The 144,179-nt window shown below is 44.4% G+C and overlaps 1 protein-coding gene across 1 annotated transcript; it reads right to left on the bottom strand.

Moving 5' to 3' along the window:
• Window positions 1–44,915: 44,915 nt before the first annotated feature.
• HS3ST6 (heparan sulfate-glucosamine 3-sulfotransferase 6) lies at window positions 44,916–118,704 on the bottom strand. The gene is made up of 2 exons (XM_033962798.1): window positions 117,560–118,704; window positions 44,916–45,857 (listed from the first exon to the last, which is right to left on the bottom strand). Exons 1-2 carry the CDS (start codon window positions 117,904–117,906, stop codon window positions 45,239–45,241), a joined length of 966 nt encoding a protein of 321 aa, XP_033818689.1. The 5' UTR covers window positions 117,907–118,704; the 3' UTR covers window positions 44,916–45,238.
• Between the last annotated feature and the right edge of the window lie 25,475 nt (window positions 118,705–144,179).

Raw genomic sequence — 144,179 nt, 5'->3', positions numbered from 1 at the left:
AGCTTTAGGTTTCATGCTAAAAAGCTACCCTTTTTTCTGACTAAACAGTGCTCCAATCAGCTCATTCTTGAAAGCAAAGAAAGCACATGAAAAAAATATAGATTGCATACATAATTTCATTTGCAAAAGTTTAAAAATAGAAAAAACAGATACAGACCTTAGCATGGCTTCTACTTCATTGCAAATGGAGGTGTGCAGCTGCCCAATGCTGATCTCATTGTGAGATCATCAAGGTGCACCTGCAAGGTAGAATGCCACAATTAAAATATGTGCTGGGATTTGAACCTATGACCTCTGGAAGATGAGAACAGGGCTTTTAGCCATTGAGCCACAGCAGCTTCCATTAATGGCTTTCTTCCTCACCTCTGATATGATAGCTTAGGGATCTGCTAAGCTATGATCTTCTCAGGTATTTTCACCTTCACATGGATAGGATCACTAAGATAAAAGTCCTGTGCTCATCTGAGCATGATTCTACAAAGGATGCCTATCTTGGACACCCAAACTGCCTAACTTTAGACACGCTTTGCAGAATCAGGGCCTTTGTGTTTTACTTTTGCATCACTGCTAAATCTTTTGCCGCCGACTTGAAACCGTGTTTTGAACAAACTCTGCATCAGGAATCCAACAGCTGTGCATGGTCATTGGTTTTCTGAAAGTCGATTTGGACTTTTATCATTTTCCCATTATAACATCTGTGCACTTTCATAAGATAGGCTCTTGCAAATTTTCATGCTAAGATGAAATTTGCCAGTGCACATTTATAGTATGTGTGTAACCCACGCTCAGGTTTACAAGAGCTGACTTTCATGTGTGAAATGCTTTATAAATTTACCCCAGAAAGGATAAAACAGGTTCATATTCTATAAGTTAGGTAGTGGTAGGTGCCTTACCACTGCCTAGCTTAATTGTTTTAATTGGCTTTAATTGGCAGAGTAATTGATTACGTCATTTAAAACTGATTGAAAATGTGCTAAAAAAATAGGCACTGGGAGGTCTCTACAGTGTAGGTGCTGAAATCACTTCCAATGGCGCCTTACGCCTAAGTGGGCGTGGTTGGGGAATAGACTTAGTAGATAAGGACAGGTTGTTCACCCTCTCCAAGATAGGGACAACAAGAGGGCACTCTTTAAAGTTGAAAGGGGATAGATTCCGTATGAATGTAAGGAAGTTCTTCTTCACCCAGAGAGTGGTCGAAAACTGGAACGCTCTTCCGGAGGCTGTTATAGGGGAAAACGCCCTCCAGGGATTCAAGATGAAGTTAGACAAGTTCCTGCTAAACCGGAACGTACGCAGGTAAGGCTGGACTCAGAGCACTGGTCTTTGACCTGGGGACCACCGCGTGAGCGGACTGCTGGGCACGATGGACCACGGGTCTGACCCAACAGCGGCAAGTCTTATGTTCTTATGAGTGAGACTTAGGCGCCATTTGCTGCGATTCACCAGTAAAACCCTGACCTGCATTGCGGAGGCCTAAATTTTCTAGTAGCCATTAGCCGGGATTCGAATGACAGCCGTTTTTGTAGGTGGCTGCTGATTTAAGTACCATTTATAGAATCTGGCCTTCAGTGTTCAGGAAATGGTGCAGGCTGTGCTATCGTAACAGAGCATTGATACAGATACACACCTGCTGCTCCTCTATAAAACATAGGGTTACCAGACGTCCGGATTCCGGGAAAATCCGGACCCATGAAAGAGATTTGACTCATGCGCATTTATATTGCATAGGTATTTAAACGTCTCTATCATATCTCCCTTCTCCCGCCTTTCCTCCAGATTGAGATCTTTAAGTCTTTTTCGAAGACCACACACCATTTTAGTAGCCTTCCTCTGGACCGACTCCATCCTTTCTATATCTTTTTGAAGGTGGGGCCTCCAGAATTGTCCACAATATTCTAAATGAGGTCTCACCCGAGTGTTAGACAGGGGCATCAATACCTCCTTTTTCCTACTGGCCATACCTCTCCCAACGCACCCTAGCATCCTTCTAGCTTAATAGTACAGAATGCGGCAAGCCAATCGTATGCTAATTTTATTACAGCAAAAATGTGTGTGTGTGTGGGGGAGTATGTTGGACACATGTGCACAAGGTTTTACGGTAAGCGCAGCTTCTTGTATGCATGTCCGAACAAAACTGAAAGTGTCTCAACACACACCAGGGCCTGTAGTTCAGGACCTTGATTCGAGCCTTTGAAAATTGTTTGCCCTTGAAATTATTGAGAAGCTCAAATTTAGCTGCAGAAGAACAGACACTAATGTATGTTTTCACTTTCAGTTTGGTTCGTACACACGCACACCTTTGACACTCTCTGTCTGCCTTTAAAACTTCCATAAGAAGACAAAACCAGCACTTAAATGTTACAAAATTGATAAGAAATCTTCTCTGCCACTGGGTGGGCCTGAGGCCAAAGTGAGTGGACCTGGGTCACCACCAGGGCCCACCTATGGCTACACCACCGCCTCCTGGACTTTTGTGCACATATAGGGAAAATCCGGACCCGTGGCCACGCCCCCAGGACCGCCCTGTTCTGCCTCTTTCCCGTCCTGTTCCGCCCCTCGGCCCTGCCCCCAGCCTGCATCACCGTGTTGTGTCTGCGCATGTGCGGATGCCCGTTCTCAACGTGATTATGTCAGGAAGCTTTTCAAACCCCGGACAAAGTGCTAGGTTTTGAAAAGCAGTCCAGACCCCCAGACATGTCCTCAAAAGGAGGACATGAGCAGGGAATTCCGGATGCACACACCAAAACGGTGTGCGTTCTTTCTGCATAGCACAGAGTCCCTAAAGTAGCTCATCAGCATACATTTTCATAGACTTGCAACGGTGCTTTCCATGTGTTAACCCCTCTCTATATTGCTGGTCACGTAGAGCCTGTGTTCAACCATCGGTAACCCTGCAGCTAAGCCTGTGGTTGCTTTTCACATCCCTCCCCCCAGTGCATTAAAATGGTTACACTTAGACCTTGACGTTTAAGCGTATAATCTGTACTGCCTGTGTCTTCTGTTCGGAGAGTAATATTTGCAAGATGAGCTGCAGTTATCCACTTTTCCAGGACTAGGCCTGTTGTTTTATTTATGAGGCCTCCCTGCAGCTTCAAACACTGAGCGTGAACACTTTCTTTCTTTTCCTATTGTTCATAAATCTCGCTGGGAAGGAGCGCCCGTATATCACGGGGGCTTTCATTTTCTCGCAGGAGCCTGGCCCTGGATCCTACGCTCCACTTCGCCTGCTAACGTGTTCAATAAGGAAAGCAGTGTCTGCAGACCGACACCACACAGAGCTCTAGAAAGAAGGAATTAGGTCTTTAATCTCAGCATTGCTCCAGCGTCAGGATGGGATCAACAATTTTTTTGTATTAACTACAAGAGACGCCTGTAAAGCAGCCCTGGCTCTCCCTCTCATCCTCCACCCCAGTGGCGTTGTAAGGGGAGGTCCGCCCTGGGTGCCATGTTGGGGGGGTTGGCACTCCTCCTCCTCCCCTCGCCAGGCGTGCGCGCCCCCCCCCTTTCCCTTCCCCTTACCTAGGGTTGTTCACCTCCGTCGGCAACCACTTTAACGTGTTCCTCAGAACCGCTATTGTCACTTCTCCCGCTATTGTCACTTCTGGTTTCCACGCTTAGGAAGTGACGTCAGTGGGAGAGACGACGGGGTCGCGAGGAACACGTTGACGTTCTTGTTGAACTAGAGGTATGGGGGAAGGGAAGGGGGCAGTGGAAGTGGGGAAGAAGCGGGTTGGTTGATATGCAAATGGAGGTTATTTAAATAAGGGCGGGGGAGGGGCACCTGTCACCCTCGCTACGCCACTGCCCCTCCCCTCGTGCTCAGTGGTACTGTGGCTATTAATCGAATTTAATCGAATCTTAGATTTTATATACCGATTCATCCCCACAAGAGGGCTCGACTCGGTTAACAAAATAGTAATGAAATATACAAGAGATTAGAGCAGAAACTGTAACTTTTCTGCCCAAAATTTTTTATTTTTTATGGTTGATTATTTGGGGAAGAAGAGTCATGAGTAAATTTCTGAAATAAGTCTGTCTTCAATGCTTTACAGAAAATGGGTAAATGAGAGCAAACTCTAACTATAGAAGGAAGGTCAACCCAAATTTTTACGAATAAAAATAAAAATGCTTCTTCTAGTCCAGGGGTGTCCAATGTCGGTCCTCGAGGGCCGCAATCCAGTCGGGTTTTCAGGATTTCCCCAATGAATATGTATGAGATCTATTAGCATACAATGAAAGCAGTGCATGCAAATAGATCTCATGCATATTCATTGGGGAAATCCTGAAAACCCGACTGGATTGCGGCCCTCGAGGACCGACATTGGACACCCCTGTTCTAGTCCAATGTTTCTCAACTCGGTCCTGGAGTCCCCTCCCTTGCCAGTCAGGGTTTCAAGTTCCCCACAATGAATATGCATACACTTGATTTGCATACACTGCCTCCATTATACGCAAATTTCTTTCATGCATATTCATTGTGGAGATCCTGAAAATTTGACTGCAAGGGGGGGGACTGGTCCATGTAGAGGGCTCTGCTGGCTTCTGGATCTGCATAACCTCCACAAGAGCAGCAGGAAGGGGACAGTATAGTGATCTCACTGCCATCAGGTGGGTGGCAACTGCTGGGGCCACTTCAGTGCTCTTAAAATGCTCACAATTGCCTCCCTATTTCAGTTTGGGCTAGGTGAATGCCAACAGAGAGACACCACTTCCTGGTAAAGAAAACACGATCCTGAAATGTTAGACGCAAGTCGGGCTGTCAACAACTTAGTAGACATACCTAGAAACAAAGAATTACACCAGTCAAGGGGATGGATCGTGATAGGCCACTTTTTCTGCGCGGTTTACACGAGGCAATGAAGGAATTGAACTCACAACATCAGGATGCGGAGGCACCTGCTCTTGCCTTATACAATTGTCTTCAGATTTAAAAAAAATATCTTTTAACCTTCTAATCTACACACATCCAACAAATTGCTAAGGCCTGTCGCTTCTTTCTCTACAACGTCACCAAAATTCGCCTCATCCTCTCTGAGGACCCTTGTCCACACTCATAACCTCATGTTTAGATGATTGCAATCTACTCCTAACTGGTATCCATCAGTGTCGCCTCTCCCCCACTTGCAATCTGTGCAAAACTCTACTGCACGACTCATCTTCTACCAACCTCACTCCACTCATGTCACCCCTGTCCTTAAATCACTTCACTGGCTCCCTATCCGCCTTCACATACAGTTCAAGCTCCTATTGCTGCCCCTCAATCTCTCTCCTCTCCCCTTATACACCTCCCAGAGAACTCTGTTCCTCAGATCAGCCGCTCTTAGCCATACCCTTCTCCTCCACTGCCAATTTCCAGACTTCGTTCCTTTCATCTAGCTGCCCCTTATGCCTGGAATAAATTACCCAAGTTTGTCCGCCAAGCCCCTTCCCTTGACTGAAAACCCACCTCTCTGATATAGCCTTCAATCCATAGCCCTTCTCCCCACTTCTCACCAACCCAGCCAGCTGATTAACCTGTCCCCTTAACTGTAGCCATGACATCCTGTTTGTCTGTTTAGATTGTAAGCTCTTTGGAGCAGGGACTGACTGTACAGCGCTGCATGCATCTGATAGCGCTATAGAAATAATTCATAGTAGTAGGGTGAAGAGTTTCAGTCTTTGGGAAGCAGAGCTGAGACTGTGATGTCATAATGCCTCATTCCACCAATCAGAGCCAACCTCATCAGTGATGTCACAATGGCTTGATTGTCCTGTACTCCCCTCTGTCCTCCAACCCAGCCAGCTGATTAACCGTTCCCTTTAACTGTAGCCATGACATCCTGTTTGTCTGTTTAGATTGTAAGCTCTTTCGAGCAGGGACTGTCTTCTTTGTGAGTCTATCTATCCAGCTCTGCATACATCTGGAAGTGCTACAGAAATAATGAATAGTAGTAGTAGAAGATCTAATCACTTTTAATTTGAAAACTATCTTTTCCACCAAGGATCTTAAAAGTGGTTTAACTGAGAGCGCTAAATCTAAAATCAAGCCTGCACAACTGGAACGGCTAAATCTCCCATTTTAAGTTCCAAAGGAAATTTCACGTCTGATTGGCCTAACAAAAATAGCATTTGCATTTTTGGCATGTTCGCTATCAGCCTATTGGCTGCCATCCAGCCGCTAATCGAAGAAAGACATCCTTTTAAAAACATCTAGAGAATCTGCCCGTTTTGTACACAGTAAGGGCTCAAGGGTAACCTGTCCTGTAGCTGAGCGGAGTGGCACTCTCCCTGCCCCCAACACACAGCAGGCACTGATTGGGCAGTTATGTCAGGACGCCATTAGGCTGGTGTTATTGCCTATTTCAGCGTAGCACAAGGGCGTTGTAAGAAATGGAGCCCTAGGCATTTTTTTTCCCATGGACGCAGCACAGAGAATACCCTGAGGGGCTGATTCTGCAAATGTCGCCGGCCATATGGCCGTCACCCTTAGGCGCTGTTTACAGAATCACGGCTAGCGGTGCCTATGTAAAAACGTAGGTGCCTGAAATGTAGGACAGGGTTTTAAAGGGCTAACTTCCGGTGCCTAAGTTTGGGGAGAATCGTGCTTCGCAGCGCCTAACTCAAGTTTATTAAGATTTGATATCTACGCAATATCATATATTTTTAATGCGTATAACAATTTTTAAAAAAATAAAACTAAAAAAGGGGGAAGACAAAACAAGACATTGTATACAAATTATATACGTTCACAAACTGGTACAAAAGGCAAAGGGGGATGAACTACAATCTTTAAGGAAAGAAAAAGAAACATTTAGGGAAGAGCACATAAGAAGAAAATAAAGAATCATTTGGTGACCTACTCATAAGATTTAGTACTTGGTAAGTTATGCTGTCTATGTTTTGAATGCGTCCTTGTACAGAAAGCTTTTTAAGGAGCGCTTGAATTTTTGGTAAATTGTTCCAAAGCTGGGGTGCTATGACCGAGAAAATAGTAGATCTCCTGGTCCCTATTATTTTTAGAGAATTAGGCATTAGGGCTCCGCTAAGCGCCATGCGATAAGTGCCTATCTTTTACAGAATTGGATAGGCGCCATTGAGGTTATTAAGGGGATTTTGGCAATTAAGTTAGGCCCTTGAGTAAATTGCGCCTGGAGGTTGCTGACAGCTCTAGGAATACGATCCAGGACTAATCAGAACATCTCGGGGCACAGAACTGGAAACTGATGGAACGAGGCCTAGGGTGGCTCCCCTTTGGAATGCAGGCATCGGGCAAGAGCTATGCGCCAATGCCCATGAAAAGAATGCAAGGCTAGAGATGCTCAATATTGGATTCCTTCTTCCTATGCTTTGCTATTGATCTCGCTCACTTCTCCGTTCAAAAAGACACCGAATCAATCGGCATCAATTCATCCATTTCCCACGTGCATTCCCAACCCCCCCTAAATGAATAGACAACGCAGAATGCTTTCTCAGATTGCGCTTTAGTCTAGATCTGAGCCAAATTGGTGCTCTTTCAGTAATTGATTAATTGGCTTAATCAGCACCTGTTTAGTTGGTGTTAATTAGAAGTTGAGAGCACAACTTGGTAGGCACGTTGCACAAAGGGCTAGATTCACTAACCTTCCGATCCGTGTCTGATCCGTGTGCGACTGGAGGCAGGTCGACCAATTCACCAACCATCTTCATGCAAATGGAGGTGATCAGAGGCACGCCCCCAACAGACTGCACAGATCGGATTGAGCCCTGACAGTAGTAACAGGAGAAGCAAGCCTCCTGTCATTGCTGTCATGGCTTAGCCCTATGATTGGCTCAGGCGCCTCAGGCCCCTCCCAAGGGGGGAGGAACCCGAGGTGCCTGAGCCAATCAGGGCCTTAGGCTCCTCCCTGTGCATCACATGATGCACTGGGGCGGGGATCTAAGGCCCAGCAGATGCGTCGCTGGATCCGGAGGAGCAGGAGGGTTTGACCACCCTTCCTGCTCCCAACATAGAGGTACTGGGGGGCCTGGCCGAGCAGTGGGTTGGCCTACGGAGCAGGAGGGACTGACCACCTCTCCTGCTCCCAACTTTTTTGGGTCGTGCCGGTCAGGGGTGGAGGGGGGGGTAGCAGGAGGGAGAGTTTGCATCCCTCCTGCCATATTTGCGTGGGTGGGGGCAGCATCGAGAATGTTTTATTTTTTTAAATTGCCGATGGCAGGAGGGAGTCGGCGTCCCTCCTGCTTTTTTCTTCCGGGGGGTGCGTTTGAGTTGGGGGGCACATTTTTTTTGACAGGCCTGCCTGTCTTTTATTAATTTTTTTTCTAAGGGGCAGATATTTTGCGGGTGTAACAAATACAAAATATCTGTGCCATGGAAAAAAATGAATAAAAAAGAGGCAGGCCTGTCAAAATACCTGCAGACCTGACGGTAACTCAGTTCCCGACGGGTCTGCAGCAGTCGGGGTTGCCAATAGTAAAACCCGATTCGAAATAGCCAAGCAATTGTTCGTGAATCAATCGCTTGGCTATTTTGCATGGGAGGGGCGGGATCGGATCGCTACTGCCTTTAGTGAATGGGGGTTGGAGGGAAATTTGGTCGCAAAGGGCTCGCAAACCGATCGGTACACGATCGGTTTGCTTAGTGAATCTAGCTCAAAGTGTGTGGATCTAGAAAGGGGGCGGGGCGAATCGTGGACGTTCCTAAAAGTTGCTGCTGACCAAGAGGTCGACGCGTAACTTAGGCGCATGCATTTAGGCCTGGTTTTAGCAGGCTTAAACGGGTGTACCTAAAAGTTATTACACACACAGGCACTATGCATGATTCCATAGTGGAGTGCTGATTTTTATGGTGCCATGTATAAAATCAGTCCCTATAAGCATAAAAATACAGGATAAACATAAGAAGCGCCATCTCGGGAACAGACCCAAGGTCCATCAAGTCCGGCGATCCGCACAAGCGGAGGCCCCGCCAGGTGTACCCTGGCATAGTTTTATCGCTCTAAGCTTCTCGTAAAGAGAAATGCATCTAGCTTACCCTTACCCATGTCACTTCATGCCACTCATAAGGAGATGTACATCTAACTTACCCTTAAATCCTAGAACGGTGGATTCCGCAATTACCTCTTCTGGGAGAGCATTCCAGGTGTCCACCACTCGTTGTGTGAAGCAGTATCCAGGTTTTCCATACCTTTCATGAGCTTTGTTGCTCGTCTCTGCACCCTCTCCAGCAGTTTTATGTCCTTCTTTAGGTATGGAGACCAATGCTGGACACGGTATTCCAAGTGTAGTCTGACCATCGCTCTATAAAGCGGAATTATTACTTTCTCCGATCTACTCGTGATTCCTTCTTTATCATGTCTAACATTCTATTTGCTTTCTTCATCGCCGCCATGCATTGCGCCAATGGTTTCAGGGTCCTATCAATTAGTACACCCAGGTCCTTTTCCTGCTCGGTTTTTCCCAGAGTTGTACCTGACATACTATACTTGTGTTCCTTATTCTTTCTGCCTAAGTGCATCACTTTGCATTTTTCCACATTAAACTTCATCTGCCATTTATCTGCCCAATTCTCCAATCGGCTCAAGTCGCTCTGGAGTTCCTCACTGTCCTTCTGCGATTTGGTGGCCCGGCATAGCTTTGTGTCATCTGCAAACTTGATGATCTCACTGGATGTTCCATCCTCTCTAGGTCATTGATGAAAATATTAAATAAGATGGGCACACACATTTTGGGATTGCACACATATGGGTGCCTTTTATGCAACTATCTAGTTCCCAAACAGAAAGAGCATCTTTCTGTTTGCAGAGCTCAGGCGGAGAATTCAGATTTCAGGAGCTTATGTTCCCCACCCCCCTGGTCCATCTCTTTGTCTCTTCCCCAGCGCATCTCTCTCAAGTTGACAAGGGAAGGGACCCTTCCATCTGCCAGCTAGCAGTAAACAGTACTCACCTGATACGATCCCATGGGATCGTTCCGGGGCAGGATTTTATAGGGCATATGCTGGATCTGATATACTGCCTCGCACTGCAGTAGGAATGGCTGGTTCTCTCTCTAAAAGACAAAGAAAGGAACACTTTCTAACTTAAGAGCACTAATTACCCTGGAGAAATGGAGGCCACAGACTAGAGCAGTGGTTCTACATCTGGGAGAGGTTTCTGGCCTTATAAATCACCTGCCTGGGACTAACAAGGCATTTTCAGTGGCACGCAACCAGATAGTGATACTGAAAATGCCTTTAGCACTTAAGCCGAAACCAGCTATTATGGGGGCGTTCCAAGGCAGAGTCAGCACTTAACGGGTTAAGATAACCACATAAATAAGACAACATAATACTCAGTCCTATCTTTACATGTTCTTCATAGCTAATTAATGCAAATATCACACCTAACCAGCTATGTTTTCAGCAGCTCTGTATACCCAGACGTGGGCATTGAATTTCTGGGTAGAGCTCTGGCAGCAGTAATCACTGCCAGCTGAATATTGGACCCCCAGTAAATAATTCACATAGGTATCAAACTTAGCAAGGCTGATTTCCAAAACATCCTAGCAAGTGGTGTAGCCAGACAGTCAAATGTGGGTGAGCCTGAGCCCAAAGTGGTTAGACATCTCTCTCTCTCTTTCCCTCCCTTCTCACCCTCCAAGCCTCTGCAACAGCCTCTTTCCCTCCCTTCCTGCCCCCAGCCTGTGCAGCAGCCTCTCTTTCCCTTCCCACCCACCTGCAGCCTCTGTAACAGCCTCTCTTTCCCTCCCTTCCCACCCTCCAGCCTGTGCAGCAGCCTCTCTTTTTCCCTCCCTTCCCACCCCCCAGCCTCTCTTTCCCTATCTCCCAACCCCCCAGCCTCAGCAGCAGCCTCTCTTTTTTCCTCCCTTCCCACTCCCCCAGCCCATGCAGCAGATTCTCTCTCTCTCCATTCCCACTCCCCCGTCCATGGCTACGTCCCTGATCCTAGCAGCCCTGCTCATGTGTTTATTTATTTATTTATTGGGATTTATTAACCACCTTTATGAAAAGATTCACCCAAGGCGGTGTACAGCAGCTGTTTGCTATTTTAAATAGTCGTTTGGTTGAATTTGCAGCTTGCTTAATGTTTCCAGAGAAATATTGTATGTTTGGCTGTTGTTAAGGCCTGATGGTTTATTGCCATGTGTTTCTTACCGCTGAGCCTATCTTCATCTAGGTGAGATTTTTGCCATTTTCTTTCCAGCTGATGTCCTTCATATTTGAGGACCTGTAGCTCAAAGAAGAACCATGGGCAGCGATTGTTTATAGACTTATAACCCTGGGAACTCAATGCAGTTCATTCCAGCTACCTTGGATGTCCAATGCTCCTGTACAGCTGCTATAAGGGATATCCCAGGAGCTGCTGAAAAATTCTCAGCTCTGCCAAGAAGAGAATGACCTGGATATGGTTCAATCAATGATCTGAAACAATGTCAAAACATAGAATGTCATTTCTGCAAATTGGCATTAAGATAACATTCTTTTCAGCTACTCAGAATTGTGGAGGTTGGTTGGTTGGGCTCGTTAAGGCAGATTTAAAAATATCCAAATGGTCACACATAACTGGAAGAGCCATGACAGGCTCAATTACGCAGAATATGAGAGAATGAATGCGGAATGTTTGGGTTTTAGTAATTCATTTAATAAAGTGTGCATTTGTTACCTCACAGTAATGGTCAGGTATTTCTCTTTTCTTAGATTTCCTTACACATCCAGGGTGGGTGGGTGGGTGGGGGAGGGAAGTGTATTTTGAGTATTAAAATGACTTAATTATAATATTGTAGTCACATAATATGTTTTATGTATTACTTGTGTAATTAATAGTGCGTTTTTATACAGTATTTTATGTTCAATTGATTGTATTGCACTGTCAAAGTTTGAAAAATCAATAAAGATTTTTTTAAAAATGAAATGCTTTCTGGTGTAGCGACCATATTATTCTCTGTATCATTCCAATTCTAGTATTTGTCCTGTCAAAGTTACAAGTCACCCATTCCCACGGGCTTTAGGACACCTCCCTCAGCCTCCTCTTCTCACACATGTCCCAGATTTGTAACCCTTCAATATATTGTACAGACCATCAATAGTTTAACAGGGGCGGGAGCTAAGGAGAGTTTAGAGACCCCATTTCTAGTAATGAAGCTGTAATAAAGGTTTACAACCAGAGTAACACAGCCCCAAGAGACCCTCACAAGCAGCTGACATGATTTAGCTGTAATTGCATTAACAAGCAGAGATGTCTTGAAAGCGTACTCCATTAATGCATGCTTAGCCGCCCTTTAGAAATATGTTCTTAACGATATATAAATCATATGATGTCTCATCAGCTGATGGCAGACTGTCACTACCAACCTTACAAGAAAAAAAGTCTTTACAAGGGGGTGCTGAAAAGTTCTCAGCCCAACCAAGAAGATGTGGATATGGTTCAATCAATGATCTGAAACAAGGTCAAAACAGAGAATTTCGTTTCTGCAAATTGGCAGCTCCAGTGGCAAAATAACGCTCAGAATTTACGAAGTGGGTTGGTTGGGCTGAGAACTTTTCAGCATCCCCTTGTAGGTGGAGGAAGTTATCAATATGGACTGGTCAATATGGTTAGCATTAAGATTGGTCATTTTACCATTAAATGTGCTATTTTAGCTCAGGTCCCAAATTACCCAATAAGACCTAATTACTAATAACTAGTGTTAACAGTTTAGTAACATGTCTTAAGAGTTGCTCATGTTAATAACTTTCCTCCTTTAATTAAAGAAAAAACAAATCACTGCTCTATGTAATAAAAGTGAGCCACGACATTGTGACATCACTGATGAGGTTGGCTCTTATTGGTGGAATGAGGCATTATGACATCACAATCTCAGCTCTGGTTGCCAGAGCCTGAAACTATTTACACTACAAGGGGTGCTGAAAAGTTCTCAGCCCAACCATCCAACTTCCTAAATTCTGAGTGTTATTTTGCCACTGGAGCTGAAACCACGTCATTCTCTTAGTTGGGCTGAGAACTTTTCAGCACCCCCTGATAGTGTGAAGAGTTTCAGTCTCTGGTAACCAGAGCTGAGATTGTGATGTCATAATGCCTCATTCTACCAATAAGAGCCAACCTCAGCAGTGATGTCACAGTGGCTCGATTGTCCTGTACTTGGCTCACTTTTATTTCATATGAGGTGGTGCTGAAAAGTTCTCAGCCCAACCAACCAACTCCTAAATTCTGCGCATTATTTTGCCACTGTAGCTGAAACGAGAGTTATCTTATTTTGTTAAGTGACAATTTGCAGAAATGAAATTCTATGCTTTGACATCGTTAGAGATCACTGATTGAACCATATCCAGGTCATTCTCTTCTTGGCTGGGCTGAGAATTTTCAGCACCCCTTTGTACCATGAAGTGTCTAAGAATGCTGTGGTTTCTCATGTGAAGACTCAGATCCCCAAATGGAAACTGTTTTCCTAATGAAGATAATATACACCAGAGCAAAATAATAATATTTTTAATTTTTATGGAACAGTTGTGGTTTTCCCCAGGTCTACCTTAATAAGGGTTTAGGAACTTTTCCTCAGGGAATCTGTCGAAACCTTTTTTGAAACCAGCTGTGCTAACTGCTTTTACCACATCATCTAGCAAAGACTTCCAGAACTTAATTATGTATTGAATGAAAACGTATTTTTCTTCTAGTGATGGGTGTCCTAGACTTAGTAGAAATGATTCACATTTATCCATTCCACTCCATTCAGGATTTTATAGACTTCTGTAGGGATAAACAGACCGATAATTTTCATTTTGTATCATTTCCTGTGTCATTTAAAGGAATATTTGTGTATTGTATGCCCCCTCCCCCCCCATCTTTATGGGAGATGACATGAAATGAAATTTTTCAGGCTTCTCCACCTCCCACTGCCTAATCCAAAGCAGCCAAACTTCCCATCCTCCATAGACACCTGAATCCTATTTTAATATCCCTGGTGGTTAGGTGGGGTTCTGGGACAGGAGTGACTTGATTGAATACCCCTGATGCTGTCCTAGATCCTGGTATTCCTTTCTGGTTTCCCTTTCAGGGTATTTATGAGGGGTCAAGCCATAATCTCTCCAGCATTCAGCTGTTCAATCCAAGCGCTTTTTGTACCCTGGGAGTGACGAAATAGGTTTAAATAAAAACATCCTTCTTTATAATAATAATAATAAAGTTTTCAAGTTTTATTAGGATTTTATATACCGCTTATCAAGGTTATCGAAGTGGTTTTAAAGTCAGTACCGCAGTACCGTGAAGTTCTATGCGGTTTACAATGATTAGAAAGATGCTACAAATTGAGTGGACCTTACATAGTTGGAGATTAGTGGCTAACAGTTTAAGAGATCAGTTGTTATGGGAGAGATTGAGATGGGAGATTGTGATGGGAGAGATTGTGCAGGTACTTCAGGAACAGGTATGTTTTTAGGTGTTTCCTAAATTCATCATAGTTATTTGCGTGCATGATTAGTTTTTCCAGGTCTTTGCCCCATAATGCTGCTTGATAAGAGAGGAGATGTTGATGGTGTTTTTAAAATTTACATCCTCTAACCGGGGAGACGAACTTCAGGTGTGCGCTTCTTTTATGTCTATTGGCTGAGAAGGAGAAGAGGTCAGTTATATATTTAGGGGCTAAACCGTATAGTACCTTAAAGCTTGAACGTTTCTTCCCATTCGATCACTGCTGTTCTACATTCTAATTTTGGGCTCTCCCATCCAAAACATGTCCCCTTGCTATCTGGATGACATCCAAATTCAGCCATTCCAAAACTGCAATTTGGAAGTTTTTGGCAGATGGGATTTTTTTTTTTTTAACTATTTTGCAATGTCCATGTGCTTTGAAAATGAACCCCTTTGACTTCTGTACTACCTACAAAGCACTGTTAACACGAAGAAGAAATTTCTCTGCCCTGAATAATTTTCTCAAGCTATGCAGGATCCAAAAATGTATACGAGGGGCCGCTGAAAACTTCTCAGCTCAACCACGAAAAGAATAATGTGGAGTCATGAAACTTACAAGTTATTCCATGCTTTTCTTGACTCTTTCCCTTTCAAAGAGGCAAATGCATCTAGTAAATGGGCACAAGTATAGGGAAACTGAGCCCTAGTGACATCACCGAAGAGGTTGACTTAGGCATTAGAGGAATGAGGCATTATGACATCACAATCTCAACTCTGGAATGTTGCTACTCTTTGGTACTTGGGACCTGGGTTGGCCACTGTTGGAAACAGGAAACATGGCTTGATGGACCTTTGGTCTCTCCCAGTATGGCAACTCTCATGTTCTTATATGAGTCAAGTATAGGACAATCGAGCCATTGTGACATCACCGATGAGGTTGGCTCTTAGGCATTAGAGGATTGAGGCATTATGACATCACAATCTCAACTCTGGAATGTTGCTACTCTTTGGTACTTGGGACCTGGGTTGGCTACTGTTGGAAACAGGAAACATGGCTTGATGGACCTTTGGTCTCTCCCAGTATGGCAACTCTTATGTTCTTATGTGAGTCAAGTATAGGACAATCGAGCCATTGTGACATCACCGATGAGGTTGGCTCTTAGGCATTGATGGAATGAGACATTATGACATCACAATACGAAGGGCCGCTGAAACGTTCTCAGCCCAACCAAGAAGAGAAGGAAGTAAAGCCACGAAACTTCTTGACACTTTTCATTTCATTTCAGCGGCCCTTGTAATTATCATCTCTATAAGAACATAAGCAATGCCTCTGCTGGGTCAGACCTGAGGTCCATCGTGCCCAGCAGTCCGCTTACGCGGCGGCCCAACAGGTCCAGGACCTGTGCAGTAATCCTCTATCTATACCCCTCTATCCCCTTTTCCAGCAGGAAATTGTCCAATCCTTTCTTGAACCCCAGTACCGTACTCTGCCCTATTACACCCTCTGGAAGCGCATTCCAGGTGTCCACCACACGTTGGATAAAGAAGAACTTCCTAGCATTCGTTTTGAATCTGTCCCCTTTCAACTTTTCTGAATGCCCTCTTGTTCTTTTATTATTCGAAAGTTTGAAGAATCTGTTCCTCTCTACTCTCTCTATGCCCTTCATGATCTTGTAAGTCTCCTCTTCTCCAGGGAAAAGAGACCCAGTTTCGCCAATCTCTCAGCGTATGAAAGGTTTTCCATCCCCTTATCAGACACGTCGCTCTCCTTTGAATCCTCTCGAGTAACGCCATGCACTTCTTAAGGTACGGCGACCAATATTGGACGCAGTACTCCATATGCGGATGCACCATCACCCAATACAATGGCAGGATAACTTCTTTCGTTCTGGTTGTAATACCCTTCTTGATTATGCCTAGCATTCTGTTTTCCTTCTTAGCGGCCGCTGCGCACTGCGCCGTCGGCTTCATTCTCATGTCCACCATTACCCCCAAGTCCCTTTCTTGGGCACTCTCATTTAATAACATCCCTCCCATCGTATAGTTGTACCTCGGGTTTCTGCTTCCCACATGTAATACTTTACATTTCTCAATGTTGAACTTTATCTGCCATCTCGTCGCCCATTCCCCTAGGAAATTAAACATTTGCATAGGAGACAAAAAAGTGTTCTGCCCCTAAAACTAACACTAGGTTAGCTGATAGAAAATGTTTTTAACGCATCTGAATCCTCCGTGAGATATCTGCGAAAATGTGAAGTTTTTGCCCACAAAAAAAGAAAGTGTTTTCTTAAAATAAAGCTTCATAATAAATATTTTACCATCCTCAGAAAAAAAAACCTGACCAAAATGGTGCCTTTGGAAGAAAGTATATCAGAAGAATCCTCCAACCTGGAGATTCGGTAGCTTTTTCTCCATTGGCATCCGTTATTATTGCTAAAATTAAACTTCAACAAAATGTTGTGGTAAAGAACAAAGAACAGACAGAGGCAAAAAAAAGAAGGGAAAGTATTTTCTTTGGAATCATCAGTGGTTTCTGTTCAAGACACCTGCTCTGAGTTAATTTAGTCAGAAACGATTACTTTATGTAAGATGGAAAATATGGAGGACTTCTTGGAGAGAAGAAAGAAATGATTGCCAGCCTTCCCTAGAGTTGCTGCTGCTTCTCCAAAGGTTCTGCAAGGAGGATTGGAAATTTGACCTTTAGTGACCATTATTTTCCATTAATGTTGTATTCTCTGTTAATTTCTCAAATCAAGATTACCACTGCTTGCCCTGGATTGGTAGCATGGAATGTTGCTACTTTGGGGGGGGGGAGGTTTCCACTGTGAATATGGACTACTGGTTGGACCCAGTAAGGCTATTCTTCTGTTCTTAAGTTCATAGAGAGTAAGTCCCTCCTATCTGTGCCCTTCTCTTCAACTGCCAACTCCAGACTCCATCCCTTCTGCCTTGCTGCACCGTATGTTTGGAACAAGCTGCCCGAATCCCTATAGTGGGCTCCGTTTCAGGCAGTGTTCAAAGCCCAGTTAGAAGCTCACCTCTTTGAGAGTGCTTTTGACTCCTAACTCCTCTGACCTTGGGTTCTGCATCCCCAGCCCTATATGTTATATCTGTCTATCCAAGTTAGATTGTAAGCTCTTCTGAGCAGGGACTGTCAACAAATGTCAAAATGTACAAAATGTAGCATTTCAGTGCTAAGTGATAAGAAGTAGTAATAGTAGAGACTCTGGAAGGAAATGGTAGTGTATATATATTGGACATGTCTTCAAGTTGATTGCTGGAGAATATGGATTCTGCAATATTGGTCGTTACTTTTCCTTTCGATTGGATATTAGGTTCTTTTTCCCTAGACAGGATATGAAATGCCTGGGCTGTTCCAGTAAACTTATCCAGATGCAGAGACTCAAATTCAAAGGCAAAAGTTGTTGGTATTGAAACCAAGGATCCTTCTACTAAAGTGTGTTACGTTATTGCACTTTTGCACATTGAGGAAAAACCTAATGTGCGATAAGTGTAAATGCAGCGGGGTGTGCCCAGAAACTACTCTGCAATAACTTCACAAGGCAGAACTGCGTCAAGGCCCAGATTCTAGAAAAGCCTAAAGCTAGATGCCTAGATTGGTGTGCGCCTAGCTGATACAGGTGCCTAATTGAATTATTTAAAAAGCTGCTGCACTCACCTCCAAAATCACCCCAAAATTGTCATCCCTTCAAACTTTTTAAGGTTTTGAAACAGAACATAGTCAGACGGAGCAAGATCTGGAGAGTAGGGTGCATGGTCTATGCACTGAAACCCCAAATGTGTCAAAACATCTATCATTTTGCCAGCCTTGTGAGCAAAAGAATTGCCTTATGGGGACAAACCGAAGGTCCATCAAGACCAGTACCCTGTTTCCAACAGTGGCCAACCCAGGTCCCAAGTATCTAGCTAGATCCCAGATTTTATGCTACTTATCCTAAGAGTAAGCAGTGGATTTCCCAAAGTCCATCTTAATAATGGCTTTTGGACATTTTTTTTAGGAAATCATTCAAACCTTTTAAAAACCCTGCTAAGCTAACTGATTTTACCACATTCTCCGGCAACGAATTCCAGAGTTTAATTACACGTTGAGTGAAGAAATATTTTCTCTGGTTTGTTTTAAATCTACTACTTAGTAGCTTCATCGCATGACCCCTAGTCCTAGTATTTTTGGAAAGAGAGAACAAGCAATTCACATCTATCCTTTCCACTCCACTCAGTATTTTATAGACCTCTAACATATCACCCCTGATATCCATTGTGTAGGAGAAGAAAGGCAGTGGGATCTAGGGTCAGAAATTCAAAACACCCTAAATCTGCTTACAATACCAAACAAGTTTTCTTGAATGGCATCTAGGCCAATCCAAACATCCCATGAGCAGGTGCATTGTCTCGTAAAAAGAGAACTCCTTTCCACAGCTCCCCTCTCCTTCTTTCTTTCAATGCCTCCTTTAATTAGCACAAGTTACAGTAGTATTCTGCATTAACTGTTTGGCCCCTTGGAAGATAATCAGTCCTTACATCTTCCTCATCCCAAAACACTGTGCACATGACCTTTCCTGCTGACTTTTGGGTCTTGAAATTCTTTGGTCTTGGAGAACCTGAGTGCCACCACTGCGTGGACAATAACCATAGAGCGTACAAGATACAGATAAGGAAAGAACACAAATAAATCTAGAGATCGTCACATCTGGTAAATCATTTTGAATTTCAACCTCTTTGTGTTTCAGATGTTGGGAGTCTACAGTAAGGGGGCGCTGTCTTGCTCAGTGAGGTACACCATTGGGTACATCTTGTGTTCTAGGATGGCGGGACTTTTTGGGAAGCTCAGGAGTCATCAGACAATCTACACTGCTAGATGCTTTCAAGGCCTCTCAGCTTGGGGGGCTTCTCTGACACACACCTGATATCCTCAACCAAATCACAGTGCCAGGTGGGTGATTCCAGCCAACACAGAGTTAAACTGAAGGAACCTGGAACTCTCTTATATCAGAGAGTACCTTATAAAGAATATACCGTATGAACAACTTGACAGAAAACAAACAAAGAAAAATGACTTCTAAAGCATTCCAGTTTAGCAAAGCAGTGGTAACCATCTGGGCCCTGACTTTAAAGTTTCATAATTAAAGGCTGATGATTTGTAAAACCTTTTCCTGACATCCTAACCATATCCTCCTGCTGCATTTTCTGGGTTCAGTTCACAGCATTTTCTCTTGAGGGAGACCCAGGCCCATCTGTCTGCAGCCTGTTCTGAAGCGCTGAGCTTGCAGAATTCATCACCAATCAGCATATGTGGGTCGACTTAAGTTTGCATGTCGAAGAGGAAGGAGGTACCGAAATTGATCCTCACCTTCGTTGACTTCTGGAGCTCAGCAGCTGGCATCCAGCACAACAACCACATAAAGGGAAATGATCATGAGGGATTGTGTCATTGATCCCACGTGCCGCTATATAATATCCATTCTGTAGGAGAAGAAAGTCAGTGGGATCTAGGGTCAGGAATTCAAAACACCCGACGTCTGCTTTCTTGAATGGCATCCAAACATCCCATGATCCTGTTTGTAAAATTAGCCAAAAAACAGATTTTGAAATACATTTTTTGTGGAAAGCTTTCTTAGATTTCCTTTGGAAATGACCATTTGGAAAGCTGTTTCTGCAGGTAAGATGATTTTCAGGGGTAGTGAACCAGCTGAGGCCCAGCACACTGTCTGTGTTGCCGTAGCAGAGAACTAGTAGAGTTCCAAGTGCGAATCCATCCACATGGCCAATACCTGCACTTTCTTTCCTTCCCTTCCCCACAGAGACTCTATCAAAATTCTTGACTCAAAATTTACACTCAAATCAGAGATTGATGTTGTTCTTTATTCTTCACCGAATCCATGCTATCCGCCACTTCTTCGACCTATAATAGCTCTTCTCATATTCCACAGAATACCAAGACTGGTTCTACTTGGATCAAAATGAGGAAACTAGCCATTTCTAGGAAGTATAATTAAAACCATTACAATAAAACACCTACATTATCTATCTTTATGTGGTTCTTCAAATATCACTTATGGTTTTGCTGATTCTCTATAAGTGCATCCAATTAATCCAATCCACTGCCATAGAGTTACTTCACAACACACATCATTTGATCACATCATCCTGCTGTTGAACATAACATGAGCATTGACTCCCTGTCTCTGCATCAATTAAATCTGATTCTGCTACTGGTTTTCCATCTGTACCTACCTAAGGATATAAAAAAAGCCGCTGCTGGGCCAGTAGTCTGCTCACGCGGTGGCCCCCAGGTCAAAGACCAGTGCCCTAACTGAGACCAGCCCTACTTGCGTTCGTTCTGGTTCAACAGGAACCCGTCCAACTTTGTCTTAAATCCCTGGAGGGTGTTTTCCCGTACAACAGCCTCCGGAAGAGCGTTCCAGTTTTCCACCACTCTCTGGGTGAAGAAGAACTTCTTTACGTTTGTACGGAATCTATCCCTTTTTAACTTTAGAGAGTGCCTCTCGTTCTCTCCACCTTGGAGTGGGTGAACAACCTGTCTCTATCTACTAAGTCTATATCAACAATCTTCTTAGCCCTTCTGTTCCCAACTGCCCTCTCCACTCCTCTCAAAATTATCTTCTCCACCTCCCCTCACCCTTGTCCTTGTGCCTACATATAAGAATACCCTTACTGGGTCAGACCAATGGTCCCTCTAGCCCAGTATCCCATCTTCACAGTGACCAATCCAGGTCCTGGCAGAAGCCCAAGTAGTATCAACATTCCAGAATCTCAAAGATTAAGCAAGATTTCAGAACCCCAAATAATAGCAACATTCCAGAATCTCAAAGAGTAAGCAAGATTCTGGAACCCCAAATACTGTAATAACAATACTCCATGCTACCGAGCCAGGGCAAGCAATGGCTTCCCCCATATGTGTCTCAAAAGCAGACTATGGACTTTTCCTCCAGGAACCTGTCCAAACCTTTTTTAAGCCCAGCTACATTAACCACTCATCAGATAAGAACATAAGCAGTGCCTCCACCGGGTCAGACCATAGGTCCATCCCGCGGCGGCCCGAACAGGTCACGGCCTGTCTGAGTCACCAGAAGGAGCCCCCTTGCCACCTTGGTTTCCCATTGAGTCCTATCTTCCCATCGAAGTCCTAACCCTCCGGTCTTGCACATGCACGACCTGGTTGGATTTCTATACTTATTACCTGGTTAGCTTTCTATACCTGTGTTACATCCCAGCACCTCTCTCAGTATCCCACGATCCCCCTATCCCTCAGGAATCCGTCCAATCCCTGTTTGAATCCTTGTACCGTACTCTGCCTGATCACTTCCTCCGGTAGCGCATTCCAAGTGTCCACGACCCTTTGTGTGAAAAAAAACTTCTTTGCATTTGTTCTAAACCTATCTCCCTTCAGTTTCTCCGAATGCCCCCTCGTGCCTGTTGACCCCTTCAGCCTGAAGAATCTGTCCCTATCCACCTTCTCTATGCCCCTCATGATCTTGAAGGTCTCTATCATATCTCCCCTGAGCCTCCTTTTTTCCAGAGAGAAGAGCCCCAGCCTATCCAACCTCTCGGCGTATGGGCAGTGTTCCAGCCCTCTTACCAGTTTCGTTGCTCTCCTTTGGACTCTCTCAAGTACCCGCCATGTCCTTCTTGAGGTACGGCGACCAATATTGAACACAGTATTCCAGATGTGGACGCACCATCGCTCGATACAATGGCATGATGACTTCCCGCGTCCTGGTTGTTATGCCCCTCTTTATGATGCCCAGCATCCTGTTGGCTTTTTTCGAGGCTGCTGCGCACTGTGCAGATGGCTTCAGTGATGCATCCACCAGCACACCCAAGTTTCTCTCAAGACTGCTGTCTCCCAACAATGCCCCCCCCCCCAATTTGTAGTTGAACAACGGGTTCTTTTTCCCTATATGCATGACCTTGCATTTTTCCACGTTAAAGCGCATTTGCCATTTGTTTGCCCAGTCTTCCAGCTTGTCCAGGTCCCTTTGCAGGTCCTCACACTCCTCCCTGGACCTAACTCTGCCGCACAGTTTGGTATCGTCTGCAAATTTTATAACCTCGCACTTTGCCTCCTTTTCCAGGTCATTGATAAATATGTTGAAAAGTAACGGCCCCAGCACCGATCCCTGTGGCACACCGCTCGTGACTCCCCGCCAGTCAGAGTATTGTCCCTTTACTCCGACCCTCTGCAGTCTACCCGACAACCAGTGCTCGATCCATCTGTGCACATCCCCTCCCACCCCGTGGTTCCACAGCCAGATCCTCTGGCATTTCCCGTGAAACTGCCTTCAGCTATTATGGTCCTAAATTATGAAACTCGCTTCTTCACATCAGACATGAAACCTCATATGGCAAGTTCAAGCTAGTTCTCAAGACTCATCTTTACCAAGAGATCTTTACCATCACTCTCTCTCTCTTGCTCCTTGCTCTCACCTCTTCTTTTTTTCTCTTAATACAACTCTTTCAGTCTTCCTCCCTCTTTGCCAAGCCATTAACTCATTTTCCTTGTTGTTTTCTTTTCTTTCCTCTCTTTTATCATTTGTAAACTGTGTTGGAAGCCATTCGTCGGCCTACAGCAGTATGTCATGGAAATGGAAATATCAATAAATAAATAGTATGACATTCGGTATGGATCAAAGTGAAGCCTCTGATGAAGGCTAATAAAAAAAACCAGCAGGGCTCCACTGGGACAGAATGAGCTTGAAAATGATTCTTGCTGGTAGAAATAAGTTTTGTGGAAATGCTGCATCATATTTGGATGAGATTAAAAAAAAAAGAGAACTAATCTCTGCAGATGGGCTAGGCGAAGAGAATGACATTGGACAGGGATGGGGACAGGAACAAACTTTGTCCCTCTTCATTCTCTTAAAACTTTAGACTAGTATCAGTATGTGAAAACTTAACACATCTTAGACAATTGGCAAATTAATTCAATGATTTTAAAACTGCAGAAGCTGCTGTTGGATTTCAATGAACTCCTGTTAAATGACATCATTTGTGTCTTGTTTGCCATCTGCAACGTCCTTCCATTAAGTGCCCAGCTGCTCAAGCATCTCACTGTTACTGCGACAGATTCATCCACAGTTGCTGGCATCGAGGAGCATTTCCAACATTTAATAGACACTTATTTTCTTGTTCATCCACTACACAGTTTCGGTTCTCTCCTACCATGTCTGAAAGACAATCCAATCACCTTTGGAGATGATGTAAATGCATAGGCAATTGAATCTTTGGGAAGGTTGTACCAAAACCAGATAGAAATGGAAGGCTCGATTTGTGATTTGTAAAACAGTTGTCCCTTTTTATACTTTAATAAAAAGATTTCAATATAAAATCAGAAGTGTTTAAGGCTTGTAGAAATGAGGACAGAATCCATGGGTACAGGGCAGGGATGGGGACAGAGCTCACGGGGACAGGACAGGGACAGAGCTGGAGCCTGCAGAGATAGGGTGGGGACAGGGACAGAGCTTATAGAGCAGGGATAAGGCCAAACTTTGTCCCTGTGTCATTCTCTATCCAGGAGAAAGAGAAAAAAATAAAACAAGAGTTCACCACACTTGTGAAGATTACTCTAGTATCCAAAGTATCAGGACATCCAAGTGAATCAACACATCACTGCTGCTCCTTCAGTGGTCAAGCTACTGAAGGAGAGACTATAGGATTTGGAACCCTGATGCAAGCAGAAATTACCATATGTTGAAACACTATCGTGTTATGTCACCATGATTTGCTATGACACTTTGGATACTTCACAACTGTAGTGAACTCAGATTTTTTCTAACATAGTAGATGACAGCAGATAAAGACCCGAATGGTCCATCCAGTCTTCCCAACCTGATTCAATTTTAATTTTTTTTTCTTAGCTATTTCTGGGCAAGAATCCGAAGCTCTACCCAGATTGGGTTCCAACTGCCGAAATCTCTGTTAAAACCTACTCCAGCCCCTCTCAGCCATTGAAGCCCTCTCCAGCCCATCCCCCACCAAACGGTCATACACAGACACAGACCGTGCAAGTCTGCCCAGTACTGGCCTTAGTTCAATATTTAATATTATTTTCCGATTCTAAATCCTCTGTGTTCATCCCACGCTTCTTTGAACTCAATCACAGTTTTACTCTCCACCACCTCTCTCGGGAGCGCATTCCAGGCATCCACCATCCTCTCCGTAAAGTAGAATTTCCTAACATTGCCTTTGAATCTACCACCCCTCAACCTCAAATTATGTCCTCTGGTTTTACCATTTTCCTTTCTCTGGAAAAGATTTTGTTCTACGTTAATACCCTTCAAGTATTCAAGTATTTGAACATCTGAATCATATCTCCCCTGTCTCTCCTTTCCTCTAGGGTATACATATTCAGGGCTTCCAGTCTCTCCTCATACGTCTTCTGGCGCAAGCCTCCTATCATTTTCATCGCCCTCCTCTGGACCGCTTCAAGTCTTCTTATGTCCTTCGCCAGATACGGTCTCCAAAACTGAACACAATACTACAAGTGGGGCCTTACCAATGACCTGTACAGGGGCATCAACACCTTCTTCCTTCTACTGGCTATGCCTCTCTTTATACAGCCCAGCATCCTTCTGGCAGCAGCCACTGCCTTGTCACACTGTTTTTTCGCCTTTAGATCTTCGGACACTATCACCCCAAGGTCCCTATCCCCGTCCGTGCATATCAGCTTCTCTCCTCCCAGCATATACGGTTCTTCCGATTATTAATCCCCAAATGCATTACTCTGCATTTCTTTGCATTGAATTTTAGTTGCCAGGCATTAGACCATTCCTCTAACTTTTGCAGATCCTTTTTCATATTTTCCACTCCCACTTTGGGTCCTAACTTCAGCCCTTCAAGTTTGTTCAACAGTCTCCTATGAGGAACTGTATCAAAAGCTTTGCTGAAATCTAAGTAAATTACATCTAGCATATGTCCTCGATCCAGCTCTCTGGTCACCCAATCAAAAAATTCAATCAGGTTCGTTTGGCACGATTTACCTTTTGTAAAGCCATGTTGCCTCGGATCCTGTAACCCATTAGATTCAAGGAAATACACTATCCTTTCTTTCAGCAACACTTCCATTATTTTTCCAACAACTGAAGTGAGGCTCACCGGCCTGTAGTTTCCTGCTTCATCCCTGTGACCACTTTTATGAATAGGGACCACATCCGCTCTCCTCCAATCCCCAGGAATCACTCCCGTCTCCAGAGATTTGTTGAACAAGTCTTTAATAGGACTCGCCAGAACCTCTCTGAGCTCCCATAGTATCCTGGGATGGATCCCGTCTGGTCCCATCGCTTTGTCCAGTTTTTCAAGTTGCTCATAAACACTCTCCTCCGTGAACGGCGCAGAATCTACTCCATTTTCTCATGTAACTTTGCCAGACAATCTCAGTCCTTCTCCAGGATTTTCTTCTGTGAACACAGAACAGAAGTATTTGTTTAGCACATTTGCTTTTTCCTCATCACTCTCCACATATCGGTTCCCAGCATCTTTTAGTTTAGCAATTACATTTTTCTTCTTCCTCCTTTCACTAATATATCTGAAAAAAATTTTGTCTCCTTTTTTTACATTTTTAGCCATTTGTTCTTCCGCCTGTGCTTTCGCCAGACGTATTTCTCTCTTGGCTTCTTTCAGTTTCACCCTGTAGTCCTTTTTGCACTCCTCTTCTTGAGTTTTTTTATATTTCATGAACGCCAACTCTTTCGCCTTTATTTTCTCTGCCACTAGTTTGGAGAACCATATTGGCTTCCTTTTTCTCTTGATTTTCTTCACATAAAGGTCCGTAGCCATTTTTATCGCTCCTTTCAGCTCAAGCCACTGTCTTTCCACTTCTCTTATGTCCTCCCATCCTAACAGCTCTTTCTTCAGGTACTCTCCCATTGCTCTTCAGGTACTCTTCCTCTTCTGGGACATCACTGCTCTTCTGTGCTTACAACATACAGTATTTGGGAACATTATGGACCAAATTCAGTAAGACACCTTTTATCAAGCTGCGTTAGGGTTTTTTTTTTCGCCAGCTGCTGTGGTAAAAACTCCATCGCTCATAGAATTCCTACGAGCATCGGAGCTTTTACCTCAGTGGTCTGAGATTTTAAAAAACCCTTATGCAGCTTGATAAAAAAGGGGCCTAAATGCCACTCAGATTTGGGTGCTGAGAAAAATCGGTGCTCAGCATTATTCTATAAAGGGTTAAAAAAAAAAAACTACTAAGGACTTTTTATTTGCTTTATTTTGCATCTCAGAGGTACTTTTCCAGCACATTTTCTTATCTGCTCTGCTGAGATGTCTGTGTGGCCAGGCTATTAAAAATGCTGGCCCCTCCTACGTGAGTGTTTGGTTTTTTTTTCCAAAAATGATTCAATAGGACAAGCACATCTAAGAAACGGCCATTTTTGAAACAAAAAGATGTTTTTCTGTTTTGAAAATGGTCATGTTTGCTGTTGGATTTTTGTGCATGTTCTGCAGAACATCCAAACTCGTATTTGGATGTCACATTTTCTCAATCGTGGGACCCACAACCAACATGGGCCATGTTTTGCCGAGGGCTGCCTCAAGGCATGATCCTCTGTAACCAAAGCAGATCAATAAGTATCAGTGTAGTCACTCCCATAAGGAATTAGAATTGGTATCTGGGAAGTCACCAAAAGACCACTACTTAACAATCATGCTCATTTCTTGATTGCTCAAAATGGCAGTTGCATGGGAGTGGCTGGAGGTATCTGACCAATCGGAGTCTTAGGCCACTCCCAGTGCATCCTAGGATGTCTAAAGCCCCTCCCTAATGCATCCCAGGTGGACCTACTGGCATCCCTCCAGCTGGCTTTGCAGATAAAGGTCCAGGTGGGTTTTGGAGGGGGGTGTTCAGGAGGTCATGTGCTTGGGGGCGGGGGTGCTGGCAGGAGGCAGGAGGGAGTGGGCATCTTTCCTGCCAGTAATGTTAGAGGGGGGTGCCAGCAGGAGGGATTGGGCATTCCTACTGCCGAGGATGTTGCGAGGGTGTGCGGGCAGGAGGAAATGGACATCTTTCCTCCTGGGGGTTGTTTTGGGGATTCTGTCAGAAGGGAGTGGGCATCCCTTCTGCCTTGGATAGTGTATGTGGGGTTCGGGAGTGGTGGCAGGAGGGAGTAGGCAACCCTGCTGCCCGCTGACATAATTAATGGGGAATTACTTTGCTTGTCTTTGTGATGTTTGAGTTTTGATCCTCACAAGTCAAAGACCTGCCTTTGCACCAATCATATGGAAAGGAAAAGATGACTTACAGCCAAGCTTCTGGAAGGATCCATATACAGTATCTACATTTCCTCAGCATGAAAGTGAGCTTCAACACTGCATCTCCTCATCAAGGATCCGCCCAATACCCAGGTGTTACTGTACTCCAAAAGAAAATACAGGCGTAAAGAGAGGGCCAGGGCTAGTGGATGATCCCGTGAGAGGAAACGGGAGAGGAGAGAGGAAAAAGCAAACCCACTGTTATTCACCTGGGCAGCCACCCAGTGATGTCCAGGAACCCAAGAAGGAGTTTGTACATAGGGCTGAATTCAATAAATGGTCTTCATACTTTGGTTCCAGAAAAAAACCCAGTGCTGAGTTCACTTCTATAAAGGGCACTTGTCCTTTTGCTCCTCATGCCATTGAGCTTAATGCCGATTCCCACCCCTAACTTCAGGCACCAGACTTGAGCCTGCTGAAACCCGGTGCACTGAGGCCATATTCTTTAACTCCATATACATCTTTTTGGAATGCCCACAGCCACATCCCCTTTGGAGATATGCGCTAACAGAGTTACGACTGTCTTATTGTGGTCACACTGTCAGAAGAGAGAGATCACTGAAGATCGAAGGAACCAGGCGAAGATGCCTGGACATGTTGAAAACAAGCGAGGGCCTCACTGGATTAGCAGAAAACCGATTTCTTTTTACATCTGTAATTCATCAAGTCGCTAGGACTCAAACGCAGGTCAACGGCACCCAAAGAAGAAGTGTGTTATCTGCCACAAGACCCATTTTATTCCCAGTCCAGTCTTACCTTCAGACTTCTAAAGGGAGAGATGCCGGACTGGCCCCCTTTGTCATCAGTGCCCTGAGCCACTGCCTCACTTGGCGCAGCAGGAGAGAGAGATACCAGATTGGGGGGAGAGGGCACCAGTGCAAAAGTCTCTTGACTGTTAGTAGTAGTAGAAACATGAACATCCTGACCTGAATGTCCCTTTTCCCTTGTACAGTCCCTATGCAAAGTGGAGTTTTGATATACAAGGGTTCTTCTAAAAGTTTCCACACGCTCATATTTTTGCGGGAAATGATTGGGGCGGGAGAAGTGGTAAGAGGGCGTGTCGCAAAATGCCATGTGACTAGTCGGTTGGGCAAGCCGGCTCACCTTGCAGGTAGTGATGCAATTTGCTTTTGAGATATTTAATAAATAGTGTTTAAAAACAATAAGAGTGGCAACTTTGTGAAGATCCCTCAAATATTACGGTGTGATAAACTCGCATCTGTCTGGCTATATCATAGCCATATATTCTTTACCTATGGCCACAGACTAGGCAAACGTCCTCCTTGAATAATGCCGAAGTCCCTTTAACTGGCCACCAATATGTTGCTTTCCTGGCAGAATGCTTAATGTGAGCAAAAGCATCCGTCTCTGTTATCTTTCCATTCTCCACCTCAATGTAGATGCAATAAGCTTCACAAGAGAGCAGGTGAGTACCTTGAGCTTTCCATGGAGTAGCCCCTTGGGGGTGGGGGGCTCATTCTTTGTCTGGCTCTCAGGAAGTGCCAGCGTGGACTGGCTAAAGCCACAAGTGGCTTCACGAGTGCAATGAATACCGATCTCTGACCTCCATAAGCTAGGACAGCGTTTACTTAGAGCCGGGCTTTATGTAACCCTTCAAAAAGTCTTAATCCAAGCGTTGAGCCCCGGCACTCATTCAGGGCCCACAATGAGAGTCCAAAGACAGCTTTGCAAAGCTTCAGCTGCTTTAAATGGCAGAGTCTATATGGCATTGTTGGGCTTTCGAAAGGCCGGCTCCTATTCACGAGGCAGACACAGACCGTCTTTAGACTGGGCTCATACGCTTTGCATATCAATCTGACGGGGGCTGAATGCAACTAGTCATCTGAGAAAGGAGCTCTCTAACAGGCCTTGCATGGGCACTTGGGAACCTTTTTGCATACCCAAGCATTACTGGCTGTAAATAGAAATCCTTTCTGGATAGGACTCTCATGTATCAAGCAAGTAAACAGCAGTCTTGGAGCTAGGCTGACTTACGGCGCCTTTAGGAAAGAAATTAAAACTGCATTTGTTTGATAGATTTATCTCCTAAACAGAAGTTACACTAAATCTAATCATTTTATTCTGTCTATTCTTGAGTAATATGTTGTACTTTTATAATCTGTATATTGTAATTCGCTGATTGTCCAGCTCTCTTCGGTGTGAACCGCCTAGAAGTCGTCCGATTATGGCGGTATAGAAGAATAAAGTTATGTTCTATGTTATTTTATGTTTGCAGAGGAGAATTTGCTCGCAAGGGAGTTGCATGCATGCAGCAGCAGCAGCGGTATACAGGGCTAAGGGCTCATCCTTACAGCTGCAAAGCAAATCCCGAGCAAGAGGGGTGGAGAAGTGAAATTGCACAGGAGGGCATTTGTAAATACCTTAAACTTTGAAATGCTTGGCTAAAAAGACATCTGATGGGTTGTTTCTGCTCTTGCCATTGATTTCGTGTCACTGCGCCCTTTGTTATGCCGTAAACAGATCAGTCTCCTGTCTGAAGGAGCAATCACCCTGCAGGAACCATCAGACGGAGGGAAGAATAGTTCACTGGGAAAAAAGAACTGTAATTTCATCAGGGGAAAAAGAAATGAGAGCTGGGAGATGGACAAAGTGAAGTGGCAGCCCAGGGGGGTGAAGAGCACAGTTGGTTTGCAGAATGGATGGCGTGTCAGGTGAGGTCACACAGGGGGTGTAACTCTACAACTGGGAGCCTCCATTTACAGGGGCCCTGAAAAGTTCTCAGCCCAGGAAACTTACAAGTCATTTTGCTCTTTTCTTGACACTTTTCATTTCAGTGAGGCAAATGCATCTAGTAAATGGGCACAAGTTTAGGGAAACCGAGCCATTGTGACATCACCGATGAGGTTGGCTCTTAGGGATTATGACATCACAATACAAGGGGCTGCTGAAACGTGTCAAGAAAAGTGTGGAGCAACTTGTAAGTTTCATAGCTCCACATCATTCTGAGAACTTTTCAGCAGCCTCCACTCCCTTAGGCTCCCCAAGGATGCATGATAGAAGCCAATTGTAAAACAGCACCTGGATGCTGAATATTGGCATCACCCACTATTGGTGGCCTAATACCTGCATGTCCACAATGGTTGGAATTTTAATGCTGAAGGGATGAGGCACAGGCAGAGCAGGATTAAGGAATAGGCAAACTAGGCATGTGCCTAAGGCCCAAATGTTTAGGTGGGTTCTTTTGAGTTACGCTAATTCAATGGGTCCTAAGGGCTATTTCATCCTAGTAAGTCAGATGCTGCCAGGAGAGTGGAGGCAGGTCAGGGCAATAACCATTGCCCATAGAAATCTGTCCATTTCCCCCACATCCTGCGCATTGTCTCAGCAGGAGGAGCTGGCAAGCATCTTCTGCTAGAGAATGACACGGTGACAAAATTCATCACCGTTCCCGTCCCCGTGGATAACTGCGGGAAACCATCTTCATGTCATTCTTTAAGGAGAGAGGGAAGAATCAGAGTATGAATGGCCACAACCACTGACCCACAAGCTTTGCTTTGAAGAATGCTGGTGTAGAAGGACTGAGGTTGAAACAGACACTACAGAATGACAGTCTCTGGTATCCAGAGCAGATATTGTGATGTCATAATGCCTCATTCCACCAGTGCCTAAGAGCCAATCACATCAGTGATGTCACAATGGCTTCATTATCCTTGGCTCCCATAAGAATCAGAGTATGAATGGCCACAACCACTGACCCTCAAGCTTTGCTATGAAGAATGCTGGTGTAGAAGGACTGAGGTTGAAATAGACACTAGAAAATGACATGGGATTATTTCCCGCAGTTATCCGCGGGGACGGGAACGGTGATGAATTTTGTCACCGTGTCATTCTCTAGAGAACCGTGCAATTTGTAGTCATTTTTAAAATATTCTGTGTTTCAATGGGGGACCCAGCGTACTTGTTTGCCTAGAGCTCAGCAAAGAGTTAATCCTCCCTGAGTATAAGTTCAGTCATGTGTGTAACGAGGAGCCTCACACCCATGTGCCACCCCCTCCCATACACGCTGTGGATGTTACACAAGTATTTGCAGGATACACTTACGCATCGTGCTGGCATTTTCATGTGTCAAAAAGGAGCACAAAAAAGCAGGTTTCTAGGTTATAGAATTGTCCCTTTTGTCTTTGCTTGGGCCTTTGATGGTGGATAATCTATCTCTATGAGACTCATTCTTCCTTCATCCTTAGGAAGGTACAGTCACAGCATACATCGATTCTTATAAATGGCCTCGTGGGCATGGAGAAGTTTTCTTAACATAATACATGATGGCAGATAAATACCTGCACAGTGTGCCCAAAAGTCACATTAATTAACCAACAGTATTATTAACAAGCAGCATTTTATTTACTAAAGTCAACTTGAAGATGTCCTACCTTCCCCCACTGAGATACACAGCATCTCCACTAACAGCATAGCATATGACTGTGGTACAAAATATGCATACTGGACCCTGTGCATCCTATTTTGTTTCTCTTGCGTAGGTGGGACACAAACTGTAGAATTCTCCCTGGCACTGGTGTCACTTCCCAGCTACTGGAATTACCATCGGAGCACCACTCCTGCCCTCAGAACGTGTCAAAGTTTTCTTTTCATACTATCCTCTGTGGCTATCCCATACGTTGTTGAATGCCATTACTGTTTTGTCTCTGCCTCCTCCACCGGGAAGGTGTCCAAATTCTACCACTCTCTTTGTGAGAAAGTAATACGTATATCCTGATATTACGCCTAAGTCTACCATCCTGCAACCTGATGGTCTTAGAGTGGCTCAGGAAGAGGATTTGGGAGGTAACTGTGATTTTCCGTATGCAATTGGATTTGTCTCACATCTCTTTCAGTTGCATTCAGGTACACTAGATATTTCCTGTCCCTCACTAAGGGAACAATTATATAGCTTGGAGCCTCCTGCTGGGCGTGCCAAAGCCACACGCTAAGAATCAATTCTTTATTGACATCTGTGTGCCAAGATGGCATTGTAGACCATTGGTTCTTCAAACTGTCCTGGGGGACCCCCAGCCAGTTGGGTTTTCAAGATATCCCTAATGAACATGCCTGAGGCAGATTTGCATATTATAGAGGAGCCAACCTCATCAGTGATGTCACAATGACTTGATTGTCCTAGACTTGGTTCACATAAGAACATAAGAGTTGCCATACTGGGATAGAAAGGTCCATCAAGTCCAGTATCCTGTTTCCAACAGTGGCCAAACCCAGGACTTTATTCTGGCTCTGGAATATGTTTATTATTTCCCTAGAACCCAAATGCATAATTGACAATATGGGCTGTAGGCTGAAACTGTGTCAAAACACCTCATTTCATCTTCTTTAGTACCATAATGTAAGAAAAAGAATGAGAAAATTGAGGTGTTTTTCATTATAAATACCACAGAATGGCCTGGGAGAATTCCACAGTTTCTACATCTGTTGCTGGATACTTTGATCTTCCAATAAGACATAGAAGATAATTTTATAACATATCCCACTCTGCTAAACCACCCTATTCTGTCCTTCCCCTCAAACTCACAGCTAGCTGTCCTCTTCAGAGCTCTTGCTCTTATAAACCCCGTACTAATGTCCGTACTCATGCCCGTCTGCCAAATCAGCTCTCTGAAAGCAGCCAGTGATCTCTACTGGTGACTGATAGAACCACATGGGAGAGAAGCCCTAGTGCCAGGGGAATTAGGGATAAAATATTGGGTTGCAAGCTCCACTTTCTTGTTAGTTGAGGTTGGGCTGCAGAGGAGGGAGGGAGGAAGGCAGAGATGTTTGGGCAAGATAGATCCAGTGGATTTCTATTTGTACTGAAGGTAAAGGAGGACATACCCCACCACAGGCATAGGCACAGGGCCACAGGCACAGGGCCCCAGTCCAGCTGCGTTAGGTGCCTTCCCTTGTACCTCTGCCATCACTAGTGCAACCAGTGTGAATGCTCAGCTGATGCAGACACCTTGTGGCTTTTGCTGGTGCTGTTGTCTCTGGCCTTTACAAGATTCAAGAATATGTTGATAGACACAATGAGTCGGAAGACAATATCTTCTGTCTCGTGGGACCCTCGACCACCAGAGGGCATCCACTGAAAATCAGGGAGGGAAGTTTCATAGCGACTCCAGAAAGTACTTCTTCACCGAAAGAGTGGTGGATCAGTGGAACAGACTCCCACTGCAGGTAATTGAGGCCAGCGACGTGATGGATTTTAAGAGAAAATGGGATGCTCACGTGGGATCTTTAAGGGAGTAAATTCAGGGGGGGGGGGGCGGATAATTGGCAGGGGCAGACTCGATGGGCTATGACCCTTTTCTGCCACCATTTTCTATGTTTCTAATGAGGTCATTCAACACTCAAAAGTGATTTAACCAGTCAAAAACAGATCCTGGCTGGTTAAGGGGCTCATTGTCAAAAAAATTGAAAACCATCCAAAATGTGGCATAAAGAGGCAGATGGATGTTTTTCTCACCAAACCCTTCCAATCCGCTATTTTTGAAACCCATGTTCCATTCAGATTTCTATGGTGGTTGTCTAATTCTGAAGGAGGCGTGTTGGAAGCATGGTGCATGGTTTGGGTGGGCTTACGATTCGTACGTTTTTCCGCAACATCCAGGGCACAATTTGGACATTTGGGGCTTAGACCTGTTTTAACAACAAATAAGTAGCAGGTGACCAGTGGAGGGATGTAAGCATGGTGGTGTCTTACCCCCTCCCACCCCCCAAAGATGTGAATGAAACAGTACATACCTGCCTGTATGAGAGCTTCAGATGTTATGGCCAGTCCTAGCAGAGCAGCAAGCAGAAGTAGCCCAGTGGGTGGTATAGTGAACCAAAGAGATGGGAGGCTCAGGCCCATCCCCCACTCTAACGACGTACTACACTTATGGTGGGCTATTGGTGTGGTATACAGTTGGGTCCAGTGGGTTTTGAAGGGCTCACCATACGATATAGGGCTCTATGGTGAGATGTGTACCTGGACCTTTTGTGTGGGACAGCGGCAGCAAAAGAGTCTGTGGAGAGTGATGCTTCGGATGTAGACTTTATTAAAAGTTCAATGTCATAATCCACATAAAAACATCTAGGACTCAATCCACTGTGATCTTGGACCCAACACAGTTCGTGTTTCGACAGTATTGTCTTCCTCAGGGGTCCCTGTGGTCCTAAATAGAGGCTTGTGGATTATGGACTCCAGTCCACATGAGTCACTGCAGGATTTGTTCACCTTTTATGTGGGGTTCACTGCAGCATACCCTAGGACAGGGGTAGGCAATTCCAGTCCTAGAAAGCCGAAGCCAGGTCATGTTTTCAGGATATCCACAATAAATGTGCATGAGATAGATTTGTATCTCAAGGAGGCAGTGCATGCAAATCCATCTCATACATATTCATGGTGGAGATCCTAAAAACTTGACCTGGCTCCGGTTTTTGAGGACCAGAATTGCCTATCCCTTGCCCTAGGGTGCCCTGCTGCTCTGCTGGGACGTCTGTGTGGCCAGTCTGCTAAGAATGCTGGCCCCTCCTACATCCCAATGGCTTCTTTGGGGCATTTTTCTCTTGGACATAATTTTTTGAAAATGGTTCAAAGAGATAGACACACTGGGGATGAGCACATCTCAGAAATGGCCATTTTCGAAATGAAAAGAGAGGCGTTTTCTGTTTTGAAAATGGCCATGTTCGCTACTGGATTTTTATGCATGTTCCGCAAAATGTCCAAACTCAGATTTGGACTGCATCTTGAAAATGACCTCAACACCCCCACCCAAATTGGAGCTAATGATTAATTTTCAGTGGCACTTAATCAACTCGTGTCGCTGAAAATGTCTGGTTAGCACCAAACTCAAAACCGGCTATTTTGGGGCATCCTGGAGATGGGGTTAAGTGCTGATATTAAGCTGGCTACAACATACTGATAAAGTGCAATATTCGGCACATGATGACCACATAAAGGGAACTGCATAAAAGTACTTCATAACTGGTTATGTGCTGGATATTGCATTTAACCGGTATGTTTTAGCCAGCTCCATAAACCCAAAAATGGAGTGCTAGAACCCGGACTTATCAGCATTGAATATAGAAACATAGACACATGATGGCAGATAAAGGCCAAATGGCCCATCCGCAGCGTCCAACAGCTCCTCCTCTCCCTATTGGCTAAGGCTCTTAACATTTGCATCTCCTCTTCCTATAGGCTAAGGCTCTTTACACCTGCATTGTGATGTCATAGACACATGATAGCAGATAAAGGCCAAATGGCCCATCCAGTCTGCCCATCCGCAGTAACCATTCTCTCTTTCCCTCTCTGAGAGATCCCAAGTGCCTATCCCAGGCCCTTTTGAATTCAGACAGTCTCTGTCCCCACCACCTCTTCTGGGAAACTGTTCCATGCATCTACCACCCTTTCTGAAAAAAAGTATTTCCTTAGATTACTCCGGAGGTCAGTGGAGATCAGCAAATTGCTGATAACCAATGGCTGAATATCGACCCCAGTATACATCTAGGTAAAATCTATGTTGTACTTAAAGTAGAATATAAATATGATTTGAAATTAAATTAATGCAGATACAACCTTTTCAGACTGATGTGTTAAGTACCTGTTACCTTTCACATTTCAGCTTGTATAATGAGGACTTTATTAGAGATTAAAACTCGTTTCTCCTCAAATCCTACGAAATGCAGAGTCTGGTAATCTAGCAGGAGGTGGATATGGCTGATTCTGATATAATTCGGGGCTAATGAAGAGTTTGTTTAACTAGATAAAGCAGGTCAGCGAGGACGGAGCTGCTTTCTCGGTGCCGTTCGTGATGCGCTGCATTAAAGTTGTCCACTTTTGGCTTTCTCATATCGTAGTTCAGTCCAAAGATTTCAGATGAGAGGTGATTTATCGCCCACTCTTTTGGTCTCATGTTCAGCTTCAAGAGAGCAGAGAAGAGCTTTTGAGGTATATTCAAGAATGGCTTCTGCTTGCTACGAAAGTTCAATAATGAATGCAACCCATTCACTTCTGTTCCACTTTACAGCAGATCTTTCAATTCAGAGATATCTTTTCAACCTTGCAATAAAGGGCAAACACACAGCATGACTCAGCAAACATTATGGCCATCCCAGATATATGTGACTCAGCATTCAATATACAGTGTGCCGAGTCACAGGTGCTGATAATCAAAATGGGTTTTAGAAGTATCTAGAGGTAGCTTAGGCCCTTTTACTGCCGCTGTACGTCCAAAGCTGAAAGGGGCGTTTTAGGAGGAATGGTGAGGGCAGGATTTGGGTGGGACATGGGCTGACTTAGACTTAGTCCTACTGCAAATATAGCCGAAAGTTTTACAAGGCTGCATGGACGGAACTTATGTTCTTCTAGAAAGACATGGGGGTAGCCACTGCTTGCCCTGGAATATTGCTACTCCTTGGGTTTTGGCCAGGTAGTAGTGATCTGGATTGGCCACCGTGAGAACGGGCTACTGAGCTTGATGGACCATTGGTCTGACCCAGTAAGACTATTCTTATGTTCTTATGAAGTTTCAAGTTTTTATTAGGATTTTATATACCGCCTATCAAGGTTATCTAAGCGGTTTTACAATCAGGTACTCAAGCATTTCCCTATCTGTTCCGGTGGGCTCACAATCTATCTAACGTACCTGGGGCAATGGGGGGATTAAGTGACTTGCCCAGGGTCACAAGGAGCAGCGCGGGGTTTGAACCCACAACCCCAGGGTGCTGAGGCTGTAGCTTCAACCACTATGCCACACACTCCTAAAAACAGGTCTACATGCCCAGAAGGTATCCAAATTGACCAGATAAACACTGCAGACACAAGTATAGACCCCCACACACTCCCCCAATGATCACTGACCCCCCCCCCTCCCGGCCATAAAACATACATACCTGCCTCCAGAACATCAGCACCTGGCAGAGGAAAGCCAAGTAGAGATGCACAGAGGTGGCTTAAGTAGTCTGGGGTGGGCTAGTGAACCATGGAGAGGAGGACCCAGGCCCATAAGCCACTCTAACCACTGTATTCATGATGGAAAATGTGAGTCCACCAACCCCCCAACCCCCAATCCTACTGTATTGCCATATAGGTGGCACTTGCAGCCATAAGGGCTATTGGGGTTGTATACAGATGGGTACAGTATGTTACAAAGGTGTTTTGGGGGGCTCACCATGACCTGCAAGGAAGGTGTGGTGAGATGTTTATGTGTCACCTTTTTTGTGAAGTTCACAGCAATGCCCTGTAAGGTGCCCGACTACTCTGTTGCCATGTCTGGGTGGCCACTCCAACACTTTGCTGACCCCTCCCACATCCAAAAGGTCTTGTTATAGGCGTTTGGGACTCAGATGATTTTTTTGGATAAGAATGAGGTATAAAGATAGATGACTTGGCGGTCTGGACCATCAAACAGTTAGACGTAGAAGTAGACAATTTTGAAAAAATATATTTTGGATGTATTTTACGAGAATGGGCTTTAGATGCTGCTGACTTTAGGGACTAATGCTCTAGGCCCAAAATGGACTTAGACGTATTTTTTAATTATGCCCTTCAGACTGTATCAAAAGGCCATTTATTCCAATCCAAAAGTGAAAGATCTGGGAGTAATACAGGATTTGACCCTTGAATGCAGGCGAATTCAGTAACATATAATGCATTTGTAAAGTTGGTGTGCCAATTTTGACCTCTTTTACATTGTGATGTCTTGTCTTCTAACTCACCAAATTCTTGCAGAGCAAAGTTGTAAGTGGGTGACAATTAGCATAAAGTGTTACAAGAAGGAAACTCTGGAATGAGAGGGCATTGGATGAAGTTAAGAGGTGACGGGCTCTGGAATAATCTAAGGAAATACTTTTTTACAGAACGATTGGTAGATGCATGGAATAATCTCCCAGTATGAGTGGTGGGGACAGACTGTGTCTGCCTGAATTCAAGAAAGTATGGGACAGATATATGGGATCTCTTAGGGAGAGGAGATAGTGGATGCTGGGGATGGGCAGACTGGATGGGCCATTTGACCTTTATCTGTGGTCATGTTTCTATAACCATAAAGCTCTATGACCTCACAATTCAAATGTGTTAAGAGCCTTAACTTATAATCATAAAGCTCTATGACCTCACAATGCAGGTGTAAAGAGCCTTAGCCAATAGGAAGAGGAGATGCAAATGTTAAGAGCCTTAGCCAATAGGGAGAGGAGGAGAGAGTGGATGCTGTGGATGGGCCATTTGGCCTTTATCTGCCATCATGTGTTTATGACCTCACAATGCAGGTGTAAAGAGCCTTAGCCTATAGGAAGAGGAGATTCAAATGTTAAGAGCCTTAGCCAATAGGGAGAGGAGGAGAGAGTGGATGCTGCGGATGGGCTATTTGGCCTTTATCTGCCATCATGTGTTTATGACCTCACAATGCAGGTGTAAAGAGCCTTAGCCTATAGGAAGAGGAGATGCAAATGTTAAGAGCCTTAGCCAATAGGGAGAGGAAGAGATAGTGGATGTAGTATTTCAGTTAGTTTATCACAATCAATTAACTCCATGAATTTAAATTTCGAAACCCATACACGTGATTTTGTGAAAAGTGTTCAGTGTCCTTGTCTCCTGCAACAGAGCCGCTTAGAGATCAAATTCGGGACCATCATGTCACTTTTCTGTCCCTAATAGAGCTTATTTCCATAATTGATACAAAATGCACAAACCAATACAACAATGTAACCCTCGTTATTAGCGACTCAGCAGGATAGCAGATAACTCGAGTGCTTCAAAGTGCTCCAATGCGGTAACTCCCCAACTCAGACCCAAGTTTCACCAATAAAGGCTTCCTCAGGAGGAGTTTTTTCTATTTAGAGAAGCAACATCTCCCGCATCTATATTCTCCGTAACGTCTGAAGAAATGTGGATTCAACGCCACGTTGCCGGTTGAATCCCCAACCCATCCTGCACCCCCTTTTAGGAACCATGCATAAAATTGACATGTGCAAGTACATTTTAATTAATGCAATTAGTGCCAATAATTATTAGCACCCAATTACCAGCACTAATTGGCTTGTTATTCAGTTTAATTGTGTGCATACCCAAATTTGCATATGCAATTTTTTGCACCATTTATAGAATTTGGTGGATGATAAGCCCAGAAATGAGGTTTATAAAACAATAAATGAAACATTTTTGATGACCTCAGTGATGCGCAGTGACTCCATGTGGAAGGGCGCATCATTAACCATGTAGGAAGCACATTAGGAAAGCGATAAAAACATTACCTGTCCACCCATCTCCCACGACCGATAGAGTCCAAAGAAATGTCTATTGATACAAGATCCTCGGTATGTGGCGCGTTAGGATAAAAACTTGTATTGTAACTGTGATAAATTTAACCTGTAAGCTGTATATTACGGATATGGGTATTAGATACCTAATATTTGTCAAGATAGGATATAAGTGGTAAATAAAGAAATAAACAGGTTACAACATGCCTTAGATACAGTACAAGTGGTTGGTTTTTTTCTGGTACATGTTTTTATCCTAAGTGGTTTTACATTCAGTGGGCTCAAACTCTTATCTAGTGTACTTGGGACAATGGGGGGGGGGGATTAAGTGACTTGCCCAGGGTCACAAGGAGCAGCGAGGGATTTGAACCCACAACCTCAGGGTGTGAAGGCTGTAACTCTAACAACTGCACCACACACTCCCTATTAGGGATATTGGTATTAGATCCCTAGCATGTGTCGAGTTAGGATAAAACATGTACCAGAAAAAACCAACCACTTGTACTGTATCTATAGCATGTTGTAACCTGTTAACTGTATATTATGTGTGTTAACCTGTAACCCATCCTGAGCTCTGTGGGGAAGACAGGACGGAAAATGAATTAAATAAATAAGCAGAAGTGACAGAAGAGTCATTTAATTCCCAGGCTTTCCTCGTCCTGATTAACAATGGCTTGTCCTCGAGCAGGAAATCCATCAAGTCCTCTCCTGGTGCACCAGGCTGAAGATCCTGCAAAAGAAACTGATTACAGTCTCTAAATTATCAGCTCTTCTCTTCCAAAAGTCACATCCACCGCTTGTGACAGTAAATTGCTCAAACGCTTGTCAGTTCTGACCCAGGCTATCAATTAGACATTTGTGCTTATGCATAAGACTTTGACATCAGTGTCAATCACTGGCACAATGGAAATGCGGGAAGCTTTGCACTGAGCTCTGCTTAAGTCCCCTCTGAAGCACAGAACTGGTCTAAAGCTACTTTGCCTCAAAGGGGTCATTTCACTTCCTATTGCTCAGCTGGTGAAAAAAACAGCTGACTCGGCTGAGCACTGAGGTCCGGTTAAGTGCCAATCCCTTTCCTGATGTGTGGAAATTCAGGTTTTTAAAAACCTGTAAAATATCGTGGACACTGTTTCTGCATAGTTTCCTTTTGGGTTTTTCCATCCTGTGGATAATCTCAAACACTGATAGGCTGATGCTGAGAACTCCAGCGCCGCAGAGAACAGGGCCGGAAAACCTCTCAGGAACATCGCAGAAAAATAACTTCCTAATGCTCACCACTAACAGCATGGAAATTATATGTTCATGTTGAGCATTAGGAAGTTATTTTTCTGCCCGTGCATCTGCTTTTTTTTCTGCGCGGCTCTGCACGAATGCCTGGAAGGGAGGTGGGGCTGGTCTCCTGCTGGAAGGTGCGCGTTTCAGCCAAATAAACTTCTACCGTCAGAAAATAACTGAGGATGAAAGAGCTGAGAGTAACTGCTAAACATAGTAACATAATAATATAGTAGATGATGGCAGATAAAGACCCGAATGGTCCATCTAGTCTTCCCAACCTGATTCAATCTAAAAATTTGTTGGGTTTTGGGTTTTTTTCTTCTTCTTCTCCTTAACTATTTCTGGGCAAGAATCCAAAGCTCTGCCCAGTACTGTTCTTAGGTTCCAACTACTGAAGTCTCCGTCAAAGCTCACTCCAGTCCATCTACACCCTCCCAGCCATTGAAGCCCTCCCCAGCCCATTCTCCCCCAAATGGCCCAGTACTGGCCTTAGTTATTCAATATTTACTATTCTTTTCTGATTTCTAGATCCTCTCTGTTCATCCCACGCTTCTTTGAACTCCGTCAATGTTTTCCTCTCCACCACCTCTCTCAGGAGCGCATTCCAGGCATCCACCATCCTTTCCGTAAAGAAGAATTACCTTACATTGCTCTTGAGTCTACCACCCCTCAACCTCAAATTATGTCCTCTGGTTTTTACCATTTTCCTTTCTCTGGAAAATATTTTGTTCTACGTTAATACCTTTCAAGTATTTGAACATCTGAATCATATCTCCCCTGTCTCTCCTTTCCTCTGTGGCAGGGGTGTCAAAGTCCCTCCTCAAGGGCTGCAATCCAGTCAGATTTTCAGGATTTCCCCAATGAATATGCATGAGATCTATTAGCATACAATGAAAGCAGTGCATGCAAATAGATCTCATACATACTCATTGGGGAAATCCTGAAAACCTGGCTGGATTGCAGCTCTTGAGGAGGGACTTTGACACCCCTGCTCTAAGGTATACCTATTTAGGGCTTCCAATCTCTCCTCATATGTCTTTTGGTGCAAATCTCCTATCATTTTTGTTACCCTCCTCTGGACCGCTTCAAGCCTTTTTGTGTCCTTCGCCAGATACGGTCTCCAAAACTAAACACAATATTCCAAGTGGGGTCTCACCAATGACCTGTACAAGGGCATCAACACCTTCGTTCTTCTATTGATTACACCTCTCTTTATATATGTGTGTGTGTGAGTGGAAAGGGGATTTGCCATCCCTCTGCTGGTGGCCTCCCTTGTGCTAACAGCAGCGGCAGGGAGCAGGCAGAAGATATGACCCAAGCCACTAGAGAAACCCAAGTCAAGCCATCTATTGAGAGACATAAGTTCAGATACCCTAATGCCAGCTCTGAGGCTTTCAGCGGTAGAGGCAAGGTCTGGGTTGGGTGCTATTTCTGAGCATTAGGAAGGAATATCTAAGGCCTCGTTTGCATAGCCTTTGCATGCTATTTGCAATGGTCTCACATTGTTCCCTGCACCTGTGCCCTCTGAACATCCTGAGCACACTAACGATGGCAGTAGTCCAGCACTAATCACCTCTAGTGCCAGTGTTAGGTTCTGAGCATCAGCCTGTCAATCATGAACAATAAAAGTAAAGTGAAGTTCCTTCTGCAAAAACTAGCTTGGTAAGTTGGAGATGGGAGGCAGAGCTCAGATAACTTTTCCCTGAAGCGGACATGCTGGCTCCAGCACCATTGGGCTCTGCTCTATTGGTGGAAGAAACTGCCAGTCACTGATTTTGGGTCGCCCACTTCCTTTGCCCATTCTTTCATTGTTTGTTCTGTTTGTTGTTTTGTTTCTGTTCCATTAAAAAAAAACTGGGTTTTTCAGGCCCTTAGCGTGATCAGATATTATATGGATTATTAGAGACAAATGTCATCTCCATCACTGAGCTGGTATTATCTCACAGCCGCAGCCCTTCTGGGTGTAGAAGTTAAAGCAGCAGTTTAAAAAAGATTTAAAAACTCGTGTTCTGAAAGTAAAGGTCCTCCTTGATAGCAGAGCAGGATTAACCCTTTGTTGTGTCCCAGGCAAACCAACGCATTGTGCTTTCTAATGTACTATAATATGGGGAATATTGGCCAGGGCCATGTATCTTCCAGGTCAGTGGACGTTGCCAGATATTCAGTAGCTGGAGCCATGAATGCCCTGACTTTGAATATCCAAGGTCAGGTCAGCCCATGACCGGAAGCGGCTTGGCCACTTACGGCTGTAGAATAAATATCAGCTCCTCTGATTTTAAACCTCTGCAAAAATGTGCTTGCCACTATTCCACCCCTTGGCATGATCACAACACCTTCATCATCCCACCCGTCCCTCCCCCACTACCTGGTCCCCTCCAGTGACAGCGGTCAGCAAGCAGAACTTCCTCCCAGTACTGAACTGCTACATCCTCTTCTGCCAGCTCTGCTCTGCTGCCGTCTAGTGAATCTCAATAGATGACTTCAGAGAAGAACCGGCAGCAGGTGAGAAGCACTGCTCAGCAACACCTGCGGACTGAAGGACAGGGAGCTTAGACGTCTGAGTAGAGAATGACACGGGGATAAGTTTTTCGCCGTCCCCGCAGGAACTTAATTTCCCTGTCCCTTCTCCGCATGTTTTGTCGCTGCCCCAATCCTGTAAGCTCTGCCTTGTCCATACAAGCCTCGAACACTTATGATTTGAAAGTGTTTGAGGTTTGTGCAGATGAGGACGGAACTTGCAGGAATGGGGCAGGGACAAGAAAAGAACTCACTGGGAAGGGATGGAACAATGAGTTCCTGCAGGGACGGGGAAAAATTTGTCCCCATGCAGATGAGGACGGAGTTTGCAGGAATGGGGATGGGATGGGAAAATTAGTTCCCCGTATCATTGTCTACTTCTGAGAGTAATGGTGGATCTCACCCATTCCCCCTCTTCTGTCTGCTAGCAGCTGACTAACCAGGGGAAAAAAACCTGCTTTGTGAACCACTAAATTAGACTATCTGACACCCCTCCCAGGGCCCAGGACAGAAATTTGCAAGGGGGCCTCTACGCCTGCCAGCAAGCTGTTCTGACTTCTTTTTTTGGACAGACTTGGGATCCCTTCTGGCACGACAACCTAGGGCTGGTGTCCTGTTTGCACCACCCCCTAACGCCGGCCCTGCCGCCTTTTAGGTTTGGGTCCTAGGAATCCTGTCCTGATTGCTCTGCTCCGACCTTAAAAGTTTTCACCTTTCTGGACCATCACATCAACTTACAAACTTGTCCATGAATGGTATTTAAATAGCGCCAGGAAACTCCTTAAAAGTCTGGTCAACCATTCAGCATCCAAGCGTGAGATAAGTCTGGTTGATAGGTGATAAATGAACCATGAATATATATGAAGGATACATGAGTGGAGAGTAACAGGGGTTCAGGCTTTGATGACTGGCATTACTGCTCTCAAGTTTTGAGCCTGTGCCAATTCAACCCCTCTTTTTGAGAATTGTTTGGCAGTAGGGTATACATTTTTAATTAGTAGATGCACTTCCGTCTAATATGTTTATGACTTATTAAAGCTCCACCAAACAATCAGGAACCATCATTGCGACAGCCGTGACCTTTAGAGCTAGTAATTCTGATTCTAGGTTTGTCTCATTATCATAATTATCCCAGGCAGAATAGCTACACCAGATGGATGCTACAACAAGCCCTGCTACTCCCTCACACACCCCATTCCACTTCATACAAATTAGCAACATTTCTACAAAGATTATCCGATATTTATTATCTCTTTTTTTCAATAGTTTTCTCTCTGTGTTTTAGTGTACACTGTCTCTGATAAGAGCTTATATAAATTATAGCAATAATGAAAGATTCAGAGATATACCCTGAACATTTGCATTGTTTTACAATGGAACATGTCCCACCCCAGGCTCAGAGTCTCCAGAAATAAGGGATTCAGTCCCTTGAAAGGAATCCTACCCATCCCAAGAGATGTACACCTTGTGTCAGCCTCTCCTGGGGGAGGGGGCCAACAGCGGGCAGTGCCTCCCATTGCATCTCCGAGGATGAATCTGCAAGCACGTCATTCCCACCCAAAGTCCTTTCCAATCATCTGATAAAACTTCATGTTGAAAGGTCTGTAAAACTCCTGAAGGTGCTCAATGACTTGTTTCTCAATTTTTGGATGAGGTCTTCCTTTGGATTTCCCCAGGCAGCGAGGCTTGCTGCTTCCCTCTGGCTTCATTAGGCAGGGGAAGCCCTTGGTTTCGTTAAAGTAGAAATGTTTATCTGTAATGACCCTTTTAAGGCCTAGGAAGTCTTGAACACGACCCATTTCTCCGGCTGGATCACTCACCAGTCTCTCACCACTGACAAAAAGAAATCTAGAAAGGGGGAAATACTGTAGCCAGTTGTCCAAGTGTTTGGCATAAATTCCAATCCGAATGGCACTCCACGAAGTGTCAATGAGGCCTCTACTGATATTCTTGAAAGCCAGAGCTTGGAAAGTGGGAATTGTGGGGGTTTTGGAGAGGGTCTGGGTATAGTCGGAAATAGCCCTGGTAACTGGATTGCGGACTACAACAATCAGCTTGGTATCTCTGGACATGTTGTAAATGCGTTTCGGGGCCTCCTTGGTTACAAAGTAACTTGGTGTTTTCTCCATGGTAATCTGTCCATCCAGCGTCCTCGGCATCAGATTCCTGCAAAACAGAGGAAGTGTGGTTAGAATTTGTAGAAAGTCGTTCACATCTACCTTGATTGAACTCAATGACGAGAATTATTTGCTGTAGTCTGTTATTTGCGCATTCACCTTTACTAAGGTGCGTTGACTGATTTAGCATGTGCTAATCTTTGGCGTGTGCTAAATTGGTTAGCACGTGCTACATCGGTTAACACACCTTAGTAAAATGACCCCTATATTCTTGAATCTAGATCAGGGGTCTCCAAACTTTGCTCCACAAGGGCCACATTGGGTACTTCAGCACTTTTTAGTGGTCCGTAGTAAAAAACAAAAAAAACAAAAAAAACCCAAAGATAAATAACTCTAGATCTATGAGTTTTATTGAAAGCAGAAAATTTTATAAACTTATTACAGAGTATGTGAGATTAAATTATCGTATATTAATGATGACGAACACGACCAGCAAATTCTCACGTTTTCCTCACAAATTATAATAAAACCATTAATGTGAATGACGGAACTGTTTTTCTGTTTTTTTTTTTAATTTTAAATAAGTGAATATGCACCTTTACATATAAATTTGTGCAATTACAAACTGAGTATTACACGGCACCACTGCAAATATTCTTATGGACAATTAACCGTAAAGACGAGTCATGAACTTCCAGATTCAATAGTCACAGCGCCAGAGTTGCCTACAAAGTCATGAATTGGCACTGTCGATCGAGGCCGAACAAGTGCCACGAAGCATACAATTATGATTCAGTATTAAATAAAGTTGTGAACAATATTAAGATAATATTTTGAACACAATTTTAATTAATGCATTTGAAATCTATCAACACCCTGTGGTTTGTTAGTTTTTTGCAAATTCTCATTGGAAAATTAGTCCAATTGGTGCATTTCTGCACAATTCTTCTGTGGTCCGGATAAAATCATATCGCGGGCCGGATGTGGCCCAAGGTCCGAACTTTGGAGACCCCTGATCTATATGGATAGATGATCCATGTATGACAAGGAAGAGTACCAAGGTGGAGGTATACTGCTGCCTCCCTGGCCAAGATGCAGATTACACAGGCCAATAAAATTAGTAACCCTTCCAGCTCTTCCTTCTTGTTGCCTATAAACACATTACAGTAATCAATTTGAGGTAGAATCATAGACTGAACCATTAATCTAAAATTATCTCCATTAAAACAGTTGCTAATCCTTCTAAGTTTTCTTAACACCCAGAAAACCTTTTTTTGAGACCCAAAATTTGAGGATCAAATAACAAATGCCTATCAGCCCTAAAATTTGTAGTTGTGATTCTAGATTAAACATCTTATCATCCAGAGTTAGCTGTTGACAAGTCTCCAATGTCAAAAACTTTGTTTTTCTTTGTTCAATTATAAATGAAGGATATTAATCCATTGTTCTACTTAGCTCTATACTCTTTTTTTTTCCCCCGCTATACAAATGTTCTCAATCAGTGGACTAAATGAAAAAAAAGACCATCTTTCCCTCTAAAAATGTCTTTTACTCTATTTTGAAGCTTATTTGAGGTGTGAAGGAGCAGCACAGGACTCAACTCAGTCTGTGAATTTCTGGCAGGATGAGATCCAGTTCCAGCAGCAGGAAATCGAAGTGAAAAAAACAAAGAATTGACTAAAGGCATTTTCTTTCCAGGACAGGTAGCTGTGCCAACAGTAGGAATGCAGTCATTCAATGGAGACACACAGACACACATCCCTGGCAGGAAACGTTTCTCAAGATTTATGCCCTGTGAAGTCTGGATCTTGCCCAAAAGCTGTGCCTTAACACTGCTTGCCAATGGACTGATTTTGGCTGAACTTGTTTCCAGGCATGGTTAAGTGTGAGACTGGGGGGGGGGGGGGGTGCCAATCAGACTCATAAGTCAATGTGGAAGAATGAAGCAGGCTTCCATTCCTAAATGTCCTGTTACTTTAGAATTGTTTGCATAATAAGGACATAATCATGCAAGTATCAGAGCTCCTTGGGAAATTATAAGACACGATCGAGGTGAAAGGGAAAGAGTGTTTTAAGTAATCCTCTGCCTGGGTTAAGTGATTGGGATGTCCCAAGCAGAAGCAACAATACAAATGTCCATTTGGACCAGTGGTTCCCAACCCTGTCCTGGAGGACCACCAGTCAGTCAGGTTTTCAGGATAGCCCTAAAGAATATACAATCTCCCCATGGGAGTGGCCTAAGAGATCTGGCCAATCAGAAGCTTAAGCTACTCCCAGTACATCCTAGAATTTACTGCAAATTGGGCCTAAGATTCCAGTTGGTCTAGGTGCCTAAAGCCCCTCCTATGGGAGTGGACTTAAGCGCTTGAGCCAATCAGGGCATAAGGTCCCTCCCCAGTGCATCCATCCCATTCTTGAGAAAGCGAGCCAGCCGGCTGGAGGCACGAAGGATGCCTTCGGCTGGCCAACACTTTAAAGTAGGGGGCTCCGGGGGGGGGGGGGGGTGGAGGGGTCCAGCAGGAGGTTGCCCATGATGTATGAGAGGTGGGGGGCTCTGGCAGGAGGGACAGAACATCCCCCTGCCAGCAATGTACAGAGGGGTTGGGGGGTTCTGGCAAGAGGGACCGGGCATCACTCCTGCTGGCAACGTACAGAGGGGGGGTCTGGCAGGGGGGTCTGGGGGGCAGGGACAGGTTGCCTTTGCTGCGATAAGCTCAGCAGCAACCCGATTCTCTAACTGGCGCTTGTGACATGGACGTCGGTTAAAGAATTGGGTTCTTCTGCGGGCTTAGGCGCGTCTGTGATTCTCAAAAGCCGCTTAGGCAGCTTCTTGGTAGATGACTACACCAAAGCGTACGTGTTTAGATATTAGCCAAGTAAGCCAAATTTCTGCTATTTTCCACACAGTGCAGATATCGAAGGGTCATATTCAAGTTCTCCTGCATATGTTTCAAGCTAGTTTGGGGACTAGCTCCTACGTACCTGCTACCACACTTCGTATTCTACTGCCCTATAAGACAAACCAGAAACTGCTATCTTTTTGCATACCCAAGCACACAAAACCTTTCTGGACAGAACTTTCATGCACCAAGGAAACAAACAACAACATTGGCCAGACAGTTACATTAATAAAGCTGAACTGACCTACAACGCTTTTAGAAAACTCATAAAAACTACCTTATTCGACAGATACATCACCTAAACAGAATCTCACCGAACACTGTTCATTTCACTTTCCCAATTTGCCCTCTGAAATCCTAATCGAACAGTATTTATAATTTCGGGACCTTTCTTCTAATATGTCCCCTCTGAAATTCTAAACAAACTGTATATTGTTATTTTCGCTGTTTTTGAAATTCGCGACCTCTCTTTAACAGGTCCTCTCTGAAATTCTTAGCAAACAGTATAATTTGTATTTTCACTTTCTTAAAGTCTCTGTACTTCGATCTGCCTATCTGCATATTGTAAATTGCTGAATGTCCAGCTCTCTTGAATGTAAACCGCCTAGAAGTCGCAAGATTGTGGCGGTATAGAAAAATAAAGTTATTATTATTATTATTATATAATACTGCTAGATTTTTTGCCCAAAATGCCTTTTTATCAATGTGCACTTTTTTTGTTTTGAATTTTTATCAATGTGTCATAAAAGTTATAGCTATAATACCTTGAAATTTGCTCCATTAAGCAAAAATAAGAGCAACTTTTAAGAAAAACAGCTTTTTAAGATGTGGCTTTGAGCTTTAGATACGTACAAAATTTTGTACGTATCTAAAGGTGCTCATAAACAGAACTATTGCAAAATTTTAGTGAGAACTTTTTTGCAGCTATTAAAGTATTTTGTGCTGATGTGTTTTATTCCTTTCTTGTAATCCAAATTTTTAATATATTCATCGCTGAATTAATAGATCTGTATAAACAGCTCAGCCACCCCTTCTCATCTGTAATAATTGTCTACCATCGTCTTCTATATTTCTGTGACAGAATTATTTATCCTGATATAAATTACAAGTCTTTTATAATTCTGCATTCCTTTAGGGTGGCATAATGGCGTTTTTAAAATCTGAAGGGATTCGCCCTGCTCCATAGCACCATTTTAATACGATCTGTGATTTTCTGTGGACTTAAATAGCCAGAAAACCACCTGGGACAATGAAAGCCTTAATTTATAGTTTCCAGGCAAATGGAACTAGTAGCCCTGAGTAAATTAATTTCTGCAGCTGCTGAAATGTCTGACATGCGAAAGCATTCACTGCTAAAATCAAAACAAAACGAACCTTTGCACTGAGGATTATTTACGAGGCATATTTTGTGGGTGGCCTAACTGGTTAATGATAACGGAGTTCCAGCACTGTCATGGCTGCCTTTACATAGAGATATGTCCATGCATGTTTAACCTTGATGCCAATGCATTATCTTCTGTACGGAAAATAGAATTTGCAGGTTCCCTTTTCCTAGAGTTACCATATGGCTTCAGAAAAAGGAGGACGGATTAAGACATCCAGGTTTTACTTCCATTGAAAGCAATGGAAATAAAATCTAGCTTTCTCAATCCACCTCTCTTTTTTGGAGCCCTAGGGTAACCCTACCTTTCCCTAAGGTGCTTCTGGCAGAGCCACAGGAACTGTTGAAGAACAGGACTTACTCTAGCTTCATAGCAAGATCAGGGCCGGTGTTTGGCGTGGGCAAGTGCCCTGGGATCTCCATGTCACCCGCCTGTCAAGTCTCCCACATTCAACTTTACTGGGCCGTGTCCCACACTCCCTCTGGCCTAGGGAGGGGAGCCTCCCCCTCGATTGACAGCAAAAGATGCAAGTCTAGTCTCACCATAAGAACTGCACATTGGGAAGAATAACCCAGATGCTAGGGTTCACCTTGGGGGTTAGCACCCAAGAAAAGGATCTGAGTGTCTTCGTAGACAATACGATGAAACTTTCCACCCAATGTGCGGTGGCAGCCAAAAAAGCAAACAGGATACTAGGAATTATTAAAAAAGGGATGGTTAACAAGACTAAGAATGTTATAATGCCCCTGTTTCGCTCCATGGTACGACCTCTTCTGGAGTATTGAGTTCAATTCTGGTCTCCTTATCTCAAGAAAGATATGGTGGCACTAGAAAAGGTTCAAAGAAGAGCGACCAAGATAATAAAGGGGATGGAACTCCTCTCGTATGAGGAAAGACTAAAATGGTTAGGGCTCTTCAGCTTGGAAAAGAGAAGGCTGAGGGGAGATAGGATTGAAGTCTACTAAATCCTGAGTGGAGTAGAACAGGTACAAGTGGATCGATTTTTTACTCTGTCAAAAATTACAAAGACTAGGGGACACTCGATGAAGTTACAGGGAAATATTTATAAAACCAATAGGAGGAAATTTTTTTTCACTCGGAGAATAGTTAAGCTCTTGAACGCACAAAAACGTGTCTTCCTGTAGTGTTTGTGCCAGTGCATTCCATAGCATGTGCGTGGACTCTTAAGAGGGCTCTAGCCACTGGGGGGAGGGGCTCCCATCAGCTGAGATCTATCTTCTGATCTCAAAGAGCGACCTGGGATATAAAAGATAACTAATTGTGACAGAGAAGGCGGCACCCTCAAGTTTCACGTTTCAAGTTCAAGTTTCAAATTTAATAATAATTTGATTAATCGCTTAATCTAAATTCTAAGCGATGTACAAGCTGATAAAATTACAATATAAGGGGGATAATAAATAAGACTAACAAGACTATTGACAAATTTAACAAAACTAGAAACATAGGGGAAAGATGGGAAAAAGTTATAATTTGTGTAGAAGTTGAAAAAACAAGTAGGGTGGACACGTAAGGAAAGGGGAGTAAAAAAAAAAAAGAAAAAGAAAATTAGTTCAAAGACTAAAAAGTTAGTATGGAAAAGCCTCTTATGATTAGTTTATGAAGGCATCTTTAAAGAGGAAAGTCTTCAGTTGACTTTTGAATTTTTCTATATTAGTTTCTTCCCTTAAATGGCTAGGGAGGGAATTCCAGGTTTGGGGAGCTGTAACTGAAAAGATCAATTGTCGTCGAGTATTTATAATTTTAAGGGAGGGGATAGTTAGCAAATGCTGTTCAGCAGATCTTAAAGTTCTATTAGAGGTGTAAGAGATTAGTAACTTATAGATAAAAGCAGGGGTTTTAGAAAGAAGAGATTTAAATGTTAGTAGACATATTTTATATATTATCCGATGTGCCACTGGGAGCCAGTGGGCTTCCTTAAGAAGGGGTGTAACGTGGTCGAACTTCTTGGCTTTAAAGATGAGCTTAATGGACGTATTTTGGATGATCTGTAGACGTTTGATTTCTTTTTGAGCTATTCCGTTGAACAACGCATTACAATAGTCTATTTTAGAAATTACGAGAGAGTGGATGAGGATATTAAGAGAATTAGCGCAAAGAAATGGGGAAACAGAGCGAATTTGTCGAAGCCTGAAAAAAGAAGATTTAATAAGAACATAAGAACATAAGCAGTGCCTCTGCCGGATCAGACCACAGGTCCATCTTGCCCAGCAGTCCGCTCCCGCGGCGGCCAAAAACAGGTCAAGGCCTGTCTGAATCATCAGAAGGGGCTCCCTTGCCACCTTGGTTTCCCATTTAAGTTCTGCCCTCCTATCGAAGTCCTAGCCCTCCGGTCTTGCACATGCACGACCAGGTTGGTTTACTCAGTACCCCACGATCCCTCTATCCCTCAGGAATCCATCCAATCCCTGCTTGAATCCCTGTACCGTACTCTGCCTGATCACTTCCTCCGGTAGTGCATTCCAAGTGTCCACGACCCTTTGGGTGAAAAAAAACTTCCTTGCATTTGTTTTGAACCTGTCTCCCTTCAGTTTCTCAGAATGCCCCCTCGTATTTGATGTCCCCTTCAGTCTGAAGAATCTGTCCCTATCCACCCTCTCTATGCCCCTCATGATCTTGAAGGTCTCTATCATATCTCCCCTGAGTCTCCTTTTCTCCAGAGAGAAGAGCCCCAGCCTATCCAGCCTCTCGGCGTATGAGCAGTGTTCCAGCCCTTTTACCATTTTCGTTGCTCTCCTTTGGACTCTCTCAAGTACCGCCATGTCCTTCTTGAGGTGCGGCGACCAATACTGAACGCAGTATTCCAGATGCGGACGCACCATCGCTCGATACAATGGCATGATGACTTCCCGTGTTCTGGTTGTTATGCCCTTCTTTATGATGCCCAGCATCCTGTTGGCTTTTTTCGAGGCTGCTGCGCACTGTGCAGATGGCTTCAGTGATGCATCCACCAGCACACCCAAGTCTCTCTCGAGTCTGCTGTCTCCCAACAATACCCCCCCCAATTTGTAGTTGAACAACGGGTTCTTTTTCCCTATATGCATGACCTTGCATTTGTCCACGTTGAAGCGCATTTGCCATTTGTTTGCCCAGTCTTCCAGCTTGTCCAGGTCCCTTTGTAGGTCCTCACACTCCTCCCTGGTCCTAACTCTGCCGCACAGTTTGGTATCGTCTGCGAATTTTATAACCTCACACTTTGCCTCCTTTTCCAGGTCATTGATGAATATGTTAAAGAGTAAAGGCCCCAGCACCGATCCCTGTGGCACACCGCTCGTGACTCCCCGCCAGTCAGAATATTGGCCCTTTACTCCAACCCTCTGCAGTCTACCCGACAGCCAGTGCTTGATCCATCTGTGCACATCCCCTCCCACCCCGTGGCTCCACAGTTTCTTAAGTAGCCTTTCATGTGGCACCTTGTCGAAAGCCTTTTGAAAGTCGAGGTAAATGATGTCTATGGGCTCCCCATTGTCCATCCGACTGCTTATTCCCTCAAAGAAGTACAGAAGGTTCGTTAGGCACGACCTTCCCTTACAGAATCCGTGCTGGCTTGTTCTCAGTAGGCCATTCCTCTCGATGTGCTCGCAAATGCCGTCCTTGATCATAGCTTCCACCATCTTCCCTATTATTGAAGTCAGGCTCACCGGCCTGTAGTTCCCGGGGTCACCCCTCGATCCCTTCTTGAAGATCGGTGTGACATTTGCCAATTTCCAGTCCTCTGGCACCTCACCAGTTTTCAAGGATAGGTTGCAAACATGTTGGATTGTGCCCGCTATTTCCTGTCTTAGTTCTTTCAGCACCCTTGGGTGGATCCCGTCCGGGCCCGGTGATTTGCCGCATTTTAACCTGTCTATCTGTTTGAGGACATCCTCCCTACTTACCTCTATGTACTCTAATTTTTCAGCCTGTTCCCCACTCATGAGCTCCTCTGAGTCCGGTATATTAGATGTGTCTTCGCTCGTGAAAACCGACGAGAAGAACGTGTTCAACCTCTCAGCTACCTCTTTATCCTCCTTAATCACTCCCTTCCTGTCCCCATCGTCCAACGGCCCTACCTCCTCTCTCGCTGGTCGCTTCCCCTTAACGTAACTGAAGAATGCCTTGAAGTTTTTCGCCTCCTTGGCCAGCCCCTCTTCGTATTTCTCTTTTGCTTTTCTAACCTCCCGGTGGCATTCCTTTTGGCATTCCCTGTGCGCCTGGCGATTTTCCTCTGTTGGGTCCTCTTTCCATCTCCGGAAAGATACTTTTTTGTCCTTTATCACCCTCTTTACTTCTATTGACATCCAAACCGGGTCCTTTGATCGCTTGTTCTTGCAGCCTTTCCTGAAATTGGGGACGTACATTCTCTGTGCTTCCTGCAGGGTGTCCCTAAATAGGGTCCAGGCGCTTCCCACAGTCTCCATCCTAAAGATGTTTCTGAGCTTCCTCCCCACCATTTCCCTCATAGCAGCGTAATTCCCTTTCTTGAAGTTCAGCGCAGTTGTTGCGGTCCTCCTAACTATGGGTGTCCCTCTTTCTAATGTGAATCTGATCGTGTTATGATCACTGTTGCCTAGTGGTCCTCCCACTTCTACCCCTCTTGCAGGCCCCCCTAATCCGTTTAGGATGAGGTCAAGAGTAGTACCCCCTCGCGTCGGTTCTTTGACTAGTTGCTCCATGAAGCAGTCCTTCACAGCTTCTACAAATCCTGTCTCCCTAGTGCAGTTGGAGTGACCCGTACTCCAGTCAATCCCTGGGTAGTTGATGTGATCATGATAAGAAAGTTGATGTGATCATGATAAGAAAGTTTGTGATCAAACATAATTCCTAGAATTTTAGTGTGATAAACTTCTTGTAACGGAAGGCCCTTGATAGCAATCGGAAGGTTAAGTTTTAAGTTATCCTTCCAGGGAAAAAGCATCACATTTGATTTATTGATGTTTAGTGCTAATTTATTATTATTCAGCCAGTGATGTATTTTATCAAGTTTCGTATTAATCGATGGTATGTCCAAAGGGTTATTGATGTCTATGGGATGTAAAAGTTGAATATCGTCGGCGTCAAAACCAGTATCTTAAACAATATTCTAAATTGTACCGACAACCAATGAAAATGCTAAGAAAGAGGCGTAACATGATGAAAATGCTGTTTGCAAGTCAAAAGACGAATTGTGATATTCTGTAGCGTTTACAACATTTTTGTTCTATTCCTGCAAAACCACGTTCCTACTACTACTATTTATTATTTCTATAGCGCTGAAAGGCATAGGCAGCGCTGTACATTTTAACATGCAATAGACAGATCCTGCTCAGAAGAGCTTACAATCTACCATAGTCAAGTCAAACGTGTTGTACACATGCAAGTTTCAAAGGATGAAAAGCGACACTGTCAAATAAATCCCGAATGTACATATTTCCAAAGAGAAGTATACAGTGGACCAGTGAATCGCCCAGGATTTCAGGTGTGCCACAAGACACGGGAGGAGGAGAGGCGCTGGGACCGACTGACTTCCTACAGGACATCCTCTCGCGGCGAGAGGCACATCCTGTGGGCAGTCAGCCAGTACCAGTGCCTGTCCTTCTCTCCTCGCATCTTCCCCACTGACAGCTCAAGGCCCATCTGGAGTGTCTTCGCACATGCACAGACGTCGACGTCCGCGCACTTCCGGATGCCCCAAGCTGACAAAGTCTGCGAGACACTGCTGTAGACACTTCTCAAAACATAGTAACCTGATCTGTAAATGTAAGCCGATAGTCAATTAATAGCCCGAGATATTATTTTTTATTTAAAAAATTTCTTACTCGCTTACATCCTGCAGTTTTGAACGAGTTACAAAAAACACTCATAATTTAAAACATATACTTCACATGATTTAATAGACAAACAAAACACTCCCTAATAACAGATAGATTTAAAATCAGTTTCATATATTTATTTATTTAAAAAAAGTTATGTACCGCCTATAGACAAAGACATCTGGTTTTTCCCGGACATGTTCTCCTTTTGAGGACATGTCCAGGGGTCCGGACGGCTTTTCTGGGTTTTGAAAGGCTGTATGGGGCAGAGAGGAAGTCCGCACTGCTCCGTTCTATATGGCCAATAGATTTTCCACAGCATCGTAGAATCTCACGCCCTGTTGTAAAAGCAAGAGATTTCTTGATCGTTCTTTAGCATTTCAAGCAGCTTTAAAGAATTTCGATCGTTATCACTTTCAGCTTGTTCTTATAAACATTTTCTCAAAATACTTGGCCAAATAACTCTTCTTCTTCTTCATCATATTGTTTATAATCTTTTGTAAACTGCACTGAATTTACGGTTACGCGGTTAAGAAGCAAAATGTTATGTTATGTATGCGTGGCTGTCACGCGATGATGTCACACACCCAACAAGAGCATGCAGTAGGGGGAGGGGTGGGCGTAACTAGGCGGGGCTAGGAGTCCGGATTTTCCGAAATCTGGCAACCCTAAACAAAGCGTTTCCATGAAAGTAAACATACATAATTATAAACACAAGACAAAATTACAATCCTAAAATTAGAACAAAATTACAGTTCCATTAATTTCATTTTCAAAGAGAGAGAAAAAAAATTAAAACTATAATCATCATTATATTATATACATTGATGTCAAAAAGATTCAGAGAAGCGCAACATGTCTGTTATCCAACATGCCTTACGACCTGTTTTACAAAGCCGCGCTAACGGCCCTGAAGCCCATAGAGATTTAAAGGGCTTCGAGGCTGTTGCCACGCGGCTTTGTAAAAGAGGCCGTTAGTCTTTGCCACATTCAAAACCATCCAGTGGGGTGTTAACCAGTCGGATATAGTGGCAAGACGTCTTATTGGTATTTATAGACCACTATCTGATACATCATCATAGCGGTTTACATAATAGTAAACAAAAAAGAAAGGAATTCCATCATCAATAGGAAAGTAAAATACAAAGAAAATAATAAATTAGAGTAAATTCTAATGAAAACAGAAAAAAAAAATTATAAAACTTAAAATACAATTATAAAAAGCAGAAAGTTCAAATCTCCCCCCCCCCCAACATTCATACCAATATGATACTAAATGTCCTCGACTGAAAAAAGCAATTAAGAGTATGCCAATCCGAAAAGGTAAGTTTTTAATAGACTTCTAAATTTCATATACAATACTCCCCCAAAATTCACAGGGTTCCGTTCCAGGAACCCCTGCGAATGCGGTTTTTCACCTGTCAAAAGGCAGGGGAGACGGGAGAGGGCAGCTGGAGCACCAGCGGCTGAAGAAAATCACTTGCGATTTGCTCCGACCGCCTCTTCCTGTGGTAAAGTCAGGCTACACCAATCAGGAGCTGCTTTGATACGCAGTTCCTGATTGGTGCAGCCCGACTTTACTACAGGAAGAGGCAGTCGGAGCAGACCGCGAATGAGTGAGTCTGCGATTTGCGAACCGCAAATTCACAGGGGGAACACTGTATGAGAGTTCGCTACGCAATTGTAATGGCAACAAATTCCATAGATAAGGTACTGAAGCAAAAAAAAAAAAAAAAAAGCAGAATTATGATGAGATTAATCTCACTAAGTAGACTAAGGGTAAGGATAATTGATGGCTATTAGTGGAACCTAAATTTCTAGCTGGTCTATAAGGGATCAACAGATTAGCTAAATTGTCTGGTTGCCCTGTTTGTAATGCATTGGTCTCGACTTTATCGGAAGTTACCCCAACTCCCCAGGTTGTACGAGCCACTCCAGGTTACTGAAGGTAATGTTGGGGGCATTCTGTCCCATAATGGAAGACTCTCAGTCCCCAAGTGATGGGTTATTATTATCTCTGCTTCAATCACACCAACTTCTCAGCTCCTTTATGGATAATTACACTACAGTATTTCACATTTTCATTAACTCTGGAATACCTTCCTCTAAATTACCTCTGTTAATTATTGATAACCCTTTCTCCTCAGATCTAGATTAAACTGGCCAATAAGAACCCGACTTCCCTTACGCTTCACTTTAGAGAGAGCCTTGGAAACTTTAATTAAATTGAGTTAATTCTCATTAACCTTAACGGAATGTCTTTGGAATGCTAAGCACTGCCTTCAGCTCAAAATTCAAATGCCAGCGCAGCCGTCACAGAATTCCGCTAAGAAGGATAATACCCCCCAAGGAAAACCGGAACACTTTTACCTCCCTGTTAAGCTGATGAATTCTGATGATTAAGAAATAATAAAATCCATGTTTCTCGACTTGCTCCAGACATTTTATTTTATTTTACTGAATTCAACCTGTGATTATCTTTGCAATCAGGAGCTTTGAGAAGTCAAGAAAATACGATTGTACTAGGTAAAGTCAGGTCATATTGACAGAACCAGTTCATCCCGAAAATTGTCTCTCTCTCTTTCTAAGCTGGCCGCCTCTCTTCCTTGGAGCAGAAGCCTGGCATCACGTTGAATGGTCTCTAAATCTCCACACCTCTCGGACATCCTATTCATTTGCCCTCAGGACAGCCTGCAGCTGAGGTCAATGGAAGCATGCACAGATAGAAATGCCGTGCAAAACTGTGTATCCATTTGCCTTCTCTCTCTCTTCTTGAAGCAAAATCTTGGACATTTACAGGAAGAAAGTTATCAATGTGGACTATCATTAAGATATAATTTTACCCCTAACTCATGCTATTTTAATACAGGTCCCAAACTGTACAGACACAGGAGAAGCCACACACCATTCACGTACCCGCCGACCAAAAACGTCAACGCTACTAGAGCTGCAAAACTGGACCAACTCTCCAACCTACTAATCACGACCAGACTTCAAAACCTTCAAAAAAGAAACAAAAACTAAACTAACACAACCAAATGAGCACCACCTGCAGCACTCCCTGAGCCTTACCATCTTAGTAAATTTCCAGACTACTTCTTATGTATCTCCAATTGACATAATACCTCATATGTTAAATACTGTAATAATGTAATCCGCCTTGAACCGCAAGGTAATGGCGGAATAGAAATCACTAATGTAATGTAATGTAATTTTATGCAATGAGACACCCCCTCCTTTTACAAAATCGCGCAAGTGGTTTTTAGCGCAGGCTGGCGCGTTGAATGATCTGCACTGCTCCCGATGTTCCTATGAGCGTCGGGAGCAGTGCAGAGCATTTGTAAAGCATTGAAGACAGACTTATTTCAGAAATGTACTAATAATGACTCTTCCTCTTCAAATAAATGACTATAAAAGATTTTAAAATTTGGTATAAGAGATACAGTTTTTGCTCTAATCATTTTGTTAACCGAGTCGAGCCCTCTTGAAGGGATGAATTGGTAGATTAGATTAGTGCACCGGCCTGCGCTAAAAACCACTTTTGCGATTTGGCTAATTACTAGCAACTGGGGTTAACAGTAACCCAAATTCATAAAACTTTCCTCTTAAAGAAAAAAGTCTCTAGAAATTGAAATCACTTCTATATGCAGTAAAAGTGAGCCAAGTGTAGGACAATTGAGCCATTGTGACATCACTGATGAGGTTGGCTCTTATTGGTGGAATGAGGCATTATGATGTCACAATCTCAGCTCTGAAATTCTTCACACAAAGAGGATGGGGGAGTTTTCAATATGGGCTATTGTTCAGACATGTCATTTTGCAAACTAACTTGTGCTGTTGTATGCAATAAGACTTGATTACTAATAATTGGGGTTAAGAGTAAAACAATACGATAACTTCCCGCTTTTGAGCAAATGCTTCACAAGCCAGAATTTATAGTAAGCATTCTGGTAACCTGGGTGATTTGAAAATGAATAGCAGCACTCAGATCTGCCGATACCCCTAAGAGGCTCATAATCGAAACAAAAATACACCTAAAAACCCGCCCAAGTCGGCACTTAGACAATCTAAAAGACAGATCGTCCAAATGCCAATAATCAAAATGGGGTTTTAGACGTATCCAGAGACTGTATAGGCCTCCGAATCCCACTGTGCGCCTAGAGCAGAAAAGGGCGCTTTTGGAGGAGTGGTTAGGGCGGGATGTGGGGGCAACCTAGGCTTAGTCATCCTGCAGGAATAATCGAAGGTTTGATGAGACTGCTTAGACAGAACTTATGCATTGTGACATAGGCGATCTAAAAACAGGTATAAATGCTCAAAAGGTATGCAAAGTGAGCAGATAACCACTGCAGGGACAAAGTAAAGACCCTCACATCCCCTCCCCTCCATGTTCACTGACCCCCCTCACACCGCTACAAAATTCAGAATAAAAACGTACATATCTGCCTTTGGAACATCAGCACCTGGCATAGGAAAGCCTAGTAGAGCTGCTCAGAGGTGGCTTAAGTAGTCTGGAGGGTGGGCGAGTGAACCATAGAGAGGAGGACCCAGGACCATAAGCCACTCTAACCACCACATTCATGATGGAAAATGTGAGTCCACCAACCCCGCCCCCTCCGAATCCTACTGTACTGCCATATAGGTGGCACCTGCAGTCATAAGGGCTATTGGGGTTGTAAACAGGTGGGTATAGTAGGTTTTGGGGGAGTTCTGGTGAGATGTTTATGTGGCACTCTTTTTTGTGAAGATCACAGCCGTGCCCTGTAAGGTGCCCCACTGCTCTCTTGCCATGTCTGGGTGGCCAGTCCATCACTCTACTGGCCCCTCCCACATCCAAAAGGTCTTGTTCTGGATGTTTCAGACTTGGACAAATTTTTGGTCGAGAATGTGGTATAAAGATAGACGTATTAGTGGTCTGAACAATGAAACACAGAGAGACGATTAAAAATAATAATAATAATAATAATTTGGACGTACTTTTCGAGAATGGACCTTTTTAGGCTGCCAACTTTGGGTGACTAGTGCCCTATGTCCAAATCGAACTTGGACGTTTCTTTTGAGTATACATAGTTTCATAGTTTATTAAAATTTGATTCAAAGCGTTGTACATGAAAATTAAAAGAAAGGGGGAATTAATATGAAAAAACAAACAAAACCTATCACGCACCAAACACACACAACATAGGGTAGGATAGTAAACAGGAGGAGAGGAGGATAAAGAAAACAGGAAAGCAAAAAACCTCCGGGGTTTTTACCCTATTAATACCTAAAGGTGAATCTGCTGCAAACATGGTTTCCAGTAATAATAATAATAATAATAACTTTATTCTTCTATACCGCCACAATCTTGCGACTTCTAGGCGGTTTACAATCAAGAGAGCTGGACATTCAGCGAAACACAATATGCAGATTTACATATGAAATACAGATAGCATAGACTTTAAGAAAGTAAGAATATAGAAATACAATTTGCTTAGCAAGAGTATAAGATGTACATTTTGGTAGGTAATGTCCGAAAGGACCTGTTTGGAATAAGCCGTATGATTAGCCGTGTGATTCAGGTGGACTAAGGAGGGGGGGGATAAAGGTAGGGGGTGGTGGGAAGAGGTAAGGGGGGTAAGGGTAGGGGTAGGGGAGACCGTTCTTGGGGGTACATAAACACTCTACCTTTGCCACAATCAAAACCAACCCACTCGTTTTAACCATGTTGTTACTTGATCTACAGTAAAATGCTCCACCTTTAAGGGAGAGTCCAAGAGTTTAATTCGGTCTCTAATCTGCCATTATTTGATTTTTGTCAGCACCCCTTAAAATTTTCAATAAAGCTTTGGTTCAGAGCAAAACCTGGCCTGGCTTGGACTGTTCTATTAAGGGGAAGATAAGGAGAAGTAGATTTTGGTTCTAGTCCCAACCTGGGAACCAAGGAATGGAGTCTGGAGTTGACAGTGGAACATAAGGGTTCAAGTGGGACTTCCAGATGTAGGGAAAGAGAAGGACATTCAGAATGAATGCACTTGTAGGTCAGTAAGAGGAGTTTGAACTGGATGTGGATGTGGCCAAGGAAGGGTTATGGGAGTTAGTGACGCTGTTGGAAAACAAGTCGTGCAGCAGAGTTTCGAACAGATTGACGCAATCAAAGTGGGACATGATGAGGTTGTGGATAAGAATTGTAGTAGTGGAAGGGATGAATATTGGTGATGCAGCGAATGAAACGCCAGGTTATAGCAAGAGAGGGGAGTCAAAGTTGAGGAGACAGTAGATGTCTGGATTTTCCCAGACATGTCCTCTGTCTGGGGGCGGAGCTGGATGGGGACAGAACAGGATGTGACAGAGGCAGAACTGTGCGGTCCTGGGGGGCGTGGCCATGTGTCTGGATTTTCCCGAAGGAAAATCTGGTAACCCTAGGAGACAGGGAGAATGGGGACAGAGGAGAGGTAAGTTTAGGGGAAAAGATAAGCAGCTCAGTCTTGGCCACGTTCACTTTCAGACAGCAGCGAGACATCCAGGCAGCAATGTCAAACAAGCAGGCTGAGACTTAAGCCTGGATTCCTGGGGATAGTTTCAGGTGCAGAGAGCTCGATCTGGGAGGCATCAGTGTAAAGAAGGTAACGAAAACCGTGGGAGGAGATCAGAGCATGAAGTCAACAAATGCAGAAAGAGAAGAGTCGCAAGACAAATCTCCGATGGAGACAGCAATGGAGGAGGATTCACCTAAGCTAGGGTTGCCAGTTTTTTCAATCGGAAAATCCGGACCCCCTAGACCTGCCCAGCTCTGCCCATCCCTGCTGCCTGCTCTTGTTGGGCATGCACGGACTTCCTCCCAACCCGACACAATTTCAGGAGGCTTTTCAAAAACAAAGCCATCCGGGGAAATCCGAACGACTGGTCACCCTAACCAAAGCATACACTAAAAGTGCGACGGGAGAGATAAGAAGAAAACCAAGACAAAACAGAGACCTGAAATCCAAGTGTCTAAAGGAGCAGATGATCAGCCAGCAGTGTCAAGAGGGATGAGAATGAGTAAAGGCCCTTGGATCCAGCTAGGAACAGGTCCCTGGAGACTTTGGCAAAAGCTGTTTTTGCAGACCTAGAGAGGAAAGAACCCATAGATGAGAAAGGGAAGGAGTGAAACAAGGGAGAGCAGAAGTGCTCCAGGAAACGGAGTAACAAGAGTTCAGAAGAGACAGCCACAAAGTGTGATATTTCAGTGCTTTTCCCATAGACACACAACTGTCAGGAGAAAACTCTTAATTAGCCAGGCCCCTGAGAGAAAAAGAAAGAGCTAGAATCAGTTAGCTCCTGATTGCAGAATAACAGTGGCTGTAACCACGCAGAAACTCTCATATTCAAAACAGTGAGCAATTTCTTTTGCCAGAAGCGTGCATAAATTCGTTTTGCGAGGCCAGAAGTTCAGCTCCATTACAGGGAACAATTGATTTCACATCAGAAAGTCCCATTACTGCTAAAATGCATGGGCCTGCTTCGATGTCCTTTAATGGAATTGTGAAGTATGCTCAATTTGATAAGGTAAACAGATTTTATTTCTTAAGTTTAGAAATCTTCTAATCGGGGGAAAATCACCATTTCTTCTGCTCTGCCACTTTGGGGGAACAGAGAACACAGCTCCATTAACAGAACCTGGATTATGTACACCACCACCTGTTGGACAGAGCAGAATTCTTCAGGGGTTGAGTCCTGGGGCATTCTCAGACCTGTTCCTCTGTGAACCTTTCATGACATTGTCATGGTTTGATGTTTTTGTAGCAGGAGTCAGATAAAAGTGGTAAATATAATGAGAGGAGGCTGAGGGAAGGGACCTGTGATGAGAATGGTAGAAGGATGGACTTGTGGAGAGAGAGGCAGATACAGGGGACCTGTGGTGAGAGAGGCAGATACAGGGGACCTGTGATGAGAATGGTAAAAGGATGGACCTGTGGAGAGAGAGGCAGATACAGGGGACCTGTGGTGAGAGAGGCAGATACAGGGGACCTGTGATGAGAATGGTAAAAGGATGGACCTGTGGAGAGAGAGGCAGATACAGGGGACCTGTGATGAGAATGGTAAAAGGATGGACCTGTGGAGAGAGAGGCAGATACAGGGGACCTGTGATGAGAAAGGAAAAGAGAGAGTTGTGGTGGGAAGAGTATCAAACGGAGGGGCTTCAGGTGTGTGTGGGGGGGGATGCGGAAGGAAGAAAATAGAGAGGAGAGAAGCTAGATATGGGAGGGGCACAAGGAAAGGGACCTGCATTGCAGAACAGATACAACCTCCTTGGGCAACTTGGTGGTTCATATTGGCCTTTCTCTGCCATCATTTAGTATTGGGGCAATCCTGTAAATTACCACCTTAGTCTAGGTGCCCCAATGCCTTGGGCATAGTACCATTTTGGTAATGACAACTTGGTGCCAAGACTGTGTTATAGAATACTAGCTTTTTGCATCTTCTTTCAGCATTTTGATGGTCAATTGTAGACATGAGTTGGCCTAACTAGTTGCACCAAGTGACACACCTAATTTATACGATACGATTGTCATTGATGGAGTTTTTTGAAAGCACATTATGGACGCATAAGAACATCTCTTTAGCAGGAGTGACCTTATGGAACAATCTAACTGGACCATTAAGAGCCCTCTTGGATTTTCAAAAATTCAAGAAGGTATTAAAAGGCACCTTCTTCACGGAGGCATTTCAATGATTGCTTATTTCTGGCCCATGCAGAATATTTCCGTTGATATGTGGGTGGCAATGTCAGATCATTGTTTTCTATAGAAACTGATGTCTTTATTGTGTGTTTGTACAAAATCATTGTATGTGCCTGCATTTTATGATTGTGTCTTGTAAACCGCTTAGGAATAGGCGGGTAAGAAATTTTTTAAATAAAATAAATAATAAACTACACACATAACTGAAGGACACATCCATGGTCCGCCCGTAGTCCACACATGTTGTGTACATCCCCTTGTGGTTAGGCAGTATGACAACTTAGGCGCTAACCTTATACAACAGTGCATAGTACATGTAGGTGTTTCTCAATTAATGGCACCTTTGACGTGTGTATGTTGCATGTACCTCTAGGTGCCGGTTGATAAAATTTCCCCAGCTGTTACCAGGAAAAGAGAGATGCTAATACAGAAAGAGCGTTAAAACAGTAGAGAAGGTGGACTCAAAAGTCTTTCATTAGGAAAGAGCTGGGGCGTGTACAGACAGAGGAGGCTGTCTAGCCAGTCCTCACGGTGTCAAGGAATTCTTGATCTATATGCGAAGAAAGCTTCAAATAGAAGGAGCTCCTTAGTTTCAGGGAACGTGCAGCTGGGAAAATGAGCAGATTTCTGAAGAAAATGCAGAGGAGGAGGAGAGGCTTGGCCTAAGCTGAAGAGAGAAGAAAGTTTCAGAAGGATCATTCTAGAGGAGTCTATAGAAATCCAGAAGAGAATCTTAGGGGTGAATACTCAGGCCCTGATTCTATAAAGGACACCTAAGCGTGCCTAAGTCCTGCCTAAAGTTAGGCTGACTTAAGCATCCAAACTAAGTGCTTAATGAGCGATTTAAGGGTCTTAACAAGCATTAATTGGCACTTGGATGTCCAAAGAATGTGGACGCAAGTTCCAAGATACGTCCCCAATTCCGTGGGCGCCCTTTGGGAAAAACTGCGCCTAACCATATGGGTGTGGGCATGGCGTAGGCATGGCATGGGAGAGGCTTCGATGTGGATGTTTCTTCACTCATTTACATATACAATGTTTCCCCATGAATTCGCAGTTCGCGGTCTCACTCATTCGCGGTCTGCTCTGACCGCCTCTTCCTGTAGTAAAGTTGGGCTACACCAATCAGGAGCTGCGTGTCAAAGCCAGAATTTACTACAAGAAGAGGCAGTTGGAGCAGACCACGAGTGATTTTCTTCACCCGCCGGCGCTCCAGCTGCCCTCTCCTGCCTTTTGACAGGCGAAAACCGCATTCGCAGTTGTTTTTTGTTTTTTTTAATTCGCGGGGGTTCCTATAATGGAACCCCCGTGATTTTCAGGGGTGTACTGTATTTGGGCGCCATAGTGCATCCATGTAACGCAAAAATTGTAGGCAAATGAAAAGCAGGTCTACTTTTCAGTGTGGTTTGGGCTTTAGATAGATGCGAATTCTATGGACGAAATTTAAGTGGTCTTTGGACGTCCTCAAAGCGATCTTCTAAATAGGGTTCAGGGATTTTATTTTTGCTTTACTGTCCAAACCTTGCCTAAATTTAGGGGCCCTTTGCAGAATCAGGGCCTCAGTGTCCACTTTTTTTTTTTACTTGTCTAGTTTTCATCTTTTTTTTCTCTCTCTCTGCTTTTCTACCTTAATTCATTCAGTAAATTATATTTTAACCAAGCTACTGGAATGAACAGTGCCTTACTGAGGTATACATCGGCTGTCAGCAAGTTTACTGGAGAAATTTAAATGATAGAAATAGAACAAAACAAAGACAAAAGGCAAAACAATAGATAAGATTAAAGATAAATCATAAGCTGGAAAGAAAAATAAAATAAAACTTTGTCTTCAATCCACGGTTTCAGCGTCAGTGATGAAGTGGAGCAAGTAAGTTTAGGAGGAGCGATTGACGTTTCCAGAAAGGGCTTCTTCAGGGAAGAAGGGCCTTAAAAAGGGTTTATTTTCTCTCCATCCCTCTCATAACCCAGAAAACCTCTACGTTTCTCATCTATAGATTGGGTGGGGGGGGGGGGGTGAAGGAGGGGATCCACTACCAAGATAAAACAAGCGGAGGATTCTCATACTGTGATCTAAAGCAGAAAGTCATCTATCAGTGAAGGACGAGTGGGAACGCTAGAAAACATTTGGGGCTGTGGGGATTTCTGCAGCTTATTAAAGCCGTGGTGTTATTTTAAGACTTTTCCCCCGTGTGCTGTGGTGCGAGGAGGGGAAGCATTTCTGAGCAACCTGCTGCTTAATTTCCATCCATTCCGCTGGCTCAGACCCTAATGGAATCACTTACAAGCCGTGGTCTGTAGCCAGCTTCCTCAGAGAAGCCGTGTTGTTTGCGGCTTTAATGTCGCACTGTGCCCACTATGGCAATGCGCAGTGACCTGTATCTTTCACTCGCACGGCAATAAGTCCTTCAACAATCACCCTCACAGCAAATTAGACCAAGTTCCTTTTGGCAACAGGAAATCTTTGCTTTTTTTCACTTTAATTACTTTAATCTTTGCTTTTTTTTCTCCTTTCTCCTCTGGTAGAATCCAGCATTTCTCTTCAAGCCACTTAAAAACCCAGCAAGGAGCCCTTCGAGCAGTGTGTGGATGAATTCTCCTGCCTGTTTCTTTCCCCGATTCAGTATCCAGATGAGGACACAAGCTCCCACCGGCCAGCTGCAGCAGACAGGCCCGGGTCGTGAACTAATTACCTTTAAAAGAAACATGAATATGCTAATAAGCTTGACAATAAGGAAATGATCTGCTCAAAATGAAAGCACAATCAAAACACGTCAATTAAGAACAAGAGAGCTAATATAATGATGTTTCCCCTTTGCCCTTAAAGCCTAATTATGGACTAGAGCAGAAGGAAAATCCTAAGAAATCAAGACAAAGGAGAACAGTCCCAGAGAAGCTAAGCCAGTGTTCTATAGTCTCAGAAGAGCGTCTGTGCAAGACAAAGGATCAAGAAGGGGGAACAATCTCAGAGAAGCTAAACCAGTGTTCTCTCCATATATGGCCTAATGGACCATGCAAGCTATCTTAAACCGAGTCCTTTTTTTTTTCATTGGCAGCCAATGTAACTCTTTCAATAGTGGGTTTGCCCTTTCGAAGTGGCTTAATTGGAAGATTAGTTTAGCTGCTGTGTTCTGGAGCAGTTGCAATCTCTTGTTCCTTCTCTGTGATACCAGCATTCAGAGAGTTGCAGTAGTCTAAATATGGGAGAAGTGTCACAGATAAGCTAAGCCTGTGTTCTGTATGTCTCAGAAGAGCGTCTGTGCATGAGAAGCAGCACGCCAATGAACCAGAAGCCACTAGATCAGGGGTGTCAAAGTCCCTCCTCGAGGGCTGCAATCCAGTCGGGTTTTCAGGATTTCCCCAATGAATATGCATGAGATCTATTTGCCTGCATTGCTTTCATTGTATGCTAATAGATCTCATGCATATTCATTGGGGAAATCCTGGAAACCCGACTGGATTGCGGCCCTCGAGGAGGGACTTTGACACCCCTGCACTAGATGGTTAATAGGGACAACCAGTGTGTATGTGCCCTAAACCGATTATGCAAATCGAATTATTTCACTAGTTATTCCCATCGCTAGATCATTGATAAATATGTTAAAAAGCAGCGGTCTCAGCAAAGACCCCTGGAGAACTCCACTATTTGCCCTTCTCCATTGAGAATATTGACCATTAACTCTACTCTCTGTTTTCTGTCTTTGAACCAATTCTTTGTCCATAATAGGACATTACCTCCTATCCAGGGAATGTCTCCAACATTTAGCACGGAGGTTTTGCATATAATGAACTTTTACCTTTCCGTTTATTATGTTAGTTGCAAAACTGCGGAGGCATTTTCAAAAGTTATGGATCCAAAGTCCCATCGCATAGCTAGTTTCAAATAGGAAATACAGGATGAAGGTGAAAGGGAATAGACAGAAGTAACCTCAGAAAATACTTTTTCACGGAAAGGTATGGAGAGGGGTTTAATTGGGGGCCCAAAAGAGGCTCCTACTTTGATTAAAGGGTACCAGCCCCTTTAAAGTGGTCTTGAGACTGTTGCCATAGACTGGTGAGAGCAGAGCAAAGCAAAGCATTTGAACTTGAAAAAAAGATTTATTTTTTGTTTCTGCTGCGACATCCAACCTTAGATATTTACACGTGTCTGATAAAGAAGTGTATCTTTGAAAACCTCAGCTTGAAAAACCTAGTACAGCAAATTGATTGTTAATCTGCGAACACTCCAGGTCTATGCCAGGGGCTCCCAAGTCTTTGAGCAAGTGGCGATTAGAAGGAAATCATAGTTCCCAGAGCATCTGGGCTCTTGCTTCGTCAAAACATTTGGCCCTCGTTCCAAGACACAAACGTCAATATTTAATGCTCCTAACCCTGGGGAGGAATTAGTGGGGCTTTCCGTTAAATACACTGTAATCAGTCCTTTTTTTCACAGCATCCAGAGTAAAGTTATGGATAAAAGTCTGCATTTCAGGAAGATCTCTGCTGCGCACAAGATACAACTGGGAACAAGAGAAGGGATCTGTTTTGGTAGCTCTCTCTATGCGTTGAAAAAAAGTGAACTTTTTGGAGGAGGGTAGAAAGTGGAATATTTAGCCATTTTCTTCCTCTCTCAATTCCTCCGTAACTACAAAGTCTTCTGAAGCCATAAAGGTCTCTTTTTTTCTTTTCTTTGTTTTACTGAAAATTTCTGTACGGCAGTGTCTCTCAAACTGTGTGGCAGGCACATTGATAGAAACATAGAATATGACGGCAGAAAAGGGCCATAGCCCATCAAGTCTGCCCACCCCAATGATCCACCCCCCTGACTTTACTCCCCTAGAGTTCCCACGTGAATATCCCATTTTCTCTTAAAATCTGACACACTATTTGCCTCAATCACCTGAAGAGATAGACTGTTCTAATGATCAACCACTCTTTCTGTGAAGAAGTACTTCCTGGAATCACCATGAAACTTTCCTCCCCTGATGTGCCCCGAAAAGATTCCCAGTGCGCCATGAGAGATTCCAGAATTGTACTTTATTTTAAAAAATTCTCTTCATAAGTCTACACTAGAATAGATGACATGTACGTCGCGTACGCAAAAGTCTGCCAATGTTATGAACATCTGTGTGCCCAGAGAAGCCTCATTCTTTGACGTGATTGATCCTTGAAAACTAACGGCATGTAATTTAATTTTTATTTTTTATGCAGTGGTTATCCTATCTTCAGCCACAAAGCAATCGAGGCTTTGTTGCCGTTTGGATCTTCTTATCTTTGTGAACTTGGATTTTCATGTCTGACAGAAATTAAGTTGAAAAAAAGAGACCTGTTTGCTTGTCGACTATCCAGCTGTGTTTTAGTTTAATTTGCACTCAAAAACAAGCACATCCATCGCATGGATTAGCAATTATATTCTATCTATTTCAGTTTCACCGTTGTTACAATCATCCATACGTAGCTTAAAGAACTTAAAAAAAATAACTCTGAAATTTAAGTTTTTGTTGGTTTTGCAATTTTATCATTTCAATTATAATGTGCCGTGAAAAACATTTACTCCGTTTAGTATGCTGGAATGAAAAAACTTTGAGACACTGCTGTGTCAGGAGCTGATGCAATGAACCCAATGGGGGAGGGGATAACAGTGAAAACCTGGTTGAGAAGAGAGAAAAAATTTCAGCCACAAGCCGTCAACATGTTCACTGAACCTTCTCTTCAAAACTGATGTAAAGGAAAACAACCTAGAAGAGATTTACAGCCTCTTATACAAAGCCGTGCGGCAACAGCCCTGAAGCCCTATAAATGTCTATGGGCTTTGGGGCCATTAGCGCAGATCAGCCACTAGCTTTATAAAAGAGACTGTTAGTTTTCAAAGAGTAAAAACAGTGCAAAGATTCTGATCTCCTTATATCCTGAAACAAGTCTTTACACAGGCAATAAAGTCGTCCGATGAAATGAGTCCCCTCTTCTCACTAGAGCCACCCGTCAGCTCTTTTGCCTGGTGAGCAGATGAAATGTGTCTGTACGGAGTCTCATTTTTGCCGTCCCCGGTGCCTATATGACTCGCAGGTCACTGGACATGTGCCCGTCTCTGACCCAGGTCAATCTCCCAACTCCTCCTCTCAATCAGGAGCCAAACCCACTGCTTGACAGCTTTAGAATGAAGGAAAGGTTCGGTAGCTTTTGCCCCATCAACCTTCAATGCCCCCAGTTCAAGGGAGGAAGCTGATCCAGTCAGCATCGGGCCTGGGTTGCAAAGAAAAGAGCCAAATGTCCCGCAATCAAACTTTTGGCACTCGCTACTATTTATAGTAGGGTTTCAAGTTTCTTTATTTTTGATATACCGTTTATCATACAGGTATCGAAACAGTGAACAATAAAATAGAATATAAAAATTAAAAAAATTAAATAAAAGCATGGCTAAACTAAAAGAAGGGAAAGACTTACGCTGTGCCATACATGATATGAAAGGGAAATAATGGGGAGAGGAGAGTTATTAAATACATCGAAATGGAAAATAAAAATAAAGGGAGGCAATATGGAAAGGGAAGTGGGATCGCTTCAAAAGAAGCGTTTTGATTGTCAAAGAGGTTCTGCAAAAGAAGAACAATAGTTGTGGGAATCAGGGCGTCTTTCAAAAGGAAAGTTTTGAGTTTGATTTTAAATTTGTCTAAAGAGTTTTCAAAACGAAGGTCGGCAGGAAGGGCCTTCCTCAAGGTGGGGGCTGTAACAGAGAAGATGGATTTGCCAGTAGTGTCGTAAAAGAGATCTCTTATCGAAGGGATGATGAGTAGATTTTGATTACTACTAATAATAATAATAATAACTTTATTCTTGTATACCGCAATACCATGGAAGTTCAATGCGGTTAACAGAGGAAGAGACTGTACATTTACAGCGAAGTTACAAACATGGCAATGATAAGACATATAATATATAGGTGTAACAAGGACAGACCGTTTAGATAAACAGAATCGATTATGAGAGGCCATATAGTGGTTTGGCAAGGTAGGAGGGTTCAGAGTTTGGAGGCATATCAAGGGCAGGGGAGGGGGAGGGGAGTTAGAGGAATTTGTCAAAGAGATAGGTTTTTAATGACTTCCTGAACAATTGGTAGGGCGGAGAGTTGGAGATGAGGGCGGTTAGGCAATTGTTCCATTTGCCCGCTTGGAATGCTAGGGATCTATCGAGGAATCTCTTGTAGAGGCAGCCTTTTAGGGAGGGAAAGGTGAACAGGTAGGCGTTTCGTGTGCGGGAGGGGCCTGCTATTTCAAGGTGCTCAGACAGGTAGATAGGAGAAGAGCCGGTTAGAGTTTTGAAGCAGAGGCAGGCGAACTTAAAGATGATTCTTGCCTCTACTGGAAGCCAGTGGAGTTTGGTGTAATAGGGGCTTACATGGTCGTATTTTTTGAGATCGTAAATGAGGCGAACGGCCGCATTTTGGACTATTCTTAAGCGTTTGATGGTGTTTTTATAGGATCCCAGGTAAATGATGTTGCAGTAGTCTAGAACGCTTAATATCAGAGATTGGACAAGTAGACGGAAGGAAAGGTGGTCGAAGTAACGTTTGATAGTGCGAAGTTTCCATAGGGTGCAGAAACATTTTTTCACCTGGGCGCTGGTCCTATAAGATGCGTACGGAATTAGAAGTTTATCAATGAAAGCTGGTTGGTGGGAATGTATAGGTAAGACGATGGGCAGCCAGTGGGCTTCACGGAGGAGAGGAGGAACGTGGTCAAATGGAGATATCTGTGTTCTACTTCCACTAAACTCGATGGAAGTAAAACCTGGATGTCTGAATCCGTCCTCCTTTTTCTGGAGCCATAAGGTAACCCTAGTTTACCCCTTGCTTTACAAAGGCGCGTTAGCATTTTTAGCACTGGCCGCCGCGGTAACAGAATTCCTATGAGCGTCAAAGCTGTTACCGCCATGGCCGGCACTAAAAACACTAGCGCAGCTTTGTAAAGGAGGGGGTTATAGTGTTATGAGAGATCATTGGTCTGCTACTGGGGAGCCGTTAGGGACACACTAATTTGTACCCTCTCGACCCACAGTACAATTTTGTCTGGTAAACTGTTTGTCCCCATTCATGTTCAGCCCAAACCGAGGCCGGCCAGCTATAATGTAGTGCACTTCCCTTCATCTTTTATCAGTTGAGAAAAGGCGGTGCATGTGGAAAAGAGAATTTGTTCTGCATGGTAAGTTATCCTTTGAAGAAGATGATGGCAGAAAAGGGCTACAGCCCATTAAGTCTGCCCACTCTGCTTACCCACCCCCTGTCTATGCCCTAATGACCCAATTTCCTTATCTTGACCCTTGTAGGGATCCCACATGGGTATCCCATTTCTTCTTAAAGTCTGGCACGCTGTCTGCCTCGATCACCTGCACTGGAAGCTTGTTCCAATGATCAACCACTCTCTCTGTGAAGAAATACTTTCTGGTGTCGCCATGAAATTTTCCGCCCCTGAGTTTGAGCGGGTGCCCTCTTGTGGCCGAGGGTCCCTTGAGAAAGAAAATATCATCTTCCACTTCGATACGTCCTGTGAGGTACTTAAATGTTTCGATCATGTCTCCCCTCTTCCTACGTTCCTCAAGAGTGTAGAGCTGCAATTTGTTCAGTCTCTCTTCGTACATAGAAACATAGAAGGTAAGGTAAAGGTGGGGAGTGGGGGGGGCTGCCCTCGGCAGGAAGGAGAACCCTGGACAAAGGAGACTGGCTTCAGCAGGTCTAGAAACGGAAACAAATAATCTGTTGTCCAAACTTTCAGGGCCAGATTCTCGAAACTTTAACGCTGTCACTAAACTGTTTACCGACGAATTAGCCTGCACACATTTCAGCGGCAGATTATCAAAACGGATTATCTCTGTCTTTAGCGAGCTTTTTAGGCGTCTCCAACATTGACCTGCAAATGGGCTCTTCAGCATTGAAATGAGCCCTCCGGTGGATTATTGAAAATCGCCGAGCGGCGTCGGCTTTTGGCGACAAAAATCAGCGACTGGTCTGGGGGTGTCGGTACAGTACCAGCACTGTTAAAAGTGTATCTTGTGGCGTGTGTTTTACATTGGCTAATGAAAAAAATAAAAAAAAGTTACATGATTCTCATAAACTGTAGTTTCGGGGGGTTTCGTGGGAGAGGTAAAAGCTTCTTGAATGCGTGTATGATACCTGCGTCTTATGTGTTTCTGGCTGTGATTCATGATAAAATTTTACATTAAAAATAAATTGCAAGATTTACCTGAATTATATTCGTTTTGGAGAAAGGCGTGTTTTATGAGCGCTTGTTGTTAAAAGCTGACGTTGCTTCTCTCCTTCTTGCTTTATTTTCACGCTGGGTTTTGCAACACGAACTGCTGACGCTCTGATTATTGCATTGCGTTGCTTTCCCGGCACATGCGCACATTCACGCCTCTTTCCTGCATGCATGTACCGATCACTATGAGCAGTGACTCAACGCATGTAAATTTAGCGAATCTTCGCTACCGTCCACCGATCTCATTTACATACGTGAATTTTTGAGAATGACTCGCGCTTTTGAATTCGCTTCAAGAGTGCCTGTGACAGTGCTCCGTCGGTTTTTAACGTGTTTTTTTGAGAATCCTGGCCTCGGTGCATTTGGGGTCCGGATTTGTGTCAGTTCTTGAAGTCAACACTATGTCCCTCCCAGGGACGTTCCAGCTCTCCCCTTCAATTGTTGATGAGCACCATTGGCACCTGCCACACTTCATGCAGAGCAGAGGCACATCTTCATGCTTGACACTGTGGAACCACGGGGGCTGAACGGCGAAATTGAGTGGACTTCACTCATTGGATAAGGTCGAGCCAATAGACGTCAGGGGGTGGTAACCTTTTCACTACTAAGGGAGGGATATTTAAACTCCGGGTTTAGACGCGGCGGCCATCTTTCTCTCTTAAACTTGTGGAGTCGGATGACACGAGCGTTCTCGGTAGGTGATGATTATGTTGAGAGTTGGGATAAGATTTATGGTATGAAGAAGGGAGAGGGGAACATTTTTAACGGCCTTTTTTTTCCTATTGTTCTAGGGAGACCCTTGATACAGCACTTTATAGTGCGAAACATGTCATGTCGGGTCAGACTCCCAGACGTTAGCTGAACAAATAAGCTAAGTACACTGGCTTTTTGCTAAATCATAAATATTTATTGGATGACATTAGAACCATTGAGATAAAATAAACGTTAATGAGTTTTTGATAATAAAATATTCATACAGGCAGCCAATGATGAGTTGCCACATAATTCTTCCCGCAATGACAAACTAACATAGCGGTGGAGTGGTGGGGCTGAGGCTACCTTTAATAATATATAGAAAACAGAGAATGGGACCTATGTATACAGCCTAGGTCTAATTATATTGGATTGATATAAAAGTAAACTGAATCAGGCTGCCAAGTGATAGCAATAAACAATTTAGCTTTGAGTTCCGGTTCTAGGCCAGAGATTGCTTGCCCCATTCCTGTAAACTCTGCCTTAACCGCACAAGCCTCCGACACTTATGATTTTAGTGTTTGAGGCTTGTGCAGATGAGGACAGAGCCTGCAGGAATGGGGCAGAGACAGGAAAAGAACTCGCCGGGACGGGACTGGACGGGAAAATGAGTTCTCACGGGGACGGGGAAAAATTTGTTCCCGTGTCATTCTCTACTAGAGATCAATTGTTGTGGGAGATTGTGCAGTTCAGCTATCAAAGTACTTCCGGAACAGATAAGCTTTTAGGTGTCTCCTTAGCATGTCTCCTTAGCATGCATAAGTAATTGTTCCTGATCTTTTCCCCATAATGCAGCTTGATAAGAGAAAAGCTGTTGATGATGTTTTTTAAATTTACATCCTCTATCTGGTGGCGAGACAAACTTCAGGTGTGAGCTTCTCTTATGTCTATTGGTTGAGAAAGAGAAAAGGTCAAATCAGTGGCGTACCTAGCATATGTGACACCCGGGGACCATAATTTTTTGACACCCCCCCCCCATCTGTATGAAAAACATGATTTTTAGTAACAATCCACACGTCACACAAGAGCGTACCTAGGAAAAGGCAGCATCTTACATACTGCACTGAGCAGTACAACATCAATACAGCCATTGTAAAACTAACAAGCCAGACTAGTACAGATCAATCCTGCACCGTCAATCCTAACAGAAAACCATGTCTTTCGAACACACAGAACACAGAAAACACCTTCGCCTAGTATGGAATATGTCATCACAAACTAACCCTTCCCCTTTTTACAAAACTGTGGTTTTTAGCCATGGTGGTAGAATTCTGAGCTTCAGAGCTGCTATCATCACGGCTGGCGCTAAAAAACGCTCCACAGTTTTGTAAAAGGGGGGATAAAATAGAAATACATAGACAAAGGTTAAATTGAACCAGCAAGAAGCTGGACTCTGCATACAATGCAACACCACAGAAACAGTGACACGTCTCCTAAAGCAACAAATAAATAGAAAATTGTCTTCTCTGGTTTCTGCTTTCCTCATCTTCTTGTTACTCTCTTCCTTCCATCCACTGTCTGCCATCTATCTTCTCCTATACAGCATCTCTCCTTCTATGTCGCTTCCAGAAACTGCATGCCTCCCTCTTCCATCTCTCCTTTCACCCCCATTGGTCTGGCATCTCTCTCCTCTCCTTCCCTCTACCACATCTCTCTTCTGCAATCCCTTTCTTCCCTTATTTTCCTTTTCAATTTATTTTCTGCATCCATCTAGATTACGTTCTTACTACCCTCTCATCAATTTCCTTTTTTATTATCTACCTACAGCTCGCCACCTCTTTCCCTCACCCCCCTCCAGTATTTCCCTAACTCAATCGTTTTCCCATCATGTGCCCTCCTTTTATTTATCCCCACCTTCCATCATGTGCCCTCTTTCTCTACCCCTTCCATCTAGCTAAAGAAGCACTGCCTGGGCTTTGCAGTCCCCAGTTATGTCTCTAGCAGGATATATATTTCAAATCTGATATATTCTAATGTCAAAATAGAAATAAAATGATTTTTTTCTACCTTTTGTCTCTGGTTTCTGCTTTTATCTTTTCACTCTTTTCATTCCAGCGTCTGCCCTGACTCTTCAATCCAGCATCTGCCCGTTCCATCCACTGTCTGCCCTTTCCAGAAACTGTCTGTCTCCCCCTGCCATCTCTCCTCTAGACCCCCCCCCCTTTGGTCTGGCATCCATCATCTTGCCTCTGTTCCCTCATGGTCCGGCATCTTTCTCCTTTCATCTCTCTTCCCCTCCCCCCTGTGGTTTTTAGCATCTCTCTCTTCTCATTTCCTCCGCTCAGATCTGATATCTCTGTCTCCTTCCCTGTTCTCTGACATCTCTCTCTCTTTCCTTTCCTTCTCTGGTCTTCCTTCTTTATTTTCTGCCTCTGTCTAAATTAAATTTTTTCTTACTATGCAGTCCTCAGTTTCCCTCTTTTCACTATGTCTACCCATAACATGCCACCCCTTTCCTTCACCCCTCCACTATCTCACTAACTCTATATTCTTCTCCATCCAGCATATGTCCTTTTTCTTTATCCCTCCTTCCATCCAGTATGTGTTCTCTTTCTCCACTTCCATTCAACATTTGCTCTCCCTTCTCCCCACTTCCATCATCAGCCCTCTTCTCTCTCCCCACTTCCATCATCTGCCTCTATTCCCCACTTCCATCATCTGCTCTCTTCTCTCTCCCCCTTCTATCCACTTCCATCATCTGCCCTCTTCTCTCTCCCCCTTCTCCCAACTTCCATCATCTGCCCTCTTCTCTCTCCTCCTTCTCCCCACTTCCATCATCTGCTCTCTTCTCTCTCCCCCTTCTCAGCACTTCCATCATCTGCCCTCTTCTCTCTCCCCCTTCTCTCCACTTCCATCATCTGCCCTCTTCTCTCTCCCCTTTCTCCCCACTTCCATCATCTGCTCCCTTCTCTCAATCTCTCCATCCACCACAGGCCCATCTCTCTCCCTTCCTCTCACCTTTCCAATTTTGGCAACAAGATCGGAAATGCCCCCCTCCGCCCCGCCCCTGCCCTGCGATGACACTTAAGATCGGCAATGGGCTTCCTTCTATCCCTGGCATCAACAGAACTTCAGATCAGCAACACGGTGCTCAGTCCAAAGCTTCCCTCTGACTCAGCTTCCTGTTTCTGCACAGGCAGTTCAGTCAGAGGGAAGCTTTTGACTGAGCACCACATTGACGATCTGAAGTGCTGTTGATGCCGGGGGAAGGAGGCCCGTTGCCAATCTTAAGTGTCATCAGGGGGGGAGGGGGGGGCGTTGCCGATCATGAATTGCGTCACGGGGGGGCCGCCAATGCTGCTCATCGCCGTTGCAGACCAGATAATGCTGATGGCCCCAATGCGATCTTGCCGGCCTTGTACAGACCGGCATCGGACAACCCGGACCTGGCCAGCTGTGCACCTATCCCTAAGGCGTGCACCCGGGGTGGACCGCCCTCTCCTTGGTACACCACTGGGTCAATTATATATTTGGGTGCTAGACCGAATAGTACCTTGAAGCAAAAACAGCCAAATTTGAACTTGGCACGTGCGTCCATCAGCAACCAATGCAGGAGTCGGTAGAAAGGGGTTATGTGATCGGATTTCTTCAACCCGAAAATCAGCCTGATCGCCGCATTTTTCACCAGTTGTAATCTCTGCATATTCTTCTGGGAAATTGCCATATGGACGCTATTACAGTAATCAAGAAGGCTCAGTGTAAGGGATTGTACCAGAATTCTGAATGATGAAGTTTCGAAGTATGATCTAATGGACCGAAGCTTCCAGAGAGTAAAAAAGAATCTTTCTCACCAAGGAGTTCACTTGGTCTTTCATGGTCCAGTATTACCCCCAGAACCTTCATTGTAGGTTGAATAGGGTAACTGAGAACCTTGGTATGTGGGTGTCTAGAAGACTTTTAAATAAATAAATTAAAACATGATGAGGTCACGATTGGGAAGTATTTAAGTGGATTTTGTGTGTGAGAGTCTCGTACCAGCTCCAAGAGTTCACATTTGCACACGCTCTGAAAAAATGTGTCAATACTTGTGCTAAATGTGTCAATACTTGTGCTAATTGGACACGATCTTGAATGAAGGGAATCTTCGGGATCCCAGTCAGCATGGATTCACCAAGGGTAGGTCCTGCCAATCCAATCTCATCAGCTTCTTTGACTGGGTAACAAGAAAGTTGGACTTGGGAGAGTCTTTGGACGTTGTGTACCTGGACTTCAGTAAAGCTTTTGACAGTGTCCCACACCGCAAGCTACTAAGCAAGATGGAATCGATGGGGTTAGGAGAGACACTAACTGCATGGGTCAATGATTGGCTGAGTGGAAGACTTCAGAGGGTGGTGGTTAATGGTACCCTCTCTAAAACATTGGAGGTGACCAGTGGAGTGCCGCAGGGCTCGGTCCTGGGTCCACTCCTTTTCAACATATTCATAGGGGATCTGACTCAAGGGCTTCAAGGCAAAATAACACTATTCGCCGATGACGCCAAACTATGTAATATAGTAAGTGAATGCAGTTTACAGAATTATATGGCGCAGGACCTGCTTACATTGGAAAGTTGGTCCTCAACCTGGCAGCTAGGCTTCAATGCTAAGAAATGTAAGGTCATGCACCTCGGAAGCGGAAATCCATGCAGGACGTACTTCTTGAATGGAGAAACTTTAACTAGGACTTCAGCAGAACGAGATTTAGGAGTAATCATCAGTGCAGACATGAAAACTGCCAATCAAGTGGAGAAGGCTTCATCTAAGGCAAGGCAGATATTGGGTTGTATCAATAGAAGTTTCGTCAGCCGAAAGCCTGAAGTCATAATGCCGTTGTACAGGCCATGGTGAAACCTCATCTGGAGTACTGTGTGCAATTCTGGAGGCCACATTACAGTAAAGATGTGCGCAGAATTGAATCAGTTCAACGGACGGCCACCAGGATGATCTCGGGGCTCAAGGGTCTCTCGTACGAAGAGAGACTGAACAAATTGCAGCTCTACACTCTTGAGGAACGTAGGGAGAGGGGAGACATGATCGAAACATTTAAGTACCTCATGGGACGTGTCGAAGTGGAAGATGATATTTTCTTTCTCAAGGGACCCTCAGCCACAAAAAGGCACCCGCTCAAACTCAGGGGCGGAAAATTTCATGGCGACACCAGAAAGTATTTCTTCACAGAGAGAGTGGTTGATCAATGGAACAAGCTTCCAGTGCAGGTGATCGAGGCAGACAGCGTGCCAGACTTTAAGAATAAATGGGATACCCATGTGGGATCCCTACGAGGGTCAAGATAAGGAAATTGGGTCATTAGGGCATAGAAAGGGGGTGGGTAAGCAGAGTGGGCAGACTTGATGGGTTGTAGCCCTTTTCTGCCGTCATCTTCTATGTTTCTATGTTTATGTCTTCTAAGAAGAAAGCAAAGTCTATGGATTGTAACTCCTCCCCAACCACGCAGTCAGGACAGTGGTATAGCCCCCCCCTGCTCCACCCCCTTCTTCCCGACCCTCCCGTGCCCCTGTATGCGTTGTGTCAGCTATTCCTCTGATGTCACTTGCTAGGCGCGGGGGCCCCAGAAGTGACGTCAGAGAGAGGCGACACCGACGTAGGCAGCAAGTTCCTAATGCTGCTCGCGCAGGACAAATTAAGGAGGTACGAGAGAAGGGAAAGCAGGGGGGGAGGGGGGACAAAGAGCACACCCGGGGCAGACCGCTCCTCCCCGTGACAAGTACAGGAACCGAGTTCAAATCGCACTGTTGTTCCTTGTGGCTCTGGACAATTTACCTGACCCTTAGAACATGAGGCGCTAGTGGCAAAGGAAACACCTGCATTTAATACCTGCAGAACTGCTTTGGAGCGGCCTAGTGGTTAGGGCTACAGCCTCGGCACCCTGAGGTTGCAGGTTCAAGCCCAGCGCTGCTCCTTGTGAGCCTGCCCCAGGTCCAGGAGTCAGATTGTGAACCCACCGGGACAGACAGGGAGAAATCCTGGAGTACCTGAACGTAAACCACTTTGGCTATAAGCAGGGTCTAAATGCTAAAACTGAATAAATAAATCTCAAATCTTATCCTCTGCACAAATCAGGCAAACATAAGCTTGATGTGTTTTTACTTTTTACACACGAATGTAGACATCAATTTATAACAGTACAAAAATCAGTCTGGCCATATTCGGTACCAGTGTCCAGATATGACCTCACAATATCTTTGCCTGGTTTAAGTAAAGAGGCTCCACCAAATATCCACCGACTCCTGCATAACTTTCAGGCCGCGGCTGTCAGCATCTTTAAAACCACTCAATACCCCAGGCACATTATCACCAACATGCAAAGCACTTGAATTGTGAACCTGCCCGTGCTCTCTCCAGGCTCCCCGACCTGAACACAGGCCTCCTAAAAGCACACATCTCCTGGATTTGATCTACCACCTTCCTGTGAGCACAATCAAAGCGGTCTGAATATACTGTATGCGGGTACTTTTTTTCTGTCCCTAGAGAGCTTACAATCTAAGTTCTGTCCCTGGGGCAACGGAGGGTTAACCCTTTCAGGACCATAAGGATCGTAGGCCAATTTTTGTGGTTTTGACGACATTTTTATGGTAAAAAGGGCTTGCAGATGCCAAAATATTGATTTTTTTTGTGAAATATCATTATTTTTTTTTTAAAAAATCACACTTCTGGCTTATGGACAGTGTGGCAAGTGAATCTTCTCGTCAATCTGGCAACGACGCTAATGAATGAATGTCGGAACCAGTTTGTTTACATAAAGGCAGTATCATATGGAATCCGTACATATCAAATTTAGAACTGTAGACTATCCCAATCAAAATTTATAGGATTTTAAAGTTATGGGACAAATATGTCCCTTGGTCCTGAAAGGGTTAAGTGACTTGCTCAGGGTCACAAAGAGCTCCGGTGGGAATGAAACCCAGTTCTCAGCTCTCTACAGTAACCATGCACATAAATCATGAACCTGTCCTTGCTAAGTCCAAGTTCTCTGACCCGAACACACAGGTCCCATAAAAGCGTACACCTCCTTGTCACTGCCTGGGATATTACCACTACTATGAATTATTTCTATAGTGAGAGCAGACGTACGCAGCACTGCACAGAGTCACCACAAATAAGAAAACAGTCCCTGCTCCAAAGAGCTTACAATCTAAATAAACAGGATGTCATGGATACAGTTAAGGGCTGAGGTTAATCAGCTGGCTGGGTTGGAGGGCAGAGGGGAGTCCAGGACAATCGAGCCATTGCGACATCACTGATGAGGTTGGCTCTTATTGGTGGAATGAGGCATTATGACATCACAGTCTTAGCTCTGCTTCCCAAAGACTGAAACTCTTCACACCACTACTATGAATTATTTCTATAGTGAGAGCAGACGTACGCAGCACTGCACAGAGTCACCACAAATAAGAAAACAGTCCCTGCTCCAAAGAGCTTACAATCTAAATAAACAGGATGTCATGGATACAGTTAAGGGCTGAGGTTAATCAGCTGGCTGGGTTGGAGGGCAGAGGGGAGTCCAGGACAATCGAGCCATTGCGACATCACTGATGAGGTTGGCTCTTATTGGTGGAATGAGGCATTATGACATCACAGTCTTAGCTCTGCTTCCCAAAGACTGAAACTCTTCACACCACTACTATGAATTATTTCTACAGCGCTTTCCAGACGCACACAGCGCTGTACAGAGTCACAAAGAAGAAAACAGTCCCTGCTCAAAAGAGCTTACAATCTAAACAGGCAAGACAAACAAACAGGATGTCATGGATGCAGTTAAGGGGAACGGCCAATCAACGGGTTGAGTTGGAGGGCAGAGGGGTAGGGTTAAGAATACATTTATTAAGGGTCTTTATGAAATTCTGTTATGGGCCATGCCGTCTTCTGGTACTTAGTAGAGAATGACACGGTGACAAAATTCATCACTGTTCCCGTTCCCGCGGATAACCGCGGGAAACCATCTTCATGTCATTCTTTAAGGAGAGAGGGAAGAATCAGAGTATGAATGGCCACAACCACTGACCCACAAGCTTTGCTCTGAAGAATGCTGGTGTAGAAGGACTGAGGTTGAAACAGACACTATAGAATGACAGTCTCTGGTATCCAGAGCAGATATTGTGATGTCATAATGCCTCATTCCACCAGTGCCTAAGAGCCAATCACATCAGTGATGTCACAATGGCTTCATTATCCTTGGCTCCCATAAGAATCAGAGTATGAATGGCCACAACCACTGACCCTCAAGCTTTGCTCTGAAGAATGCTGGTGTAGAAGGACTGAGGTTGAAATAGACACTAGAAAATGACATGGGATTATTTCCCATGGTTATATGCGGGGACGGGAATGGTGATGAATTTTGTCACCGTGTCATTCTCTAGTACTTAGGGTCCAGTTGCAACAGGCATAAACATTAGTAGCCAAACAGATGCAGGCCCCCCCCCCCCACCCTGATTTCAGGGCTTCGCATCCTCTAACAAATTCACACTGAAAAAGAGACTTCAGAGGCAGGGCTGCAGAAGGAAGTCCATCCGATTGTAAATTAAGGGGCCTGCGATGAAATGATAACAGCAATTACAATAATAATTTACATTTATATAGTACATTATCATTTAATATCATAATTCAATTTAATATAAGGTGCCCTGGAGGCATTTTCAGTGCCAGAGCTGCATAAAAGCCTGGAACAATGTGAGGGACGAGGGTGCGATTCTCCATTATAATTATTTTTATTATCCCATTACACTTCTGCCAAATGAGGAATGGGGAAGATAATGTGACCTGTCCAAAGTCACGTGGAACAGGGAGGGGCTGAGCTGAGTAACTCAGATGCAGGGAAGCCCTGTGTAAATGGAGGGGTTTGAATGTTGGCAGACCCCCCAACTCAGTTCAGGACCCAGCACTATTGTAAAATCAAAGTGGAAGGAAAAGTCTGGGCGGGGCAAGAGGGAGACGCGAGAAAAGGAAGTGTACCACCATTACCTTTGAGCTTCAAATCCAGCTCTGAATACGATCTTTGTGTGAAAGGAATGTTTTGTGGGTCCCCATAATATAGACTTAAGAGTCCAAAACCCCGTCTGGGAATAACAGACTGACAAGGTCTCTCCCCTTTCCCTTTATTCGAGAGAGAGAATAGAAGAGGGTTACCTAGAGGCAGACTACCAAAACAGCCAGCCAGGCATCTTCAAGGAAGATCCTATGTAGCTAAGTACTTACAGGGAAGGGTCTTCAATGCCAGGCACCTATAGCAAAGGGTCTCTACTATCATACACACATAAAGAAGGGTCTCCACTGACAGGTGCTTATATGCTAAAGAAATCAGAGTTCTTCAGCCTGGAGAAGAGACAACTGAGTGGAGATATGACCAAGGCCTATAAGATCCTTCATGGAGTAGAATAAGTAAAGGTGAATCAATTGTACAAAGATTAGGGGCCACTCCATGAAAGTTACAAAGTAGTACATCTATATAAATAAAATCGGATGGATGTTCCAGCATAACTCTGAAACGCATGGACAGATTTCAACCAAACTTGGTATACATATCAATTACTATCTGGGAGGCTCTTTTCTGCCTTGTATCCACAGGGAAGTCATATTATACTGATTTCTACTAAGACTTTAATAACATTGGGCTCCAAATTTAGCTGGTGGAAGTCCTACTTTATAATTTGGGTTCCAGTCACTTTTGTAGCCTCCTCCTTTTTTGTGAGAAAACTGTAACCTGCTTTGGTTGTACCACAGAAATCCATGGCCCCTCCCCCCCTTCCCCTAATGTTGCATTGATAGGAGCTGGGAAAACCAGGATTCGATTTCCAAATCCAAAGAGGAAGAAGCCAACTCCATATAAATAGGGATGGGAAGAGAAAAAGCTGGTGAGCGCAGAGCTCTTCTAATTAGAGGGGTGTCTGGGCGAACCCTCAATTTCTCAAAAGTTTTAATCATAGGCTCAAGAGAGATTAAAAACTGTGGGCCAGAGAGAGCTCTCGCTGTGACCCATATTCACCCTATAATTATACTAATTTTTCAGATCTGTCTACCACTTCACTCCTTTGCCGCTTTAGTTGGCTTTAGAAGGTCTTCTTTTTGAAATCAGACTTTAAAATATGGAACATCATTTGGAAATTTAAAAAAAAAAAATATCCCCCCTCCCCCCCCCCAAAAAAAACAAAACATTGTAATGAAATGAACAGAGAAAAAAGCCTCGAGAAAATAAACCCAATTTTTTGGGAAGGGAGAATCTCCTTTCTTATACAATTCAGAAAATAAAATTCTGGACAGCCTCTTTCAGGCATGTTGTATTTTCCACCTGGTCAGAGGCTGAAATTAAATGAATGTGAAAGTCTTCAATAGGTTCTGATTAAGGTTATTTAAGTCTCCTGCAATCGATGGAACTGCTGTAGACTCTTTGGGGCATATTCTATAAATAGTGCTTTAAGTTAGGTTACGGTAGGAGCCTTTCCAGCACCTAACTTAATTGGCAAAGTCGTTATGATTGAAAAATTGTTTTTAAAAATGTAGATGCCTACAAAAATGGTGCCTTCATCACGTTTACGGAGGCGCCTTAGAATTCCTTAGGTCAAAGTAGGCATGGTCAACACTGGAAATGACCATAGAAATTCTTAGACACCTCCGTAGATGCGATTTATGCCAAACGTAGGCACCTTCAAAAGCCTGGCCTACATTTCTGTTGCCTTTGTTTAAAGGTAGCCAAAATTTTACAAATGGCACCATTGTATGATTGACAAGCAATGGTGGCCATTTTTAGGCAGCCACAGATATTGGTGCCATTTGCAGAATCCGGCCCTTTACCTTTTCCAAGATACCCCTAGAAGTGGCACCAAAACAGATTTCCTTAAGGCAAGGACCCTTCCAGAATCTAGCTAGGTACTTGGGACCTGGGTTGACCATTGTTGGAAACAGGATACTGGGCTTGATGGACCTTTGGTCTGTCCCAGTGTGGTAACTCTTATGTTCTTATGTGAGCCAAGTATAAGACAATCAAGCCATTGTGACATCACTGCTGAGGTTGGCTCTTAGGCATTGGTGGAATGAGGCATTATGACATCACAATCTCTGTTCTGGAATGTTGCTACTCTTTGGGTTTTTGCCAGGTACTTGGGACTTGGGTTAGCCACTGTTGGAAACAAGATGCTGGGTTTGATGGACCTTCAGTGTGTCCCGGTACGGCAACTCTTATGTGAGCCAAGTATAGGACAATTGAGCCATTGTGACATCACTGCTGAGGTTGGCTCTTAGGCATTGGTGGAATGAGGCATTATGACATCACAATCTCAGCTCTGGAATGTTGCTACTCTTTGGGTTTCTGTCTGGTACTTGGGACCTGGGTTGGCCAATGTTGGAAACAGGATCCTGGGCTCAATGGGTCTTCGGTCTGTCCCAGTATGGCAGCTCTTATGTTCTTATGTGAACCAAGTCTAGGACAATCGAGCCATTGTGACATCACTGCTGAGGTTGGCTCTTGGGCATTGGTGGAATGAGGCATTATGACATCACAAGCTCAGCTCTGGAATGTTGCTACTCTGGGTTTCTGCCAGGTACTTGGGACCTGGGTTGGGATACTGGGCTTGATGGACCTTCAGTCTGTCCCAGTAGAGCAATTCTTAGGTTCTTATCAATGAGGAAAGACCTGCTATATTCAGGAGTTTATTTTAGAAGTGTTATCCAAGTTGTAGATATGAGTAAACTAGTGTTTAGATATTTCTACATTGCATTAGTATTCAGATTGCACTTTCAAAGAGATATAAATAGGATGGAATTGGTCCAGAAGGCTGCTACAGAATTGGTTAGTGGTCTTTGTCATAAATCATATGGGGCAGACATGGAGACTTTAATAAGACTCTGGAGGAAAGACAGGAGAGAGGAGATATGATAGAGACATTTAAATATCTCTGTGGTGTTAATATACAGAAGATGAGTCTTTTTCGAATGAAGGAAAACTCCAGAAGAGGGCAAAGCATGAAGTTAAGAGGCAATAGGCTCAGGCACAATGTAAGAAAATACTTCTTTGCAGAAAGGGTGGTAGATGCGTGGAAATGCAGACTGTATCTGAATTCAGGATAGCGTGGGACAGCCATGTGGGATTTCTTAGGGAGAGGCAGAGGTAGCGAATCAGACTGGGTGGGCTATTTGCTCTTTATCTATTGTATTTACAATTTAGAAGAGCCTTGCCAGATCTAGGGATTGCATCATTTATCTACTCCGTTTATCCTTTAGTTCCAGTTCATCTATTTGTCTGTAATTTGTTATATTGTCACTGTATTTTAATTTGCACGGTACGCTTAGTAATTAAAATAAGTGAATGAATCGAATTTTAAGGGGTCATGACACAGATAATTTGGTTTGTGTTCGTGTAGACACATGCTTATGGTACATGGTTTGGAGAGAAGATTGTGCAGTGCTTCACCGGAGGGATTAGGGGTGAGGTTCCCCCCCCCCCACCCCAGTGCTTCATTCCTTCTTCTCTCTACCAGTGTCAGGCAGAGTTCTGAAGCTTTTGCCCCGAAAATGACAAGGACAGATCAAGATCACCAATGTTATAGACTAGAGCATCACATCTTATCAGACTCAGTGGCAGTGTTGGAAAACAAAATGCACATGTATATTTCTAAACCAGCCGACACAAACACCTAAGTCTGGCACATAGACATGTATGTTGTTAGTTCAAAGCATTATATTCAAAACAAAGATGATCAAATTGACTATATGAAGTACAATCACAAGCCACAACGCAGTATGTTTAGCCAACACTCGTAGAAATTGAACATGAAGGGGTCTTACCCCTCAAGTCATAAGTTATTAGGGTAAATGACTAAACTTCTCTCTGCATCATGTGACAAAAGTGAATTGTAAATTATAAAGGCATGTTCACTCATCTGAGCTCAATCTTGACGGCAACTTAAAAGAAACAAAAAAAAAAAAACCTTCCTTTTAAGGGAACCTGTGGCCTACAGATTCTTCCAAAATTTTTCAACGCCCCCTCAAAAAAGTCTGCAGCAAAACCTCAGCATGCTGGGTTACAAAATAACACACTAAGGCCCTGATTCTCTACATAATGGGTGCCTGATGTGTGCCAACCTACGACAGGTGCTGCTTCCAGAATCACGGCTCCCAAGGACCCTAGAAATATAGGCCAGGGTTTCACAGGCCTACATTTCTGGTGCCCAGGGTCCTTCCTGAATCGTAGCCAGTGGCACCTAGAGACACTAAAGTCCGGCTTTTGAAAATCTTCCTGTCAAAATCGCATTGGGAGCATCCACGCATGCGCAAACGCAACGCGGCGACATGTGCCACGTCCATGAATGCCGGCTGGGGGGAGGGGCGGAATGAGGCATGACACAGGTGGAATTGGGTGTGCCTGTGGGCGTGGCCATGGATCTGAATTTTCGGGAAAATCTGGTAACCTGGATTGGACCTGAACTGGATTGGAAACGGGTTGACTGACAGTAAATGGGATCTGCCTGCAGGAAAGGAAGGTGAATAGCAGAGTGCCTCAGGGGTCACTGCTGGGGTAGATTCCGTTTAATATATTTATAAGCGACCTTGCCAAAGGCATAGAAGGAAAAGTTTGCCTTTTTTGGTGATGACACAAAAATCTGCCTGAGAGTGGGCACCCCGGAGGAAGCAGAAAACATGAGTAGAGATTGACCAAAAATTAGAAGAATGGTCTCAGAACATACAGAGCGATGAACTGGGGGTACAGAAATCCAAAGGAGATGCATGAGATAAGAAGTGAGAGAATGATGGGCACAGCTCAGGAAAGGGGTCATGGGGTGAGGGGGGTGACAGTGTCTGAGGATCTCAAGGGGAGAAACAAGTTTCAGGTTTCTTTATTTTTGATATACTGTTTATCAGTCAAGTATCTAAACGGTTTGCAAAAAAAAAAAAGAAATTTAAAATATATTGTATCTAAAGTTTTTAAAAATGAAAAGAAAAAGAAAGACAACAGGAGCATAAACAGACTGACGTACGTGAAACGAGGGGGAGGATAAAAAAAGATAAGTTAGTAAATGCATTGAGATAAAATAAAAATAGGGTAAGTGGGAGGGGGGAGATACATTAGGGTGGGACTCGCTTGTGCGGTTAAGGCAGAGCTTACAGGAATGGGACAGGGACAGTGACAAAAGTCACGGGGACGGGCTTGGGAAATTGAGTTCTTGCAGGGACGAGGACAAGTTTGTCCCTGTGTCATTCTCTACTCCCAAGGTCTATTAATAAAATTATGTTTTTATTCTCATTTTTATCACAGAACAAAATATAGCTGTGTTTTAATTACATTTCTAGACCGCAAAACCTTCCAAATCGATGTCATCATGTCTCTTCAACAAAGCGAAGCATTAAAATCTACTTTCACGCCTCTCAGCCACGCCACGTTCATATTTATAGAGCATGCAAGCAAAGTTTCACCAGGTGTTGACATTTAAATCTGAATAATCCTTCCTATTATTTAATATTAATTTTACTGCCAATGAGGGTAAGACATTTGCTAAGTAGGCTGTTAATTGGGAGAGAATCCCCAGTGATTTCCCTAATATTATCTTGCAGGTTAACTGTTCAGTAATACTAATAAGTCCCGCTCTTCCGTCGTGCGCAGAAGCTCTTCACTCCCTAATCTGTACCGTTCCCTCGGGTTTTTGCAGCCCAAACGCATGACCTTGCATTTCTTGGCATTAAATTTTAGCTGCCAAATTTCAGACCATTCTTCAAGCTTCGCCAGGTCTTTCTTCATGTTATTCACACCATCTGACGTGTCTGCTCTATTGCAGATTTTGGTATCATCCGCAAAGAGGCAAATTTTCAGCAATATCGTTTATAAAAATGTTAAAAAGAACTGGCCCACGAACAGAGCCTTGAGGCACACCACTGGTAACCTCCCTTTCCTCAGAGCGATCTCCATTGACCACTACCCTCTGTCGTCTTCCACTCAACCAGCTCTTTTATGGTAGTATCTGCATATAATACATGCACATAAAACTTACTTGCAGTTCCTGAGCTCAGCTCTGCCCATCTAATGAGTACACGTAATAAATCATTTTTTTATCAAGCCCCAATTCTTTGGCATGCTCTGCCTTCTTTAACCTCTTTTCAGAAACTGTTTAAGCCACTTTTATTTCCGCAGGCATTTCCAGGTTCACCCTTGGAATTGGTTATTCAGAGCAGGGGTCCCCAACCCCCAGTCCACGGCCTGGCAGGCCGTGAGAAATCCCCTTCCTCAACATCTTTCCATCCCTCCTTCACAACAGAACCCCGCTGACCCTCCCACCGCGAGGCCGACATACCTCCGCTCCAAACAGCAGCAGCACTGAACAGGCTGATTCGCTGCCTTCCCTCTGCCGCCGCGTCACTGATAACATCATCACAGACGGCACAGGAAAGGCCCGGAGCGGGGAAGGGAGCAAAGCAACCTGTTCAGTGCTGCTGCCGCTGCTGTTTGGAGTGGAGGCATGTCAGCCTCGCGGTGGGAGGGTTGGCGGGGTTCTGCTGTGCGGGATGGGATGGGAGTGAGAGATGGAAAGATGCCGTGCAGGGGGATGGGTTGGCGGGATCATCGGGGTTCTGCAAGCTCAGGGCTCCCACTGATTCTGCATTATGGTAAGTTGTATCATTTCTATTACGATATTATAACTTAATAATAATAGAAATGTAATGTATATTGTATATAAACCTGCCCCAAATCCCCCCCCCCCTTTACCGGTCCCTGAAAAAATTTCCTTCTATAAAAGTAGTCCTTAGTGTCAAAAAGGTTGGGGACCACTGATTTAGAGGGGTGTTTTTTTAAAATAAAAAATAATATTTGGGGTTTTTGTGTATTTGGGTGGGTGTTGGTGGGGACTTTCTTATCTAGATTATGGAGTTCTAATATGTGATTTCATTTAAAATTGTAAACTGCTTAGATTGTATTGTAAGTTTGTGGCCTATCAGACCCCTTACGGGATGCAGGTCGTACATCAAGATGTTTCAGAATCTGAGTAGAGAAGCCCTCATTTGCCCTGCACCGGGACACCGGTGAGAACTGGCCTAGGGCACTGGGCTGGCCACCTTCTAAAGTATAGATTTAGTGTCATATAAGCTGTTTAAATGCGAGAGGCTTAACGTGAAAGCTGGTGGGGAAGGAGAAGAAAAAGCAGCGATTGATACGGTATAAGGAACAGGCAAGATGAAAAGATTATTTATAAGCAAGAGTTCTACGTAATACGGTAAGGAACAAAAGTCAATTGTTCGCAGCAGGAAAATCTGACCTTCTTTCCAGGTACAGCAGGAAATGCAGAAAGAGGGTTTTGTGGGCATTTGGCATCTTCCCATATCCAGCTACTGGCTACGAGCTCTGCACTCTCTGTCTCGGGAGTGGGGGGGGGGGATGATATACCACAGCCCTGGGGGGGGGAATGATATACCACAGCCCTGGCTATTCCTTTCCAGTGGTTACTAGAGGAAAAGAGGTAATAAGATCATAAAGGATACGATATTTTCATTATTCCAAAAGATGATAATAATCTCCAAAAAATGCTGATTTCATCACCTCACTTTGATCTTCTAGATCAAATATACTATGGGAGATGAGCCTATCATAACATTCAAGAACTCAGTTCATAGGACCTCCTATGATTTTGAGATCCACATCCTGTGCTCCATTTTGTAATCATAGATGCTCACTCCTCCCTCCCTTTTAAATAAATTGTGAGTGCTATCTAAATGTTAATCTCTTTTCTGAAGTGTTCCTGGTTCAAGAACCCTTGAGCAAGACCTTTCAATGTTATTTAAGCATTGGTTTCTTTCATAAGATGTTACCATATCAAGTGGGATCATCTTATTACCCCTTTTTCTCGAGGAAACTTTTGATATGGGTAGGATGTTAGTTTAAGAGTCTGCATCTGATTATTTTATATTCCTTTCCAGTGAGCAGAGTAACCTGACAGCACTGAAATCCAAACGAGCAGGTCCTGGGTCTGCGCTGGGCGTTCCTAACAGAGATTCTGGCACTCCCCTGGCTTTCTGCATCCATACAGGGTTACGTTTCTCAGAGCTTCCGTGCCAGAGGTTCTCAACTCCAGTCCGGACAGGCAAAGGGGTCTGGCTCCAGGATCTTCACAATGAATTTGCATATCTATGGACCCTTAATGAAACAGAGCTTGAGGATCCTTGCTCTGTACTGTTGGGGGCCAATCTGACATTCACTTTCTTCTCGGTTCCCTCCGTGCCACAAAGATGTGAATTATATAGTCGATTGCTCTTTATGACAGGAAGACAGAGTCTCCTTTTGGATCTTCTTTGCTACACTCTAATCTAATCTAGTCTTCAGTTTATATACCGGATCATCTCTCGTCGGAGCTCGACTCACTTTACAAGTGGTCGGAAGACGAGAATATACTTAAAACTAAAAAGAAAAAGGGGTAAAGTCATAAAAGGTCGACAGATCCCATAAGAATATAACTAAGTCTTAAAAAATATTTCTTCCTTGTATTTCCTTCTTTTCAAATGTGTACACATGTGATACTTGTAGGGATTTTTTAAAATCAAAATCAGCACCCCCACTCCTGCAACACACTCCCTATCCTTCTCTTCACGTGGATAGTGCTTTCCTGTCTTGTATGGAAGGCTGTGAATCATATCATTAAACATGCAATTTTAGCATACTTTAGGCTCTGTGCAGATGAGGACGGAGCTTAGGCATTGGTGGAATGAGGCATTATGACATCACAATCTGAGCTCTAGAATGTTGCTACTTAGGATTTGAAAGTGTTTGAGGATTGTGCAGCTGAGGACGGAGCTTAGGCATTGGTGGAATGAGGCATTATGACATCACAATCTGAGCTCTAGAATGTTGCTACTTATGACTTTAAAGCGTTTGAGGCTTGCGCAGATGAGGACGGAGCTTAGGCATTGGTGGAATGAGGCATTATGACATCACAATCTGAGCTCTAGAATGTTGCTACTTATGACTTTAAAGCGTTTGAGGCTTGCGCAGATGAGGACGGAGCTTAGGCATTGGTGGAATGAGGCATTATGACATCACAATCTGAGCTCTAGAATGTTGCCACTTAGGATTTTAAAGCGTTTGAGGCTTGTGCAGATGAGGACGGAGCTTAGGCATTGGTGGAATGAGGCATTATGACATCACAATCTGAGCTCTAGAATGTTGCCACTTAGGATTTGAAAGTGTTTGAGGCTTGCGCGGATGAGGACGGAGCTTAGGCATTGGTGGAATGAGGCACTATGACATCACAATCTCAGCTCTAGAATATTGCTACTTATGACTTTAAAGCGTTTGAGGCTTGTGTAGATGAGCACGGAGCTTGCAGGAATGGGGCAGGGGCAGGAAAGAACTCACGGGGACGGGACGGGAAAATGAGTTCCTGCGGGGATGGTTAAATATTTGCCCCGTGTCATTTTCTAATGAATGGTAAGATTCACCCCAGCAGTGATATCATCAACTTGCAATCTGTATGCTGAAAGCCTGGAGGAACTACAAAGTTTGTGCTGTCTAAGGCATACTGATGAAGAGGTTTGACACCCCTTATGCATTCCTTCATTTGCACTTGAGTACACTTTCTTCAGCACTGAAAGGCATGCACAGCGTGGGACGTTTAACATTCAATAGACGGTCAATCTCTTACACTAGCGGTTGTGAGCACAACTTTGAGAAGAGTTAGTGTGTGCGGTGGTACTTGTTCACGTTAAGGACCTGAGGAAGTTCTGTTTGTAAGGAAAAGATGCTTTACAGACTGCCAAGAGAACTTCTTTCACTACTAAGACCCACATGAATTGTTTGGGACAGCGAGATATTTGCAGCCCTTACTGAATGCATTTACAGAAAGTTTCAAAAATTGCTTTCTGCCTACTGAGCTGAGGGTTTCAACGCATCCTCAACGATGACACCGAGATCCTTTTCCTTCAGGGCTGTGGAGTCGGAGTCGGAGGAAATTTCGGGTACCTGGAGTCGGAGTCAGAAGTACAAAAAACTGAGGAGTCGGAGTCGGAACATTTATCTACCGACTCCATTTTTGAACTTGGCATACCAATCACGAGCGATTCTTTCAGCTATAGCACCCACTATTATACACAGCACAAATGTTGCGAGCAGCTTCTGCGGCCTTAGAACCTTGATTAAAAGCAAAAAGAAGGTGGTGTCGAAAATGCTCATTTCTCTCAACTTGATATTCCATTTTAACGATCTGAAAATTAACCAGTGCTGTGGAGACGGAGTCGAGGAGTCGGAGTCAGAAGTACAAAAAACTGCAGAGTCGAAGTCGGAACATTTATCTACCGACTCCATTTTTGAACTTGGCATACCAATCACGAGCGATTCTTTCAGCTATAGCACCCACTATATACACAGCACAAATGTTGCGAGCAGCTTCTGCGGCCTTAGAACCTTGATTAAAAGCAAAAGCAAGGTGGTGTCGAAAATGCTCATTTATCTCAACTTGACATTCCATTTTAACGATCTGAAAATTAACCAGTGCTGTGTAGTCGGAGTCGGAGGAAATTTCGGGTATTGGAGTCGGAATCTGAAGTACAAAAAACTGCGGAGTCGGAGTCGGAACATTTATCTACCGACTCCATTTTTGAACTTGGCATACCAATCACGAGCGATTCTTTCAGCTATAGCACCCACTATATACACAGCACAAATGTTGCGAGCAGCTTCTGCGGCCTTACAACCTTGATTAAAAGCAAAAAGAAGGTGGTGTCGAAAATGCTCATTTCTCTCAACTTGACATTCCATTTTAACGATCTGAAAATTAACCAGTGCTGTGGAGTCGGAGTCGAGGAGTCGGAGTCGGAGGAAATTTCGGGTACCTGGAGTCGGAGTCTGAAGTACAAAAAACTGAGGAGTCGGAGTCAGAACATTTATCTACCGACTCCACAGCCCTGTTTTCCTTGCTGGTGGTTCGTAATGTTGAACTCTGTGTCTCATAGCTATAGTTCAGGTTCCTCTTCCCCACATGCATCACTTGCACTTCCTCGCATTGGACTACTGCAACATCATTTACTTGGGTATACCTAAAAAAACTGAGAAAATTAAGAATAGTGCAGAACACGGCCGTCCATCTAATATTCGGATTGAATATTAGAGCATGTTAGTCCCTACTACAGACTGCTGCACTGATTACCAATAATGTTCAAGTTCTCTTCTAAACTAAACTAAGCCTTAAGTTTATATACCGCATCATCTCCACGGAAGCGGAGCTCGACACGGTTTACAAAGCTTAAAAATACAAGAAGAGAGGGGAGAGAGAGTTTACAAGAGCATATGAAAAAGAGGGGAAGTAAGCAGGAGATGTTATATATTAGAGAAAAGCCAGGTTTTCAGTTTTAAGCTGGTTTGGGGAATGGCCCCTATCTACCTCTTACCTCATTTCGTGCTATACATCCCCACTAGGAAAACCAGAAATTGTCATCTTTTCACCTATCTAAGGATCGCTGGTTGTAAATCCAGGTCCTTTCTGGATAGAACTTTCAAGTTTCAAGCAAGCAAAGAGCAATCTTGGTTAGGCAATTCCATCAACGGAGCCAGGTTGACTTATGGCGCATTTCAGAAAGAAATTAAGACCGCGTTATTTGACAGATTTATCGCCTCATCAGAAATCATTTTAAAACTGTTGTATTTTTGCTATTTGTATTCTGTAATTCGCTGTTTGTCCAGTTCTCTTCAGTGTAAACCGCCTAGAAGTCGTAAGATTGTGGCAGTATAGAAAAATTAAGTTATTATTATTATTATTTTGATGCCCAGTCTCCTAGTCTTGAAGGTCCTGTAACAGAGATTGTTTATAATATCAAGATTAAATAAAACTTGAAAATTGAACCCATGCAAAACCATAGCAAAGGCTTTGCTGAAATCCAAGTTTAGTGCTACCCCTCGATCCAACTGTCTAGACACTTAAATGAATCAGATTTATCTGATAACATTTGCCAACTTTGCTGTGTTGGGTCTTTCAGTCCATTAAATTCCAGAAACTGTTTTAGAGACAACACAGGGACAGGAAGAAGGATGGAGGACCCGAGATGGTTTTATTTTCTACGAGAGAATATTGCCTTTCTGTTTCTGGCACCGCTGCAGTTGCTAAGCTAAGAGGCCGTAGGCGCCCAGCCAAGGGGGATGGTTTGGAGAAGGCGCAGCAGGGTTGCTCCAACAGGTGTGAAATTTCAGCGCCGCGCCAGCACTAGGAAGAGCAGGACACGTCCAGAGAGACGGCATTTAAACCCTAACAGTGCTGCAGCCGCAGCCAAGAGGAGTGAGGCTCTGAGACACTCTTTGACAGCAGAAGTCCATGGGAAATGACCTTTAACCCATGGCCCTGCTTCACTCAGACACAATCAAAGTCAACATTAGCACATGGCAGCCTTAGGGGAAAGAGGAAGCAGAGAAGAGCTGAGATTTCAGCATTGCTACAGATTAGCACTTTGTTTGACCCTGGTCCTCTACGATCAGACTCCTCCTCCTCTATCCGAATGGTATTACGCCAGAATAACTGAGGTTTAGGTATCACCCTAGGTCGGAGCTTCTCCCTTCAGAGGATCCACAAGGCTGAACAGCAGTTTTATCCAGAACTGAGAACGGGAAGGAAAAGGTCTTTGGTTATCCTCAAGGGTGTCAGGTCAAAAGCGCGCCGGGACAAAGGCGCGCCCAGACAATTGAGCGCAGCACGCGCCGCTCTAAATTACTGTTTTTAGCGCTCCGACGGGGGGGCGTGGGGGGGAACCCCCCCACTTTACTTAATAGACATCGCGCCGCATTGTGGGGCCGTTGTGGGGGGTGTGGGGGTTGTAACCCCCCACATTTTACTGAAAACTTCACTTTTTCCATGTTTTTAGGGGAAAAGTTCTGTTTACAGTAAAATGTGGAGGGTTACAACCCCCCAAGCCCCCCATAACGCCGGCGCGATGTCTATTAAGTAAACTGGGGGGGTTCCCCAACAAAAACCCCCGTCGGAGCCCCTAAAAACTGTAATTTACAGCAGCGTGGTGGCAGGCGCTGCGCTCAATTGTCGGCGCGCGCTTTTGTCTTTCGCGCCGTTGTCTATGAACCGTTTTCCTGCTCAGAATTCTGGCCACGTAAATGCCCTCAGCCAGATCGTGACAATCTGCAGAGCTGATATTCCAAAGAAGTTCTACGATCGAATATATAGCCCAACTGTTTATTTTAAAAATGTATGTCTTTGAAAAATATACAATACAATGGACCCAAATATCTCACTCTTGTCAGCACAGATGAATTCCCCTGGAAATGGACAAAGCTAGACTGGGCAAATGAGATTTGACCTTTACCAACCATCGTTTAACCATATAATCTGCGTAAATCATACCCTGAAAATTTCCCTCCCTTTCTGCCATCGCTCTCCGTTCAAAAAGTATGACAGGTGCAACTTTACGTCGAAACCACTACACCTGAGACCATTTTCAGTCGCATGCTGACTTTGAGACTTGGAATGAAGGCTGTGGACACTGGGCTCCTGAAAGTCATTCCCTCTGGTCCTGGAATATTTCCACTCATTTCGTTACTCAGGCTTCTCTGGTATCTCTCAGGGGTCTCTTTACTAAGCATTGATAAGCTTAGAGTCAGTGCAGTAGGAAGGGTAGGTGACCCCCCCACACACCCTCCTCTCTGTGCCCCCACGCCTTCCCACCCCCCCCCCATTCCACACTTGTGCTCTTCCTCCTGTACCTCACAATCTTCGCCAGCGCGAGTGGCTTCTGCAGCAGGCTCCTCACGCCAGCGTTGGATTTCCCTCTGATGTCACTTACTGGCTCCGTGACCCGGAAGTGATTCAGAGGGGAACCAGGCTGGTGCGAGCAAAAAGCAGAAGTTGCTTGCACTAGCGAAAATAATATGGAGGTGGAGGAGGAGGGATGGCGTGAGGATGGCGTGGCGTGGCAGGATGGGGCGGAGAGGTTCCAGCACCCCCACCGACTTGGCACCCAGGGCAGTCCATACCCCCTGCACCCCCGCTTACCGTGACTTATAGGGGGACATGCTATCTGCATGCTAAAATATATTTTTACTTTTTTGTTACAGGGGGCAGGGAGCGGGCATTTCTGGGCTACTCAGTTAGCAAGTCCTCACAGCCATGTGCTAACCACATCGGCTCTTACCAACGACAAAATACGAGGGCGGTTGGAAAAGTTTGGTAAACAAGCAAGTTAAACAATGCAGTCTCCATCGAGGGCTATACACTTAGTCCAGCGAGTTTCCAGTGTTTTCACATCATAGGAAAAATAGGTTTTGCCAGACCCTGTAAAAGACTCATTGACGGCATCGATGACTTAATGGACTGTGACACCGTCTCATGCAAATTTACCAGACTTTTCAAACCACCCTCGTAGGTGCGGGGTTGTGCTCATGCTGTGATTTTTATTAGTGTATTAATGGCTATTCGCTAACGGCAACATTCGCACAGGGCCATTAATAGGAAAAATGGAAAATCGGCCTCAGCACACGGGAAAAATCCACCTATGGATGTGCTAAAGGCACTTTTTGTTGCAGCTTAGTAAAAAGAATCCCTATAATCTTTCACCATTGACCAGTGAAAAAAATAAGATTTGGGGGGTATTTGCCAACTTATATCCATCTAAGAAAATTCCATCTTTTCTCTAGAAGCAATTCCTGCTTTGTCACCAATGTGATTTAATGGCACGGGGACAAATTTGTCCACGTTCCCGTGGGATCCATTTCTAGCTCCATCCTCATCCTTTCCCCGTGAGTTCTGTGCCTGTCCCTGCCCCATCCCTGAAATCTCTGTCCTCATCTGCACAAGCCTCGAACACTTTAAAATCACAAGGGATGGGACAGAGACAGGCACAAAACTCACGGGACAAATTTCTCCCCACGTCATTCTCTATGACAGAACCGTGAGAATCAGACTAAAAACCCAAGCAGTGTGAAAATAGAGAACAGTCCCTTTCAACCTTCTGCAGGTATTCTTGTACCTTACTCTAAGATTGTTGCATATGGTCTGGTCTGCAGTTTAAAAGTCTTTCACAAGAGCTATTTGCAAACTATACTACATGAGAACACGAAAAAGTGGGGGGTTTTCTTTCTCAAATTTGGTATTTGTCTAGACTGCTGACTACAGACTAATGAAATTATTTGTAGTGCTTCAGTGAGAACTTACTGACCCTGGTATTGGCTTGTCTGCTTTATTTGGTTTGTTTAATTAATGTGGCTGCCTGCCCTGTGCATGCCGCACACCTTACATCCTGGAGGACCTCCTTGCCAGTCAGGTTTTCAGGATATCCGCAATAAGCACGAGATTGGTTTGCATTCATTGCCTTCACTGTTTGCAGAAAACCCGACAGGCAAGAGGGTACTTCAGGATCGACTTGAGAAATACTGGCCAGAAGAGGAGGGTTTCTGCAGGAAAATGGAGCTGTCTTCAGCTAGGAATAACTGATAAGAAGAATGTTCCTATTTTGCCCGAAAAAGAGCTCTCTCCCTGCTAAGGAGAAGGGGTTGACAGTCCTGAAACTAATCAATGCTACAATAGGAAGCCAAGAGCAGCTAATTGGACTTACACTCATGTATTGGCAGTTGGTTGACATATTCCCAGCAGATCACGCGTGCGAGTGTAAATGAAGGAAAGTGACTAAGGGGACAGGAATTGCTCCAGCGGTTGAAGAGATTTAGGTAGGAGGAATCTTCACAGGTGATGGGACCTTGCTACCAAATTTTAAAACCTTTTTTTCATTTTTGGATTTAAGAGGCTTTTCAAGACATGGCTTTTTGTTGATGTGTTTATGTGAAAAGAGCAAATATGATTGATGGTTGAATGGGATTTGTGGTATTTCATATGAAGCATAGAGCGGCATAATAATAAAAAAAAATGTCTAAGTCCGTTTTGGGCCTAGGGTGCTAGTCGTTTAAAGTCCAACTGGACGCCGGAGAGTCACTGGACATGGTATATTTGGACTTCAGTAAAGCATTTGATAGCGTCCCTCATCGAAGATTACTGAACAAGCTGAAATCGATAGGATTAGGAGACACTCTAACTACATGGGTTGGGGATTGGCTGAGCGGTAGACTTCAGAAGGTGGTGGTGAACGGTACCCCATCCGAAGCATCGGACGTGATCAGTGGAGTGCCGCAGGGCTCGGTCCTGGGCCCGATTCTATTTAACTTATTCATAAGAGATATGACGCAAGGACTTAGAGGAAGGGTATCACTGTTCGCCGACGCCGCCAAACTTTGCAACATAGTAGGCAAAAGCTTATTACCTGATAATATGACACACAACCTACTATTGCTGGAACAATGGTCAACTACTTGGCAGCTAGGCTTCAATGCTAAAAAATGCAAGATAATGCACCTGGGTAAGAGAAACCCGCGTAGAACTTATGTACTAAATGGTGAGACCTGGTTAGGACCACGGCGGAACGCGACCTAGGGGTGATCATTAGTGAGGACATGAAGGTTGCAAATCAAGTGGAGAAGGCTTCCTCCAGGGCAAGACAAATGATGGGGTGTATCCGCAGAGGTTTCGTCAGCAGGAGACCTGAAGTTATGATGCCGTTGTACAGAGCCATGGTGAGGCCTCACTTGGAGTACTGTGTTCAGTTTTGGAGACCACACTACCGAAAGGACGTGCTGAGGATCGAGTCGGTTCAGCGAACGGCCACCAGGATGGTCTTGGGGCTCAAGGATCTCACATATGAAGAAAGATTTAAAAAATTGCGGCTGTACTCACTTGAGGAAAGAAGAGAACGGGGAGATATGATTGAAACATATAAGTACATCACGGGACGCATCGAGTCAGAAGATGATATCTTCTGGCTCATGGGACCCTCGACCACCAGAGGGCATCCGCTGAAGATCAGGGGAGGGAAGTTAAATGGCGACTCCAGGAAGTACTTCTTCACCGAAAGAGTAGTGGATCATTGGAAAAGACTCCCACTCCAGGTGATAAAGGCCAGCAGCGTGACGGATTTTAAGAGAAAATGGGATACTCACGTGGGATCTTTAAGGGAGTAAATTCAGGGGAGGGGATACTTGGAATGGGCAGACTTGGTGGGCTATAGCCCTTTTCTGCTGCTTTTTTCTATGTTTCTATTCTCGAAAAATATGTCCAAAATATTTTCTTTTTTTTGAGGATCGTCTAATTATACGTCCAGCCGTTTGATTGTCCAGTCAAAAAAATCGTCCAAGTCCAAAACGCCTAGAAAAGACCTTTTGGATGTGGGAGGGGTCAGCAAAGTGATGGACTGACCACACAGACATGGCAACAGAATAGCGGGGCACCTTACAGGGCACTGCTGCGAAATTCACAAAAAGGGTGCCACATAAACATCTCACAACTTCCCTATAGGTCATAGTGAGACCCCCAAAACCTACTAGACCCACCTGTCTACCACCCCAATAGCCCTTATGGCTGCAGGCGGCACCTATATGGCAGTACAGTAGGGTTTGGTTCTTTTTTGGTGAGCTTACATTTTACACCATGAATGCAGTGGTTAGAGTGGCTTATGGGCCTGGGTTCTCCTCTCTATGGTTCACTAGCCCACCCCCCAGGCTACTTAAGCCACTTCTGTGCAGCTCTACTAGGCTTTGCTATGCCAGGTGCTGATGTTCTAGAGGCAGGTATGTAAAGTTTTTATTCCGATTTTTATAGCGGGGGTGGGGGGGGTCAGTGATCACTGGGGGAGTGTGTTGGAGTCTGTACTTTGTCCCTGCAGTGGTTATCTGATCAGTTTGGATACCTTCTGGGCACTTATATCTGGTTTTAGATCGCCTAAGTCACAATGTATAAGATCCGTCTAGGCAGTCTCGTCAAACTTTTGATTATCGCTGCAGGACTAAGTTTGGTTGGCCTACATCCCGCCTTAACCACTCCTCGTAAAATGCCCCTTTTCGCTCTACGCACAAAGTGGCAGTCAAAAGGCCTAAGATGCCTTTAGATAGATCTAAAACCCGTTTTGATTATCTGCACTTGGATGACCTGTCTTTTTGATTATCCAAGTACCAATTTAGGCAGGTTTTTAGGCGTATTTTCGTTTCGATTATGTACCTCATAGTGTTTTATCTATGAGATTTTGTGAATAAGTAGGAAAACGGTCAGCAGCAGAAGCTTTTATTAGATATAAGATGTCTTGTTTCAAATACTTTGTATGTTGGCTGTAAACTGCTTAGAATTGTAATCGGTATTTACATTTTTTTAAATCTAATCTAATCTAATTTAATTTAATCCTTAGGTTTGTATACCACATCATCTCCACGTTCGTAGAGCTCGACACGGTTTACAGTAGGAGAAATAGGAAGGAACTACAACAGAGGGTTAGAGGTAGAAGTGTGAAGAAAATTTAGAGGACTTGGGATGCCAAGATATAAGAGTTTCCTTGATTCCTAAATTGGAGGGAGACTTACATTTTTTGAGAAAAGCCATGTTTTCAGATGTTTGCGGAAAACTTGGAGAGAGCTCAAGTGCCGAAGAGGGGAGGTAAGGTTGTTCCAGAGCTCAGTGATTTTGAAGTGAAGGGAGGTCCCTAGCTTTCCTAAGGGGTTCTTTTACCAAGACGTGTTAAACGATTTAGCCTTAGGAAAAGGAGCCCTAAATGTAACAGAGAAAGAAAGCACATTTAATCTGCTCAAAGAAACACACACACAAAAGTTATAACACTGCAGGCAATTTGAGGACGTTCACCAATGAAGAGTCAAATAAAGCCAGAGCAAGAGATATCCAATCAATCACGGTTAAAAATGGAAAAGACTTGAAACCTCCTTTCTCTAGCCATTAAGTAGCTGGATAAGAAGTTTCGGGACCAGAGAGTAAGTGCCAACCGGCTTTTCCACCTTCTCCAATTTACTCTGAAGAAAAGTTGTCTTCTCCTGACTTCTAATCAAACTCTTTTCAGGAAATTTCGAGGATATTGTCATGGGGAGATGTGACAAACTCCTTTCTCCTGGCCTGCCTAGAGGCTTCTAGGTCTTGAAGAGACTATTTCAACACCATATCCTTCCTGTCACTGAGAAAAATGAGGCCACCAAAGCAATCCATTCATTTTCTCTCCTATAAATCCTTCTAATATTTCTATCAAATTTAAACAGCAGAGAGAGAGGGGGGAGCTGTGATAACTATCAATTTCTCCTCTTTAAATTCACTTTCTTCATAGCGTTTGGAATGCAGCGGGCTCTTCTAATAGCTGGAATGGTCTCTGGGATCAATATTACAATCGCCAAGAAATAAGTGCACGTCTCTTGTCTTGAGGGGAAATTAATCTGTGATAAGGAAAACGAGTCAGTTGTACATTTTGTATTGCGGAACTCGGAATAAAGTAGCGCCACCAGCTCCAGGAGAGTCAACGAGGCCTTCAGACTACAAGAGGTCAAAGCTCAGGCTGAGAACCTTGGAAAATGGGGTTCAAATCCTGCCTCTCCCATGACCAATAGACTGTTCTCAATCAGGTCCATAAACTCACTATATATAAAGACAAACTACAGACCTCACAGCACACCCTGAAGAAAGCCACAGTCGCGGCAAGACCCGCAAACCTACTACAATTAACTACTGTATATTAATGCAACTCCTGCAAAGGTGTGAACTAAATTCAAAAGAAACAAAAAAAACCCTGCACAGGCCGGGCTCTCTGTTTACACTGGTTCTTTTGCTGTCCAGTATCACCGACACCACTGAGCTGGGATTGGACATGGGGTGGAGTTGTTATAGATAGCTGGACAAACATCTCCGGACACAGAGGACGTCCGAATCTCCGTCTGGATTTTGTAAAGATCAGCACCTGGGAGTTAGATTCATTAATAAATGTTAGGCAGGTTTTCTGGTCTTACTCTCGCCCTTTAAAGGTCTTCCCAGCCATCCAATAAGTTTCCCATGGTTTGAAATTTCTGCACTAACCCTCTGTAGACTTTCACAGAAAGAAGTCCCAGGAAACAGACTCTGTTGTAGTATTTATTCTTTATGAAATTTCCTGTATAAATTGTTCATAATTTGGGGGAAAGCTGTAAACACATTTTCCAATCCAGGAAAAGAAAATGGCATTTTATTTTGGAGCTCACAGAAAGCAACATCTTCAGGTGAACCACTCTACAGATCAGGTACCTGAGATGCCTTCAGATATTCTCTCTTCAAGGCTGAAAAGTCCCCGTCTGCATGAAACCACTCCAGTATACGGCTGCCATCTGCTCCTCTGACCAAATAAAACCATTTCCTTCCTGCTTCAGTTACTGCAGAGTGACAAAGGAATTCAGTGCACAAGCTGTGTTCTTTCTCTGTATAATCAAATGAACTTCACAGTTCATCTGTTTCTTTATCTGTAATATTTATGCGGTCTCTCCCCAAGGCAACAAGATTGAATGCAACCTTGCAGAGCACAATACTTAATAGAGGTGATTAAAGGAATGAAAATAGAGGGGTCAGGAACTTGGGAGGACACTGTAATTAAATCTATATATTCATTCATCAGCTGTAAGGTAAACAGTAGGCAGACAGAGAGCTTCAGACAGGAAGGAGCAAGGAGTTAGACAAGGCTATACCTGAGCCTCACCCCCTTCCATATCTCCCCACAAAACTGGAAAGATTCTCAGCCCAAGACTAGCACTAATGGTTTGCAGTAGGATAAAATTCTACCACGAATCTTAGGTCACAAAATTACCGCGGCATGCTGAGAATAATGAGCATGCAACTTTATACTGCGTTGGAATCACAGTATTAATTTGCTGCATACTGTTGTGGGCTAATGTTCCCGTCAGTGCCTGAGACAATCCCAGACCCAGACTGACACCTGTAACCTCAGGAGCAGAGGCAGCAGAAGCAGTCATCTCGGGACCTTGCTGGTTTGGAGGGAGAGAGGAGCATAGAAGGGTGGTGGAGGCAGAGAAAGGGGGCAGATGCTGATGGAAGTGCGGGGAAGGGAGAGGAGAGAGTGAAATGCCAGACCATGGGGGTGTGGGAGAGAGAAGGGAAGAAGAGGAAAGGAGAGAGATGCCAGACCATTGGAGGAGCGAAGGGAAGAAGATGAATGCCAGACCAATGGGGGTGAAGGGAGAGATGGAAGGGGGAGGCATAAAGTTTCTGGAAGGGAAATAGAAAAGAAGATGCCATATAGAAGGGGCAGAGAAAGGGTAGACAATGGATGAAAGGAAGAGAGTGACAAGAAGATGAGGAAGGCAGAAACCAGAGAAGACAAGGTAGGAAAAAAATTCTATTTATTTATTTATTTTTTTTCCTTTAGGGAAGATGCATCGCTGTTTCTGTGATGTTGCATTGTATGCAGAGTCCAGCTTCTTGGTGGTTCAATTTAACCTTTGTCTATGTATTTCTATTTTATCCCCCCTTTTACAAAACTGTAGAGCGTTTTTTAGCAACAGCCGTGGTGGTAACAGCTCTGATGCTCAGAATTCTATATGTGTCAGAGCTGTTACCACTGTGGCTAAAAACCACACTACAGTTTTGTAAAAGGGGAAGGTTAGTTTGTGATGACATATTCCATACTAGGCGAAGGTGTTTTCTGTATTCGAAAGACATGGTTTTTTGTTAGGATTGACTGTGTAGGATTGATCTGTACTAGTCTGGCTTGTTTAGTTTTACAATGGGTGTATTGATGTTGTACTGCTCACTGCATATGTAAGATGCTGCCTTTTCCTAGGTACTCATGTGTGACATGTGGCTTGTTACTAAAAATCATGTTGGGGGGGGGTGTCAAAAAATGATGGGCCCCGGGTGTCACATATGCTAGGTACGCCACTGATGGAAGTAAAACGCAGATGTCTCAATCCGTCCTCCTTTTTCTGGAGTCATAGGGGTAATCCTAGATAAGGAGTGCAGGTACCGTAAAAGTGTGTGTAGGGGGGGTGCAGGTTAGGGAGGGACACTCCTGTGGATCTTTTGCTGGAGGCCGTAAGAGTAAAGGCCTCTTGCTTAGCAAATATGTTCTTGTTAACATTTCAACGGTTAGGATGCTATAGATTGGGTGTTTATTTCTTCATTGCCTCATTCCCTGATTGTTAAGACTTTATAATATTTACTTAATAAACAGATTGAATCATAAGGTCACCAGCAGAGGGCACAAGAGAGCAGAGCAATGGTGAAGTGCTCACTTTGAATTGAGGCTCTTCCCCAAACTCAAGTTCTGGCTGCGTGACTGCAAGAGATGCGCATTTTCCAGCAAAAAGAGAACGTCAAAATATTTTCCACCAACGAATGAGCAGGAAAAAATTTAGGCCCCCTTTTATCAAGCTGCATTAGGGTTTATTTAAAATCGCAGGCCACTGCGGTACAAGCTCCGACACTCACAGGAATTCTATGGAAATCGGAGCTTTTACCGCAGTGACTCGCGATAAAAAAACCCACCTTAACGCATTTGAGCAGGGACTGTCTCCTTCACGACTACGTGCAAACGTCTGGCAGAGCTCAAGAAATAATTAATAGTGGTCTGCTGTCAATAACTGGCCAAACCTCTGCTTGGCACTTTGGTTCCTAGTGTGATGTCAACACACAGGATTATATTGACAAGAGCTGAATGGGCTGCCACTGGCACATCCTCAAGCCCAGAGGATTTATTGACAAGTGTGAATAACGAGAGATTGTGTTGACATGCGAGAGGCTCGCAGACAAACCAGCCTGATCAATTCCCCTTATTGAATCTCAGTGGACAGTTATCGCACAGCCCCTGCACTTTCGGCAAACTCAGGAGTTTCTTTCACTGTGATGGACTCGTTATATGAAGGTATAGAAATCAGGAGCTAATCCTATTGAGGGCACCGTATCTCAGCTGGTCTTGGATGTTGGGCCTTTGCCTTCCGTTCAGACTCAGTTATGTCGGAAGATGAGTCTGGTGGCACGGAAGTGCATCTTGCAATACTGGACATCCAATACGGGGCCCACCTATTGGCATTGGCATAATTTATTGCATCAGTTGGCCAGTTGGGAAGCTTGCGGGAAATGGGAGGGGAAGAGATTGTATTTGAAACTTTGGGGATCTTATTTGGCACAGTTGCATCCCAGGGGACAAAGTGCTTTCCTTAATGAGCTTTAAGATATGGTTTGGTGTCCATTTTGGTAGAATCCTTGTTTCTTGTGTGCTTTCTTTGGGGGGGAGGGGAGCTAGGGATATGATGGAAGGGGGGAGGGAAGGGAGGGAGGGGTTGGATTTTGGTTTGGATTTGTAAAACTTGATAATAATAATAATAACAACTTTATTTTTATATACCGCAATACCACAAACAGTTCAGAGCGGTTTGCAGAGAAAGAGACAGCGATATTACAAAAAAAAACAAACAAACAAAAAAACTTTCAAAATTACATTAACATGGTAAGATTAATCAGTTTTTCCTGGAGTGTTTTAGAAGTACATCATGGTAGAAATGGAGTCAGGGAAATTTGTCAAAGAGATAAATGTTGATTGACTTCCTAAAAGTGTGGTAAGAAAGAGCATTTGAGATGACTTTGTTGTGTTCGATATTGTCTTTCGTTGTGTGATATGTCATCAAGGAAATGGGATACACATGTGGGATCTCTAGGGGGGTAAATTCAAGGGGGTAGGGTTGTTGGAGTGGACAGACTTGATGGGCTGTGGCCCTTTTCTGCCGTCATCTTCTATGTTTCTATGTTATCAATAAAAATTGTTTGAACATAAAAAAATCAGGAGCTAAGAAGGGATGGCAAAACTGAGATTTTAGAGCCTCAAACACCTACAAGAATGCTGCCAAAGAGCCTGATGAGACCTGACCTCCAAGACTCCTATGGGACAATGCAACCTGCCCTTCCCCTTATCCAAGGCCACCCACATTACGTGCAAATACAGTTTCCGCCTGCACCTGCCACCCAGGTCACTCCAGCATTTTCAGTTTACACTTAGATGTCAACATTTAAAAATCAAACAAGTTGAAACTTACTCTAATGCCCAAACGTCCAGGAGCGGCAGCATTTGTTCAAAAGACAATATTCATGGGCATTAAAACTATTCTTCAGTGCTGGTTGTCATCGCACACCCCAACATTAGCACATTGGCGTGCCCAGATGATCCAACTGGCGGGTTATGAACGACTGGCCATTACTGATATGAACTCTAAATTAGGAGCATCATACTTACGTTGTTGGCTGCCTTTTTGCGATACTCTGACCCCAGTAGTACGCAGTAGACTGCTTAATTGATGTGTTACTCTGGCTGTTCCCATGGGTGGGAGTGGGTGGGTGGGAGGATGGCTCATTGGGGGGTTGACTTACTGGTACTGGAAGTCTCGTTTGACTGTGTTGCTGGATTATTTGTTCTGATATTGTTATTTCATAAAATAAAAAAGATTTAACTATAAAAATCAAACAAAATGTCACTACCCCGAGCAGATAAAAACCGGCCTTTTCAACGTCCGATCACCGGCATCTTAAATCTATTTCTTCTGTTTGAGGACGCCAGGATTTCAAAACACAATTTTATTATCAGGTTCTCAAAATAAAGACATTTGGAAAAGCAAATGAGGACAGTTAGAGAAGGTGCTCCTGGCTTTATTCACACTGATTTTTAATCCTTGGACCAGGGTCTACTAGAGAATGACATGGGGACAAATTTTTCTCCGATCCCTGCAGGAACTCAATTTTCCCATCCCGTCCCCGCGGGTTTTGTCACTGTCCCCGTCCCATTCCTGTAATCTCTGCCTTAACCACACAAGCCTCAAACACTTATGATTTTAAAGGGTTTGAGGCTTGTGTAGGTGAGGACGGAGCTTAGGCATTGGTGGAATGAGGCATTATGACATCACAATCTGAGCTCTAGAATGTTGCCACTTAGGACTTGAAAGTGTCTGAGGCTTGTGCAGATGAGGACGGAGCTTAGGCATTGGTGGAATGAGGCATTATGACATCACAATCTGAGCTCTAGAATGTTGCTACTTAGGATCTTAAAGGGTTTGAGGCTTGTGTAGGTGAGGGCGGAGCTTAGGCATTGGTGGAATGAGGCATTATGACATCACAATCTGAGCTCTAGAATGTTGCTACTTATGATCTTAAAGTGTTTGAGGCTTGTGCAGATGACGACAGAGTTTGCAGGAATAGGGAAGGGACAGGAAAAGAACTCGTCTGGGACGGTACAGGAAAACAAGTTCCTGCGGGGGATAATTTGTCCCCATGTCATTTTCTAGGTACTATCTTCCTGTGTCATGCCCAACTCCTCCTCACCACCATCTCCCGTCTCCCTCCCCTTCCATTTTCCTTTTTACTTCCTTAGCCATCCATATTTAACACTGATACAATAACAGGCTGGATGTAAACAATAGGCTGCAGCTTTGTGTATTGAAAATGCTAAATTGGCAACCAGTGAAAACCTTAACCACAACACAAAACTAACATGATGTAATATCCTCACCCCTTTGACAGCAAGAGCCCTGGTGCAAACTAAGTCTAAGTGAGCCACCCAGATAATCAAAACTTGCCTTAAGCTTAGTGTTATGACTCATCACCCATGAGCCATCACATCCGGGGGCGGGGCTGGAGGCAGAATGGGGCATAAGAACATAAGACTGGGTCAGACCAATGGTCCATCAAGCCCAGTAGCCCATTACCACGGTGGCCAAAACCCAAAATGTAGCAACATTCCATTCGACCAATCCAGGGCAAGCAGCGGCTTCCCCCATGTCTTTCTCAATAACAGACTATGGACTTTTCCTCCAGGAACTTGTCCAAACCTTTCTTAAAACCAGCTACGCTATCCGTTCATACCACATCCTCTGACAATGTATCCCAGACCTTAACTATTCTCCGAGTGTAAACAATTTCTCCTATTGGTTTTAAAAGTATTTCCCTGTAACTTCATCAAATATCCCCTAGTCTTTGTAATTGTTGATGGAGTGAAAAATCGATCCACTTGTACCGGTTCTACTCCACTCAGGATTTTGTAGACTTCAATCCTATCTCCCCTTAGCTGTCTCTTTTCCAAGCTGAAGAGCCCCAACCTTTTTAGTCTTTCCTCATACGAGAGGAGTTCCATCCCCTTTACCATCTTGGTCGCTCTTCTTTGAACCTTTTCTAGTGCTGCCATATCATTCTTAAGATAAGGAGACCAGAATTGAACGCAATACTCGAGATGAGGTTGCACCATGGAGCGATACAGGGGCATTATAAGATTCTTAGTCTTGTTAACCATCCTTTTTACAAATAATTCCTAGCATCTTGTTTGCTTTTTTTTGCCACTGCCGCACATTGGGTAGAAGGTTTCATCGTATTGTCTACAATGACACCCAGATCCTTTTCTTGGGCACTAACCCCCCAGGTGGACCCTAACATCTGGTAAGTGTGATTCGGGTTATTCTTCCCAATGTGCATCACTTTGCATTTGTCCACATTAAATTTCCTCTGCCATGTGTCCAGTGTTTTCTTTTTTTTTAAATATGGTAACCTTAGCCTCTGGGGACTTTGACAAGACGTGAGTCAAAAGTCCCCCTCCAAATTATGTTAAATCTGAGGCCTACAGGACTATACTGCTAATGAAATGCTCAATCGGTTCCTGTATATTTAGGAGTACCAGGAACCCAAGGCCCACCCAGCCCTGCCTTATTTCACATAAGTCATGCCCCGTTGCACCCGAACCCCCCCCCACCTCTTCTCGTGCTCGGAGCCACGTCAAGAGAGCATCTGCAGGTGTAACATGATGACATCACACATGTGCATGCAGGCATTGCATCCGCCCACAATGGAGCTCCAGATTATTCATATTTGAATTTAAATCACTATTCTGCAGAAAACAAATTTGAGGCTGAATCAAATCAAATGCAAATAGTTAATCCTCCCTTCATTGGGTCAAAAGAAGCAAAGTCATTCTGTGCCCTGGACCCCATCTGACGAAGGGAATATTAACTGGTCCAGGTCAGTTTCCTTATTACCCTTTCTGTCCAAGCTTCCAAGCACAGAATGGGGAAAGACCTTTTTGGAAAAATGCCCTTCATCAATCCTGCAGTGATGCAGCAGCCAACGGTCTATAATTTTGCAAATAATTGTAAAAGCTTTAACTACACAACAAAAATAATCACAAAGTGTCACTCCGTCAAGGGACATAAAGAGTCCCCGATTCAATTCTTTGTCTTGCAGCTGCAGAGGGCAGGACTTCTGTCTGACCCATGTTAACCCCCATAGCTGTGCTGCATGGATGCAACGCTGCCAGGCCAGAACCGGTCTGACCAGGGAGATATGCAGCGCTTTAAGTCCTCACAATTTTAGGTGGTGCGGAAGAGAACAGATTTCGGTTGCACGGTTCCAGTTTACTCTCATTTCAATTCAAAACAAAACAAAGCATAAGCCTAAAACACAGCTGGCCCAGTGGGACAGAAGAAGTTGGCCTTTTTTCTTTTTTTAGCAATGCTGCCACCAAACCCTCTCCCCCTGCCCCAAGAAAGTAAAACACAGACAGCTGAAGGGTGGGTCTTCATCAAAGCCCTAAGCAGGTGTCAAACTGATACACTTATAGCATGAATACAGCACAGACAGCTGAAGAATGAGTTTTCAGGTATCAAACTGATATGCGTAAAGCATGAATACAGCACAGAAAACTGAAAGGAAAGATTTCATCAGGACTGTATTCAAGTATCAAACTTATACGCCTGATGTATGAATACAGCACAGACAAGCTGAAGAGAAAGACTTTAGCAAAGACTCGTTAAATTTATGCAAATCCAAATCTAATACATGTATCCTAAGAAAACCCAAAGAATTAGGCAACTTGATCTTACAAGATATAGACCTTTTTTTTATAGTAAAATGGAGAAATAAGAATAATAAAATGTATTAGGACACACACACTAAAGAAAACGACAAAAAAAGGTCACTAAATCCAAAAGAGGAAGCCAGGAGGCAGCCACGCTCCGCTAAGATCTCTCTCTCTCTTCCTTGCTTCAGTTTTTAGGCCACTTTCCTTTCTTCCAGTCTCCTGCTGTTATGCAAGACCTGTGTTTTCTTTCATCTTTTAGTGATCCAAAAGCCTGTCCTCACGTCATGAAGTTGAAAAGGGAGCAGGACCTGAAACAAAATTGTGTGTTTACCTGTTCCTCTACTTAAAGATTAATAAATAAAAGCAAAGGAATCTCTTCTGAATCCCAAAAACTAGTCAAGAAATGTATGACTTTAGTCCACTAAAAAACTGACTCCTTATGTTCCTTTTTTAAAACAAATTCTGGCCCTTAATTTCTAGAACATTGCTTTCAAATGAATTTTCAGACTTTCTAGGAAAGAAGTGTTCACCGACACCGGTGGGTCCTGAGTTCAGAACCTTTGGTCTTTCCACTGCTGTGGGCTAGTTTATTTGCCTGGCTCTTTGATTGTGTATGAATGACCACGTTATCTATATATATATATAAAAATAATAATAATAATCCACTCAGATGGTAAAAACCAGTGCACGAACGAACAAGAAATTTCTACAGCAAAGACAGAAAATATAGCCCAAATTATATATAGGTCTGGAAGACAGATCAGAAGGAGGGAAATAAATTCAGCTACTTTAAGAACATAAAAATCCTGTTTCCAACAGTGGCCAACCCAGTTCAATCATTGCCTATGGACTTCTCTTTCAGGAAATTATCCAAGCTTTTTTTTAAACCCTGCTAAGCTAACTGATTACGCCACATTATGTGGCAACAAATTCCAAAGTTTAATTACATGTTGTGTGAAGAAATATTTTCTCTAGTTTGTTTTAAATCTACTACTTAGTAGCTTCATCGCATCCTAGTCCTAATATTTTTGGAAAGAGAGAACAAGCGGAATTTTATAGAAACCCATCATATCACTCCTGAGCCATCTCTGCTCCTAACTGCTTTAGCCTCTCCTCATAGGGAAGTCATGCCATCCCGTCTCTGTATCTTTTTTGAGATATGGCGAACGGAATTGCACACAGTATTTGAGGTGCAACCGTAACATAGAGCGATCCAAGGGCATTATAACATTTTCATCTTTGTTTTCCATTCCTTTCCTGATAATTCCTAACACTCTATTTGCCGCACACTGAGCTGAGGGTTTTTATGTATCCTCAAAAATGACACCTAGATCCTTTTCCTGGGCAATGACTCCAAACACAGAGCCCAGCATCACACAGCTATAATTCAGGTTCCTCTTTCCCACATGCATCATTTTGCACTTGCTCACATTAAACGTCATTTGCAATGTTGACGCCCAATCTTTCAGTCTCACAAGGTCCTCTTGCAATTTTTCACAACTTTGCGTCATCAGCAACTTTAATTATCTCAATAGCTTAAATGATTATTTTAAATTCTACATACAGGCTTATCTTATAGCACTCAAGATACAATTTGCTAGGTGGAATAAATGCAATAGGAAAAGAAAACATGGATTTTGCACTTATGAGGGTTCGCTGAAAAGTTCTCAGGCCAACCAAGAAGAGAACGATGTGGAGCCAGGAAACCTACAAGTTATTCCACGCTTTTCTTGACACTTTCCCTTTCAATGAGGCAAATGCAGCTAGTAAATGGGCACAAGTGTAGGGAAACCGAGCCATTGTGACATCACCGATGAGGTTGGCGCTAAGGGATTATGACATCACAATACAAGCAGCCGCTGAAAAGTTCTCAGGCCAACCAAGAAGAAAACAATGTGGAGCTTTTCTTGACACTTTTCGTTTCAATGATATGAAATGAATCATAAAGTAGGGAACAACTCCACGTCGTTCTCTTCTTGGTTGGGCTGAGAACTTTTCGACGGCCCCTCGTATATCCAAAGGTTAAAGCAACTGAAGATACAGTAGCTTGGCCTGAATTGTTAGCGCTGGTTCTCTTTGGAGAGACTGGCTGCCGAGTGGATGTAGGCTTCTCCCGGCTGCCAGATATTTGGGGGCTCACTAGAGGGCAAGCTGTCTGTTTCTATTATCCAGATACTCTTACAGGATGTCTTGAACTATCTGCAAAACCACATCCCCAAGAAATTTCCTGAAGGCATCTGTACACACTGTAAGTCTTTACAGCTGTCAAAAACACTCCGGAGGGGTGAAAGAGCCTCCGCTTAAAACGAGTTTTCAGACGCTAGATGAAAAGGGATGCGGGGAGCATAAAATCTAAGTACTATAAGGGGCTCCTATTCTTCCCTCTTATTTGTAATAGGGATTTTCCCCTTTTTTTTAACAAGCCCCATCACTAATAAAATGCCTGGAAATTCCACCTGCAAAACCTACAAAATCTCTGGTCTCTTCGCTCTCCGATGTTTGTGGGGGCCTCAGTTAATGTCCTAAGGAAAATGTTAATTGGGTTTGGGTGTAAAAGATTAACCGGGACCCCCACTTAACTATGCAACCTAGTTTTTTATTCAAAAAAGGCACTTTGGAGGCATATATTAAATGTAATGTATGCAAATGAGTCTTGTGAAATAACAGATTAGCTGCAGCTGCTCTCGGCACATTTATTAAGGGCGAAGGGTGGACTCATTCTCTGCGCTTTGTAAAGTGCTGGACTTTATCCCCCTGAGAAAGGGGGGGGGGGGGTGCCCAGCAAAAGTTCTGGGTATCCTGAGGTGGATTATGCATTTTTCTTGACCAAAAACTGTCAAAACCTGAAAAGAAACTATAAAATCATACACATGGTTTGAGGGTCACCAAGCGCGAAGGCTTTAGACGTGACTTAGTTTGGCTCAATTGAAAGCTGCAGAAATTCAAAACTTGCTTCAACTCAGTTTAATTGTCACGTGTCTAAACCCATGGAAGGGCAGAAGGGACACCACGATTCGTTGCGTGTCCGGTTGTGTCGGCCAGACTCTGACCTAGTGATCGGACATTTTTATCCCAGCTGAAACTATCCTGAATTTGAGGGCACCTAAAAATCCCACATACATTCGGCGTTCAACCACAAAGGTGGTGTGTTTGCCATTCAACCAACTCCAGTTCTCAACAGAGGTATTTCAGGAAAGTGAATCGTCTGGACCTGGGACACCGATTTAACTGCAAGCGTCAAGTATTTCTTCTGCACAGAATGGAAACCATGTAGTTCACATCACAAGTCACTTTCTAGCTACCCTTTTTTGACATGACGGTTCCTTCCCGAGCTTCCTCTGGTCTGCTAAAAAAATGACCTTTGAACTGTTACAGTCTTTGATCTGGGGATCAAATTCTACTTCAGGTATTTTATGCCTTAAGCGAACCTTCAGCCATGCTCCACCCCTCAATAATCCAGTATCTCCCCCATTCTTTACACCTCCATAGTCCAGCATCTCCCCTACCCACCTCTTCCTTACACTCCTGTAGTTCAGCATTTATCCCACCCCATCCCTTGCTGCTTACACCCCCATAGTCCAGCATCCTTTCCTTACACCTCGGTTGTCCAGCAGCTCCCTGAGGCCTGCACTTTGTTACTTCCTGACCTGGCCTTTGATCTCCATGCTTTGCTCCTGTAAAAAAAAGCATCAGCTCCTAGCGTTTCATGAGCAATTTTAATAGGAAGCTTCTGATGCTGAAGAGAGCGAGCCCTGGATGCATGGGGAACCTTTAAATAAAGGGAAAATTGTCTCCAGGAAGGCAAATGTCTGATCCGCAAATTCTGCAGAGGGCTATCTATATCTTCCTTCTCAGCATCCGGGATGGACAGAGTCCGATTTGGACTATCAGTGCCATCAAAACGTTGCTGATTTTCACGGGACGCAAGGAAAAGCCTGGAGCCCTGGACTTCTCCCATCCTGTGCCCTCTCCTTGCAATCAAGACTCCATGATCCTGTGTTATCCCAGAATTCTTACAATTAAGGTCAGACTCAGGACCCCTTGCAAATTCTTAAAAATATGTTTTGATGGCCTCAGTCGCCTTTATACACTAACAAATTTCATTAAATGACAAATAGTACTTAATTTGGACATGATAAGGATCTCTCTTTTGCTCTTCCTTAAGTGCGTGAATATTTTTTCCTACCCAAATCCATATTTCACTGCTATTAATATTACTCTGCAGACTGTTATAAATTTAAAATTGGCTTCCTTTCTTCAGTCCCAGAAGTCACTGGAACAGCTTTAACCCACAACAGGGGAGGTGGGGGTGAGCTGCACACTCAATGCAGCCTGGGATATGACTAGCTGGGGTAGACCTTGCTCCTGGGGGGTGGGGGTGAGAGACAGAGTTTGAATTCTGGCAGAGCATGGCCAGCCTGACTCAGGATTGGACTGCCTTCCTTTTGAGTGTCTGAGGTGGGGCTAAGGGACCCCTCCGAGGTCAGGAAATTTCCATCCTGCTCCTCGGAGGCGTCCAGATTTTCCCGCCCATAGTTCTAGTTCAGAAATGAAATGGTTAATTTGTTTCTGTTGTAGCAGCTTTGGGGGGGTTCACAGGAGATCCTTTGAACCTGCTGCTGGAGCACTTAAATTCCGTCCAGGAGGTCCCGGAACTCTACTAACTTATGCGGTAGCATAGAAGGGGGGGGGGCGAGGGAGTGGTCCGCCCTGGGCACCATGCCCCCACCTCTTCCCATTCCTCTAGCTGAAGTTGTTTGCGCTTTGCGACCCTGTCGACTCTCCCACTGACGTCACTTCCGGGTGCCGCACATAGGAAGTGGCGTTAGAGGCAGAACCGACAGGGTCACAAGGAGCACATTGTTGACTGCCGCGAACAACAACTTCAACTAGAGGTACGGAGGAAGGGAAGAGGGTACGCACAGCAAGCGGGATCAGGGAAGGAGCGGGGGGCGGTGCCCTGTTTGATTTGCTTTACTGAGCTACTTGCTGATGTGATGGTGGCCCAGTTGGCGATTTGATCATTTACTAAATCTTTCATTTGCTCAGGTGTATTGAATTATGTATCTCACTAATAAATGAAGCTGTGGCCTGTTTTTACACCAAACTACTGTCTAACTGGTTTTCTTAGGATAAGTATAATTTTATGTTCTTATTTACTGAGAAAGACATGGGGGGGAGCCAGTGCTTGCCCTGGATCGGTAGCATGGAATGTTGCTACTTTGGGGTTCCGGAATCTTGCTACTCTTTTGGATTCTGCATGGAATGTTGCTACTTTGGGGATTCTGGAATCTTGCTACTCTTTGGGCATTCCGCATAGAATGTTGCTCCTATTTGGGGTTCCGGAATCTTCCTAATCTTTGAGATTCTGGAATGTTGCTACTCTGGGGATTCCGGAATCTTGTTACTCTTTGGGGATTCTGCATGGAATGGTGCTCCTATTTGGGGTTCCAGAATCTTTCTATCTTTGGGGATTCTGCATGGAATGTTGATACTCTATGGGGTTCCAGAATCTTGCTACTCTTTGGGCATTCTGCATGGAATGTTGCTCCTATTTGGGATTCTTGCTAATCTTTGAGATTCTGGAATGTTGCTACTCTTTGGGTTTTGACCAGCACTAGTGACCTGGATTGGCCACCGTGAGAACGGTCTACTGGGCTTGATGGACCATTGGTCTGACCCAGTAGGCTATTCTTCTGTTCTAAATGGCTGATCACATATCCCCCATTAATTTGCCCAGTATTCATATTTTTATTTTTGTAATCCCCCCCCCCCCTTCTCATTTTAACTTAGTCCAATGATTTTCCACTTTTTTTGGTCAGTATTTTCCAACAGAATGAAAAAAGTGGACAATCACTGGACTAAGCGCATAGCCTTCCCTGGATGGGGCCGAGAACTTTTCAGCGGCCCCTCGTATTGTCGTTTGAGGAGTTACAGGGGCAAAATTCTTGGAAGTTCTGCCTTGAGGATTTAGCTCTATTAAGTGGATGGAGAAGGGCTTCTGTTACCCAATCCAGCTGGCCCTTAACTAGCCCTAGGACCTAGGGACCCCCTGACCAACCTTCAAGAGTTGGGCACTGCTTCGGTGGCTGATGGAATCCCAAACTTCTAGTGCCTCTATGGTGTTATTTAAAAGTGACGGAGCTGGAAGAAGGGCTTCCCAGGCTTCCAGCACCTTTTTAGCACTGGGGTTTTTTTTCAACTTTTCTAGAAACCACCCAATGACATCTACCCCAGGTCTAGGACTGGCAGCTTTTGCATCAATTTCTTGACTAATAACAATCTCCAAATCTTGCAATTAAAGTCTGAGACCCAATGAGGCACAAAATTGGAGCCCCCCCTCCCCTCCCCCCCGCAAAGTCCGTGCCCTACCTGTACCAGTCAAGCCCCCTCTCGTAGCAGCGATCGAAGAAGTGGGGTTCGGTGCCCAGCGCCCGCACCTCGGGGTGGATGCGCAGGAACTCGAGCAGGGCGCGGGTGCCCCCCTTCTTCACCCCCACGATCAGGGCCTGCGGCAGCTTCTTGGCGCCCGAGCCGCTGAGCACAGGCAGGACGGCGGGGCTGCCCCACCAGCGGGGCCCCTCTGGGGGGGCCGCGACGGCCGCCCCCAGGCCAGGCAGCGTCAGGCAGTAGAAGCAGTAGGTGAAGAGCAGAAGCATGGTGAGCAGCCCCAGGTTGACGGGCAGGGCGCGGGGGCTCCGGAGGTGGCTACATCCCATGGGGCAGGGGGCAGGGGCGGGCCGGCATGCTGCCCCTGGCTCCGGGCGCTGCCCGTCGCCTCACAGCTCATAGGTGCCAGCTGCTGCCACCCCTGCGCCTGCCATCCTTGGCCCCCCCGGTCTGCATGCCTCCGTCGGGCGAGGGTGGCACGGCAGAGCTCAGCTCCGAGGGAAGGCACTTAACCTCCCAGTCCCTTAACCCTGCCCCCGCCTGCCAATGCGCTTTCCTAGGCAGGAGGGGGCTGGGCTTCCCGAGGCCCCTCCCCCTGCACGCCTCCTCCGGTCCCGGGCGACGCGTCCGTCTGTGCCAGACTCCAGGGCCGATCCACGCTTCCCCTCAGTCCCGGTCCCTGTCCCGATGCCCCGCACTCGTTTTTCCTTCCTCTGGACTGGAGATGGACTCTCGGAAGGGAAGGGAAGGGGGGGGGAAGAAATCCCTCCCCCCACCTCAGAACCAGTCCTGGTTGCTGAGGTCTTCTACATGTGTTACGGGGGGGGAGTTTAGTCCTAAAGTTGCCGGGCAGGAACGATCTACCACCGTCAGCTGGAAAAGGTGGACTGGATTTTAAGTCCACTTAAGGGTCATTTACGTCTGTGAGCTTTTAGCGGGTGGGGGAGGGGGGGGTCAGCACCCGGCCATGCAAAGGGTCTCCACTGTCTGTGCAAAAGTTTTCACGTCTAGAAAGTAATACTTTTCTTTCCAACACCAGAGACTTTTAGGGCGACCAAAATTGCAGCAACATTTCCAAATTTGGACGGAATTCCGCGTTCAAACTTAGACGAATCTCCGACTGCCTAGCACAGATTGCACGCGCATCAACATACACGGGGGGGGGGTGCTGTCCATTATTACTGACCAATCCCAGGCTCTTAGTCCTTAGGACACACCCCTAGCACAGATTGCACGCGCATCAACATACACGGTGGGAGGGGTGCTGTCCATTACTACTGACCAATCCCAGGCTCTCATTCCTTAGGACACACCCCTAGCACAGATTGCACGCGCATCAACATACACGGGGGGAGGGGTGCTGTCCATTACTACTGACCAATCCCAGGCTCTCATTCCTTAGGACACACCCCTAGCACAGATTGCACGCGCATCAACATACACGGGGGGGGGGGGTGCTGTCCATTATTACTGACCAATCCCAGGCTCTTAGTCCTTAGGACACACCTCTAGCACAGATTGCACGCGCATCAACATACACAGGGGAGGGGGGGAAGTGCTGTCCATTACTACTGACCAATCCCAGGCTCCCAGTCCTCAGGACACACCACTAGCACAGATTGCACGCGCATCCACATACACGGGGGGGGGGCTGTCCATTATTACTGACCAATCCCAGGCTCTTAGTCCTTAGGACACACCTCTAGCACAGATTGCACGCGCATCAACATACACAGGGGAGGGGGGGAAGTGCTGTCCATTACTACTGACCAATCCCAGGCTCCCAGTCCTCAGGACACACCACTAGCACAGATTGCACGCGCATCCACATACACGGGGGGGGGGGCTGTCCATTATTACTGACCAATCCCAGGCTCTTAGTCCTTAGGACACACCTCTAGCACAGATTGCACGCGCATCAACATACACGGGGGGAGGGGGTGAGTGCTGTCCATTACTACTGACCGATCCCAGGCTCCCAGTCCTTAGGGCACACCTAGCCGGGTTTTCAAGACATTGGCAGGAGCTAAATTTGCATGCACTGCCTCCCCTGTATGCAAATCACTCTCATGCATATTCATGGTGGGCATCCTGAAAACCTGAGTTCTGGGTGGGAAACCCAGCCTGGAATGATAGACCCAGTGGCTTAGTGAGGATGAGAGGAGCCCCCAGGCTCCACCTGGGCAAATGCCTTCATGGCAAGTCACATGGGCTTATTTTTCTTTCCAAATGCTAGGGGCATGAATTTCCCAGCCCCAGCTTCACAGAGGAGGACTAGGGGGGAAGCTTGGCTTAATACAATCCAATTTGCCTCCCAGGCTCAGGCTTTTTCCTGTTCCTCATAACAATCTAAGCAAGGAGCACTTGAACATTTGAAGGTAATGATTATACAGAAACTTACCCGACCCCTCCCTATTAGTGGGATGGCAATCTGTGCATAGCTGTTCTGTTAAGTATTTTGGGGACATATTGTTGCAGTTTGGGTCATTGAGGCATTAATTTTGCACTGGAGGATGAAAAATGGTTGCCCTGTTGAGATCACATGACCTTGATGGCACAAAGGTCCAAGCTGGGCCAAGGCAGAGTCCTGAAGAGTAATGCAGGATTACTGGGACTCTCAAAGGTGTTTCGTGGCTAGCAGGGGGGAGGGGGGCTCATTCCTTAATGTATTGTTCCTTTTCTACCTCAGCTAGAGCAGTTTGTTATGATTTTAATACAGTAAAGGAAGCTGCAGCCTGTTATTCCCATCAATGACTTGACTCATTCTTAATTTTTTGCAATTAATGATACAAAACCATGAGTGTCAGTTCTTGGCTCAGAAGGTGAAGGAGGGAAGAGGATGGCAGAGGGCTTTGGGAAGGGGTTAAGTGGGAGACAGGGGAACCCAAACTATAGCTATGTGATGCTGGGTTCTGTGTTAGGAGTCACTGCCCAGGAAAAGGTATCAGTGTTGAGAGGTTAAAAAAGGCTAATTTCCTAAAAGAGAAGTCCATAGGCCACTATTGAGATGGCTTGGGGAAATCCACTGCTTGGGACCTGGGTTGGCCACTATGGAAACAGGATACTGGGCTTGATGGACCTTTGGTCTGTCCCAGTACGGCAGCTCTTATGGTCTTATGTGAGCCAAGTCTAGGACAATCGAGCCATTGTGACATCACTGATGGTGGAATGAGGCATTATGACATCACAATCTCAGCTCTGGAATGTTGCTACTGTTTGGGTTTCTGCCATTGTGACATCACTGCTGAGGTTGGCTCTTAGGCATTGGTGGAATGAGGCATTATGACATCACAATCTCAGCTCTGGAATGCTGCTACTCTTTGGGTTTCTGCCATTGTGACATCACTGATGAGGTTGGCTCTTAGGCATTGGTGGAATGAGGCATTATGACATCACAATCTCAGCTCTGGAATGCTGCTACTCTTTGGGTTTCTGCCAGGTACTTGGGACCTGGGTTGGGATACTGGGCTTGATGGACCTTCGGTCAGTCCCAGTAGGGCGATTCTTATGTTCTTGGGAGGGGGAAGGAGTGTGTACAGAGGTTTAGATGGGGGATGAGATTAAGGAAAAGTGATATGCCTGTTGAAGTGTTTAGGCAAGGGATGGGCATGTGGTATGCCAAGGAAGTGAAGCCTTCTTAGATCCCTGTGTTAACCCTCAAGACTCCATTTCAGTGTCTTTTTAGATCCCCATCATATCCACTTCTCTCCCAAGGGTTTAGGTTCATCATTCTTTAGTCATATTTGGCCTTGCCACATCTCTACTTCACTAACAGATTCTGTGCTGACTGATTGATCCTCTGCCCAAGTCCTGGCATTCAGTTATTGCTGGAATATATACCCTGCTGTAAAGGGAAAAGAGAGACACCTGCATGTGAACAGGGCTACCAGTTCCTCTTCCATAGGTTCTTCACCTAACCCCAAACACCCACTGAATGAGGGTGAAAAGGCCAACTTTGAAGAAACATCTTTTCAAGATGCCACATTTCGAGGTTTCTTAAAAACTTACAAGAGATTTAAGACTGTCACATTCCTGAGCGCCAGATCTGCTGTTCAGAGTTTTGGTGCAAGTCTGACAGCAGGATGGTGACGACAGGAGACCTGGAGTCTGAGAGTCTTAAACTCAATCTGCCTCCATTCTTCTCCCATTAATAACGGAGACGTTTCCGTGCTTGTGTGAGCACCAAACATCTCAAGACATTCCTATAAGTTTGAGAGATCTTCCAAGTTTTAGCCTACGACGCCATCATCCCCCTTCATGCCCCCAGAAAGTGCTGTAATTCAGGCCTTAGGCGTTACGTGATGCAGGAGACTCTTCTGGCCCTTCAAAGGCGCCACTGGCGCTTCTCCTTTGACAGGGTGGGCATTAGGTTACAGAAAACTACAATGAAAATGGCTCTGGGACTCTGCAGAAAATTATTTCAGTTTGTGTCTTGAACTGTTGTCAGACCCCCCGAGGGTCCAGGCCTGTCCCTCTGAGCAGACGGTCACCAGAAGAGTCAGCCCTTGTTTTGTCTAAGTGAAAGTGATACACAAAGCAGCTTCTCATTTTCTCCTGAATAAAATACTATTCCGGAGCTTTCCCACTAAAGTTGTCAGCATTCAGCTGTGCCTTTTGAGTTGAAAGACGTTAATAAGGTGAATAGGTCTCTCTTGTGCTGCTTAAGAAGTGGGTTTTTGCTTCATGACTCGCCTGAAGTCGTGGTCACAGAAAAAGTGGGGATGGGCCTGTACATATCAACCAGAGATGATAATCTAAAAAATGTATTATAATAAGTAGAAACTGCGATAGTGCTTGGATTACAATAAGCGTCTACAAGGATGTTACATAGTTGGTCATAAGAATAGCCTTAATGGGTCAGACCAAGGGTCCATCAATCCAGGTCACTAGTACCTGGCCAAAACCCAAGAAGTAGGAACATTCCATACAGAATCCCCCGAGTAGCAACATTCCATGCTACCGATCCAGGCAAGCAGTGGCTTCCCTCATGTCTTTCTCAATAACAGACTGTGGACTTTTCTTCTAGGAAATTGTCCAAACCTTTCTTAAACCAGCTACGCTATCCGCTCTTAATTATTCTCTGAGTGAAAAAATATTTCCTCCTATTGGTTTTAAAAGTATTTCCCTGTAACTTCATCGAGTGTCCCCTAGTCTTTGTCATTTTTGACAGAATGAAAAATCGATCCACTTGTACCCGTTCTACTCCACTCAGGATTTTGTAGACTTCAATCCTATCTCCCCTCAGCCGTCTCTTTTCCAAGCTGAAGAGCCCCAACCATTGTAGTCTTTCCTCATACTAGAGGAGTTCCATCCCCTTTACCATCTTGGTCGCTCTTCTTTGAACCTTTTCTAGCACCACTATCTCTTTCTTGAGATATGGAGACCAAAATTGGATGCAATACTCCAGATGAGGTCGCACCATGGACCGATACAGGGGCATTATAACGTTCTTACTCTTGTTAACCATCCCTTTTTTTTAATAATTCCTAGCATCCTGTTTGTTTTCTTGGCCGCTGCCACACATTGGGTGGAAGGTTTCATCGTATTCTCTATGATCCTTTTCTTGGGTGCTAACCCCTAAGGTAGACCCTAGCATCCGGACTGGCAGAGAACGCAGCTTCTGCTCTCTTGCAACAATAGTTTTCATTATTAATTGATGCCCCAAGATTATCATCTACTGGATGATAAATGTTACCCTGAAGCAGGCTTTTGAGCCGAAAAACAGACCATGTTGGGTCTGATGCAACATTGCAATATACAGTTGTTCCAATGAGCCTGATCAAACACTGCAGTATAGACTGTTTCTATTTCCGTGTCTCAAGCTAAGCGTCTCTCAAGAGCTGGCTCAGTCGAAGAATGGCTTTAAGATGGTGATGCCCATAAGAAGGGTTGGACAGAAGTGAAAAGAGGAGATTTCTCCCCCATATATCAAAAGCAAATGGAATCCAGATCCTGTTTAGCTCAGCTATTTGCAGACATGGCAAGTTACCCAACTCCATGCTAGATATTTTGGGACCCTCCTAGTTTTGAACTTACATCCCAAAGCAGTGCCTGATCCTGCTCATTGAGATCAGTGCTGCAAATCCCATAATGCACCAGGAACCCATAATGCACCAGGAACCCAGGGTTGAACAAAAATCTCCAGCATGGAACTGGCTAACTTGCAGTGTTGTATTAGTTACTTTTCTTTGTACAGAAGTACAAGATAACATTTGTTACTTTTACTGAAGTAATAATGTCATCCATTTTTACTCAGTTACATCTCATGTTTGCAATTAAGAGAAAAGAGTAAAAGCGGACGAGAGATGGAAAGGACAATTCCCCAGTAGACCAAATGAAAGAGCAAAACTGGGAACAGGATTTTACTCCTGCAAACCTTGTCACACGAACACCTTAAATGTTGCTCTTCAGTGAATACAGCCTTTCAGAACAGTGGCGTTGCCTGTGCAGGAACTGGTTTCCAGCCAAACAGAACAGTGATTTGTTTTATTCCATTTATTTTCTGCACTATCTATATAGAAACATAGAATATGACGGCAGAAAAGGGCCACTGACCCAACAAGTCTGCCCACTCTAAGGACCCTCCCCCCTATATAATTCTAGATGGATTACATACACTTCTCCCTCCGTATTCGCAGTTTCAGCACTCATTTGACCCGGGGTATATAAACTGGGCAAGTTAGAACCCAAAGTCAGTGCAAGCAATTGATGCCGAGAGGAGAGAAATGGGATCCTTGGCAAAAAGACATCTATAGATATTTTGACAGCAGGTACTGCCAAGAAAAGTTCTGGTACAGCAGCAATAAAGTCTTGCCAGTAGGAGACAGGAAGGAAGTGGCAGCCAGGAGATCAGGAAGGATCATTCAGAAAGGAAAGAGGTGCAGGATGAAGATCAGATTAAGCTCTCCCCCTTGCAAAAGATCAGAAACCCCCTTAGAAGATACCAAAAAGCTCTAAATGGGCTGCTCCTCCTTGCCCACCCCCGGGACTGGAAAGGGCCTAGGCAACACAGAAAATTGTCTCTTTTGTGTCCGTGGTCAACTTTACCTAAGGATTTTCCAGCATTGCATGTAGTTCTCTGATTTGAACCCCCATAAAGTATTTTACAACATCGGTTGGAAGAAAGTCCACCCTCATTTTGGCATCGGAGGGCAGCTTTTCATGCTCTTATGATTATGGAAGCTAGAGCGACCTTCCCAGCTTATAAAAAAAACAGTAAATTTTGAACGACCTGGGAATCTTATATACAGCAATTATCAGTCAGAGCAGGCAGTTTGGGAGTGAAGTCATTACATTTGTAATCAGAAGGTGAAGCGCTATTTATTAGTAATATTTGGTAATGGGATGGGTGGACGGGGGAAGGGGGAGGGAGTGTTGGGAGGTACTTTATCGTGTTTGTATTGTGATGATTGAAGACAAAGTTTTATTTTATTTTTCTTTCCAGCTTATGAATTATCTTTAATCTTATCTATTGTTTTGCCTTTTGTCTTTGTTTTGTTCTATTTCTATCATTTAAATTTCTCCAGAATTCTACTGTTCAACGGCTCCCCCTTCTGCTTCTATTCCTTTCTCTCCTCTCTTCTACCTTCCAAAGTATTTAGATCAATGCTGTCTTGTTAAAATGTTTATTTTATTTTTATTTTTCCTCTAACTCTACTTTTCACTTCTCTATTACCCTCCAGGTACTTTAGTTAGATTGTGAGTCTTCGGGACAGTAAGGGAATTTTTCAAGTACCTTTCTTATTTCTAATCTTAATGTATATTTTCTGTAAACCGCTTAGAATCTAACGGATGTAGCGGTATATAAGAAATAAATTACATTACATTATGATAATTGATTGTTGATTTTTTTTTTGATTTTATAGATCTACAATGTATTAACTGAGTTGAGATGATATTCTTTGTAAGATTTTTGTTATGTATATTTTAGGGTTCATAGACAACCCTGCGAAAGACAAAGGCGCGCGCCGAAGAAAATTACAGTTTTTAGGGGCTTCGACGGAGGGTTTTGTTGGGGAGCCCCCCCAGTTTACTTAATAGAGATCACGCCGGTGTTGTGGGGGGTTTGGGGGGTTGTAACCCTCCACATTTTACTGTAAACTTAACTTTTTCCCTAAAAACACCCCCCCACAACACCCCCACAACGCGGCGCGATCTCTATTAAGTAAAGTGGGGGGGTTCCCCCCCACGCCCCCCCCGTCGGAGCCCCGTCGGAGCCTCCGCGCTGTGCTCAATTGTCTGCGCGCGCCTTTGTCCCGGCGTGCTTTTGACCTGACACCATATTTTAGTTTTAAAACTCAATAAAAATGATTGAACATTAAAACCCCCTAATGAGGCCGAAGGTGGCACAATATCAATTCGACTCTGACGTCACAAAGGCCCTAACCATAGTCGTTTTCACAGTATTGATGACGTCACAAAAGACCCTCCGACAGCCACCTCCGAAGCCGAAATAAGCCCATTAAACATTCACTGAACTTTTCACACAAGATCTCATTAGTGTTTCCATCACCTGAGGCACCAGCGCATTGTTAATTAAACATTCTTTTCTATTGTTTACGAGTTTGAAAACGGCGTTTTTCTTGGTAGCAGTCGGTCGCCTCCGGCAGTCTTGCAAACATGAGCGAGCGTGTAACACCAGGATCGGCTGAACTGGAGCTATTGATCAGCCAAATCCTGATTCTGCAGCTAGCAATGAAATGAATTTTAATGGCATTAAAAGAAGTCCTATGATTTTCTCCCCTTCCTGAGCAGGCTCGGCTGGGGCGACCGATGCACAGCGGACGGGTTTCCATCCAACTGTGCTGTTTAGCAGGCGTTGCGGAATCAGACACGTTACAAATGAGCTTCTCATAACCAACACGGCCCTGAAAGCTACAAATCAGCGGATATTGGAAAAGGTCCCTAAGAACAATGATTTGCTGCTGCAATAAGGTCCGATCATTTAACGCCATTAGACCGGGGAGGCTAAACTTTGCGTGACCTCTGTGCATTGTAGTAATACATAAAAGCTGACAATGGTCTAAACGCCTGTTTTGTGTGTTGCAGAAACATTAATTCTCCCATTGTGGTAAAACACCTACAGAGGAGGAGAATCAAGTCGTCGGTTTCCAAACAGCCTTCAAAAGTACGTCACAGAAAGAGCTAAGAAGGAAAATTTAAAGAGAGGGTAAGGTTGGGCAGACTGGATGGACCATGCCGTCATCTACTATGTTACTATGACAAGCAGTAAGAGACAGAAATATTCCAGCTCTGTTTAAATCCAGTCAATAGGTTCATCGTCCCTGCCGGTGGCATAGTGAGGATGAGAGGCGCCCCTCCCCACCCCGCTCCTGCCAGCGTCGGCTCTTCCTCTCATGTCACTTCCTAGGGTTCAGGAAGAGCCGACACTGGCACCAGCAGCAGGTTGGGGTTGCTCTTGCATGGTACGGGGGAAGGGAAGCGGCACACACACGCAGTCGTGGGAGGGCAGGGAAGGAGCAAGGAAGGCGGGTGCTGGTTCCTCCACCAAGACTGTTCAAAGACCACGCCTGACTTCAGGATGTCATTTGGAGAATTTGGCCTCCTTAGTATGCAAATCTATCTTATGCATATTCATTGTGGATATCCTGAAACCCGAACTTGGATGATTTGGGAATCACTAGCTTAGGAGATGCAGCCTGCTGGTGGGCCTCAGGGCCCCCTCCCAGAAGTCTGCCTGGGGCCCAGCATACCACCGGCCCTTGTGCATCTATACTAGGGTTACTGGAAGTCCGGATGACTTTGTCCGGGTTTTGAAAAGCTGGTGAGGCCGGGGCTGGAGTGCATCTGTGCATGTGTGAATGCGATGTAATGACATCACACACATGCACGCACACGCAAATGTACTCCAGCCCCAGCCTGAAGAGACGAGGTTTGGGGGATGAAATGAGGCGGTCCCGGGGCAGAACAGGTGGGATCATGCATCTTCTTTTACCAGACGGAAAATCTGGTACCCCTAATCTGCCCTGTCCACCTGATGTGCGCTAATCACGGCTTTGGAGCAGGAGATGGGTGCGATGACACCGCAGAGGCCAGAGACCTGGATCCTTTTGGACTGTCTATGATGTTGGTGGCATTTCTTAATGACAAGAATCCCAAAGCTTTCTTTCTAATTACGGAGCCCCCAGCGAAATGTCAGTGCGCACGTGACAGGCGTTTTAATCTGTTCCCAAACAATTTGCTTTTCATCGCACACCTGCCCCGTCGCCTGAGCTGGAAAGGTAAACCAGCTGCTCTTCCCTTCAAGCTTTGCGTACAATTTTTTTTGGGGGGGAGGGAGGGGGAACAATTAATCTATTCTCCACCAACCGGAAGGAGAGACTAGAAGCAACTTTTAAAAAATTCTGAATGTAACGCTGAAAACTCAGTTTACATCAAACACTGAAAAAGTCGCAGGATGTTACTGGGGGACACGTGATCCCCTCTAAAAAAGTGTGGCTTTATCAAGCTCAGTTCTATTTCATCTCTTTAGCTAGTATGGTAGAAGCAACTTCCCAGGGTGCATCATGAGAGATATCTTCCGACCAGCTAAAGCACCTGAGGCTTGGTCCTTGTGAAGTAGATGAAACTCAAGTGTCCAGCAGTGCTGGTGGAGCCTCTGCCCAGGCCATTTTCTGCCAGATACAGAAGGATGCCGAGAACAGCTTTCACCGGTGCCCATGCAAAGCCTTTTTGTCACCGTCCTCCCCGGGTTAATCAAAGTTTCCTTTCAGTTCAGCCTGCTCTGTCTCCAGCCCCCGTGGAGTCCTTGAAATTGGCCAGTTCTCTCCTTTCTGCTTTTATTTAAATCACACAACACAGTAATAAAACAGTCCAAAGCCGTTTAAGAAAAGCTCTGTATGATCTGTAAGCTTTATTAAACCTGGCAGTGCTGTTTGAAGTCATAAGGAGTGTTGGCGTGACGCGCGGATTCCTCTGTCATCAGAAGGGTTGTAGTGACAGCCAAGGACCACGTGTGCCACCCAAAGGCAGGCAGAAAACCTCATAAGTCTATAACCTCGTAAACCAAGAGCCAGGGTAGTAGAGAGCAGATCGCCACCTGCTGGCCAGGTAGCAAAAGCTCAGGTGGTTTTCATCTGCTGCCTCATTCCCCTCATCATTCGAGAGAGTGACAGATTAAGGGGATAGGAAAAAGGGGCCCAAACAGGATTGCAATTATGTATTTTAAAATTTATATACAGTAGAACCTTGGTTTACGAGCATAATTTGTTCCAGAAGCATGCTCGTAAACCAAATTACTCGTATATCAAAGCAAGTTTCCCCATAGGAAGTAAGGGAAACTCGCTTGATTGGGTCTACCTCCCCCCCAGCCACCGCCGCTGCTCCACCCCACCCCACCACATCCCCAAAAGACCCCCCACCCCTGAGGCCACTGATGTGCTTCCACATCCCCCCTCAAACCGGCATCTTCCGCCCGCCCAAACTGAAGGCTTACCCCCAATCTGGCACCGGCACACAGCACAACCCACAGGAGGTGCCGGTGCCCGAAGATCCTGCCTCTTGCGCGTGCTCAAGGCCTTCTGGCTCCCGCCTCTCTCCGCTCTTACCACAACCTCTGGCAATGCGTTCCAGAGCTTAACTATTCTCTGGTGAAACGCAGTTAGGCGTGAGTTCCACTGTAAAATTTAGGTGCGCATTTGTAGGATAAAATGCCGGTGACGGGACAAAAGCACGCGAGGACAAAGGCGCACCGACAATTGAGCACAAGACTTCATCGCGCCACAGGAAAACCTTCTTTTAAAGGGCTCCAATGGGGATCGCGCTGCCTCACGCTGCCATCTTGGGGGGGGGGTGTAACCCCCCACATTATACTGAAAACTTAACTTTTTCCCTAAAAAATAGGGAAAAGTTCAGTTTCCAGTATAATGTGGGGTTACAACCCCCCAAAACCTCCCCAACGCCAGCGCGATCACTATTAAGTAAAGTGGGGGGTTCCCCACCAACACCCCCCTTTTGGAGCCCTTTAAAAGAAGGTTTTCCTGCGGCGCGATGAAGTCTTGCGCTCAATTGTCGGCACTCGCTTGTCGTCACGCCTTTGTCTCACGCGCTTGGGCAGATCTGCATTTAAGCCCTAATTACTGCCAATTAAATGCTGTTTAACTCCAATTTATTGAGTGTTAGCAGTTAATTGGCTGATAGATTTGCACACACAGCTTCGGGTGACCGACAGAGTCCGGGAGAAAGTGTCTGGCCAGGTGCTGGTGCTAATCCTGGTTCTGGTGAAAAGTAAATCAAGATGCGAGAGTGGCCGGCCTGTTCGGGATCACTCTGCCACCAGTCCCAGGGCTTAGGTAAGGAGCAGAGATTGTGTGAGTGGTGCAGTCACGAGAGGCACAAGTGAAGAGGGGGTGAAAAGTGCTCCCAGCCCACTGTCTCCTGCCGTGGGCAGTGGGGGAGAGTCCCTAGCCACAAAAACTCTTGGGTTCAAGGCTCGGCTCTGCCTCTCTGTGAGATCCTATTCAGGTCGCAATTCAGTAAGGCAATAATTAACTATCAATATTAATAATCATACCATTCCTCTCCCCTTGAGAAGCTGCCAGGTGATTTGTGAATGAGTCTCAGGGGTGGATGCAATGATACAGAGAAAACAAACAGTTCTAATTATTACATGGGTGACCATTTTCTATTCATCAGTTATTTACTGGCTTCTGCTTTTCAAGCTGTTTACCTTATGGATTTAATTTTACAAGCCTGAGCAGCTCCGTGTGATAATGCAATTGGTCTGTCCTCGATGCGGTTGATCACGGGGGACAGCGCAAAGGAGGAACATCACTCAGGGGCAGCCCGTGCTTTATGAGTCCTTCAATTGTCTCTCGGATTGTCCGTCCTTCTGTTCATTATTTCATGACAGAAAAGCATTGACGTAAATGAAAACTTGGAAAGGCAGAGGAGCACAGGGTAGTGAGTGAATCAAAGAAAGATCTAGAAGCAGCCAGCAATGTGATGGAATCCCAAGGAGGAGAAGATGGGCCGCTTAAATCCCACATATCGTGGTTAAGTTCCTAATGGTCAGAACCCACGATGTCTCTGCAGTCTGCACTTAATCTCTGCCTTTCTTCTTATTTTGCAAAAATTTCCTGTTTTATTCCATACAGAATGCTGCTTCACTCATTTGACAAATTTGGCACATTCCTCATGAATCCCTAAATCTTCCCCGTTCAGCCTCTTGCCTTGACCCTCGCTCCAGAAAGTCCTTGTGTATCATTGGTATGTTTGACACTCTTGCTTGTCTCCATTATATCACCCCTCCACTTCTTCTCCTGTAGAATAGAAAACATGCAACCTGACATATCTTTCTCATGGTTACCAGGAAATGAAGAGCCTATCATTACACCAAGAGCAGAAAGATCATATTTTTACGCAGGTGTAATGAGAGTCGCTCCTTCCTGGGAATCAGAGGGGAGCTCCATCACTGGATCAAAGGGAGCCAAGACAGTGCAGATGAAAGCAACTTATGGAATCAGAAATGTTCAAGTAAATACCAATGCCAGGGCTGTGAGTGATAATCCAAGGAATGAATACTGGTCCCAGACAAAAAGAAGGCATATTCTAAAAAAATAACTCAACATCAATAAGTTATGCTAGCAGGGGTTATTTATTTAAGCACATAGTCATTGATCAGAAAGACCTTTCTTATACTGCGTAACTCACCTATAATGCTATCTTTATTTTTTACGAAAAACTACTTATAGGTTTGCAGAACCACAACTTTCGTACTTTTTAGAAAGCTCTGATTTAGGTCAATATATGACCATCAGGGCTTTCTGCAGGTCATGGCAACTCAACTTCAATGCCAAAAAATGCAAAGTTATGCACCTGGGCAGCCAGAATCCATGCAAGTCTTATACCCTTAATGGCGAGATCCTAGCAAAAACGGTAGCAGAACGAGACTTGGGGGTAATCGTCAGTGAGGACATGAAGTCTGCCAATCAAGTGGAGCAGGCTTCGTCCAAGGCAAGACAAATCATGGGCTGCATACGAAGGGGTTTCGTCAGTCGTAAGGCGGAAGTCCTTATGCCATTGTATAGATCCATGGTGAGGCCCCACCTGGAATACTGTGTGCAATTCTGGAGGCCGCATTATCGCAAGGATGTGCTGAGACTGGAGTCGGTGCAAAGAATGGCCACCCGGATGGTCTCGGGACTCAAGGATCTACCATACGAAAAACGGCTTGACAAATTACAGCTATACTCGCTCGAGGAGCGCAGAGAGAGGAGGGAGATGTTCAAGTATCTTACGGGCCGCATCGAGGCGGAGGAAGATATCTTCTTTTTCAAGGGTCCCACGACAACAAGAGGGCATCCGTTGAAAATCAGGGGCGGGAAACTACGAGGTGACACCAGGAAATTCTTTTTCACCGAAAGAGTGGTTGATCGCTGGAATAGTCTTCCACTACAGGTGATTGAGGCCAGCAGCGTGCCTGATTTTAAGGCCAAATGGGATCGGCACATGGGATCTCTTCACAGGGCAAAGGTAGGGGAGGGACATTAGGGTGGGCAGACTAGATGGGCCATGGGCCCTTATCTGCCGTCTATTTCTATGTTTCTATGTATCTATGTTTATGTTTCTATTTGGCATATGGGATCTCTTCATGGAGGTAGTTAGGGGGGGTGGGCCATTAGGGTGGGCAGACTGGATGGGCCGTGGCCCTTTTCTGCCATCATGTTCTTTGTTTCTATTTGGCATGTGGGATCTCTTTATGGAGGTAGTTAGGGGGGGTGGGCCATTAGGGTGGGCAGACTGGATGGGCCGTGGGCCCTTATCTGCCGTCTATTTCTATGTTTCTATGTATCTATGTTTATGTTTCTATTTGGCATATGGGATCTCTTCATGGAGGTAGTTAGGGGGGGTGGGCCATTAGGGTGGGCAGACTGGATGGGCCGTGGCCCTTTTCTGCCATCATGTTCTTTGTTTCTATTTGGCATGTGGGATCTCTTTATGGAGGTAGTTAGGGGGGGTGGGCCATTAGGGTGGGCAGACTGGATGGGCCGTGGGCCCTTATCTGCCGTCTATTTCTATGTTTCTATGTCAAGCTTTCTTTCATCGCTAACTCCTCTGTGTGAACTAACATGTGCTCTGGTGTCTAAATCACGAAATCATAAGTGAAACGAAAATAAATAAACAGAACGGTGCAATTAAACACCCTCACTTATCTTAGAATTGTAATGTAGCTCAGGCCAACGGGGACCCGCTTTGCCAAACCTTTGGCTTCTTCAGGGGTCTCTTATGCTACAAGAAAATATCTGAATTAAAAACTATCATTGCTGCGGTAAACTTCACAAGTGCTGAAAGTTACTGGGAGCAGCTTACTGTCATACATCAATTCATTTCAAAATGGCACGGAGCATGTATATTTGAGCTCTCTTCATTTTATGACATGAGTGGTTTCCAATAAAATTTAAAGGGCCCGATTTAAAAAAAAAAACAACCCCCAAAAAACCCAGTGCTGGCAAGGTTCAAGGTTTATTAATATTTGATTTATCGCTGAATATGTTTACAAAGCGATGTACATAAGTAAAAAAGCATAAAATATAGAGATACAAATTAAAACTCAAATTTAAGACAAGACAAACTTGAAATGGGAGGGAAAGAGGGGCAAAGATTACATCTATTATATATAGAAAAACAAATACGGAAAAAAACATAAGGGAACAGGGGTAGGTAAAAGATTAAAAAACTAAAAAATTATTTAATATTGAGCATTAAAAGCATCTTTAAAAAGGTGAGTTTCCAAAGATTTTTTAAAAGAAAGAAGATCTCTTTCATTTGTAATATGTTGTGGTAGAGAATTCCACCATTGTGGGCCCATAACAGAAAACATGTCAGCTCTTCTTGTTCCTAACCAACTCCAAGCATGGATATTAGAGACTGTTGTTTCTCTGGTGGCAGAGCTGGAACAGTTCAAATTTTGTTCTATCTAGCACAAAAAATGGAGAAAAAGTGAAAATATTCAGTAGCTTGATATTGCATGCTGTCCTTTTAAACTCCGTGGCCATTTTGACTTAGCTTTATGGCAGAATACAATAAAACAGCACTGCAAAAGTAAGTCGGTGACAACATTATGAAAAAAACTGTACGAGGGGGGCCACAGGAGGAAATTTGGTTTCACTCAGAGAATAGTTAAGATCTGGAACATGTTGCTAGAGGTTGTGGTAAAAGCGGATAGCGTAGCTGGTTTTAAGAAAGGTTTGGACAAATTCCTGGAGGAAAAGTCCATAGTCTGTTATTAAGACATGGGGGAAGCCTCTACTTGCTCTAGATCGGGAGCATGGAATGTTGCTACTCCTTGGGTTTTGGCCAGGTACTAGTGACCTGGATTGGCCACTGTGAGAATGGGCTAATGGGCTTGATGGACCATTGGTCTGACCCATGTCTTATGTTCTTAGCTCAACCAACAAAGCTGGAGCAGTCTCCACTGAGGGCTATACACTTAGCCCAGGGATTTTCCACTTTTTTCATTCCGTATTTTTCTGATGGAACGAAAGAAGTGGAAAATCGCTGGACTAAGTGTATAGCCTTTGATGCAGCCCCAAGAAGAGAATGACGGAGATTTCGGCAGTTGGAACCCAAGCACAGTACCGGGTAGAGCTTTAGATTCTTGCCCACAAATAGCTAAGAGGAAAAAATTTAAAGGATTTGAATTGAATCGGGTTGGGCAGATTGGATGGACCATTCGGGTCTTTATCTGCCGTCATCTACTATGTTACTATGTTATATGGTTCAATTGATGATCTGAAACATGTCAAAACATAGAATTTCATTTCTGCAAATTGGCACGTAACGAGATAAGATAACACTTCTCAGCTCCAGTGGCAAAATAATGCTCAGAACTTAGGAAGTTGGTTGGTTGGGCTGAGAACTTTTCAGCACCCCCTTGTATGTAATAAAAGTGAGCTAAGTAGAGAACAATGAAGCCATTGTGACATCACTGATGAGGTTGGCTCTTATTGGTGGAATGAGGCATTATGACATCACAATCTCAGCTCTCCTTCCCAAAGACTGAAACTCTTCACACTACCATTTTGAATGATAAGTGTCTGATAATTAGTAACAGGTTTGCAACATCTGGCTCATCTGTCACAGCGACAGAGATGTTTAGAGGAAGTCACCCGAGAGGCCACACTTCATGCTGGTCCTACTTTAAATTGCGAACAGTCACAAAGGTCATTCAAGTGACCTCTTTCAATCTGATTTCAGTTAAGAACAAAAAAGATCAGCTAACCTCAAGCTGTGGCAGCAGAAAAGTAAGGGGAAAGAGTGCCGTTGGGTGGTTTCTCAAGCCAAAGCTCTGCAGAGAGATCAGGGTCTCGTTATAACCACAACAAGGGAAGGGCGAACCTGAGACCGGCTGGGCTTCATGTTTGCATCTGGCATTTCAGAATCTCCTTTCTCTTCCCTGCTGAACGAACATGGGGCACATCTGGATGCTGTTTCACGATATGTGGCGTATGGAATTGCTTATGAGGAAGTAAAGATGTTCCATGCTGGTTTTCCTCCTCAGGATTACAAGGGACGCTTAGGTTGGGTAACCATCAAAGCCTGTTTACCTGGGATACAAAGGGTTTTACCTGTGAAAACTGGAAATTCCCCCCCTACATGTGACGGCGGAGGGGGGGAATGCAGGGTAGAAGTGGGTGACGTTATTTTAATATGAAACTTCCCACAGTAGAAGTAAGTATAGATGTCCACAGGTATTTTGTACCCAGCAGATTGATGCCGTAGTCCAAAAGGGTTATTATACCTTATGGAAGCTGCGTACTGTCAGATCTTATTTTGGAATTCGCAGCTTTCAAAATTCTAGTCCAGTCATTGTTGCCGAGTCTCCTGGACTATTGTAACGTTGTTTACTTGACGAGCACTAAGAAAAACACAGCCAGACTGAGATTGATTCGGAACACGGCGGTGAGACTGATTTATGGGCTGAAGAAATAGGATCACGTGACACCCTATTACCGTGAGTTGCATTGGCTTCCCATTGAGGCTCGGGTGATCATTAATCTGGGTTGCGGAAGTTCTTCTTCACCCAGAGAGTGGTGGAAAACTGGAACGCTCTTCTGGAGTCTGTCATAAGGGAAAACACCCTCCAGGGATTCAAGACATAGTTGGACAAGTTCCTGCTCAACTGGAACGTATGCAGGTGAGGCTGGACTCATTTAGAGCACTGGTCTTTGCTGGGGGCCACCATGTGAGCGGACTGCTGGGCAAGATGGACCACTGGTCTGACCCATCAGCTGCAATTCTTATGTTCTTATGTTCAAAAGTGGTGTGACATGGTCAAACTTTGCATCGAAGATCATTTTTACGGCAGTATTTTGAATACTTTGCAATCTCCTTGACTCTTTTGGGGGGATTCCATAGTAAACGGAATTACAGTAGTCTAGGGTAGAGATGACCAAGGAATGAATGAGGATATTAAGAGATTTTGCTTCTAGAATTGACGCAAGGGACCGTATCATCTTTAGGTTAAAGAAAAATGAATGCCATGTCAGCACAGACTTTGTCCCAAATGAGGACAGTTTGGAAATTGTTCCCATAAGCATAATATGCAAAGTTTTTGACCAAGAATAATTGATATTTCTGAAAATGCCCTTCTAATTTCTGTCCTCCCCGGCAACTGATTGCGGGGAGGATAGAGAAATCAGGTGAGTCATTTCACTTACAAACCCACCTACTGTATGTCGTTTCCCAAGAAATTGTTGCTCACTGGAAAAGCAGATATAAAATTTCTAGGCCCTTTACACCCGATAGTGACTAGTCAAGGGGAAACTAACAAAGCTTCCTTTTGAATACCACCTAGTGGTGTCCAGCACTTGTAGGCTTTGCAGCTATATGGACACTGATGATTCTTGTCAGTGGAGGAGACCCAAACCGGCTCCCCAAAAGGTGTGGTCTCCGGGTACAGGGGAACACAACTTTTGGTTGAGCTAGAGGCCATCAGATCTGCACTGCCAGAACCCTGATTTTGAGGAGAGAATCAGAAAGCAGATCACAAACGCATTGGAACAAGATCAAGAAAATTCTGTGGAGCGGGGGTATGTTTGATTTGTTTTGGCTTTAACCGTTTATCTTATTTGGTTGGGGAAACCTTTTAAAGAAATGAAGTTCTCTTTCAGTTTTTTTGCTATTTTAATTTTATGATTGTAATCTGCTATGTTTACTCTAGTAGTCTGGCTTTACATTAAGCCTAAGAAAACTGTAAACTGTAACTGCAAGAGGAACAAGATGGAAAGGATTCAGTGAGAAACAGCCAAAGAACGTAAGAATGCCACTGCTGGGTCAGACCAGTGGTCCATCGGCGGCCCCTAGGTCAAAGACCAGTGCTCTAAATGAGTCCAGCCTCTCCTGCATACGTCCCAGTTGAGCAGGAACTTGTCCAACTTTGTCTTGAATCCCTGGAGGGTGTTTCCCCCTATAAAAGTACAAGACAAGTCCATAGTGTAGCCCAGTGTCTCTCAAACTGTGTGCCACGAAGAGATTCCAGAATTTTACTTTATTTTTAAAAATTCCCTTCATAAGTCTACACTAGAATAGATGACATGTACGTCGCGTACGCAAAAGTCTGCCAATGTTATGAGCATCTGTGTGCCCAGAGAAGTCTCATTCTTTGACGTGATTGATCCTTGAAAACTATTGGCAAGTAATTTTATTTTTATTTTTTATGCAGTAGTTATCCTAACTTGAGCCACAAATGCATGTTTGCTTGTCGACTGTCGAGCCACATTTTGAGTTAATTTGCACTCAAAAACAAGCATATCTATCACATTTATAAGCAGTTCTATTCTATCTACTTTTCACCATTGTTACAATTACCCATATATAACTTAAAGAATCCGCTATATAGTAAAACCCTTAGTACACATGCGCACTTCAGTCTCCATGTTCCGTGCCACCATGCCATTGCATGCGCAGTACAGTAGAACTCTGCCTGTGGCGGTTTCACCATTGCCCTCCCTCGGCGACACTGCGAAGCCGGATCCAGTGACGACCAGGCCTACCAAGGGGGGGGGGGGGGAAGAGGACGGACCGCCCCGGGTGGAAGCTTGAGAGGGGTGTTGTGATCCCAGGGCAGGCAGGAAGTTTAATCGTGGTTCTGCAGCGATCCCTCAGGGGCTCCTGGCAGCGCTGAAGATGAGGCAGCAATCCAGGAAGAGCAGAAGAGGGAACGAGTTAGAAGACAGCGGGAATGTGAGCGGACCCCAGCTAGATAGGCAGCGAGAGAGTACACAGATGGGGTGGGCCATCACCACCTCGGTGAGCGAGGACTAAAGGAGCCTTCCCCCTACCCCGAAGAAAGTGAAAGCGCGGAGGAGTGCAGAAATGCATGCTGGGGCTCGGTTCGGCTCGCCATGGCCCAGCAGTTCGCAAGCTTCCTGCAGAGCAGCATCAGGCAGCGATCCAGCACCAAGGGTGAGCAAACGGGGTCCAGAGGGGAGATGGGACGCATTTGTCTGTTGTGTAGCTGGGCAGGTGTGTGCGGGCAGCTGGCCACAGCTGGATTGAGGAAAGGGTAAGGGATCCCTTAGCTGGCACAGGTGAAAGGTAGCTTTAGTGAGGGTCTGGGCAGGGAGAGAGACAGAAAGAAAGAAAGATAGACAGCGGGAGGGAGAGAGACAGAAAGAAAGACAGACATCTATTCTAGCACCCATTAATGTAATGGGCTTAAAGACTAGCATTAAATAAATAACATGTCCAGCCTGCCTGGTGAAGTGACAATGACCCCATCTGGTAGGAGGTCAGAAATTCACTCCAGAAAAAAACCCAGGAGCGGCTCCCCTAACAGGCTGGTGGCTGCACCTCACAGGCTTTCAAAGAAGCCTCTCTCCCCACAGGAGCACAGTGGTGGAATTATCTTGAATTTCTTACAGGTGGTCACCAGGACTGAGGTACTGCTGGATGTCTCTGAACTGTGAAAATGTTTTAACATTTGGAAGCCCCAGTCTAGAAGTATCTTAACAGATAACAGCAATTCAGGGATTTTCCAAGAGAAATAGCATAGTTTACCTGGATTACAGCTAAGTAAATGAGTTTACCTGACATAAACAGGGAATTTCTTGGGCAATGGAAAGATTACAGAGAAGAATCTGCCAGTGTCAGAAAGCTATTTTTTTTAAAAACACAAAACAGGTGGGCGTAATTTTATCAAAAGGAACCTTTGTCAAATTAGCAAAAAGGTGCCTGTGTGCCTTCATACAGTAAATGCCCAGAAGCAGATGCAAGAAACTCAAGGCTGCTCTGAAGAGAGTACAAATCTTCATTTACACTTTTTGCACAAACCCACATATATTGCAAATATGCACATGCTCTACCCAAATTACTGTGCATTCATGTGGTTCCATACTGTACAATCTTTCCCTCTAAGCCCACTGCTGCCACCACACAGACAAGCTTTTCCTGGAACAGCTTCAATCGTAGATCGTATGGGAGTGCCTTCCTCCATCTGGATCCTAAAATTGTGCAAGCTTTCTGGGGCCACTTCTGGCAAATTTTAAAGATGGGCTTTCCAATCTCCTAGGTTGACAAAAAGACAGCGGAACGTGCCAAAAAGCAGCACTTTCAAAGCCACTTTGAACTCGAACCCTTCCTGCACTGGTAATCAGTGCCAAGGACCTTAGGAATATGTACCCAGAGGCAATCAGGGTTCTGCTCCGATTGAAGCTGACAAACCCACCACAACTGAACTGCTATAATCACAGGGAGCAAATCATCCGCCATCAAGGCGACTTTTAATTTCTGTAACACACAAAACATGACAAAAAAACCCACTTTAACCATCAGAATAAAGTGGCTTCTCAAAGATACAAGATCACAGCCAAATAGTTACCTGATCACTTCCTCTCTCAATCCAGAGCAAATTGTCGCTATGGAATTTCAAAATAGCCCTGAAACCCAAGCGTTTTTGCACTGAATCCCCTCTCGCTAAGGCCTCTGCTCTAACAGGATGTGAGGTCTGTATGAATGATGCTAGGTATTATCAAGAAAGGTATTACAGCCAGAACGAAAGAAGTTATCCTGCCGTTGTATTGGGCAATGGTGCGCCCGCATCTGGAGTACTGCATCCAATATTGGTCGCCGTACCTTAAGAAGGATATGGCGATACTCAAGAGGGTTCAGAAAAGAGCGACGAGATTGATAAAAGGTATGGAAAACCTTTCATATGCTGAAAGATTGGAGAAACTGGGGCTCTTTTCCCTGGAAAAGCGGAGGGTTAGAGGGGACATGATAGAGACTTACAAGATCATGAAGGGCATAGAGAAAGTGGAGAGGGACAGATTCTTCAAACTTTTGAAGACTACAAGAACGAGAGAGCATTCGGATAAATTAAGAGAAGACAGATTCAGAACCAATCCTAGGAAGTTCTTCTTCACCCAGAGGGTGTTGGACACCTGGAATGCGCTTCCAGAGAGTGTGGTAGAACAGAGTACGGTATTGGGTTTCAAGAAAGGATTAGATGTTTTCCTGAAGGAAAAGGGGATTGAACGGTATAGATAGAGGATTAATATGCAGGTCCTGGACTGATGGGCCGCCGCGTGAGCGGACTGCTGGACATGATGGATCTCTGGTCTGACCCAACAGAGGTACTGCTTAAGTTCTTATGCTCTTAAGTTCATTAGAGTAGCGAGAGTAGTAGGCGCCCCCGCGCCCTCCTCTCTGTCCCCCTGCTCCTTCCCCGCCCCCACGCCACACTCAGGCCCTTCCATCCCCCATACCTCATTGAATCTTCACTAGTGAGAGCAGCTTCTCCAACCTGCTGCTTGGGCCGGCCTTGGCTTTCCCTCTGACGTCACTTCCTGTCCCTGCGACCAGGAAGTGATTTCAAAGGGGGGAGCCAGGCCAGAGAAGTTGATCGCGCTGGCAATGATTTAACGAGGTATGGGGGAAGGGAGGGTGCAAGTGTGGCATGGGGTGATGGAGAGGTGCCAGTGCCCCCTCAAGATAGCATCTGGGGCCTTCCGCCCCTCACCCTTCACTATACCACTGATTCCTTTCTGATATTAGACTTTTTTTTCAGATTGTACACCACCTTGCTCTGTGTATGCAGTTAAAGGCTGTATCATAAATATATAATAAATTTTAAAAATAAATAAATGTGGGTCAGTGGAGGGCCATTTTTGAAAAGGGCGTCTAAGTTCATTTTGGATGTTTCCCGCAAGACATCCAAATTCAGAGGCACAGAAAAGTCGGCTTCAAAAATCAGCACTCGGACGTCTTGACAATTAGGACATCCAAGTGCTGACTTATGACAGTTCTCAAACGTCTTTATTTTTTTATTCTGAGTTCCTTAACCTCTACCTTGGAAACACTGGGAGCTCTCGTATCATTCATTCGTATGACAGAAAAGTAGAATTAAGACTTACGAAAGAGAAATCAGAAACATGACAAAGAAGATGGGAAAATGACATCATTATTGAAAATCTATAGATAAACCATTACACAATGGACGGCTTTATTGGTTGTCAAAGTTAGATCTTACCTCCCCTCTTCGGAACTTGAGCTCTCTCCAAGTTTTCCGCAAACATCTGAAAACCTGGCTTTTGTCAAAAAATGTAAGTCTCCCTCCAACTTAGGAATCAAGGAAACTCTTATATCTTGGCATCCCAAGTCCTCTAAATTTTCTTCACACTTCTACCTCTAACCCTCTGTTGTAGTTCCTTCCTATTTCTCCTACTGTAAACCGCGTCGAGCTCTACGAACGTGGAGATGATGCGGTATACAAACCTAAGGATTAGATTAGATTAGATCTCCTTTTGTAGCCTGAGATGTTTTTCTCATTTTTTGATGGTTTAATTTACTACTAATTACAAAATTACTCAAGGGCTCAGGAACTGTAGAGAGAACCTCTAAATAAATGCAGTTTCAAGTAAAGTTGCCTTTTGCGACCCTTTGATCCTAAGTGATATTTGCTATTGCTTCTAAGACTCTTTTTCTAATTAGTACAGCGTTTCTCTTTCTCTTCCCTAGTCTTTCAGTTCCATTTTCTAGATTCCTGTATTTTGTTCTCTTGCGTTTGACGGTCTCTTGGTGTAAACACCTCCATGAACCATACAAACCTTTCCTCTATTATTGCATCTGGTATATTATATTCCAAATTATAGCCTGTCTAGATTTTAAAGTCCCACAAAATCTTCACTGTCACATTTTCTATGACTTTTTTCTTAATTGCTTATTCCCAGTAATTCTGACGCATTTGGAGGCTATATTTTTTGCTTATGTGCCAGTATATTAATCAAGTGAAGCGAAAGAGGCTAGTTGAGCCAAAAAGAATGGAAAAAGGATCAGAATGAAGAAAATAAGAAGAGACACAAGCACTGGCACGAGGAGGATGAACTAAACGAAGGACAAGAACCATCTGACACCAAGGCAGAAGGATCCCATGGAGGAAACTTGCAAGAAGAAGAGGCAAGATCCTACCAGCGCTTTGAGGGAGAAGTAACGAAAAGCACGATGGACACTGATCTGCGACCACAGCGGAGGCTGAAAAAGATGGAATCTGCAATCCTGGTGGGAGACTCGATCCTAAGACAAGTGGACAGTCACATAGGAGGAGGAAGATAGGATAGGCTGGTGACCTGTCTCCCAGGAGCAAGGACTAAGGACATCGCCGACAGAATTGATAGGATCCTGGAAGGAGCAGAAATGGAGGAGATGGCAGTGATAGTCCACGTCGGGACAAATGATGTCACCAGGAGAGACTACAACAGGAATGCACTCACCGAACAGTTCAAGATCTTGGGAAGGAAGCTGAAGATGAGGACACAGAGGATAGCGTTCTCGGAGATCCTACCAGTACCGAGGGCTGATGTGAAGAGGCAGACGGAACTACAATCAATTAATGCGTGGATGAGGAGATGGTGCGAAGAGGAGGGTTTCCACTTCGTGAGGAACTGGACATCGTTTTGGGGCAAGAACAAGCTATTCAGGAGAGATGGACTACACCTGAGCACAGCGGGAACTAGATTACTAGCAAACAACATCGGGAAAGGAATAGAACAAGCTTTAAACTAAGAAGAAGGGGAAAGCCGACAGTCGACCAGGCGTCGATGATTCGGAAGACAGTATCCCGAAAGGATACTGGGTGGGGAATGTGCTGGGAAGACACCAAAGACACACAACAGGCGATGAAAGACCGACAGAGCCAGACGAATCAAGAGGAGGTTAGGAAGAGTCTACTACAAGGGGAAGACGAAAAGAAACAGGAGGAAGGGAAGGAGCATAAGGAGGAAAATAAGAACGTATCACAAGGGGAAAACATAAGAGACATTAAACAGGAATCTGCAGGACAGGAAGGGGATGGTGCGGACAACAAATCACAAGGGAAAGTAACAAAAAAACAAAAATATCAAGACTTAAATTGTATGTACACTAACGCAAGAAGCCTGAAGATCAAAATGGGTGAACTAGAAATCATGGCCAAAGATGAGAACCTGAACGTCATAGCAATCACGGAAACATGGTGGAACGAAGAAAACAAATGGGACATAGTACTACCAGGATACAAGCTCTACCGAAGAGACAGGACGCATCAAAAAGGGGGAGGAGTAGAACTTTATATAAAGGATACCATTCACTCAACCGGAGTGGATGCAGCAGTGACAAAGGACCAGCCGGAATCAATATGGGTTAAAATACCAGGAAGAAAGGGAACCGAGATAAAGATGGGACTGTACTATTGCCCACCTGGACAAACAGAAGCAATGGATGAAGAACTGAGGGCTGAATTGAGACGAGAATGTAAAAACGCAAACACCATAATTATGGGAGATTTCAACTATCCCGGGATAGACTGGAGCCATGGAGACTCAAGATGTTCAAGGGAAATGGAGTTCCTGGCGGCAGTATGGGACTGTTTCTTGGAGCAGCTTGTCAAGGAACCAACAAGAGGGACAGCTATACTGGATTTAATCCTCAGCGGGTTGAAAGGACCTACCCAAGAAGTGGAAGTAGTAGGACCATTAGGAAACAGTGATCACAACAAGATCCGATTCAAAGTGGAAATAGAAATGCCAAAGGGGAAAAGAACCATTGCAACAGCGTTTAACTTCAAGAAAGGGAACTATGACGCTATGAGGCAAATGGTAAGGAGAAAACTCAAGAACAGCTCCAGGAAAACACAGACGGTGGAGCAAGCCTGGACCTTATTCAAGGACATGGTACACGAGGCGCAAAACCTATATATACCCAGATTTAGAAAAGGGAGCAAAAAGAATCAAACAAAAGACCCAGCATGGATAACCAATGAAGTTAAGAAGGTGATAGGAAACAAGAAAAAATCATTCTAGAAGTGGAAAAAGGATAAAACTGAGGAAAACTGGAAAGAGCACTGGAAACATCAAAAAGAATGTCACTGTGTGGTCAGAACAGCGAAAAGAGAGTACGAGGAGAGACTTGCCAAGGAGGCACGAAATTTTAAACCATTCTTTCGATATGTGAAAGGAAAACAACCGGCAAGGGAGGAAGTGGGACCCCTGGATGAGGGAGGCAGAAAAGGAGTGGTAAAGGAGGAAAAGGAGGTAGCAGACAGATTAAACACGTTCTTCTCGTCAGTCTTCACAAAAGAGGACAGAACCAGAACCAACGTGCCAGA

This window comes from Geotrypetes seraphini, chromosome 11 (genome assembly GCF_902459505.1).
Source record: "Geotrypetes seraphini chromosome 11, aGeoSer1.1, whole genome shotgun sequence".
NCBI lineage: Eukaryota > Metazoa > Chordata > Amphibia > Gymnophiona > Dermophiidae > Geotrypetes > Geotrypetes seraphini.
This window is presented reverse-complemented; position numbering and strand designations above follow the sequence as displayed.

Coding starts and splice junctions, on each gene's coding strand:
- HS3ST6 (XM_033962798.1), bottom strand. CDS start 117,906: ATGGGATGTAGCCACCTCCGGAGCCCCCGCGCCCTGCCCGTCAACCTG. Junction 45,858..117,559: donor AGGGGGCTTGACTGGTACAG/GTAGGGCACGGA, acceptor TCTGTTTTGCAG/GAATCTGATGCCGAGGACGC.